This window comes from Lithobates pipiens, unplaced genomic scaffold (genome assembly GCF_037356315.1).
Source record: "Lithobates pipiens isolate NorthernLeopardFrog02 unplaced genomic scaffold, aLitPip1_a1.2 Scaffold_28, whole genome shotgun sequence".
Classification (NCBI taxonomy): Eukaryota; Metazoa; Chordata; class Amphibia; order Anura; family Ranidae; genus Lithobates; species Lithobates pipiens.
Window position 1 is genome coordinate 172,518,559 of NW_027507789.1, and position 144,179 is coordinate 172,662,737.

Genomic DNA, 144,179 nt, shown 5'->3' on the forward strand with positions numbered 1-144,179 from the left:
GGGGGGGGGGGGGGGGAGCTCTCTGGGGGCCGTGATGTAAGGGGGGGGGGCTCATCCAGTGTTACCATGGGCCTCTTGGCTGCTTCTGATTAATGCCCTCCTTGCCCAGCCTGTCAGTTTAGGTAGACCGCCGTGTCATTGTAGGTTTGCAATTGTGCCATACAGTGCTCTGTGAGATGTTCAAAGCTTGGGAAAATGTGTTTATAACCTAACCCTGCTTTAAACTTCTCCACAACTTTATCCCTGACCTGTCTGGTGTGTTCCTTGACCTACATGCTGCTGTTTGTTCACCAAGGTTCTCCAACAAACCGCTGAGGGCTTCACCTAACAGCTGTATTTATACTGGGATTAAATTACACACAGGGGGACTCCATTTTTCTTGGTGACTTCTGAAGGCAATTGGTTCCACTAGATTTTAGTTAGGGGTATCCGAGTAAAAGGAGCTCAATACAAATACACACCACACCTTTCTAAATTTTTTACAAATAAAATGTGAAAACAACTTATACATTTCCCTTCCATGTCACAATTATGTGCCACTTTGTGTTGGTCTATCACATAAAATACCAATAAAATACATGTTTTTGGTTGTAATATGATGCAATGTGGAAGATTTCAAGGGGTGTGAATACTTTCAAGGCAACCTTTAAGCCAGGTTCACATTGCAAATGGGATGCACATCCAATTTGCAATAGCAGTAGAATGAATGGCTCTTTATGGAGCCGGTTCACATTTCTCCGATGCCAATTTGCACAGGAGCCCTGTGCATCTTTTGGTCTGTTTCAGGTCTGAATTCAGCCCAAAGTTCGGGCTAAATTCAGACCTGAAACGGTGAAGCAGGATACACAAGACCCCATGGCTGTGAGCCGCATCGGCATTAGGAGAAAGCCGAGCCTAATGCCTTCTTTACCTCGTTTCATTAGCTCTGCTGAATTGATTCAATCCTTACAGTATATAGGTAAGCTAAAAAAAAAGAATGTAAAAACGTATGTGTGTGTATATACATACACATGTGTGTGCGTGCGTGTGCGTGCATGTTATATATCTCAATAAGGGAACAAACAACGCAGTGGATTAATTCGATTTATTGCCAAAAAACATCAATATCAAACAGGAAGGCGTGGGATGTATATACATGTTCAAAAACCAGAACAAGGATTCAGTGAATATGGTTAAATCTAGAACAGTTATGTCCAATCCTTATTTCCCCCCCATATCAAACACACTCTAAATTATTTGCATATAACATTGGAAAAGTCATTAAACATAACACATTTCAGATGATGGTATTTGAAAAAAGAAAACAAGTGTCAGGAACAGGATTTAAAGTGCACATCACCGACAAAGTAGGGGTAGCAACTTGAGTCCATCTTATCCCCAAAGAGGTATTCGGCTATAAAAAGAACCCACGGGGGTCAGCGATGTTCCACAAATTGATAGGCCCCACGTTGTTCACAGTGATTCTAAAAAAAACGTCAACTTTTTGGCCATGGATACTATTTCTACAGCTTATGGGTACTGAGCACCATCCACTTCTTTATCAACTGTAAAAATGATAAACGGATTCTAGTAGCAAACCCGCAGGCTTTCACAGTGTTCCACCAAGGTACATTAAGAGGACCTGTTCTCATTGCCTTTTGGTCAGCTTTAGAATGAAGAGGAGCACTGATGATTAATGTTCAAGCCACCAAGAGGTGAACGAAGCTCAGAACAAATCTACCGTGACCATAGAGGAGAAGTATCCATTGGTAGATGACCTCTTGTACATCAACCTTTTCTTTGGATGCATCAATTTAAAATAAAAATATACTAGGTCTCATATAGCATACACAACCCTTTCTATGCTTTTATGTAGATAGGAACAAAAGTGTAGCAAAAAGGAAAACCAAACATCTGAATCCTTTGAGGTTACCAAGACCTCTAAATCCAAACATATGGATATAAGCAGTAGCATTTGCACACAAAAAAATAAAAATAAATGTAGTGGTAACCATTTTACTGGCAGGAAAAAGTAGACATCTGAGTGACTGGTGATATGGGCAGTGACCTCGGGGGGGGCTGGGTTAAGATATGCCCAATAGATGCCAACTAGAGTCACACTTTCTACAGCTGGTCACTATGGGCAAGGACATTTCTGCTTCCCCCACCATCACATAATAAACCTGTAAGAGCAAGCTGAAGTAAAACACATTTAGTGGTTAAAACACTGACCGCTTTTTTTGTGGACTCAGAAAAAAAGGGGGCCCTCCAATGGCTGCAAGTGGTTACTACACATGGGAGGGCAAATTATATTACATGGAATCAAAATTTTCTTATGACAACCAGGCAATGCAACACCAATAAGAAATAAACTTGAATTGTGTTTATCAGATTCTATTGTAAAGGAACAAACCGTGAAAATTTTGCAACCAAAATTTTGTGAAATCCAAAAACAAACCTTTACTTTGTAGGAGTGAAAAAAAAAAAAAAAAAATCTAAATTCCATGTATTAAAAACACACAAAAAAAAACGCTTAGATTAGATCGTGTTTTAATTCAGCTAGCAGGCTGAATGAAAAACCAATAGATTCTTTCAGCCATACAAGCAAAGCGGATGGAGGAATCCCCCCCCTGCCGTGACATCGGATTCTAATATCAGAATACACTGATTGACAAAAGTTTTCTAACATTCCTGTTCAACAAAAGCCGATCTAAAGATCGATTTCTGTTGAACAGGAACAGTCACACATGGATCGAAATTTAGATGGTCCCTGCTCTTCATACATTTTACAATCTCTCAGTAAAATTTCCTTTAGATTTACCAAAGATATGCAACCTTTCTAAACTAGTCCATCAATGAAACGTTTTTTTCGTTTAGGCAGGCTGTTGCTTATAGTTAGCAGGGCTAAAGGATATTATATAGCGAGATCGTACCATGCATGGTGAGCTTTACCCCCCAATGTCCTGGCCTGTAAATTGCCCTCTTCCTCTCAGTCCAGGCATTTTAGTCTTTGTCTAAAGTCACTGCCACAAGGATTAAAAGGGGTTGACCACTAACAGGATGGAATGAATGCATAGTACAAATTAGGCTTGCCTCTATGTCCCATCTAAACTACAGATCCAAGTCACTTGTGGAGAAAGCAGATCTGGCCACTAGCTGTAAGAGAGAAAAACGTTTTATAGAAAGCACCCACACTGCCAGGAAAAATGGCCACTAGGTACCAAAAGAGGGGGGTCTTATTAGGACTTTAAACAGAACAGGAAAACTTGAGCTGAGTGCAATCTAAACGCTGCACTCATCCTATCCTGCCCAAAAGATCCCTTCGTAATGGTCTGCATGCCACTTACTAGTGCTCATTTCACCTTAAGAAATGAGGAAACATACGGGTTTGTTTTCAGTGCCCACAAGGATGGAAAGAATGTGTCCGGAGATATAGATGCAGCTGGTGGTTATTGCCATCTTCTAAAATCCAAACGAATTTTTAACTTTATATTTAGTAAGGTAAATAGTAAAGGTTACATACACTTGTTATTTTAATTGCCTTGCACCAATAGAAATCTGCGCTCTAGGGTGGAATGTCACAGAGAGGACTCTTGTGTGAAAGCAGTGGTCTCTTTGCAGAGGTCTGACGCTCCCTGTCAAACTATAGCAGGGAGTATAAACCTTACTGAAAGAAAGACTAAACTATGAGCCCGGGAGGAGGGGGGCATGGTGCTTGTGTGCCTCCAGGAATAAGGACTGGCAACCGGAAGGAAGCTGAGGGGAAGTTGCCGGCAGGTGTCAGACTGTTAGCGGTAAGGCCGGCCATAGATGGAGCGAATTTCTTGCCTGCAACCATGGAGGATCAACTTTGGTACATTCAGCCTGCGCACACATGGTTCGAACCGTCTATGGCCAGCTTGAAGGAAGTATTGTGATCGGCTTTAAGCAAGGCAATTAAAGTAAAAATGAAATATGTACATATCATTTTCCTTAAATATCCAGTTAAAAATGAAACCTCATTGACAGGTTTACTTTATACACTAGATGGTTAAAAAAAATTGGCACCTCTCTACATACATCTAACAGGTCCACTTTTCCTGGCTGCCTACACATTGCAAATACCCATTATATCGTCAATGCTCCGGTACTTGCCAAATGCACTGTGTTAGCCCCACAAGCTCTTAATGGCTTTCTTAACTGTAAGCAGTGCGATAGGTGTGCAACATAACATAAAAAAAACTGAAAATGGGATTACTTTTAAATTTATTCACAAAAAATGACCACTGAACAGAGGTTTACTCTAAAAACATGAACGTTAGAGTAGAAAGTCATAACATGGAAACCAATGGAAAGGCAGGGTCAGTACTCCCATGTGCACCAAGTCTTCAAATATCAGAGGCAAGAGCACTTCAGAAGTTAAGTAACCAAAACATATTAAATTCTTTCTAAATATATGTCTTAAATGGAAAAAAAAAAAAAAAAAAATCTTTGTAAAAATAAAATAAGGTCAAGCAGACTTTTGCATATTAAAAATTAAAAAAAATGAAATATATTTATATATATTTATAAATCTATAGAAAAAAAAGGCTCTAAGCCAACGCAAAAAAAAAAAAAAAAAAGAAGAATTAAAATGGCAAAGAAAATATTTTATTAACCTCAAGGCTGAAGAGATGGAGGTTAATACACCGCATTCTAAAAGCAGAACCCCAAATGCTGAGGGGAGGGTATGAAAAAAAAAAAAAAAAAAAAAAAAAACACACATGACCCCGTGCAAAAGTCTATCAAATAAAAGCTCTTTGTAAAAGGGATGCTTCATGGGGAGAGGAGGTGCAGGAACGTGGTCTTTGTAGGCACTTCTGTCTTGGTTATGTTCTTCCATGAAAAAGATCTAGAGAGAAAAAATAAAAAAAAATAAAAAGTAAAGTCATGAACAGAACTGCATGGGTAAGAAAATAAAAGTAAGGAGCAATCATGCATGCTAGCAAGAACAAGAATGGGACTGGCCAAATAGAGAATCACAACAATTAATAAACAAAATAAATAAAAAATTATCCTTTCATGGGTCAGGAGAACTAGTTGCACAGTACTAAGCACTGATCCTAGAAACAGTTTCAAAGATGTAGGAAAGATCTTGCACAGTGTATGGCAGACAAGTGACGGACAGAGCAAAAAGCAAATAGTTGATGAGGAACAGGTCTCAGGCCGACCAGCTCTACTTTTGCTTGGACCCACCAGCAACATCCAGGTTGACAGCCTTTGATTTGGGGGGGGGGGGGGGGGCGATCCAAAGGTGTCGGTTGAAAAACCGTGAGCTCAATCTTTTGAGATGCATTAACTATTCGGGCATTCAGACATTTGCAGACACTGCAGCAATCAGAATACAAAATCCAGCAGGGGAGATTCCTCCACCCACGCCGTTTAGCACTGATGGATGAATCTACTAGATTTCTATCATTCAGTAAGAGCTCAGCTAACTGGGCCCTTTGTTCTTTATTAGTAGGGATGCACAGAAATTTCAGCTGCGAAAATGGCCTTTTCAGCAATTTACCAAGAGAAAAATGGCCGAATATGGGCGGGGCTTGGGCGGCGCAAAGCCCCCCCCCCCCCGGGGGTGTCCTATAGCGCAGAAAGAGGATAGTGCCGGGAACATAACTGCTTTCATTTCAATAGCTGTGCGTTTCTCTCTCCCCCCCCCCCCCCCCATGCACCGTCATATACAGCCCCTCCCTTGTCTGGGGAACTTTGATAGACAGATCAATCGTCCCAGGATTGGATGGGTGATCTGTCTATCAAAGTGCCTGGACAAAAAGGAGGGGCTGTATGTGACGGTACGTGGAAGGGAACCCACAGCTATTGAAATGAAAGCTGTTATGTTGCCGGCGCTCTAATCTACCAGGCAGGGCTCTGCTCTCTTCCCCTGCACAGGCCGGCTGCACTGGGGACACAAGTAGGTTGCATCTGACGGGCAATAGTGAAGCTGCATTGATCTCGTATCATGTCCCCCCAGTCTCTGTCCGTCCTCCTGCACCATGTCCCCCCAGTCTCTGTCCGTCCTCCTGCACCATGTCCCCCCAGTCTCTGTCCGTCCTCCTGCACCATGTCCCCCCAGTCTCTGTCCGTCCTCCTGCACCATGTCCCCCCAGTCTCTGTCCGTCCTCCTGCACCATGTCCCCCCAGTCTCTGTCCGTCCTCCTGCACCATGTCCCCCCAGTCTCTGTCCGTCCTCCTGCACCATGTCCCCCCAGTCTCTGTCCGTCCTCCTGCACCATGTCCCCCCAGTCTCTGTCCGTCCTCCTGCACCATGTCCCCCCAGTCTCTGTCCGTCCTCCTGCACCATGTCCCCCCAGTCTCTGTCCGTCCTCCTGCACCATGTCCCCCCAGTCTCTGTCCGTCCTCCTGCACCATGTCCCCCCAGTCTCTGTCCGTCCTCCTGCACCATGTCCCCCCAGTCTCTGTCCGTCCTCCTGCACCATGTCCCCCCAGTCTCTGTCCGTCCTCCTGCACCATGTCCCCCCAGTCTCTGTCCGTCCTCCTGCACCATGTCCCCCCAGTCTCTGTCCGTCCTCCTGCACCATGTCCCCCCAGTCTCTGTCCGTCCTCCTGCACCATGTCCCCCCAGTCTCTGTCCGTCCTCCTGCACCATGTCCCCCCAGTCTCTGTCCGTCCTCCTGCACCATGTCCCCCCAGTCTCTGACCGTCCTCCTGCACCATGCCCCCAGTCTCTGACCATCTCCTGCACCATGCCCCCAGTCTCTGACCATCTCCTGCACCATGCCCCCAGTCTCTGACCATCTCCTGCACCATGCCCCCAGTCTCTGACCATCTCCTGCACCATGCCCCCAGTCTCTGACCATCTCCTGCACCATGCCCCCAGTCTCTGACCATCTCCTGCACCATGCCCCCAGTCTCTGACCATCTCCTGCACCATGCCCCCAGTCTCTGACCATCTCCTGCACCATGCCCCCAGTCTCTGACCATCTCCTGCACCATGCCCCCAGTCTCTGACCATCTCCTGTATAGAAATATTTAAAAAAAATTAAGTTTTGGTTTTCGGCCTAATGTATTTTTCATTTTCAGTAGCGGCACCAAAAAACCCATTTGGTGCACCCCTATTTATTAGCACCAGTGCATGGCTTGCATTGCTCATACATCCTCTTTGTTGTAGACATTTCATTTTAAGCATTTTCATTGCATTGGCCTGGTAGCCAGATCCTCAGATACCAAGATCCAGACACCATCTGATCTCTGACCAATCACAAAGCATATGTCAAAATGGCATTCCAGCTAGTATCTGTTCTATAGACACCCAATGCCAACTATCTTAAGAAAAGCCTGGAAAAGCCATGCTAAATGGACATAGTTTGCAGCCCAAGTACATAATGACATTAGCCTAATGCAGAGGTGTAACTTTTTGACCTTCTTGGGCTGCAAATAAAACACACTAACAAAGGATAGCGGATGAGCAGTTCCTCCTCCAGCTGGAACCAAAGTCCCATCTCTCTAGAATATCAAAGATATGGACAGGAAATCAAATTGAAGGCTTTCTGAAGGTCACTGGAGAGGAGAAAGCCTTCTTGTGGGGTGCCACCATTCAACTGGAAGCGAAGTTTCAATGCGAGAGATTTCATCAGAATTTTGTAGGTCTTTATTAATGAGGGTGATGGTTACCGACCTCACTCTTTTTCCAGGTTTTGGGATGACTGAGACATGAGCTAAATTCAAGCATCTGTCCAGGGGGGTGCCATCACGGAGGGCATTGACGAACATAACCATAAAAATAGGAAAGAGGGGACAAATTTCTTAAAGTAGCAAACTGAGAAGCCACCAGGCGCGGAGCCAGACTTAAGAACTTTCACCGGAGATATGTCTGAAGAATTCCGCTATGGTGTTTTGAGCGTTCGAGAATGGAAAGATCCGGCCAGGCAGCATTTACTTATCTGGCGCCCGCGCATTCCCTGCTATTGCAAACATAGCAGCTCCAGCAACCCTCAAGGTGTGCATTTGCCTGGCTTATCAATGTAATTTTTCATGGCTGCTATGTTTGCATGGTACCCCCAGCATACCTACAGATGTGCATGGGCTGGTCTGTGATGGCTGCCCTGACAGCTGTGCTTGCAGGACATCCCTGGTGTCCCTACAGATGTGCATGGGTCAGGCTGGTCTGTGTCGGCCGTTGTGACTGCAGGGCATCCCTTTGTGGGTTGGACATCCCCGGCCTAATGCAACTGAAGGGGTTAAACAATAAACTAGCTAAGCTCCATGAATACTTTCCTTTACTAGGAAACCTAAAGTGACGTATCAGGGCTGTCATGAAATGCTTCCAACTGAAAATTCTACATGGCTTGCGGTATCTGACATCAATAGTTTGAGTTGGAGATCGAAAAAAATAAAAATAAAACACCAGGCTATATTTTTTTTTAAACTCCTCATCTCTATACCAGTTCCAGGTCAACTACTCCGCACTAAACATCAGAATGACAGCCAGGAACTTTTAATTTTCAAAAGCGAGGTCAGCATTAGCAGCCTCTATTGATCTTCCATCATAGATTCCCTTTAGACGTCTTGGAGCAACAAAAAGTGAATCTCAAAGACCAGTAGTTCCTTTTACCCTGTGCTTGTAGATTTAGGCCATCATGTTATTCTCGGCATACATCCGCCCTCCGTGGTCACTGTAAGCATCCATTCCATACTCTGGCTCTAAATCACCCATATGATCAAGAGGGATTTCATCAGTATACATGGGACGGTAATTGTCATCTGTGGAGAGACAAAGTTTTAGTGACCAAGGCATCATTCAAAGCAAGTGCTGCACAAAAGATCTGTCCAAAAGCCGACTCCTTGGTCATCCAAAGGAATTTCTACTTTCCAAACCCACATCTTAAAAATCACTGCTATAATCAAAACAGGATTTTATTCAAAGAGTTTGGCTAAGACACCTTTCACTCTGGGATGGGAGGATGGGGAAGTTAGCAGCAGTGCCACTAGTTTTAGTGGTGCCTTACTGCTGTTATAATATATATTTGGCCACTAGTGGATGAGGGAAGGGTTATTAATGCCCAAAAAGCGCAGCTGCCAAAGCGCTTTGCAGGCGCTTCAGCAGTGGTGCCCATTCATTTCAATGGGCAGGGCCAGATTAGGAGCACTGTATACACCACTCACGCACCGCCCCAAAGATGCTGCTTGCAGGACTTTTTTCCTGTCCTGCAAGCACACCATCCCAGTGTGAAAGCACTCAGGCTTTCACAATGGGGCTGCAGAAGAGGCAGTTTACAGGCTCTATTTTTAGTGCAAACACACCTGTAAAACGCTTAATACTGAAATACTGAACCCACTGTAGCAGTTTTAAAAAGAAAGCGTTGCACAAAAAAGCCACCACAGTGTCATTTTATTATATTGGACACTGTCCTTAAAATCGATACCCTACACAAGTGTCTAGGAACCCCAATAAATATGAAAAAGAAATACTCACCATCAGCGTAAGGTTCACCAATGGGGATCATGCTCTGTGCCTAGAAAAAGCATGTTGAAGAAATCAGATACGGAGCCCAAATTGAAATGGGTACAGCAGAGATTACAAAGCTGGAGGCTCATTAGGAAATAGAGCAAGATAAGTGCTTACCGCTTCCCAGGCTGCGGGGTCCTGGCGGAAGATGGCATTGGTCAACTCCACAGACACTCTCTTCCTGTAGTCCGGGTTCTTGTCCTCAGAGATACGGAATAGGACAGCAGCAGCATAGGTAGCTGAGTGATGAGAAAAATCCATTTATTTACACGGTTTGACTAGAATCAACCAACAGTTTATTGCAAGGAATAGTATGTAGAGATAATTTTTTAGTTTTGAATTGAGCAGGGAAGGGTTAGTTCCTTTTAGGTTTGTCATTTATGTCCCGGCAAGAAGATACGAACCGACGTCTTCCCCATAACCATGTGCAGGGTACTTTTCCTCGCAGCAGTCTTTACTTTTGAAATTTGTGTATAAAGTACTGTCATCCACCACAGCAGACAGACTTGAGTGAGTGGTGATCACTGACGCTCCCTGAAAAACTGTACCTCTAAAGTCAAGAAGCTGGAAAAAGTCTGCAGAAGACTGGAATTGCATCTGCGATACACTGATCACAGATGCAATGCTTCACAAAAAAATAAATGCAAGTTTTTTTTCTGCAAACATGCATTATATTTTTGTGTAGAGTGGACTTCTCCTTTAAAAAAGGTAATGCTATGTCCTTCTCCGAATGACGGTCATGAAGGTCAATATCCTGGAACAGATCTTCAAAACAAGGCAGCATCCCAGAAAATCTATGAAGCCTTTCGATTAGATTATAGGCACCAACGAGCATGCAAAACCATGCAAAGGGTGCCCAGACTGCTAAAGTAAAAATGCCTCCCGGAGCCTGCACAACCATGACATAGTCCCAAGTAGCATATAACCTCTAAAATAATGGTTTGTATGGTGTCCAGCTTACCTGTGCCCTCATTGTGGGAATGCAGGAGTTCCATCAGTGGAGCAGATGCGCCCTCAGCATCAATGGTGTCAGCTGCTTCTTTATCCTGAGCAAGTTCACAGAGCACTCCAGCTGCCACTCGTTGAATGTTCTCCACGGGGGAATACAGGAGCTGTCCAAACAAAAAACAGCAAGTTACTGAAAATGCCAACACCGCAAAAGACTCTGGGGCTGCCGTGCTGGATGGACCCTTGCAGGACAAGCTGCTGCCACAACTCGATGAATAATGGAGTTTACTAGGAGCCATTCCATAAACTGGAGCAACTGACCAGGTTATTCAAGGCAAGGCTGCCTATACATGGCTGCTTCTGGGGTAGCAATGGGGCATCACGTAAGCTAACTGGGCATCATAAGGATCAGTGCCATTAGTTGGGCTAGTTTATACAGCCTTCATTTTTATCTCTGACCATGGTTTCAGAAACCGTTTGGATGGATGAGACTTGCAAAGTTTGAATATGGCACTGGATCCCGTGAAGCAAATTACACAGCCTTTTAGGCTGCATTCACACCTGAGCGTAGCTTTTTCAAGCGTTTTTTACCGTGATTTGCGGCGTTTTTTACCGCGTTTTGTCGCAAATTTGTGCAGGGCAAAAGGTCACCAATGTTAAGCATTGAGCAGATACAGCGTCAAAACGCCCATAGAAACGCTCGTTGTCGCGCTAAACGCTCGAATCGAGCGTTTCCATTAGTTTCTATGGGAATGAAAACGCCCAAATCAGCCCGATTCGCGCGACAAAAAAGGGTCCGGAACTTGTTTGAGCTTCAGGCGTAGGGCTTCAGGCGACTTGGAGGGGAGATGTGAACCATCTCCATTGAGAATAATGTATTTTTTCCCCTCCAGCGTTTTGTAGCTTCAGGCGTAGGGCTACAAAACGCTCAGGTGTGAATGGGGTCTTATTGTAGCATTTGCTTTACACTAGTCTGAACTGCTTGTATTATTCAGCAAGCCAATACAAACACAGAACAAAGATAGCTTGAAAACGACTCAATTGAAAACCATTTTACTTCCAAGACATGCCAAGCTTGACCTGCTTGTGAGTCCAAAGCCCGTGTACCCTTGGCCTTAACCTCCCTGGCGGTACGATTATTTCGGATTTTAGGTGCTAAAAGCGGTACCATTATTTTGCATGAAAATTTGGCGTTTTATATTGTAGTCTTGTAATTCTTAGGAATAACTCTCTTAAATCTGTCCAAACCAGAGTCTAGCAGACATCCCGGGTATGATAAAGTTTGAAAAATGAAATCATAAATTATAATATAATAAATAATTGTACCAAATAATAACAAAAAAAAAAAATTATCCAATAATGTAATCAAATCAAAAACACTGAAATTTGCTCAGTTGCAGAATTGTCACTGTCATTACTTTTCAGTATTTGATGACGGATCTCCCCACAAATCGCTATCGCTCAATTCTGCGAGTGATTACAATTTATTATCACTGTTTTCTAGCTGGTCTAAAACCATTTTTGATGTAAAATGACAGTTTGGTTGCTATGGACAATCTCCAGTTTCCAGGCATAAAGAACAGTTTTTATAATATAAAACTACATGCAGGACACTGGGCAGACCACTAGGGACAAAGGGGATGTGAAATATTTACATACAGCAATGTAATCTGTAAGATTACATTATACTGTATGTATACTGTCTGTTTCACTTTTTGAATTTGGCGCCGATCTCCGTCCCCGTGCGTCGCAACGCTCGCAGGGAACGGAGATCGGCTCCGTGATAGATCGAGCGAGGCACGGCTCGCTCGTACAGCGGGGAGACAACGCTGGATCCGAGGGAGAAGGTAAGTAAACCTCCTGGATCCAGCGATGCGGTCCCGGAGTCTGGCTCGGGGTTACCGCTAATGGTACAAAAATTCCACCCCGAGCCAGACTCGGGAAGACCGTCAGGGGGGGTTAATAACCCATGACTGATAACAGATAGTCATTTCAGGAGGACATGTTGATGGGACTTAAATAATTTTCTTCACTCTTGACGAAGATGAAAGTTGTGAGCTCCAGCTTGTATAAAAGCACGGATTCCCCCTTCAATGAGCACCAAGAAAATTACTCAAACAAGAATACAACAAGAGCCCCAAGCCAAGTGTTAGGATAAAACACTTTAAAGCCAACCAGTTTCAGGGGCCAGAAGCGCCCCTTCATCAGGGTTTAAAAACCATGGATTTACAAGGAAACTCTTTAGCACTCAATATGTATTCAGCTGCATACTGAATGTACAAAATCTAAAAAAGTGTTGCTAGTATAAAGTAGGCCATAGATTATGTGATTTTCTTTCCTACAACACATTTCCATCAACACTGACTGTATGAATAGGTGAATGCCTCCTGTAGAGTCATTTTCTTCCGGCTCCTGGGGAAAAAATGAATTACTGCTAGCAGCTATAGCCGCTGGCAATAATCGCATGCTAAAAATCAAACATGCTGGTTTTACCCAAGTTTATGGATTTTGGGTACAATTAGCATGCCCATAGATGGATTGAATCTCGGCCTGTCTCTGCTGACCCAATGTCCGGCTTTGACTGTATGCCAAATCTGTTGGCAATGCCACATCTATTCCAGCTTACAGAACAAAGAGCACAGCAGTGCGTTTCAAAACCACAGAGAACTCATTGCAAAAAAATAACTCTTTAAAGGATCCCACAGCACTATCTACTATATGGATTCCCCAGCCAATCACTGATAAATCCTTTTAAAAGTGCAGCCTGCCCATCACCGTGCCGGAAATATGGATCAAGTTAATGGAACAATTAGCTGCACAAATTACTAATTAATGAGGCTGTGTGTTTCCAGCTCAGGACTTCCATGCAAATCAATGATGCCGTGCAGGATCCAGCTCTGGAATGTCCAGGGACTGCTGGTAAAGTGAGCACTCTCTGCAGCAGACCCGTGAGATGTGTCAGCATATATAACAGATAGATAGGATAGTGGTGGGCTCTAACGATTGTTATGAAGCCAAGGTCAGAAACAGGTCACATAGAGGCCACTGCAGTGACTGACAATGCAGAATCTGTTCTGTGCCAAACTATTTTGCAGTGTGTGCAGGGGAGCCCATTACTGCCATTCTAAAAATACAATACATATCCTAGATCTGATCCCAAAACCTGCAACAGGGATAAACATTATGTTTATATACATTGCAATGGCTAGATTAAGGCAATACATTCGACTTTTACAGATTCTCCCCAAAAAAAAAAAAAAAAAAAAAAAAAAAGGAGAGAGATTTAATTGACATGAGACAATAAAGACTAATCAGTTCTTTAACCAGTTGCCGACCGCCGCACGCCGATGTACGTCGGTAGAATGGCACGGGCAGGCATAAGGACATACATGTACGTCCCTTGCCTCCCGGTCGGTCGGTCGGTATTCGTTCGGGAGCGATCCCGGACGAGGGGACGGCCATTCATTCATGGCCACCCCCTCGCGATCGCTCCCGACGAATAGAAATCCCCGGTGACATCACTTCCTCTCCTGTAATGTAAACACAGGAGAGGAAGTGATGTATTCTCTCCTCCGTGTCGGTATTTTTCGTTCCGACACGGAGGAGAGCGGATCAGTGAGTTGCACCAACACTCTACACACACAGTAGAACATGCCAGGCACACTCACACCCCCCCTTTACCCCCCCAATTACCCCTGCCCCCCAGTCACAGTGACACCAATGTCATATTTTTTTTTTTTTTTTTGCATTGGTGTCATTTGTGACTGTAATAACTGTTAGGGCAGTTAGGGTTAGCCCCCTTTAGTTCTAATGTACCCCCCTAACCCCCCCAATAAAGGTTTAACCCCGTGATCACCCCCCGTCGCCAGTGTCACTAAGGCTGGGTTCACATTGCAGCGGTTTATGAGAACGAATGTGATTCGCACCGCACTGCAGTGCAAATCACATCCGATCTCTGTGCGATTCGAGTTCAGCCATTCGCCGCACCCGCCGCAAATTCGCACGGGACCCTTTTTTTGGCCCGCAGCAGAATCGGATCGCATGGGTGTTCACACCATGCGATCCGAGTTTGCAGATCGCACTGCGATATGCGAACTGATCTGGGGGTGTCAGTAACATTTCACTGACACTCCCAGCAGTTCGCATAGGGCAGTGTGAACTGCCGCCGGGAGGCATGCGATGCGGGAACCCGCCGCGGATTCGCGGCGTTTCCGCATCGCTCCAGTGTGAACCCAGCCTAATAAGCGATCATTTTTCTGATCGCCGTATTAGTGTCACAGGTGACGCTAGTTAGGCAGGTAGGTATTTAGGTTCGCCGCAGCTTTTTATAGCGCCAGGGACCCCCATATACTACCGCATAAAGCCCCCTGATTGCCCCCTAGTTAACCCTTTCACCAGTGATCACCATATAACTGTTACAGGTGACGCTGGTTGGTTAGTTATTTTTTTATAGTTTCAGGGCACCCGCCATTTATTACCTAATAAAGGTTTAACCCCCTGATCACCCGGCGGGTGTCATTTGTGACTAATAACTGTTAGGGCAGTTAGGGTTAGCCCCCTTTAGTTCTAAGGTACCCCCCTAACCCCCCCAATAAAGGTTTAACCCCGTGATCACCCCCCGTCGCCAGTGTCACTAAGGCTGGGTTCACATTGCAGCGGTTTATGAGAACGGATGTGATTCGCACCGCACTGCAGTGCAAATCACATCCGATCTCTGTGCGATTCGAGTTCAGCCATTCGCCGCACCCGCCGCAAATTCGCACGGGACCCTTTTTTTGGCCCGCAGCAGAATCGGATCGCATGGGTGTTCACACCATGCGATCCGAGTTTGCAGATCGCACTGCGATATGCGAACTGATCTGGGGGTGTCAGTAACATTTCACTGACACTCCCAGCAGTTCGCATAGGGCAGTGTGAACTGCCGCCGGGAGGCATGCGATGCGGGAACCCGCCGCGCATTCGTGGCGTTCCCGCATCGCTCCAGTGTGAACCCAGCCTAATAAGCGATCGTTTTTCTGATCGCTGTATTAGTGTCACAGGTGACGCTAGTTAGGCAGGTAGGTATTTAGGTTCGCTGCAGCTTTTTATAGCGCCAGGGACCCCCATATACTACCGCATAAAGCCCCCTAATTGCCCCCTAGTTAACCCTTTCACCAGTGATCACCATATAACTGTTACAGGTGACGCTGGTTGGTTAGTTATTTTTTTATAGTTTCAGGGCACCCGCCATTTATTACCTAGTCTCACTAGTGTACCCCTAAATTTAGGGGTGTCTACTTTCCAAAATGGGGTCATTTGGGGGGGGGGTTTGTGCCATCTTGGCATTTTATGGCCTTCAAAACTGTAACGCCCTTAGAAAGCCTGAAGGCGGTGCTTGGTTTTCGGGGCCCCGTACGCGGCTAGGCTCCCAAAAAGTCCCACATATGTGGTATCCCCATACTCAGGAGAAGCAGCAGAATTTATTTTGGGGTGTCAAACCCTGATGAGTTTTACTTCCTCTTTCATTCCCTGCAAAGGCAAAGCATAATGGACTACTATGCATCGCATAGTAGTCCATTATGTGTCACTTACCTGACACAGGAGCCAGCGAAGTCGCCGCTGTCCCCTGTAGTCCGCAGCATCCATCTTCTTGGTGGGGTCTCGCAGCTCCGCCGCTGTCATTCGGCGAAGCCGCGATGACGTCACTCCCGCGCATGCGCACGGGAGCCGACACGCGCGGCAGCTCCGTCGTTGAGAATGCCGCGCTCAGTGCGCCTGCGCCGTAGACAGCGGTGCCTGTTTTCGGGCAAATATCTCCTAAACCATATAGGTTTAGGAGATATTTCTTGGACCTACAGGTAAGCCTTAATCTAGGCTTACCTGTAGGTCAAAGTGGTTTGTAAGGGTTTACAACCACTTTAAAGCCCAGCCCCCCCCTCCAAAAAAATAAAAAAAGTTTTCCTATGCAGTGGGGCTGTGTCCACACTGCACGGGTCAACGTCTCATTTTTGTCTAAGGGAGAGATGAAAGTTTATACTCGCCCAATTCTCCACTTCACCTGCAAGCGGCGCTCCCGCACGATCCAGAGCAGGTGGTCAGGAACAGTCCACTGCACAAGACTGTTAGACCCTGGAGGTGTAGGTGCCACAGGGAACGGTCTAGTGCTGGGAGGATCAGAGGATTAGGCAAGTATCTCTGTTCTCCAATCCCCTAGACCAAAACGAGCAGTTGACCTGTGCAGTGTGGGCACTGCATGAGAAAGCTCTAGAGTTAAGCTTTAAAAAGCCCCTATAAATAAATCAGAATAGTTACAAGGGCCTACGTAGGGTATGCAGCATCCAGCCTTACCTGTACAAACAAGGGGATGGTGTTGAGCTTGTAGATCTCCATGCGGTTCATGGGGTCCCTTGCCAGGATATGAAGAGCTCCAGTGCAGCCTTCCACAATCTCCTCCATTCTGACACCATCCTGGGAAAAACATAAGCCAAAGTTTTGCAAACAACTGATGCTGGTCATTATTGAATTTCCCAAGTATACAGATTAGCCTTGTTCCACCTTCCACCTATCAAGCCTCGCAGATAGCTAAAGAGACTGTCATGGTCAGTGGTTGCTCATTGCTCAACGAGCCCCTAAAAACCTCTGGAGGAACTTAAGTGTTCCAATGTACACTGGTCAAGAATTGCTGCTAAAGATACTTCTAAGTAGTGCTCAAGCTTGGAGCTTGGAGGCAGTCTGACAATCATTTTCAAAACTAGAATACAGCGGGGAAATTTTTTATTTGATCCCCTGCAGATTTTGTAACTTTGCCCACTTACAAAGAAATGAAGGGTCTAAGTTTCATCATAGGTGTATTTTAAATGATAAAGACAGAATATCAACCAAAAATCCAGAAAAAAAAAAAAAAAAAAAAAACTCACGATACAAATGTTATAAATTGAGTTGCAGTTCAACGAGTAAAATAAGTATTTGATCCCCACACAAAACATGACTTAGAAAAACCCTTGTTGGCAAGCACAGAGGTAAAAGGTTTCTTGTAGTTGGTTACCAGGTTTGCAACATATCAGGAGGGATTTTGGTCATTTCCTTACAGATCTTCGCTAAATCCTTAAGGTTTCTTGGATGGAGCTTCGCAACCTGAAGTTTCAGCTCCCTCCATAAATTTTCTATAGGATTATGGTCTGGAGACTGGCTAGGCCACTCCATGACCATAACGTGGTTCTACTTGAGCCACTCTTTGTTCCCTTGGTGGTATGTTTTGGGTCATGTCATGCTGGAAGACCTATCCACAGCCCATCTTCAGTGTTCTGGCAGAGGGAAAGCTCCATAGCCCCATTCATTGGCACCTCAATGCAGCAAAGTCTGCCTTTATCTTTAGCAGAGAAACGGACCCAAAGCATAAGGGATTACACCTCCATGTTCCACAGTAGGGATGGTGTTCTTGGGGTCACAGTGAGCATTTTTCCTTCCTCCAAACACGGCGAGTCGAGTTCATGCCAAAGAGCTCAATCTTGGTCTCATCTGACCACAGCATTTTCTCCCAATCCTTCTGAAACCTTTAGATGTTCACTGGAAAACTTCAGATGTGCCTGTACATGTGCCTACTTGAGGAGGGGGACTTTGTGGGTGCTGCAGGATTTCAATCCATGGTGGCGTACTGTGTTACCAATGGTTTGTTTGGTGACTCGGGTCTACTTTGAGCACAGAGAGGTGGCTCAGTCACCAGCTCTATGCTCTGTACCTCCAGCGCTCAAACCCAGCTGGGGAGGGGGTGGAAGCAGCTGGCTCAGACACTCAGCTGCGTGGCAGATCCAGACATTGTAGGGATCCCTGCAGAGCATGGACTGTATCCTTCATGTCAGCCAAAAACGGGCTTTAGGAGTCTTGGCAGAACCAAGTGCACTCCTGGGACCCACAGAAGAAGTATGGCCACACTAAAATAAAAACACCAACTTCTGCAATACAAAAGATGACCTTGGCTGGATGCATCACTGTCTTACCGTGTATGGCTGTTGGGTTCCAGAAGCTGCGTGCCGTTGTGCATCCTGGTGAGCTTTAACAAGCAGCTGGACCAGGCGGGGGATGACGCCAGCATCATGTAGTGGGGCATGGTTGGCAGGGCACAATGCCAAGTTTCGGATCAATCCAATTGTTGCCTGTTAAGAGAGAAAAATAAAATATATATAAAAAAAAAAAAAAAAAAAAACTCAACTGTTGTAATGAGGCTAAGGACAGATCTGTAAAAAACCTTGAACCAGGCAACCAATGCACCCTATAAGTTACAGGCACCTCCAACTTTATGGAGCTTTTTTTTCAAGATCCCTGGAGTTATGACCAAACATATGCTGCAAAGGATGCAAGTAGAGGAGCTGGTTACCTTTTAGGTTCCACGTTGCATAAGGTTACACTAAGTATGTTAGCCCATGGAAGAGGCTGCTGTCACTAAGCTTTTAAAAGCCAAGCTACTCCTACAAGTATTTCTGGGGTTTTGTAGCATCTACAGAATTCCTCGAAGAATGTGTTACCCCAACATTTCTGATATGCATCGGATATTCCATGTACATGTGATACAAAGTATTCTGCTCGCTTTGCATTGTTCCTTTGTGTGAAATACCTGGTAATCTTGCCAGTCCCTCTACGCTCCTATTTAAATTGACAATGCTAGGCATAGAAGTACATCCCAGCATAGTCTGTTTTCTGGCTGTGCCGTAAAGCATAGCCTGCCTGTACTCCAATGGTCAAACTTGCAATGAGAGCTGTACGCTTTTCTCAAATGTGTTGCAGCGTTTGCTCACTGTGCTCCTCCTCCTGAAATTACCAGAAGATCCAAGGAAAGCAACTTTCATCATTACCCTCTATACCTGGGCTTCTTACTACAGTACAAGGACTCTTTACAAGTGTCCGTTGGCTAGTAGAGTGGACCAATCAACTGTTAGAATTCCTCCTAAATCTGTACATTCCTGAAATAAGGAAGGGCAATCATGAATATGATCAGATGCCTTTACACTAAAGGACATTCCGTTTCCTACCTTGACCAGTGGCCACTGGTAGGGTTGGCCGATCAGCTTGACAATGGCTGGGATGCCATAGTGAAGTCGCACAGAGTTCTGAGCCACCTCTGCATCTGGGTGACGGCTGGTGAGATGGCGCAAGGCGCAAACTGCTGGCTCTGAGATGTCATCTTTGTCGCTTGCTCTCAGGATGGTGTGAATCAGAGACTCCACTCCGTTGCTTTGGGTGACCATGGTTTTGTTGCGGCCGTTGTTGCAAGTCAAGTTGGAGAGGGTGCCGGTGGCACAAGTGAGGACGTTCACATCATCTGAGCTTAGCTGGTTCACTAGAATCTTCAGTACGTTGTCTAGACCTTCCTATAAAAACACAAAAAACAATCTTGTAACACACTGGAAACCAGCTAGTCTTATCCACCTAATACAGGTAAAGAGTAGGGTCGAAAGGAGAAAAAAAAAAAAAAAACACACAAAAAGGGAGTGGGTGGGGTCACTGACTCGTTTACTCATTTGTTCAGCTTTAGCTATTGGACTCTGTAAACAGGCTTTTCAGCAAAGCAAATAGACACAGCCAGGAAAACATGGGGAAAGGTCCCTACAATTCCCACCTGCTGGCTTTAAATGAGCACTATACACTGGGCTATCATTTAGGATCTGTATACACGCCCACATGTCTGATGTCATTCCCATGTGACCTGAAAAGCTCATTAAGGAAAGGTTCTCTCCAGCAATAGAGACTGAGCATGTGCAGCTTTACTGCCCTCTGTTTATTATCTGGCCTTGCCAAGAGAGGCCCTGCAGGAGAGGGATGATGTGTGCATAGAGGATCAAAGAGTCTTTTTACACAATGCAGAGGATTAACCCCTTAAGTTCCAAAGTGAGTATAACAAACCTGCTATTCTGCATATAAAGAAAGATTTTACAGTTGTAGGTTTTAGTAACACCTTAGGAATGGAGACAGCGCTACGTCACGCTATTCCCAGAAACCACTAGGCAGCCATCTTGCTGCTCACTGCATGTTGCCACCTACTGTCCAGGGGGCCTGTCAGCAATCCTACATCATTGTATGGCCATTTAAAACTTCCCTATGCTATCCAAAACGTAAATGTTTTTTGGCTGAAGTTGAACTTCACACTCCGCTGACCTGGAGAGTGACGATCACCCGCTAGGAGACATCAGGTCACCGCCCCACCAGTCCGGGGCTTAGAAATCACCTGCAGGTTAATCTCCAAAAACGTACCATGTCAGGCAGTACGTTTGGGAGCATTGTAATTGGTCAGCGCCAATCAGAACCCGTGTAGAGTGTCCCGTCACTTTGGGCAAAGAGGAGAAAAAGCCGCGGGGAATTCAAATCCCTGGACCGGTACAGCGGTGATATGAGCTGTCAGTGCAGGTGAGTCACCGGACTCTGTTAGTGGGACTGGGGGGGGGGGGGGGGGGGGGGGGATCTAGTGTAAGTTCACCTTACAGATTTTCTGTAAAGGTGAACTTACACTTTAACAAACCTACAAAATCCATCTTGTTCATAACCCGGGAACAGCCGGTATATAGAAAAATACACACAAAAATAACAAATTTCCTTACATTCGGATCATTCTCACGATTGCACAATGCTCCAATCACGATCCTGAATAGTTGCAACTACATGCTAGTTCAGCTTATGCCATAAAGAGGCCAATTGTCCCCTAATGAGCTGGAACATTTGTTAATCTTCCTTATTAAATTGCTAGTGATCTTGGTTCCAAGTCAGCTTACCCAACTTGCCCCAAGTGGTTAAATCCCTTAGTAACAAAATATTAAAATTGCCCATGTCATTTTAGCTCCAGACCTTCCATTACAGAGGTGTGATCTCAGCCCAGTATATCATCTCCTCTGGATTATGCAGGGAGTGATCAGAGCTGTAATTGGGAATACATGGGACAAGCCGAGGTGTGGCACTCTCATAAACCACAAACCTTTGCAGGCAATCAGGGATTATTACAAGCAAGGTGTGTGCTCACTCTCACAGGTCTACACACCCATGTTTGCTTTATGCTCATAATAAAGTTATTGAGCATGTCATTGGAGCGAGATCTGGGTGGAGTACGGCTTTACAGAATGACTACAGGAGATGAAATCTAGGACACTCAGATTTTGAAAGGTGTCAATATAAAATGCAATATTTAAAGACACAATATAGTGCATTTATAGCAAATACATACTTTGAATTGGTGCAATAATTTCACAAGAACATGTGTTCAATGGTACCCCAGCACACTGAAGCAAGGCATGTGTGTTGCAGTGCAACTATTATACTACTGTTATTGACATGTACCGTATTTGTTTTATGTTACCTGTTTGGCATTCCATATTTTTGTTACTATAAAATTGTACAGATCTTGGGATTAGCCACTAGGAAAATGGCTCAGTACTATTGCCCCGTCTCTCTCAACTGTTGAGATACGACCTCTCAACAGGGAGATCATTGCTTTTAAGAGGTCATCCAACTCAAACGTCTATCGTGGTTGTACACCACTGCTCCTATGTAGTACTGTAGAGCATGAAACGGATTAAGATTCTGGATAGTTTCTCAGAAAGAATCAAAAATGTAGTCAGCCAGGCAACTAGCTTTTGCCAGAGGTGGCCAGCAATGGTAGCCTACATACATCATAAAAGATTTGCTTCAAATGATCAAAATTCCCCAATATCTTAAAGTAGGGGTTTACAATTTTAAATATAGGTAAGCTGATAAGGCTTACCTATATGTACTGAAAATATCTTCTAAATGTGCGCCGTTTAGGAGACATTTACCTTGTAGTGCGCCGATGTGGTCAACGGCGCATGCACAGTGAAGAAATTACCCTCTGCGCATGCGCTGGGGTGAGGTCACATGGCTCCGGCCAGTCACGGAGCTGGAGTCCACAGCCCCAGAAGGAAAGGGGGTGAAGGTGGATGCTTCCACCAGCAGGGGCTTCGTTTGCAGGTAAGTGCCACATATCAGGTTAGTATGTGATGCATACTAGCCCATTCGGCTTTTACTTTGCAGGGGAATAAAGAGGAAGAAAAACCCATCAGGCTTTTAAGCACTATGCCCAGGTTTAGAACAAAGCCTCCTAAAATATCTATTAGAAATTACTGAATCCCTCCCCCCCTTTATAACTCAAACCCATTAATAAGCACTCTGACAATGACCACATGATCAGTACCCCATTCCGCTTGCTCCCCATCAGAAGCATTGACAGTCATTGGTGACTGCTTGGTGCTGCTGGAAATGACTGTCCCCACCCTTTAAGCAGATCTCCACCCAAAAGATAGACACAGCTCCACTGCCCCCCCCCCCCCCCCCCCATCCAAAGTGCTAAATTAGGCGGGGGGGGGGGGGGGGGGTCTGGAAGGACAAGTGGAGCAGGTACCCTCTCCCTCCCGGGTAATTTCGCCATCAGTCATCTACAAAATTTCTGGCCCCTCTTCCTTCCCACTCGCTGCCTTCTGGGACACACACAGGTCCTATGAGGCGGCAGGACCATTCAGAAAATGCAGTGCGACTTGTGTACGCTCAGTAGGGAACTGCTTGTGAAGCCCGGCGCCTCCACCCGAAGTCAACTGACGAATTGGGTTGGGGTACAGACAGTGGATCCCTGGACAGGCAAGTGTCCTTATACATTAGTCAGCAGCTACAGAGAGTATGTATGTATGTGTAATATATATATATATATATATATATATATATATATATATATATATATATATATATATATATATATATACATACATAATTAATATATACACATAATATATACACATGAGCTCCTCCTTGGTTCGGATGATGAGGAAAAAAAGTTATTTAGGCTGGACTACCCTCTCCATGCAGCCAATAAACACTAACCTCCCAAGGTCAGCCACCTACTGACTGTGCGATAGGAATGATTCACTTCTTTGCACAGTGGACAGAAGAAAGAATTACAGGCCCAATCCATCACCTTTCCCCTCCTTGCATCAGCTCACTTCTCTGAAATCCACTTACCTTTGTAAATCATTTTTATTCCCTTCAAGGCAAGTAAATGGAGAACTCACATAGGCTTATTTAATAAGGCAGAGAAAAGAAAAATGACATTGTAGTCCGAAACAGGCAATCAGAAAGCATCTTAAAGCTGAAGCGGCTTCTTCTCTACAAAGTGCTGCCTTCAGTGCCATCTCTCCACTGCTACCAAGGACCAGACACCCAGCCTCACCACAGCGCCCTCATCTCTCCCTCTTATCTTAAAGCTGAATGCTGAGCAAACCGGCAAATCAACCCCTCTAACAAAATACCCCCAACAACAGATCCCCGCCAGCAACAATACAGTAGATGTCCCATCAGCCACCATTAATAGACCCTCCAGTAGACACCGACAGACCCCTCACTCAACAGTAGATCTTTCTGGCAACAGTTGACCCCCTAGCTACACGAGACCCCTCTAGCAACAATAGAGCCACCAGCAGAAACATCAGACTTCCCCGGCAACAATAGATCATCCACAACAATTGATCCTCAAAGCTACAATAGATCCAAGCAGCCAGCATGAGTAGACCCTCCAAACCTCAGCACCCCATTCAGTGCTGGAGGTGCCAGAACTGCATCACCCAGTCCTGAGATTTACACAGCACTGCCACATCACAAAGTCATATCTCAGTGATGGCGACCTTAGCCCCCCAGATGTTTTGGAAATACATTTCCCATGATGCTCCACTACACTGCAGAGTGCATGAGCATCATGGGAAATGTAGTTCCAAAACATTTAAAAGGTACCAAGGTTCGCCATTTCTGGTAGGGTAGAAGACCAGAGTTCTCCGTTCCAGGTCTCATCACTCCCAGACATAGACTTTAGTACTTTAAGTAAGAAAGCCTGCACGAGAGCAAGGTTTGCAGAGCCCCCATGTTTCTCTTTCCCCTGAAACTACAATACACTTAAAGTGAACAGCCTGACGTTTGCAGCGTTCACCTTGCCCCAAGACCTCAGACTCAGATATACAGGACATCAACCTCTATCTTTAGAAAACAATTGGGGAGGTGGGGTTTGCAAGATAGGCTGGCCATCTCGACCTCTTGCCGAGTCAAGATTTGCATACAGTGCCTTCGATTTCAAGGATGTTGAAGATCAAAACAAAAAAAAACAAAAAAAACACACACAGAGGCATCTAAGCAGTTAAGTAGTCGGCCTGCAAAGATTCCCAAAAGCAAAGGCTTGCTTAACATCTGGTTGGTTGCTTTGAGGAAAGTTGACCTCGGGAGATTTTCCTGCCTGACTTGAGCTTTTTTCAATGATCTAAGTTGGATGCATTCATTCAGTAAACATAGTGCAGTCAGTGTCTCAAAAGCTGGCTTGCAATCTTGAAGCAACTGCAGCGCTCACAAAATGGGGCCAATGCTATGTTTCATAGTTAGTAAGGTTGAATAAAGACACCAGTCCATCCAGTTCAACCTGAGTGAGTGTCTACAATGGTCCCTATCCCTGCACATTGCACACTCACATCAGTCCCCTACCCTCAAGGAGCCCACAATCCAAGGTCCCCAGTCCCATGCTGCATGCAAGATTTTTGCAATGAAATTCCGTGCCAACAGTTTGTCTCCCGGTTGCAGCGTGGTCCCATTTACATCAAACGGGCAAGGTTGTCAGGCCTGTCAACTCAGCAAGCAAAGTTAAACATACCGCAGAGCAACATCATGCAAGGTCTCTGGCTAGTTTTGGCTCGGCAGTAAAAGAATGTGGTTCAACCATCTTTTTGCCTCCTCTCTCCATGTAAAACGAGTCCTTTAAGGAGTGTGAGAATACTAAAGCCTTGCTATCGGCACTTTCGCTGCAATTTTTACCAAGTGGGATGTTACATACGGATCAGCAGCAATGCCTGTGAAGTGTCCCCACAACACACTGGACCCATTATTGCACGAGAGTGAAATCCGCTCATTATGGCTCTTGGGTTTGGACCACTAGGTCTGTAAAATATTTTATATACAGATTAGCGACCGAGCTTCCCTTGGCTCTGCCTGGTTGATACAGTTGGTATTCAGCCAATTGTTCAGGATACATACGACTTCCCCACCTTCCAGTTACGTTCACTGTGAGGACCAGTCCACGCCATAGAAAAGCAGGTAAGATGTGTACCAGATGCTTGTCTCCATGCCCATTTTTAATGCTATTTTGATGCAGTCCAGGGCATTCTCTACCCCCCCCCCCCCCCTTTTCTTTCTTAACCTTAAAAATAAGGACATGTAGGGTTCCAGTACTTTTTTTGGTGCATTTTTGAGTTTTACAGCAGTCCAGTATAGGAAAAAAAGCAGTATGTTGTACTGATGTGAACTATGCCACTGAAAACCATATAACCTACTTTCCATGCGTTTTGATGCAAACAAAAACGCACTGGACTGCATGTGGTGCAGACTGGCCCTCAATCTTGTAGGATCCCCAGGTTTATAACCTTATTCTGTGTGGAACTATCAGTATTCCCAGCTGGGTAATGCCGTGCAGACACATGACAGATGTTCAGCAGGTTCCTCTCACCTGTTTGGTGGCCACATCAGACAAGTTCCTCAGAGTCCATAGGCAGTTCTGTACAAGTCTGGGGCTGGAGCTAGTCAGATGCTTCCCGAGAGCCTGCATTCCCCCTGGAAGACAAGATGATGAAACCAATTAAAGGCAGCTGTGAAAACTCCGCTGTGGGGCAGACATGCGATGAGGGCCGTCTTAGAAAAAATAAATAAAAAGAAAAAAAAAAAAGACACGAAAACAGTGACATGGCTCGAGGCAGCCGTAACAAACATGCAGCAACATGACGAGTGCCTGGACTACGGGATCAAATAGCCATCAATGGATCTAAATCACTAACCTCTGACATCATGGAGCCTCCCTCAGGGACTGAGAAGTGCTGGTGTAATTAGCACCAGAAAGCAAAGATTTTCACTTTCATCTCCAACGTCGAGCCCGAGAAAACTACCCAGAAGCCCTTGAGGCAGAATGGCTAGTGATTGGTCCATTGTGGGACATTTACAAAGCATTCAAAAATATTTGTGCACAATTCCCCTTTAGCCAGTTTTAACAAGTTTGAATATTTACAGCTGTGCATTCTGATTTCACCCTTTCCCATCCACTGTAGACCTTTAAATGGGTCTTAAAGCAGAATTGGGGAGGTGTTGGTGGGAGGGGAGAAGGACGGAGTTCCTGACGGCACACCAAAAATGGTGACCGTACACAGACACTGACTCCCTGTTGCAGAAATGTGAATACAATGGGTAAAATATGGCTCCAGCTCCTCTTCTCCACCAGCAGAGAACTCTTCAGATGCATTTTGCCCTTTATTGGGGCCTCTACGTTTAAGCACAAAGGACGAAACGCGTCTGAGAAGTTCACTACAGGTGGAAAACAGGAGCCAATCATGTGTCTTGCACCAGTCTGTTTACATGCCGATCTGACTGACAGGTTTAAAGGGGGGGGGGTGGGGTGTCAGTCATTCAAGCGGTTCCGTTTCCATTGCACTGGATTGGCTGTCACATGATTTGGAGCCCATCCCAGCTCACAAACAACCATAGAGCACAGTGATGATGTCATGGCTACTTTTCCAAGGCAACTTATGGGTTTGTAAAGTTATTCAGTGCACACAGTGGATTTTCCCAATTCCATCCTAAAGGCCACTGAAGAATATACGTAAATGAAAGGGTTAGCGTCTCGAGTCCAGCTTTAAGTACTGGTTTCCTCTCACTTAGTTGAGAGATTTTACTTCCTTGCTCCTGGGAAAAAAACAAGATCTTCCCACAGACTGAGAAACCCCCCGCCCCAAAAAAAAAAACATCACTCAAATCTCAATGCATAAGCAGTGATTGGTGACCTGAAAAAAAAAAAAAAAAAAAAAAAAAAAAAAAAAAAAAAAAAATCGCACAGCTGTCAAGTTTTTCACTTCCATTTGCATAAAAGAGGAACCTCGTTAAGATAAACATGTGAAAGGCCAGCTAAATGTAAATCTTTTCTATACTGTATGAAAGGTTTGCAACACGGAAGTGTCCATAAGCTAAACAGCTGTGTGCTGGGACCTTCTGACCCGTACCAAGGTAGTCTCTCCATAACAATCGTGCGGTACACCCCAAGGTTCAGTTCACATCCATCTGTACCGTTTGCTTGGGCACAGAAGCCTATTTGAAGGGCTGACGTGCCTGCGTTTCACGAAAAAAAAAAAAAAAAAGTGGCCCGCAGGAAAATCCCATGGTCATTTAGATTTCCCTGTGGTTCCTGCACTTGCAAACGTGCTGCGTTTAAATGCGTGGGGGTACCATTTAAAATAATGGTTAGACCCAAATAGTCTCACTGTGGGTGGTTGTGGGTATTGCTGAGATTCCTGCTCCCGCAGCCATCCACAGATGTGACCCACAACCTAAAATGTTTTGCTGGCCTGGAATAGGGATGAGCTCAGGCGTGTTCGCATGGACCACGCGCAGAGCTCGACAGGAAGTCGGCACAGCGCTAATCACAGGCAGTGAGACATTGCCTGATCTCTGCAGCTGCACATCAGGGCAATGTCTCACTGCCTGTGATTAGCACAGCACCGACTTCCTGGCAGGCTCTGCACGTGGTCCTTGTGAACGCGCCTGAGATCATCCTTAGCCTGCTGATTGTGAATGGGAGAGTAGATAGGGGAATCAGGGTCCTGGACACTCAGATCCAATAAAATAAATCACTCCAGTGAAAAAAAAAAAAAAAAGCAAAAATTATTCACAGCATTCAGATTTGTCAAAAATCACATGGCTGAATGTATAAGGAAAAAAAAAAGGAAGTAGTGACTATTTGGCCGTATCATGCCATGGTGACTAAAAAAGAAAGTGGTGATCTGGACAAGCCTAGATGCATTGCGTGAAAAGGGTAATTACTTCCACCCTGTTACACACAGTGCTGTATGGTTTTGCGCTCTTGGGGAAATGCAATGAATACAAGGCACGGGGTCCCTGGTGAGCTAGCACTGCACGCAGTCATATGCGACAGATTACACAACAGCTTTCTTACGCTCTCTGCCTCCAAGCCCTGCCACGGAGCATCACAAAGATCTGCCTCAACAGAAGGACCTGCTGCTAACTCAATGAGGGGAGATCAGAAGAAATGGAGGTGGAGGGGGATTAAGGAGGGAGTTAATAAGATGACACAATACCAGCGTGATTAGGAGAAACTCATCTCCGTCTCTGCTGGAACTCCGAAACTTCAGACAATTATCACCTGAAACTGAAGCCGAGTTTGACATAAAATATCACGCCCCTTGCAGACTGTTAAAGTTAACAAGGCTTAAAAGGACTACCAATCCTAAAAAATTATAATTTAGGAGGCTGCACAGCAGGTAATGTACTTACTAGAATGAAAGATCTAAAATTAGTAATTTCTGGGAAGACCTTTTCATCGAACGATTGCACTTTCAGCCTATGAAGTCCCAATGCACTTCATACGTTTTGTACTTGGGCTATACAGCGACTATAGTCAGCACTACAGTCTTGGGTTCAAATACCACCAGAGTAAACGATCTGCAAGGAGCTGGTGTACTTTTTTTTTCTGGCCAATTCTAGTTTCCACCCAGAAACCCACTGGTAACATGTAAGGTCCTCCTTTACAATTTATGAATATGTTAGTGCACTTTTATATAGACGAGCGTTGCAGCAGCTGGGCATTATCAATGGGCTCTCAATGTGCATTAAAGTGGTCCATACTAAAGATGCCAACCTCTCCTGCTGCCCTTGCGTCTGAATACTGCTCTGATGCAGAGAATTCATCTGCTGAAGTCTCATTACAAACGGACACTTCGATCTCTTCACCCCACTCCATGGTTGCTCCTGCCGATCAGTACAACACTACCATGTCCTGCCGTGACATCGGGCTAAGCATGAGCACCCATGAGAGTAGGGGGACCAAGAGATCCTCTATAGTGTTCGTTTCTGGGGAGAATTCAGTGGGTGACATGTCTGCATCAGAGCAGCATTCAGTAGCGTGCACAGTGGGATAAGTACTGTATTTATCTTTTGCGGGACAGCTTTCTGGACACAGATTTTAGAAACACGGTACTTTTCATGCATGTTCTATGTGCACTGGAAAGCAGTGTATTTGCTTTGAACATGTATATCTCTGTTGGGTAGCCATTGGAATAGAACCGCAATGCAATATGCAAACAGCACAATACAATGAACACTCCAATGAAAAGTGTGCAGGGTACCTTAAAGTAGATCCCTAAATCTACTTGAAGCCACAGTTTAAGACTAACCTATCTAACCCTGTACAAGCAAAAACATATATACCTTTTCTGCCACTGATCCAGTCCCCAGCTGCAAAGGCTCTGTGGAAGAGACAGCCAACAGCTGGGAAATGCCTGGCAAGGGTTGGGACCCATAGACTTTATATGGGGCTTCTGTCGTCAGCTGCCTCTCCTGCACATGCCTCCACAGAGAAGTCACCGCTGACAGCTCAGCACAGGAATGGCTTTAGAAAAAGGTATGTATAGCAATTTTTGCTTTACAGGGTTAGATAGGTCAGTCTTAGAATGTGGCTGTCAGATTTAGAGATTTTAGTGTTGGGCTGAACTTCTTTAAAAAAAAAAAAAAAAAAATATGATATAGATATATATATATATAGCAGTTGTATTGTCCACTAGGTCATTTTTACCTACAGGTAAGCCTATATAAGGCTAGCTAAAATGAATATCCCCTGAACTTGCAGTTTAGGAGATATTCACCCTGCATGCAGCCGCACATGTGTTCTGAAGATCTGATGGATCGTGGCGGAATTTCAGAGCTCCGTGCCAGAACGTAGGACTCCTGCGTGCATGCGGGCTCACAGCGCTGGAGCCCACAAACTCGGAACAAACGCCGGGGGAACATGTCAGCCCCCTCAGCGGTGACCGGTCGATGCTGCAGGGGCTTCATTCTAAGCATTTCATAATGTGCTAGTATGCGATGCATTACTACATAACACATTATGCTGTGGTCTTGCAGGGTTTTTTTGTTTTTACTTTTCAGTTGTTTACTACCGCTTTAAGGAAAAAGTTAGAAATAAGGATCAAGTTCAGTTCAAGCAGGAGAACCTGCTAGCAGTTCAGGCTTATGAAGAGCAGACAGCTCCAAGCTTCACTGCAAGTGGCTTCAATGCTCTAACAACATTTTTTTATGCAATGTTTAGATTAGTTCCACTGTACAGTCAACCCATGGTGTAAACACCAATTCCAGTAATGAAAGGTCCTCCACAGATACGCAGGGGGTGAACACAACATGTGCCAGAAACTTGTGACCTGGTCAAGCACAGGCAAATCTGTATGAAGTCTATCAGTTTATGGTCATGTTAGATGCCATCCTACAGCGAGGCATTTCATACAGAGCCTCTTGAAGGACACAAGGACCATCGTCCCAAGCATAAAACCCTAGGGCTTTTCTTACCAGCTTCCACAATGGCAGGTTTGTTGCTGGGGCAGACAGATAGAACCTTCAGAACTCTGCTTGTGGTCCACAGCAGCTTCTCATAGTTGTAGGTCCTCATGATCTGCACAAGACCTTGTGGGCCTCCGTTGGCCAGAATAATCAGCTGAAGAAACACAAGTTATACATTTGTTATACCACAGTACTTGACACAATAAAACAACCATTTCATCTAAGCATTTAATACAGGCATCAACAGCATACAGAACCCCCCCCTCAAAATGTTCCTTCACATCTCCAAGAATGGATGGGCTACTTGTACAACATGTACCAGTAGTTCTTTTGCTGTGGTCACTTACGTGGACTCTTGGAGACCGGCATGGCTTTCCACTGACATGCAGAATGGAGGTGGGCAATCAGAGGTAAGGACTGGGGTGGCTCGCTCCTTACGTCCTGATGCATCGCTGTAGATTAAGCCACTACAGCAGGAGCAAAGGGCGACAATGCTGCAGTGATTTAACTGCAGTAGCAAGTGTCATTACCATAAAAAATACGTCAGGATTTAATGCACAGAGGGAAGAAAAAAAAAAAAAAAAAAACACACCATCACACGTCCCTGCAAAAGGTCATTATGCAAATGGAGATATGAGATAATGCTTTGTTTGCATTGACTGTAGCATGTACTGTACGCAATTTGACTTTTGACCATAGTCCTACTTCAACTTTCAAAATGATAACATTCCAGACAGTAACTAAAGCCATTAAGCCAACTCCCTTTTATAGCGTTGCTAAAAAGCCATACATAGATCAAAATTTGGCCAGTTCAGCAGGGGCTGGATGAATTTTGATCCAAGTACGGTATGTGCAACCCTGGTTGTACCCAAGTCAATCCATTAATGGACTTGTGCACAACCAGCCTGTCAGGTTTTTCCCCGAACAATTTGTGCCGCTGGCAATAAGTCGGCAACGCTAAACATTGTGTTCTGACAGCAGGGAAGGCTTCCCACTGGCAGAGCACAATGGCACTGTGGGAGGAATTGCCCCTTGAACACTGCTGATGGGTGATTTAAGTAATTTTTCCTTCCACCTATTGTGGAAGGAAAAATTGCACAAGCCATAGCCTACCTAAAAGGAGAAGTACAGACAAAGCTGGCTTGGCTGTACTTCTCATGTGGATCACAGGCGTACAGTCCTTTCTGCACAACTGTGACCTGTTCTCAGCTAAAGCCCACAGTCGACCAATGTCACAGAGCTGGTCCAGGCCCGGGCAAGATCAATGAAATTGGGATCCATCCACATGCCTGGACCAGCACCCAGCTCAGACTCCCAGCGAGCCACTGAGAGCCAGAGCTCACCGCTCCCACCCCTCCACAACCCATTGCCCCAGTGAGCGTGGGGGGGGGCAGAGCAGACAGCGGTGAATGACAGTCACCAGCTCTCTGCTTAAGGAGCTGTGAGAACCGAGCAATTAAAGATTAAAAACTCAACATAGTGGACTTCATGCAATCCCAAATGACTTGAAACACCTAAAAAGGCTGTAGGTAGAAAAAAACCATTGGGGTCTTATTCGGTTATCGTTTTTTTTTTTTGTATTAATGACAAGAATACACAGCTGACCTTATTCTCCTAACTTTCTGCAACGAGGGTAGGTGATCATTTTCAGCCTTAAGCTGGCCACACATTGAGCACATTTCAGACAGTTCTTGTACCTGCCCGATATCCCTTAATTGAAAAAGCGCAGGAGCCGGGGGGGAACATTGTTGGACGAACAGCGCCTGCATCTGATCAGACACGGGCACTCTTCAGATATTTAAGATGCGACATATTTAATAAAACAAGGCTCTGTGTACCATCTATACTTTATTACAGCGGATGGTCGCGCTTTTAGTCCTCTGTGCAACATAAGCTTCCAAAATTCTGAACTGAAAACCTTTTAAAAATGTCATTAGGCTTCCTATGCAGCAGACATGTGGTTTAGACAGCAGGCCATTAAACAGATACAAATGCTCAAATGTATCTTTAAAAACAACCAAGGACAAAGCTAAAGTCAGGAAATCTAAGACAGTTGCCTATAATAAAAAAGGAACCTCAAAATAGTCAAAAAAAAAAAAAAATAAAAAAAAAAAAATAAAAAATAAAAACACAACACATTTTATACAGCTAGGCTAATGTATCTGGCTAGTCATAAGCAGCCTAATCTATGCAAGTAATACCATTAGAGGCGAAACAACTAAAATCGATTTCATAATCAACTGGCCAGCTGATTAGTTGGCCACATACACAGCTCAGTACACTGTCAGTACGTGCCCAAGAACATGTGAATGTGTGAGGAGCAATGCCTCATGGGACATGTAGTCCTAGGCAGGAAGGGAGTGGTTCTAAAGACAGAAGTTCTTTACCTTGTTATTGGGGCACTTTATAATATAGTTTAGTTTAATATAGTTTGCAGTGACATGGTGACGTTGAACGCCACGATACAGTCCCCCAGCTTTACAACTTGTCATACACTTACACATCTAAAAGATCTGTTATCTCTTTTCTAGTGATAAGGGAAAACAATCTGATGGCTTGTACGCATTTTTCCCCAATATCAACCTCTATAGAAACACTACACATCCATGTGAACAATAATCAAACCAGAAAAACTGCTCAGACTGCACTGTAGGTTACACTTTAGTGAAGGTCAGTGACCTTGATCACCATGCCAGTTTGGCTTATTTATGGCTAATTAATCTGTCAGGTTCCTATAAAGGCAAACACTTGAAAAAAAGTTAGTAATCAGGCCATCTCAATGGGGTGAAATAAAAGTAACATGCAGTAACCCACAACAGCCAAATGCATTATAGTGACTTCAGCAGGCGATTGCGATTTTAAGGTTGGTTATGGGTTACAGACATTTGATGACTTTTCTGCTGCTTCTGAATGAGTCCGAACACATTCAGGTATAGAGTACCAAGAACTGTTGAAATGTCTCTCTACATAGAATCTGAAAGTTTAAACCTAGCAGCAGGGACACTTCTTACTACCAACATAATAGGTAAGGCTTTGGCGACTTGCGTCTTACCTTACTCTCCTGGTTTCCGTATGCCAAAAGCTGCAGGCAGTCTGTTGTGATAGCCAAGAATTTGGGGTTGTTCTTGTTGAGCAGTGGAACCATTTTCTGCAATCCGTCAGCCAAGCGGACAGCCATTTTGGCACCTTCCTGGTATAGCAGCAGATTGTGCAGTGTGGTTATGGCGTAGAAGAGCACCGACTCCACCGGGGAGCTAGAAGATGAGAGAAAAATGGTACAGATGTGAGGACATGTGAACACCCAAATACTTTCCATGAGCTGTCTTTTAAAGACAATTATAAATATATGGAGGTTGCACACTGTTTATACTGTAATGCACAAGTACAGAAAAGGTGCTTCAGATGTCCATAGCAAAGCCAAAAAAGTTTGAATACCCAACCATCAGACCTATTTGAACTAGTTTGAGATCCCATTCCAAAACCATAGAGAATTTGTACCTATTCAGCCAAAAGAACATTTGTGAGGTCAGGTTCTCATGCTAGGACAGACTACCTGGCTTGCAATTGTGTTTCAATTCGACCTAAAGAAATGCATTAGGATTGAAGTCAAGACTCTGTGCAGGCCATTAGTCTATCAAAAAGTCTTTATCAAAGATGAGCTCAGGCATGTTCGCAAACAGCACGTGCAGAGCCCGCCAGGAAGTCAGCAGTTCGGCGCGCTAATCACAAGCAGCGAGACGTTTCCCGATCTCTGCAGCCGCGTATCGGGACAACGTCTCACTGCTTGTGATTAGCGCTCAGCACTGCCGACTTCCTGGCGGGCTCTGCACGTGCATTTACAAACACGTCTGAGCTCATTCTTTGTCTTTATGAAGCTAGACCAGAAATTGGCCTTTCAAAAGGCTGAAAGGGCACAATGGTGTAAAAGATCGTTTTGCTGTAGTATTAACAGTGCTGTTCACTAAAAACCATATACAGATAGGTGTAATAAGTGTTCACAATCTTTTGACCATATGATAAAGTTGTGAATTTTGTGGTCAACAGGTCTTCAATGTGAAATTAATAATACACAATGACCCGTTATTTTGTAGTTGTATGAATGACAACTTCACATCCATATACCTGCTTTGTCACAAATCTTGGCACAGAGGCCCTCATCCTACTGTGGATTGCTTTGCCTTAACTTACCAAAATTATTGTGTCATGAAATTCACAAAATTATTTATCCATCATACACTCCACAGGCAGGACATAGCTTTGTGGAAGGTGAGACTTCTGCTAAACCAACAAAGGCAAAAGTAATAAATGTAGGACGTTTGACCACCCGTTTGGAGACCAGTGTTAACGCCTTGTTGGCAAATGCAGATCATAAATACAAATGATCTGGGCTAGGTAGCACTTCAGTTCTTGGCACCTGATGTACCAACCAATGCCATGTGCACCTCACCTACCACAGTATTTTTTTTATTGCAGACTGACATGTTAAAAACACCACTCCAATGTATAGCGGCACACCATAGATCCTTCTTAAACCAGCTTTATATAGGTTGACACATTTCACGCTGGTTATGAGTAAGCGCTGAGCACAAAGCGAAACATGGTCAACCCCCCCGTTAGTTTTGGCTGATTATATAGATTTACTACTAATAAAATCTCTTTACACTGGATCAGTTGCAAAACTGGCTACCACCCTTCGTATGCTGGATGTTGAGTCCTGGAGGTGTGGACCCACCTGGAGTAGTCTTGACAACTCCCCTCCAGATTACAAGGCATATCAAATGGATTAGTGTGCAAGTCCCTTAAGTGGAAAAGCCCCAATTCCTGCCAAAGGATTTGTGTTCTTTCACCCATTCCGTTTCTGAGATCCATCCTAACTTTCCCTGGAGAAGCTCCATTCCCTTTCAAAAAAGGTCCTCTCCCTCCCCCAGCCTGTGACTAGACAGCAAAAAAAAGAAGCAGCAAAGTAATGAGCCCGTCTGTCACTCTATCAGCATACTGCATGCACTGCTTCACAACTGACTCATTGTACTGCTTTTACCTCCTCAAGTCTGGGCTCTACTGTACAGGGGGTGCAAGAGGCTGATACCCAGCCAAAATCATGTGCCATCACTACTTAATTTAAAAAAAAACGAAAAAAAATTATATTAAAATATATTATATATATATATATATATATATATATATATATATATATATATATATATATATATATATATATATATATATATATATATATATAATGATTTAGTAAATAGAGCTGCATTCATTTCTGTTGCTTATATCTGCCTGGAGATCAGCTTTAATATTACTTGGAGTTTCTTCAGGATGTTAATGACAACTCATGTCTCAAAAGCTGAAGGTAAGGTAAACAGACAATGATACCTAAGCATGCGCACAAGAGCAGGAATGCCTCCAGACTTGAAGATGGATAAGAGCCCCTCTCGGTGGTGGGACAGGTTGTGTAGGATGCTGGTGGTGCAGCGGGCAGTTTCCATATCACTTGTGTTCTGCATGGTGCGCACTACGGCGGCCACAATCTGTGGAGACTGCATCAGGGCCCGACGAGAAGCCTCTTTTTTGGAAAGTTGATTGACAATCATAGAGGCCTTGTTCACCACCACCTGGAAAACAGATATAAATACATATCAGTATTGCTGTGCAATAACCAGATTTCAGTGGTCTGGCCAAAATGTGAACCTGTGAAAGTGAAGCCTACTGAAAACAAACCTCAATAGCGGCTTATAGTTACAATCTTTTCTCTGCCCCATTTGCTTCCAAGAGAGTTTGTGTAAACTTAAAGTGCTTCCTAGTCAGGCTCCAGTGGACAATGCTTAGCCCTTTGTAAACTAATAGCCAAATTAAATTTTTTTTTGTAGATCCCAGTGTTTGGAATCACGAACCATGTTCACACATTAATATCTGAGGATCTGGTGGAAAAACCTTTGAAACAACCACCTGTCTGTCTTGACAAAGTGACAGACTTGAGCAATAAGGGCCTGATCATCAATATAAAAATATAAAGCACCGAAATAATGGCTGCCGAAACATATCGGCTGAAAATGCCCTTTTCAGCAATTTGCCGAAAGAGAAAACGGCCCATAATGGAGCTGAAAATGGGGGGGCCTTGTGGGGGTGGCGCTCCGCCCCCTGCCCCTGGTGCCGCCCATCATGGGGGTGTCCTATAGCGCAGGAGAGCTGCCTCCGCCGTCTGATCACAGTACTTCCTTGTCTGGGGAACTTTGATAGACAGATCACCCGTGCCAGGAAGAAGTGGCTGGCTGCAATGGGGGGAGGCACACTGGCTGGCTGAATCTATCTCCTGTCCCATGTCCCCAGTCTCCTGTATAAAAATATATATTTTGGTATCGGTTTCAGTTTTTCGGCCTAGTGTATTTTTAATTTTCAGTATCAGTTTCGGCACCAAAAAACCCATTCGGTGCACCCCTAATCAATATGGTTGAGGTAGTGTGTGGATTTAAGAACTCTAGGCCAGAATCTTTGACATCAGACTCCAAAAATACATGCTAGTGGGCTCTTCCACATTAAAATGTCAGTTAATAGTAAACTGAAAATTACTTGAAAATTAGTGTTATAAAAAGGAGCCAGTGTTAGAAAAAGTTAATGGCATCAATGCTACCACATAAAGGAAAGCATGTCAAAAGCTGTGTACAAGACAATCATACCGGATCTTCATCGTTCAAGAGTTTCGTCAGCTCAGGAATGGCGCGGGTAGCCAATTCAGCATCATCCTGGTAGTTAATGAGATGGACAATGGCCGATTTCAGCATTTGTGAGGGCTCAGCCAGCTTCTGTACGTTGGTCTGCTGCCCATCAATCTGTGTGGACAGTAGATAGCTAGAGTGGTGGTCTTCCACCGTCTCTGGGTACATGGCAGCACGCACACGCTGGGCACGTGTCATGGCCAGCTGCGACTCCATATCTCCTGCAGGGAAGGGGAGAGAAAAAAAAAAAAAAAAAAAAAAAGAAGGTTACAAACTTACAATGAACAAACGAGGAGAAACTATGCATAACATTCTATGTGACTTGAATACATAAGGAAAGTGAATTGTAAAGCGGGCCTGTCATAGGATCTGGAGTTCCTTTATATCTTTTCCTGGTGTGTCAGTATCAGGATGTAAACAAACTTGCGGCTCCTACTATGTTTGTTTACATTGTGAAGAGCTGGCCTCCGACTTTAGTACAAATGATCTGCTGGGCCATAAAGCAGCCCTATCACTTCTACATGTTAACATGTGCCTTTCCCCTTTCCTCAATGTGTCCTGAGCACACCTGGGTCCTGTAAAAGATTCACTGAAGTCTTTAGGGTGGAGAAAACTACTTTCCAGCCCTTATGCACGCTATCCAATACGTTGGAGTAGAGCTTTAATAAAAAAACAAACATTTTCCATTGAAGAACATCGCCTCTGCTCCAAAACTCTATGGCCTCTCTGAACTGATCTCGCCATCTAATTTAGGATGTCTAACTGGCTAACTATTCCAGACTTTTACATCCAAGAGAACCAGGGAGTTAATTAAATAGGGACAACAAAGAGAATGGCTAACAAGATACACTTGGCAAATACGCAGCCCATTTACCGAATATAGTCCATTAACATTCTCCCCGCAGTGCAGTGGCTGCTAAGCGCAAACCCTGTGGGTTGGTTAATTGCTCCTATAGTGATTCTGGCCAGGCTCGTTTATTTCATTAGCTTCGTTCAACGCTTGTCACAAAGTATAAAAAGGCATTGCGGTTGTAGGATTGGAACAGCCAAGCCTGCCCGTAGTTAGTTATATAACCCTATAATGGAGATTTCCACTTTGTCTGAACTGTATCCAATCTCTACTCTCTAATTAAACAATTAATCTGCACTCTCTAGACAAAGTTATGTCACTATATCCTCACCGTATTTGTTACTTTTCCATTATTATGAACCTTAAAGCAACTTTTAATCTCTGAAATTTCAATATAAAAACAAATACAAAAATTTTCGGAAAACTATGATCATTAAAAAGCAGTCCTGAGGTTCCAGTCCAGTGGTTTCCTAAGCTGAGATATCAGTCTACTGCAGGTTGGAGAAGTATTTTCCTCACTGAGACAATTATTTGACCACAGTTGGGCTCCAACGCAGGTGCAAAAATGTAATGCAAATGGAGGCCAAAAAAAAAAAAAAAAAAGCCACAACAAAAAACCTCTATAGGTCTGAAAGCAGGTCCTTAAACATTCTTCCTGCTTGCGAGTAGGTAGGCAGCTTAAGGCCCCTTTCACACTGGGTTGGGAGCGGCGTAAGTGGTAAAACGGCAATTTTTAGCGCCACTTTACTGTCATTTTAGCAGCAGTATTCAGCCACTAGCGGGGTTAAAACCACTGCAAAGCGCTGCAGCAGCACTTTGGCGGTGGTATAGCCACGCTGACCTATTGATTTCAATGGGCATGAGCGGTGTACACTCCGCTCCTTTACTGCTCCAAAGATGCTGCTAGCAGGACTTTTTTTTTTTTTTACTGTCCTGCCAGCGCACCGCTCCAGTGTGTTAGCCCTTGGGGCTTTCACATTGGAGAGACAGCAGCGGCTGTTCCCGGTCAGTTTGCAGGCGCTATTTTTAGCACAACAGCGCCTGCAAAACGACCCAGTGTGAAAGGGGTCCAAGTCAAAGCAGCATCTCTTGTGATTTTCTCTCAAGTATTTAGGATTAGTAAATTCCTCACTAATAATCAGTTTAAAGATCACCCAATAAGCATTCCATCAAAGTGCCCATAGACATGAGATGACTATTTGTTGATTCAGTGGATTTAATAAGGTGACAGCCTTGTCTGGGCTCACCGATGGCCTACAGCCTTGGCACCCAACCTGTGGCCCTTTGGTATATGATGTGTGGCCCTCAGCAGTCTATAGTGGGAACATCGATTAGGGTAATATCATTGATCTCTGCTAGCCTCACGTGACACGTTCCCAGTTTCATATGGTCCTCTGCAGCATATCCCCAGCCAAAACCCCAATTTCCTCTATAAAGGCCCCTTCCACAAGAGGCAGGCTCCATTGGAGTCCACCTGCTCAGCGGAGAATCTTGCCGCTGATCCCTGCTGAGCAAGTGGGTGGCTGCACCATGTCTGTTCCGCTTATGCGGAGCTGACATAGCATGCTCTCCTCCATGTGCAGGATTGGATGTAAACTGATCCGCTATGTTGGTGGGTGTAAATGGACACATGTCAGTTTAAACACGTTGCTCCAGAGGAGAACGGAAGGTCCGATCAGGTCAACCTGAAAAACTGACAGGCAAACCTGATCAGTCCTCTTCTGTGACAAGGGCCTTTAGATGTGCAGGGTCTTACAGTCCTCTCAAGCATTACATAAATTGAACAAGACGCGTGGCCCTTTGGTGGTGTCGGGGCCACATTTGAGGGCCCCCCCCCCCCCCCCCTTAAGCTCATTAGGTTGACAACCACTGGCCTACAGGCAATAAAACCTATTCCGATTGCTACTGCCTCATGGTGGTGCTTACTCTGGATGACCCAAGTACACCTTACTTGTTGGTGGTCTAAGATTGCACAGTGCTTCTTGGCTTGAACATAGAACTCCACTAAGCTTTTGTGTTTTAAGATGAGGAGAGGAGAGCGACACAGGTAAATGGCATCAACGCTATCTAGGAGGGATAAATACCCATCAATCAAGATTTCTAATCTACCCAATAGATTAAAAACGCAGATGGAGAGGGCAGGATACAAAACAAGCCTGAGGTCTACAACATATTAATGTCTCATTTTATACCCTGTAAAAGGTCTGCGATAGGGCGGTGCTAAAAGTTTGAGAAATACGTAAAAGTTTACTATTCGAAACATAGGGCAATTCTCAGTCAAATACTGGAGAGAAGCAGACTTGCTTATTAGTGGCTCTCCCCTTACAAGCATAGAGGTCGTGTATGAAATATAATTTGCATTGTAGTCATTTCAACAGCTCCTCATTTTGCAGTCACATCCTGACTTTACTTTAATCGGAGTTCTCCTTAAAATCAATTCTTCCCTACAGTGAAGGCTTGAATCATGGGAACTTGCCATAAAGCCCAGAGCAGCTTTTTAAAGAGGTTGCTTAAATATGCTACAGACAAGTGCTGAGTTACAATGAGGTCTTTATACTGCTGCCCAAGGTCAGGATTGCTGCCACGCTAAAGCGGCTGGTGCCAGCTGCAGTTAAAGGAAATGTTACAGTCCCCTCTGGAAATTCACACGGATGAAGCACAGTGTGTACACAGTAGGGAAACAATGGCCTTGTAGGGTATGTGCCATCTGCCCATCCCTTCTAAACAAAAAAAAAAAAAAAGAGAGGCATAGTGGCACACCATGGGCACCAAACTACAGAGGCAAATGTACTGCCTGTGTTTTTGTTATATTGCCTCAATACAACACCGGGGCATAGCACAGAAACTGCATAAGTCAGTAGCGGATAACTTTTTTTTGATTTAGGGGCCTCAAATACAGCTCCAGACCGACATCATTAAACAATTTTCAGGGAGATGGTCACAGACCACCCCGCCCGCCACGGGAGACGGTCACAGACCACCCCGCCCGCCACGGGAGACGGTCACAGACCACCCCGCCAGCCACGGGAGATCAACCCTCACTGCAGCCTCTTGTTCCATTTCCCCCAAGGCAATAGGTCAGCTAAAGGCAGTCTTTAAAAAAATGAGAAAATTTCCAAGTTGCCTCATTCAGCAAAAATCTCCTCAGTAGGGCTGTCTCAAAATACCAGCAGCTTCCAAACCCCAACTAGCTTAAAGTCCGGTCAAAACCCAAGCTTAAACCTACTCTCACCCCTATTATAAGCCCTATACCAACTACCCTTTAAAGAAAAGACGTCAATACCCAATTTAAGGGCACTCTGATCACATGAAATTGGGAGAGGGTTGTGCCTGACCAGCACTAGGTTCAATTCTGGTGCCTTTTAGGCTGCACAGATTTAAAACGGTGCACAGTGGCAGCAACCGGAAAATGCAGGCAAGTTTTTGAAAAGGCAAGTTATTACAAAGACGATTTAAGATAAGTGAGGATGTATAGAGTGCACCATAAAAAAGGTGGCACCATCACTTTGCCCTGCATGGAAAAGGTGGTAGCGATGCCCCCTACCACCCAGTGTGACAGTGCTCTCCAGGATGGATAGGTCAGTGCAAGAGTGATACTCTGGGATGGGGGAGGTGGTACCTACCCCCCACCATATCCTGGAAGTTAGGAACGTTGTAAGCAAGTACGTACTAAATCAATATTTTCAACATACCCGATGCTTGCGGTTGCGAATATGTGGTAGTTTTCACTGTTGTGTACTGGGAATAGCCTCCCAGATCATCATCATCCATTAGCATGGTCTTGCCAGTCACAGATGGTGCCGAGGTGTTCATCCCTGAATTAATGCCGGAATCGTAGGTGTAGGTCTTTTGCCACTCTGTAACCTTAATAGGTCTATCCATTGTGTCCATCATCTCCATGCTGCTTCTGTGGAAAAAGAAACCAAAGCTCAGACTCTGAAAGGCATTTGTTTCCTGGCACAGGGAAGGATTTTAAGAAGGGTGCTAGTTCCAGGGCATGTTACCATGGAGGATGTAGCAGGGGTGCTCTGCCCTGGAACTGGCACCACATCCCAGAGTTTTGCAACGGTGGCCTCCTACACCTAGAAGCATGCGTAAACCAAGTCATCCATCAGCTCATCTACTTCTACTATGGTAGTATATGCAAAATGATACACCATGAGAGATAAGGAGTGCACAAAAGATCATATATGATCAGTTATAAACAAGGATATACTGTTCGGCAGAACCCATACTGACCAAATAATGCAGATCAGCGATTATACCAACAACCTAAACCTTACAATCACAATATCGCCATGCGTCTCACAGCTCTATTCCCCCACTGTTTATTCTCCATTATGGAAAACCCATTAAGTGAGACACCATCATTTAGCTCTGTAATGGGCTTTGGCAGTTGGACAGAACTGGGAATTGCGGTGGAGATGGCCATTGGTCTCGAAGATGCATAAAATAAAAAGTCAACACATCAAAACAACCAAATAATTTTATCTGCCATGGGTCTTGAAACTGTCCATCCATTTCTGAGACATGAACAGCTCTGAAATACAGCACAGCCCTGTCCGGAGACCCAATCTTTCTCTGCTGCAGTTAGAGAACACTTAAAGGTCTTGTTCTTCCCCCTAGTCTGCTACTGAACAGTGAAAGGAGAAGCAGCTCTTTCCTATCTGTATATTCATTGTTAGCATACGAGCACTGCAGCACCCCTGGCTGGTAGATTGTACTGCTTCTCTCTTTGTCTAATGTCTGCTGTAAAGGGACTGCAAGAGGCCGATATCAAGTCATATTCAGGTGCTTATACCGCTTGCATTTTAAATGAAGTACAGATAAAGTTCATCTCTCAACATGTTATACCTGTAGTCAGGTAATATGTTGAGTAGCCACCACCTCAGAACCTCCCCCCCCCCCCCCCCCCCCGATTCAGCCTCCCTGTGACAGTGAAGGCCAGTGTCCCCGCACCCACTGTCATAATTTGAAAATAATTCTGTGAATAAACTAGAACTACAGTCGCTGTGGCCAACAGCTTGTAGCTTTCAATGGACTGCAAAGGTGCTGGTAAACGCTCTTGTAGTCTATTGATCTTGCGGACATTAGTAACTGCCTGACCGTTTCGCGAGCAAGGGCATACAGCTATACTGACAGCCTGCAAGAGCCTAATATTGCACCCAAGATCTGGCGATCTCAGGTACAATTCTTTACAGGCATTCATTTAAAAAAATAAAAAAAGTGAATTGGCCTTTAAACATTTGGATTTTTGAAAATGAAAAATAGTTAGAAATGAATTCAAGAAAAAATTTCCATCCAGCTCCAAGTTCTCCTGTCATGGCAGTTGAAAGCAAAACGTCAATTTGATCCCACTGCCGATTAGAAAATTGAACAGATGTTCCGCAAAGGAAACTTTAACAAAATTCTAGTAGTGTACGGCCCACCTTAACTTCAGACCATTGTTCCTTTAAGAAGAGCCCACACGTTCTAAACTGCTTCTCTGCAGAAATGTGCTACAACTAGTCTTTAGCATAATCTACCATTTTCCAGGGAAATCTGTTATTTGGGAAACGTTCAGCTGTTTTTAGAGAGCAAAACAGAAGAGCCACGAGCTATTTCCAGCTACCGCTCGTAGTGGAAATGTTTTATGCAGGAGGCAGCTGGTATCGAATGATTAAACAGGAAATGAGCTGTATTGAAGGGCAACTCTGGCAGGTACAGGGCAGCCGGTATGCTCGTCTTCGGAACTCTTCAATAGAAAGCAAAGAGACATGTTAAGCTTTTACGCAAAGCCAAGCATGCATTGACGTGCCACGGATGGCGTGAACAGGGGATGTGGGATATTGATCTGCACAGACTAAAGCTGGGGACTGCGATTAGGAAAATGCTTTGAGTCAAGATTTCACACAGTGCAATAAAGCTGGTCACAGGCGTCAGATGGTGGTTGGCGTTTCCAACTTGATGACTAGTGTTAAGGGGGCTTAAAGAGAACCTGTTCTAACAATTCCGCATTGTGTTGCTGCTGAATTCCTTGAAAATTATAATTTCTGGCTTTCATTGCTTCAGAACAGGGGTAGGGAACCTCGGCTCTCCAGCTGTTTTGAAACTACAAATCCCATCATGCCTCTGCCTCTAGGAGTCATGCCTGTGATTGTTGGGGTCTTGCAATGTCTCATGGGACTTGTAGGAACTTAAAGTAGAGTAAATGCTGCCGGTAAATCATAATTCCTAATCTTCCCACTCGATCTGTTATCTTCTTCAGTTTATCAGAAGATCCCCAGCATTCATCTCCAAGCAGGTAGAACCACCCTCATCCAGTCACTATGGAAAAGTGGAAGGTTATTCAAGAACGGGATGGGAAGGTTGGAAATTGTGAAACCACCCTGCTCTAGTTACATAATCCCCATCCTTTGTGTTAGGAAGGCTTCACATACGTTGATCTGAAGATGTGAATTGTCAAAACGATGGGGTAGAGATGCTAGAGTGGTTGTAAACCCTTACCTACTTTTTATTTATTTTTTACACAGGATCTCTCAAGTCTCAAAAGCAGGGGGTAGAGAGCTCAAGGTACATCAGTGAGAGCTCAGAGCTGATTGGAGGGAAGGGACACACCCCCCTTAACAAGGAACAGAGATGAGGCTGTCCATCAGTGACAGATCCCTCCCCATCACCATTTTTTTCTTGGTGTGAGGAAAACTCGTTAGAATTGATTCATGCTTATATAGAGGAATGAGGCAGTGGACAGAAATTACACTTCAATTACACAAATTACATGTTGAAGATTGGACAACACCTGGCTTTCCATGGTGAATGGATCAAGGTGTCAGTGCTACCTGTGCATATATAAATGCTGGAGGATCTTCCTGGCTTGGGACGCTACACATCTTCAGAACAAGTCAGGTTGACTGTGAGCAACTACTATGACCTGGATAAATAAAAATAAACGGAGACCCTTCAGACATATATATTCTTGATCTGTACAAATGACCACTGCCCCCCACCTATAACTGGGCTTTAGCAGCAAAGAGCCCATGGAAGGACGACACGTCCTACAAAACCAAAGAAAATTCCCAGCTCAAATTACCGACTAGTCTGCAACCAACCAAACGCTCTAGTCTAACAGTATGCATTAAAACTGGGGTTTTGTTTGCAGACATTTGCAAATACATGTGTAAGCTGCAAAGGCCACTTCAGAGCACCCCAGTATTATCTACAGTCCTAACTCCAAACTTTGAGTGCCTCCATAGTAGAAGTACATGCATTATAATGGATAGGCAGGGCATACTTGATCTGACTTAGCGACTTGGATTACTGAAGCCATTGAATCAACAAGACCATTAAATTAAAAAAGAAATCCACATAATTTCCCTTCATAGGCCCAATGCTGGCGTTCACATGGGAAAACAAGACGACTGGCCAACAAAAATGGACCATAGTATCTGCTAGCTCAAAATTATGAAAAATGTCCATTGCAACTCACAGCCATGATGCGAAAAAAAAATCTGCTATCCAAACCCAAATCAGGCAAAGATCTCAATAATAGTTAAAGCTGCCCTGTATACATTGTACTATCTGCAGGGGATGCAACCCACTCAAAGCCCAAATCTTCTAATTGCATGAGAAGGACCCCTTTTACAAACGAGGCACTCGAAAACTGCCCATAAAAAAAAAGGTCAGACGTTTTTTGTGGTACCTTTGCTGCGTTAGCGGTCACGTGACTAAAATATTATAATATACATACACACACACACAGCATCCCACATAGAACAGATGCGTTGCCACAGTACACAAGTGCAAATGGGCACCAAAAAACACCCAGCTTACATTTTCACCAATAAAAAGGACATGCAAATCTTATGCAGGTAGTGTCCTGATCATGATGGGAACTGAAGACCTCAGTGCTGCAAGGCAGAATTGCTAACCACTCTACCACGGTGCTGTTGGTCATTTTGCGCGTGTGCTGCTGCATGTAGGGGTCACTCATGGACGATATCAATCTAGTATGAAATTAGTGGTAGCAGAGGTGCACCGACTACATATTGATACATTGAGGTTAGACCTTCGCAATGACAGTGGCCAACAGGGCCCATGCTTGTAGACGTTAGAACATATATTTTACATGAGTTTATCAGCATAAGAACAATGGAGGATCTTGTGGCCATCAGGATACTGCATTTAAAGTGTTAATTCACTACCCTTTTTTTCCTCCTGATAAAAGTACCCCCTTCCTCCCCTTCCCCAGTGTCCGCTGTACTTGCCTCCATGGGTAATGATCCATCAGTGCCTACGCAGCCCATGTAGCAGAGTACGGTGAAATTCCACTTCTCCCTCTCCTCTGTGCAGAGCTTCCAGGACAGATCAGAGGGATTCTGAGTGGTCAGCACCTGCACAGAGCATCGCTTTGATCTATCCTGGCAGCACACTACATGGGCATCAACGGAGGTAAATACAGTGTTAGTGAATTTTTTTTTCTTTTGAAATACAAAAAAAAAAAAAAAAAAAAAAAAAAAACTTTGCGAAAAAAGAAATTTTTAGAAAACGAGCGAGGTTGGGACAGACATGGAAACATGAACTGTGGCCTTTTATGGGCAATCCTCAAAGCAAGCTATTGCATGCACGTGCAGAACATTTGTGTCCTATCCATTTAGCGGACGAGAACAAGGAACTAAAAGAGAAACAAACAATCAAGTGCTACAATATACGTTATCGATATCATCACTTTACATGGGAAATAAACACACTTGTAAAAAGGCCAGTGGCAGGCGGTCATATGACTTTCAGAAAAATCAGGAAGGGAGTGGTGGTGGAGGGATGGCCTGTTTGGAGACACTGCCAAATGCACTGGGGAGGGGGAAGAAAATAGAGACAATAAACAAGCAGAGACAAAGCCAGCTGCTTGTCAGACCCGGCACACCCCGATGTGGAATGTCAGGCTGTCACCGCTTCCTCTGGAGTTCCTGGGTGGGGGAGAAGCCACCGAGCTGGTTTACCTAGAACATGAGCTACGGGGAGGAGATGGGATGGAGCAGCGTGGAGTTACATGGCTCTCATCAGCCTCTGATCCATCTCCAGCACCCCATGGGACAGGCCGATAGACTAAAATCTCAATGGGCTGCTCAGCCACACAATGAGAAGTGTGTGTAAACATTGCGTTATTGAACAGAGCCGCCACGCTGCTTTGTCCTACAGGGACAATCTGACATTGGCAGGAAAAAGTGGGCAGGCTGGAGGCCAGGATAAAAACGGGTAGCTTTATCTAGTCTCAGCAACCCTGGCGGTACAATGGAGACAAACGCCTGTCCTGCTGACATAAGCGGCTGTCAGAAGGGCTATTATTATGGAATAAAAAAAATAAAAAAATAAAAATTAAAAAAAAAAAAAGTTGATTTTGAAATGCACCCACCCAACACCTAATATCTTTCATCCTTACAGCAGCCAGAATAACGATCGCAAGATCTTAGATATCCCCCAGTGCCATCCTTTGACCTCTTAAAAAGGAGGTCCAGGTCCCCCACAAAATAAGCTAATACTGCAGGTGCCGACTTCATATATGGACACTCGCCTGTCCAGGGAGCCCAATTTCGGCACCCCAGCCAATCTGTAGATCAGCTGTTAGGTGCAGCCGCTGCCATTCCTTCGTGCATGCTCAGTAGGGAACCTGGCCGTGAAGCCAAAGGGCTTCACTGCTGGGTTCTCTACTGAGCATGCACGAAATGCGCTGCACTTTCCAATTGGTCCGGCGGCGGAGGAAGGAAGGAGAGGGACGAACTTCCGAGAGATGATGCTACGGCCCTGTCTCCTGGAAGTGGGGAACGATACCTGTCAAAAACAGGGGCAGCACAAACAGTCAGACATTACCAGAAGAAGAGAAGGCTATGATGTCCCAAGGATTGAGCAGCTTTGCTAAGGAATTAGAACTTGTTCATGTTCAGCCTGGGTTCTCACTATAGCGAACACAGATATCACATGATATCAGCAGATTCATCAGAAACTGACCAAAATTCAAATAGTGTACACTGTATGGCCATCTTTGTACTTTTTCTTGGCCAGTAGCTAAATGGTGGGTCTTGCACACAGGCCTCTTTTCAACTGTTTGCCAGTGGGTAACATGTATTTGTACTGCTTGATACCCAACAATAACATGTTTACGAGTCCTAACAGGTCTTTCATTTAAGACGTGACAATACAGCACCAGACTCCCTATTGGCACCGCACTTTAGGTTGACGAAAGAACAATTTTGACCTTTGTAGAAGAGTGGAGGCTGCAGACATTGGACTACGCAATAGTTGCTCCCCTCCGAGATGAACAATCTGTCTTCTCTAAGACCCCTTTCACACGGGGGCACTTCACAGGCCCTACATCTCTAAAAATAGCACCTGCAAAGCACCCTGAAAGAGCCCCTGCTGTCTCTCCAATGTAAAGGCCCCGAGGGCTTTCACACTGGAGCGGTGCGCTGGCAGGACGCAAAAAAAAAAAAGTCCTGCTAGCCGCATCTTTGGAGCGGTGAAGGAGCGCTCCTAAACTGCTCCTGCCCATCAACAGCCATTGAAATCAATGAGGCAGTGCTTTGCAATGGTTTTTCTTTTATCTCCCGCTAGCGGGCAAATAGCTCTGCGAAATGGATGGTAAAGCGCCGCTATTTTTTAACACCGCCCCAGTGTGAAAGGGGGCCCAACTGTTCCATGGATTTTCCCCTTTCACACGGGGGGCGGCGGGTGCTTTGGCGGTAAAGCACCGGTATTTTTAGCAGCTCTTTACCATCAGTTTTGTGGTGCAATTCGCCCACTAGCAGGGCGCTTTTACCCCCCCCCGCTAGCAGCTGAGTAAGGGTTAAAACCACCACAAAGCACTGCTGCAGCAATGCATTTCCGGCGGTATAGCCGCACTGCCCCAGTGATTTCAATGGCCAGGAGAGGTGTATACACCGCTCCAAAGATTTTTTTAACGTCCTGCAAGTGCAACGCTTTAGTGTGAAAGCAATCGGGCTTTTACACTGGAGACACAGGAGCGGATCTTTGCAGGCGCTATTTTTAGCGCTGTGGCGCCTGTAAAGCGCCTCAGTGTGAAAGGGGCCTTAAGCTGGCGTAGGCACATGACTAGGTCCAAAATTAGGAAGGCATCACTTGACTTGTCCACATCTCTTCATTCAACAGGCTCTGCACTATCGTTCTTGAGGACCTGGCACGTACTGTGAAACATTCTATAAATATACATATATTTTTTTTATTCTTTAATCAAAGCAGCATGCAGGCGCCAGCTCAGCCACTCACACTTTGTAAGCTCCAACTCAGAAATAAAGTTCAGCAATAAAATGTTTTTTTGTCTTCCAAAATATTAGAATCCCTGCTATTTCAATGACTAGAAGGCTTAGTTCACGCTGGCTTAAGAACAGGCATTTGAGAGGAGTTTGACAGGCGTTAACGCCCCTAAAATGCCTATGCACAAGATTCAATAGACAGCACATTGTGCTGCTCACATTACAAAGACATAAAGCATTAGCGTTGCTTCGTTTCAAATTTGAAGCTGCATGTCTATGGTAACGCTCCGCAAATGCTTTGCAGGCACTTTCGGTGCGGTTTCAGGGTGGTTGCGGAGCGTTAAAATCTGTCACTTTCCATCGTGGAGCAGTTTTAAACACTCAAACACTACGAAGCGGTGCATCAGGCATTTTAACGCTTGTAAAACGCCCCATTCTAAAAGCTCATTGATGCCTGTCTGACCACCATACTAACGTATGAAGAGTTTGTTGAGCATCAGTAATTTAGCAAGTGTGAACAAGCCCTTAGTGAGACCCACTCCGAGATGGTACAATGGATTGCACCGCACAGGACACTTTCCTTCCTCTTCTCCCCAGGCAAATCCCCTTTTTTGCTTCTCCTCCGGGTTCTCACCTCTTCCCTCCCCTGGCAAGTCCCCTTTTCCTCCTCTCCACAGACAAGCCCCTTTTTCCTCCTGGTTCTCGACTTCTCCCAAGCAAGTCCCCTTTTCCACTTCTACTCCTGGCTCTGGCCTCTTTTCACTCTTTAGGCCATCTTCGTTGGTTGTGGCCTGCTCATGCCTCTTCCCTTTTTTTCTGGTTTCCCCCTCGCCTGGGAGTTAGAGCCCTTCCCCTCTCCCCCCCCCCCCCCCTTTTCCTTTCTTCCCTAGGGGAGTACAACCATATAAGCAATACTTACCCTACTGATATAAAACTAACAGAGTTATTGAGTTTGCATACTCTGGACTTGCCCTTGGCTAGTGAAGAACTTTGTATATAGTCTTGTGATTACCTGGGCTAGTTGTAATGTTTCAGTGCCAAATAATGTAGCCTGATAAGATGTTTTATTGCTCTGTGTATTGGCTTTGGTTATTGAACTTCATAAACCCTAAAAATTGTAAAAAAATAAATTGCACTAGAAGTAGTAGACCCTGACTGAAGGCCAAAGTCATTGGGGGCTTTATCACATGCCTGACAGCTAAGGTCATTGGGGTTTCATCACGTGGCCAGAGACTGTTCAAGAACCTAATTATGCCCCCCTTGTTGGTGTCCGATAGAGATGGAGAGATATAGATATATTCCCAAGGACCAGATAAAAGCAGGCAAAAGGCCATATTACAGCCTACGGGCTGCAGTTTGGAGACCACTAGTATACGCCAAGAAAATCACGAGGCTTTTATTTAAGCGGACAATAGGAAACAAAAAGATGTAATGAGTATTTGCCAAGTTACAAGGGCACAGTATACTGCAAACCACACAAAATCGACAAATTCTATGATACTCATGGGAGTATGCCAGAGAAATGCCAGAACCCATCATTCCCAGCTTTGCCCACAAACCACGGTTATCCCAGTGGAGTACTCCTTTACCAAAATAACTATGGCTACGGGGTGGACGAAGTAGCCCTTACGTGCAGGATCAGAGGCTTAAAGGTCTTAAGTAGAATGCTGCTCATTGGGTTCCAACCGAATGGAATCAAAAAAGGAATGTGGTGCCATCAAAAGCCAACTCAAAATAAAATGTGAAATTTTGGGAATACACAATGTTGCACATCCAATCCGCTTTACTGAGTGATAATCGATGAGGACTGATCATTTATAGAAAAGTCTCACCTGAAAAAACTAGGCAGTGGCACGATTTTTTTTTTAAACACCACCACTGCCCATTTCTTCAGGATCAATCTTGAAAGCTATGAAGTCTGAGGTCTATTACCAGCGCGAGTCCCGCAAGTAAGAAAAGTCTCCTATGCAAAACATTTGGCTTTGTGACAGATTCCCTTTAAATGCAAAGCCCAGTGTACCAAAACACAAGTAATCAATCAGTGTAGGGATGTGGTGGGGGCAGCGGACAGGTCCTCCTCCATTTCCTCCCATTACACACAAAGCAGGAATGCTGTTTATCAGTGAGGAAGGAGAGGGGAGGTGGAGGATCAATAACAGGTTCATACACATCTCATATTAATCATGCATTCCTTTGCAGATAATGCATAGAGAAAAAAAAAAAAAAAAAAAAAAAGAGGACCAGAAGCTATAAATTCCCACAGGGCTCCATTTTCCGACACCAAGCATTAGCAGCTAAATTGAAGTAAACTTTTTTAAAGATGGATATGTGATGGAGATCAGTTGCTGCCCTAACTTATAAAATGTTAAAGCCCAACTGTGCCTTTACTTTCCATCAGCCGAAGACATTAATGCATTAAAAAAAAAAAAAAAAAAAATTGCTCAAAGTCCGTTTCCATAAAAAAAAAAAAAAAAGTAGCCACAGGCCAAAAAAAAAAAAAAAAAACGCATGTCCTCCAGCAATCTATACAGAAGGACTCTTGCTTTTGCTGCACAAGTCCCACACCCCCCTATGGAGTCTGAGCTAGAGCTCGCTTTGGGTGGCACCAACACTTTTCCATTCTCCATGGAAGCTCCATGCTATTTGTAGCACAGTCCCTAGTCTAGTATATCCCGATATCTGCCTGTGCTGTCAGTACAGAACAGCGTGGTGGGTTTTGATGTCTCTCCTCCACGTCAAGAGTGGAGCCGCTTGTCAGGCACATTACCCTGCGCTGCCAGACTTGCTCTTCCACTGTGCTAAATAATGCACCAACTGACACATTTGCTTTCCATCCCAGGGATTTGCAGGCCAGGCGGGAAAAAGACAGAGGAGGTCAGAGCAGAGGAGCTTATTTTTGTTTGCTACACGGCAGTTAAATGTGATGTATTGCTATTCCCTTACACGCATCGTCTAAAGCACATACATAGCTATAACAAAGACCAATTTATTGCCGCTATTGTTCTGTGCACAATGGTACATGCCTATTAGTGCTCTACTATTGGTATACACCAAGTAATTCACTATTTTTTATGCAAGACAGAGGTAATGAGCATTTGCCACCAACCAATCCAAGGGCACCATATACTGCAAACCACACAAAAGACACAATTTTAGGAAGGCCATGGTATAAGTCTCACTTGGGGAATGCCAGAACCAGAGTTCCCAGCTTTGCCCACAAGTCATGGTTATTACAGAAGCGTATGGAGTTCCATGCCACCATCATTTGTCTTGGCTCAATGAAGCCATCACCAAAAGAACTGGAGCTACGGTGTGGAGGAAGTAGAGATCATGTGAAAAACCAGAGGCTTACAGGTGTCAAACCCACAACATTATAAACAACCGTCAATAAATGCTGCATTACATGTTCATGCGCACTGTTCTCCCTCCAGCATAATAATAAAGCGGAGTGCCCCCCAAAAAGGGAACTTCCGCTGATCCAGTTCCTCCCCCCCGGTATCACATTTAGCACCTCTCGGGGGGGGAACAGATACCTGCCTAATCCAGGTTCCCAATTCTGGCAAAAGAGTGCAGCAGAATCTACGGAGAACTACGCCATGTCTGGCCCCTCCTCCATCCCCCCGCTGTCTTCTGGGAGACACACAGGTCCCAGAAGACAACAGGAACCATTTAGAATGCGGCTCGCAAATGCACAGTAGGGAACCAGGCTGTGAAACCACAAGGCTTCACTTCCCAATTCCCTTACCTTAACTTCACTTTAAGTTTCGCCTGCAATATCAGATTTGAGCACAAGATGCAGCCAGTGGTAAATTTACCATTTTTTTTGTAGAAACTGTTTACCTTTAACAATAGTTCCCATCATTCTTCAGTCTAGGGAAGAGAAACAGATGCATCCAGGGAACTCAGTCTCCATCTTAGAGACTGAAAGAAGGAACCACCTATAAAAGCATATGTTGGCCTAAAACTTGCATCAGCTTGCATCTCCTAAATGCAGTATCGCTGATGAGAACTGCTTATCGCCATCTACAGCCTAGCTTATTAAATTGTATTTCTCTATAAAATATATGCACCTGTTTTTTCGCAATAGTTTGTTTCACAGAGCCGGTTTGGTTAATACAGCTTCAAAAATCACACTTGGTCTGGCTTATTGCAGAATAGGGTTTAGCTGCGTGTTGAGCTACACACAGGGAAAGGTGTAGCAGGGGCAAAACAGTCACTATGGGAACTGTTTTCTGTATGCGTTTAGAATCCCTTTAAAAAGGTCTTAAACCAGGGGTCCAAACTGGCAACCCTCCAGCTGTTGCGAAACTTCAAGTCCCATGAGGCATTGCAAGGCTGACAGTTACAAGCATGACTACCACAGGCAGAGGCATGATGGGACTTGTAGTTTCGCAACAGCTGGAGGGTTGCCAGTTTGGACCCCTGGTTTAAGACCTTTTTAAAGGGATTCTAAACGCATACAGAAAACAGTTCCCATAGTGACTGTTTTGCCCCTGCTACACGTTTCCCTGTGTGTAGCTCAACACGCAGCTAAACCCTATTCTGCAATAAGCCAGACCAAGTGTGATTTTTGAAGCTGTATTAACCAAACCGGCTCTGTGAAACAAACTATTGCGAAAAAACAGGTGCATATATTTTATAGAGAAATACAATTTAATAAGCTAGGCTGTAGATGGCGATAAGCAGTTCTCATCAGCGATACTGCATTTAGGAGATGCAAGCTGATGCAAGTTTTAGGCCAACATATGCTTTTATCGGTGGTTCCTTCTTTCAGTCTAAGATGGAGACTGAGTTCCCTGGATGCATCTGTTTCTCTTCCCGGGCTGCCAGTTTGGACCCCTGGTTTAAGACATTTTTAAAGGGATTCTAAACACACATTGTTTAATTTGCATTATCATTTCTATTTCTATGTGGATGATGGCATTGTAATTATTTTTGGGTTGGGTTCCAAAAGCATGTAATCAAAAAAAGGACTGTGGTGCTATGCGGACATGTCATCAAAAGTCAAACTTCATATAAAAAAAAAAAAAGGTAACTAGACCAAGCGAAATTTTGGGAATACACAATCGTACATATCCAATAATCTCGTGATTGGTATAGCGATGAGGACTGCTCATTTTACATCAAGGTCTCACCTGAAATAACCAGCAAGTGGCTTTTTTTGCATTTTTATACTGTCCCTTTTTACCTATATTAAAAGATATTGGTGCCAGTTTCAGCAAGATCAGCCTTTGAGGCTTTTTTTTTTTTTTTTTTTTTTTAAGCCGCATCCGAAGATCAGAACTTTTCTGGTGGTACATTGAGCCTGGAACATCTCAGGTTATACCCAGACACGTCTCCCAAGTTCCTCCGGCATCAAACAGCTTTTTATTACAGTCTGCTGTAATATCTCACAGAAACAGGTGAAAATTGTATAGATTTAGAACTTCTGAAGATACTGAACAGAGGCATGGAACTGGATCAGAGCCAAGTAGTTTGGGTGAAAAAAAAAAAAAAAAAAAAAAAAAAAAAGGGCGACGATAAAATGGTAGAGGATCAGTTCCCTGCAATTCCCATCTTCCTTCCAGATGGATTTAGGACTTTATTCCCAGACATAAGTTGCCTGAACCAGCCACCATAGCACAGATAAAAGAAGCTTGTGTAAGACAATCCAAAATAGAGAGAAAACTAATGTTAAATGGAAATTGGTATTTGAATAGCTTTCAAAAAGACAAAATATTGGCAACTGATGAACATTTCTGCATTGAGAAGGAAGGAAGGAACGAAGGAAGGAACGAACGAAGGAAGGAACGAACGAAGGAACGAACGAAGGAAGGAACGAACGAAGGAAGGAACGAAGGAAGGAAGGAACGAAGGAAGGAAGGAAGGAAGGAACGAAGGAAGGAAGGAAGGAAGGAAGGAACGAAGGAACGAAGGAAGGAAGGAACGAAGGAACGAAGGAAGGAAGGAACGAAGGAACGAAGGAACGAAGGAACGAAGGAACGAAGGAACGAAGGAACGAAGGAACGAAGGAAGGAAGGAAGGAACGAAGGAAGGAAGGAAGGAAGGAACGAAGGAAGGAAGGAAGGAACGAAGGAAGGAAGGAACGAAGGAAGGAACGAAGGAAGGAACGAAGGAAGGAACGAAGGAAGGAACGAAGGAAGGAAGGAAGGAACGAAGGAAGGAAGGAACGAAGGAACGAAGGAAGGAAGGAAGGAACGAAGGAACGAAGGAACGAAGGAACGAAGGAACGAAGGAAGGAAGGAAGGAAGGAAGGAAGGAAGGAACGAAGGAAGGAAGGAAGGAAGGAACGAAGGAAGGAAGGAAGGAACGAAGGAAGGAAGGAACGAAGGAAGGAAGGAAGGAAGGAACGAAGGAAGGAACGAAGGAAGGAAGGAAGGAACGAAGGAAGGAAGGAACGAAGGAAGGAAGGAAGGAACGAAGGAACGAAGGAAGGAAGGAAGGAAGGAACGAAGGAACGAACGAAGGAAGGAACGAAGGAAGGAAGGAAGGAAGGAACGAACGAACGAACGAACGAAGGAAGGAAGGAAGGAAGGAAGGAAGGAAGGAAGGAAGGAAGGAAGGAAGGAAGGAAGGAAGGAAGGAAGGAAGGAAGGAAGGAAGGAACGAACGAACGAACGAACGAACGAACGAAGGAAGGAAGGAAGGAAGGAAGGAAGGAACGAAGGAACGAAGGAAGGAAGGAAGGAAGGAAGGAAGGAACGAAGGAACGAAGGAACGAAGGAAGGAACGAAGGAAGGAACGAAGGAAGGAACGAACGAAGGAACGAACGAAGGAACGAACGAAGGAACGAAGGAAGGAACGAACGAACGAACGAACGAACGAACGAAGGTCCTCTCACCATCACTGAATCCAAACACCACATGAGCTGAGGAGAGGTCCTACAGTTTCCAATCTGGAGAATCAGGGGAAGATTTGCATCACATAACTTTCAATAAAGGATTTGACACCGACAAGCGGTCATAACTTTGGTATATAGTACCAACAACTCATTTTAGATGCAGAACTCTACATGGGCAGACGGCAAAGAAGGCCGTCAGTCCTACGTAAATGCAGTTTGACCACAATCTGGTGTTAAACACAACAGTTTGACTAAAGCCAACAGTAAATGGTTCAAACCTTGGCTGGTTTGAAACCTGGATGGTCAGGCTGCATGTAACCAAGTACCCACTGGGAAAAAGCTCTGCAGGAGGAATTCCTTGGTTGCCGGCGTTAGACAAGAGGAATAGAGAATTATGAGCCCTTCTAGTGTACCTTGTCTCAAAATAGTGGTTAGGTCAGGTTTTACAGCATGTGGGGGCGCTCGTTGACACAAATTCCCCCCACATAGGAGAGCGGTCTCCGTGTCTATGGTTACCCTTAATGACACTTTGCATTATGATTGTGGGGGATAGGCCATATATCAATCTATCTGAAATAATGTGAGAGAAGACAGTTAAGGCATCAGCTCATTAAATCCAAACACCCATTAGCAGAAAAGAAAGGCATGTGTCTGACCATTATAGGTCTAGAGAAAGTAAAGGTATTGATCTACGGGAATTACGCAAAGCCAGAACGCTGCCTATGACAGAGGTACATAAAAGCATGATATATCACCTAACAAACCTGATTATACACAGTACTCCAGGGCCATCAGAAATAAGTTATGGAGGATGGCATAAATTACAGTCATCAGGAGAATAAAGTGAACATGGCACTTTCAAAACATCCAACACATGTGCCTAAAATATGACCCCATGAGATCCACAAAAAAAAAAAAAAAGCCACCACACACCTTCACCACCACCCCCCACATTATTTTTACCTTTTTCCACATATTCAAAAATCCAGTTGATTCCAAGGCTGACCTGCTGTAACCCAAGGGTGTCAAATCCTAGTCCGGGTGCCACCATCTACTGGCATGGGTCATCAGGAGCCATCCATCTCTCCCATGTTCTTGCAACCGGCCCCGATGGGCAGTGGCACATGCGTAGTGTGTTCTACATTGTCCTTGAAGCTTCCTGACATGACGTGCGTATGCTAGGAGGCTTCATGCAGCTGGATGAGAAATGTTGAAGCGTAGGGTGGGCTCCCCTCAAAGGCATTTAAAAAAAAAAAATTATATCTGCAATTTAAAGTATTGGAGGAAAGGAGCAAGATTCAGTGGTCCTCTTTAACATTACATTAAGGGGGAATGCTAGATAGTACATCGCTGGCTTTTTTTTTTTTTTAAAACCTACAGGGAAATGTCATAAGGTGCTAGTATGCATTGCATACCAGCATATTATGTGAAAGCTTCCTTTAGAACAAAGCCCTTCAGCTGTGCATCGTCACTGCTGAAGGCCCCAAGACATTTACCAGGTTCGGACTTTGGCTGTGCGAGTAAACAGAGCCACGATGACATCACTCCCACGCGTACGTGGGAGCCGCCGTTTACAGCACAGGAAGCTGAAGGCATGGGTATGCCACTGCTTCAGAGCGCATGTGTCATTGATGTCACTGGTTGCATCTACAGTAAATATCTCTTTTTCTCACATTTAGGAGATATTTACAGTACCCATCTATAGGCAAGATTCTAAGGCTCGCCTAATGGAGTAAATGCCAACGCACAGATTTTACCTAACTTAAAATAAAAAAGTTAATTTAGGCTTGCTATGTGAATGGGGACATGCAGCAAATATGAAATGGGCGTTTCCTAGTAAGGTTGTAAAAGTGGAACAGGGTAATAAAATCAGGAGCAGGGTTAGATCTCTCCCCACATCCAGGTACAGGTAGCCCACAGCCTTGGCACTCCCATCTTACAGACTAAAAAAAAAATAAAAAAACCCCAACAAGAAAGTAAATATGGCACAGCGCTTCATGTCTGTAGCTCACTGGAATACAACTATTGGTGCTGCCAACTATATGAAAGCCTGCAACAATAAGGTAGACCAGTGTTTCTCAAGGCCAGCCCTCAAGGCGCCCAAACAACTCATGTTTTCGGGATTTCCCTCAAATGAAACAGCTGTGGCAATTACTAAGGCAGTAAAACTGATCAAATCACCTTTGCAAAATAACGGGAAGCCTGAAAACATGACCAGTTGGGGCACTTCGAGGACTGGAGTAGAGAAACACTGAATTAGACGTTGCTGAACGCAGTAAGCGAGACCATTTTAGAGATTTCCGAGGCACAGGTGGTATCACTAAAGTGTTACTAAAACCAACGCATTCTGTGTAAACCAAGCATGAAATGCCAATGTTTTCCCAGGCCTGAGTGTGAGAAGAGACATGTCGAACCTTGTATGGTCATGAACACCAGTCTTCAGATTTTGGCTGTGCTACATTTTTCTGCTTATTTTGCCCACACAACTTCAGATTTGGAACATTTGTTCAGCTGTTACAAATAAACTGAAAAACGAACACCAGTATGAAATCCAGAAAATGTGGTTTATGTGTAATAAACTACAGAACGGATGATCTGAACCTATACTGGTCAAACCATATCCTAGTGCGAGTCTGGAGGCTGCCATATACATCGCCAGTCGGTCGATATTTTAGCCGAGGATGGACCTATTGGCACCACCTAGCTGAAAAAAAAAAAAAAAAAAGTGTCCGCATCCAGTCGGATACTGTTATTTGCTGTTCAGTTGACAATTTTTCAGCTGACAAGTGTTTAGTTGTAGGATGCCAACAGTAACTTGACAAATTGAGTTTCGCATGACTTGCCTAAAAGTCAAGCGTTTGACTTTTAGGCCATGATGGTAGAAATCCCAAGCTAAAGTCATTTAAGCCTCGACAGGCAAAAAAATTAAAAATAAAAACTTTGTAAATCTGCATTTCACCTATTGGCCATTCAATCATGTAGGTTCTTGTACAGGTACTTCTGTTACAGGGTGACAGTCTGTCCCAATCTCCCAACTGTTCTCTTGAGTTACCACAAGAGTTCCTGGTGGCAACTACAATGGGCCATAACCACACGTTCTGCAGAAATACAGTGGTGTGCACTTTCGCCTAGAAGCAAAGAGGGTCGAATCCCACCCACGACTACCTGCCTGAAGTTTACATGTTCTCCCTATGCCAGTGTGGGTTTCCTCCAAGTACTCCATTTTCCTCCCACACTCCAAAGACATGCTTCATGGTAGGTTAATTGGTTCCTGTCTAAATTGGTCCTAGTATCTTTATGTATGAACGCGAGTCAGGGACCTTAGATTGTAAGCTCCTTGAGGGCAGGGACTGATGTGAACCTATATGTAAAGCGCTGTGTAAATTGACGGCGCTATACAAGTACCTGAAATAAACTACTATGGCACCATCAGCAAGCCAGTTCACAGCAATGTGTAACCAATTGGGTTTGTGCATATAGACAGGAAATGGCTGGAGGTTAAAGTGGTTGTAAACCTTTACAACGAACTTTGACCTACAGGTAAGCCTAGATTAAGGCTTACCTGTAGGTCCAAGAAATATCTCCTAAACCTATACAGTTTAGGAGATATTTACCCGAAGACAGCAGGAGCCGCGAGACCCGGAAGTCGCTCCGGGATACATGGCAGCGGCGAAGAGGAAGACAGAGGACCGCTTCGGGGGCTTCGTTCTCAGGTAAGTTATTCATAATGAGCTAGTATGCTATGCATACTAGCTCATTATGCCTTTGCCTTACAGGGTGTTTTTTTTTTTTAATTTTTGCCTTTACTTCCTCTAACAGTACTGAGACCAAAAAAAAAAAAAAAAAAAAAAAAAAAAAAAAAAAAACACAACACAAACCTAAAATATCATCTATGCGTGACTTCAATAGAACTGAACCAGGAAACAAAACTAATTTTAATATACAACGGGAGGTAACACTTTCCTCAATGTGCAATTGCACACGCAAGGCTTCAGAACTTCATCATAAAAAAAAGGTATATTAAAGAGTTTTTTTTTTTTTGTTTTTTTTTGTTTGTTTTTTTTTTTATACAAGAAAACAAAAGCGATTGTAAAAAAGGAATCTGCTTCACAGAGAAGATTTTTTTACCTTGAAGAAGATTATGCCTGAAGATAAAAAAACATGAAGACTTTTAGGTCCACTTACATCCCAGGAGTCTTCGGGGGGGGTTCAGCCAAGCACACCCTCCTGCCTATGTTCCCAAGCTATGGAATTCAATGCTCTAGAAATGATCTGCCTATATTTAAGATGGCCGCAGCCAGAAATGCGGGGGGGGGGGGGGGGGTTTCAAAGCGATGGATAGGGGAGTGAATGTTACAAAATGAATTAACTAGCGTTTTTTGGTAACTTTAAAGAGGATCTTCAACCTAGAGAGGAAAAAAAATAAAATTTGAAAAAAAAAATTAAATAACTAAAGTTAGCAGCTACAAATCCAAAACTAGGTACCCACTCCCCACACACAAAAAAAAATAAAAAATAGAATGAAGGGTAACGCGCTTAATGCAGGGCGGTTGTAAGTCCCATTGTAAAAATGGCCATACACCAGCATAATTCTGTTTGAAAGGTTCATTTTTCACAACACTTCCCCCTCCCCATTTTATAAAAAGGTTATTGGGTCAAAACCGACAATCGTTATAAACTTAGAAACAAATGAAATAATTCAAAGGTGTGGGATAGAATTTTTTGTTTGGGAAAATAAAAATGAATCAGTTGTCATGAAAAATGTTTAGTAGGTGTGGGATTCCATTCAAACACCAAGTCTGGATGAAATTCTAGGGGATTTTGAACCTAATTAGTTGACAACTTGACACAACGTTGGCAAGGTCAAATGCTGTGATGAACCATTTTTTCTATAAACGTTCAACCGAAACTCTAATCCATGCATGACCAGCTTTGGGGGAACCTTTGGCTGCTGGTTAAAGCTGAACTCTGAGTAAATTCCAAATAGTATTGCACTTTTTTTTTTTTTAGAAAGCCTAGCAAGCACTGGGGGGAAAAAAAAAAAAAAATATGGAAACTCCCTTAAAGTAGAAGTAAATCTTTGATGATCAGTGCCCTCTTAACCCTCTGCTCTTGTAATATCTTGTTTCTGTTCCCTTTTTGGGGGTTTTTCTTTGCACCCAAACCATTCTCCTGGCAGGTGGTTGAAATTTTGGTTGGTCTACCTGACCGTGGCTTGGTTTCAACAGAACCCCTCATTTTCCACCTTAGAGTTTGAACGCTGCTGATTGGCATTCTCAATTCCTTGGATATCTTTGTATACAGTTGAACTACCTTTTCCCACAGATCCTTTGTCAATTCTTTTGCTTTCCCCATGACACAGAATCCAGAAATGTCAGTGCAGCACTGGATGAAAGATGCAAGGGTCGGTCAGGAGTTCAAAAACGTATTGACCTTTTATAGAAAACACTAATTACAAGCAAACAGATCACGGGTGAGGATGGTTACCTTTAACAGCCATTCAAACCCCTTTGTGTCAACTTGTGTGCATGTCATCAGGCCAAAATCACCACGTATGTAAGCTTTTGATCAGGGTCATTTGGGTAGTTTCCTTTGCGATAAAAACAAAAAAAAAAAAACCCCACAGTTGATTGTTTTGACAAAGATTTGTGTTACTCATTCTCTGAAAAATGGCCAAGAGATCAAATTCTGCCAGGGTATGTAAGCTTATGAGCACAAAACTGTATACACACACTTATTTAAAATTATAAAAAAAAAAAAAAAAATAAAAACTATAAAAAAAGGTTGGTTTTCTAAATCACTACATACAAAAAAAAAAATATATATTATATATTATATATATATATATCTTTATTTAATCCTTGGTTATCCTCATTTCCTTCAGCCTCTTGCCGTCTACATGCACCTAAGCAATGGCTCCATAGCATTTTTCAGGGCGGGTTTCCTGATGCCATACCTGTGTAATGTGTGCTCAACATGCAATGCGGGAGTGAAAAATTAGAGAAAAGGGACAGAGCGTTGTCATCCTATAACAGGAAGTGCCTAAACAAGGACTACTATGGCAGGATCAACAGGGAATAAAAGCTGCTGATTTATAAAATACTGAACACTTGTAATGATATTAAAAAATTATAATTTAGCGATTGAGTCTACATACGCTAAATAAAAGTGAAAAGATCTGATATGATTACTCCCCGATACTCCATCCATTGCAGAAAGCACTGTGCTTAAGCTCAGCAATGGGGGGGGTTAGTAGAAGAGAAAAGCAGCTCGGAGCGCTCCTGACAGCTCCAGTAAGTGAGCGGATGTCTGACAGGCCGCTCCTGTGATGCAATGCCACAAGCCCCCCCGAGACGTCAGGGTAAATTCTGATTAACAAGCTCTGACTGCCTCCAATCATTGCTGCTTGTTACAATTATCCCCCTAATGGGGACAAAATGAGAGCAGAGCATGGTGGGAGAGCAGACAAATGTATCCAGGCTATACATACAAGACTGGTATTAATGGCTAGAGAAGTATACGAAGGGAGGAGGGGAACTAAACAATACAACATCATATGTCATTGATACAAGTACAATTCCATACATCCCTGCCCAATAAAGTTGCATGTATTGGCGCTCGTTCGCATGGCCATCAACAGAAGTGTATATTTCTGCACCCAGGAGTACAAGATTTTGCATACAACTCACAGGCTGGGGCTGAATAAGTAAATCGCACATCACAGCATTTATATGCTTACAGGGATGGATGAAAAGCCCTGGACACAAACCATCTGATCCCAGGGGTGCACAAATGTAACTACTTGGATGTGCAGATCCATTTTCTGCGATGCACAAGATGTCAATGGGCACAAAAGGCTCATCCACATGGGTGCAGAGGGCCAGACAGTGTTAAATAAAATAAAAAAAAAGGGAAAAAAAAGCATTTCTGCACCCAGAAACCACAGGTCTTTGCATGCAGCTGCCTGTACAAATCAATAACAGGCTGCAACTACTATGCTGGTCCGAGCGTGCATATACATACGTGGACAGGTGAACAGTCCTGGGTGCAAATTGCCCAAGGGCGTACATCCATCCCTGTACACGCAGCACTGCTCAGATGTTAAAGTCACGAGTGTTTAAAGCTGTCTGTACAAATCAATGACAGGCTGTGACTATGCAGGCAATGCCACACCTGCACATTCCCAGCAAACAGTTTGTGCCCAGGGCCACTCATATGTCCCTCTGTGCATATAAATGCTCGGATGTACTGCTAACAGCATAGAGCAGTAATGGCAAACCTTGGCACTCCAGATGTTTTTAAACTACATTTCCCGTGATGCTTTTGCACTCTGCAGTGTAGCTGAGCATCATGGGAAATGTAGTTCCAAAACATCTGGAGTGCCAAGGTTCACCATCACTGGTATAGAGCCTCAGCCCGTCATTGCTTTTCAAGGCAGCTGCATGCAAACACATGTGGCTTCTGGGCACAGAAACACTTTTTACGCTGTTCAACTCCCCGCACCCATGTGCATGAGCCCTTGGGACCCATTAGCATCTAATGCATTGCAGAAAATGGCACATTATTAGGGCTACCCATTCATTTTGAATGAGCCTCTGCTAGTAAGAGCGCTGTGCACCATGTACAGTTGGCTCCCATCTGCACATTAAGATATGCTACAATGCAGTGCTTCAGTTTGCAACCTGATTTACAGGAATAGAGCCAACCACTGGGTTCCCATCCAAGGCCTTTTGCCTTTTAGAGCCGGGAAACCAGTATTTATTTTGTGTCACCCTTGTGATTGTAACCATGTTTCCTGGCTGATAAGCAGCTTCAATAGTTTCACTCCAAAGTTCAGAGTTCTTCAGTAGAATGCATTGACAGATTACAGCAAGCTGGAGAGATTTCACCTGTGTTTTCAATCTGGCGGATGGACAGGGGAGTGTGAACACCGGGAAAGGGGGGGGGGGGGGGGGGTAACGTATGTGGAGGTGACCAAGGATAGGCTGGCACGGCAGAGTTCCTGCAGAGACACAGCAGGAAATGAGTGGGATGCTTCCCGACAATGACGGGAAGGGATATTGTTCTGCAGAGAACCTGCAGGCTCCAGAAGACCAAGCTTGGTTCGAAATGATGCATTTTTCAATGCATTTTCATCATTGGGACAAGAGAAGGTGGGAGCAAGGAGTGCCTGGCTTCCTGATGTGCTGCAAACGCAAAGTGATGGTGGATTTCATTCAGTCGTCTTTCATGAGGAGTTTACCTAAAATATAAAAAAAAACAAGAAAAAAAATAAAAAATAAAAATAAGAAGAAGAAATGCATTCCCTGTGAAATTTATGTAACCAGTGTGTAAACCAAGCATTGCTGCCAGAAAACACAGGCAGGTCCCAGAACGCCACTACAGTGGTAGCCCAGCCTGGTCCAGGAACATCACTACAGTGGTAGCCCAGCCTGGTCCAGGAACATCACTACAGTGGTAGCCCAGCCTGGCCAAATATACACAAGCTTTCCACAGACAGCGAAGAGCAGAAGCACATCGATAAAGGTCATCCTACTGCTTTCTCCTCCTGTTGCATGACTGGCAATACAACTCCGGTAGCTTTAAGAAGACCCCCCCCCAAGAGTGGCTTCATCCTATTGATCGCAGCCGTTGTTCAGGCAACAATTTTCCTCCCGGTTCCTTTGATTTTTTTTTCAGTTGAAGGATGTTGGACTGGGGGAGGCCGCCTGTGCCACCCACCAAGTGAATTTTGTCTGGTTCATCAGAAACCAAGCCAACATTTGCACAGTGTATGGCCATGCAAATTACTGCTGTGTTGAGGAACCATGAAAGTTGATATCACGGTACATTTAAGCAGACACTCTAGCCGACAGATCTTTTCTAAAGATGACCATACATAGAAAATGTTGAGCCGAAAGCAGCCCTGTTGACCTCCTCATGCTTAAAACCCTTCGAACTGAAAATCTAAGGAACAGGACAAAAACTGTTGGCTGAATCCAATTGTTGTTCAAGTAGCACAGATGGGGAAATAGAGAGAAGTTTGTTGCTCAGCTCCACAGCCAGCGTCCCCCCAGTTAACCTAAAGTGGCACCAACATGTGCCAGAATGACCTCTTCTAGGGTATAAGATCAATCGCCAGCCTCTAACTGCTTTTTCTGGATGTCATGCTGCAACCATCTGTTATTGGTTGGCGTGGGAATGACGCCATAAGACTGCACAGGACAACTTCTAAAGGGCTTATTCAGATGGGCGCCAATTCCGGTCCTTCATTCAAAGCCACCATTTCCAAATTGACATGACTGTCCCTTCAGCCAACGCATCTACCTACTTCGAGTTCCCTGCATGCAGGTCCAAAAAAAAAAAAAATAAAAAAAAAAAAAAAAAAAAAACACACCCCACACCCCCCCCCCCCTAAAAACCAGGAAACTAAAAATAAAAAAAATTACCCCCCCCACCCCCCCTCAAGGTCTCCAATTTCCCATGAACTGTAGAACAAATCAGGGGAACGCTGGTTCACTGTACAAATAGGCTCTGGCGTGTACAGAATCCGCACACATTTAAGGAATTCCAGTTCCAAGGCCGATTTGATACAGAAAATGCATCGTGCAAAAAATGTCACACAAACAAGTATCCACTTATTGTATAAAGATAACAATGGCTCAGCAGAAGAAAGAACACACTTTAAAAGCTCACAGACCTTCAACTAGCACACAAAACAGAGCAGGAATGGAAATCATCTACCGTGCAATGCTCTACCAACAAGCTACCTCAATATTTGTGATAGATGTCAACCACAAGGAAGCACACAATCATTTGAAGAGGCTTTAATGACACATTGCCTCTACTTCACTGACCTCACCATCAACCCTTGACTACAGAACTCCCCCTTATCCTCATACTTAACACAAGAGGGAGGTTTTTGTAGCCCAGCAGGAGAGCTCAGCTTGGGATATCAGTGCAGTAGAGACTCCGCTCAGACAGGAGGCATGAAGTTCAGTATTTCTGGCCTGCCGGGGACTCGGCAGGAAAGGTTGGGATCGTGAATTTTAATTTTTGATCTCAGCCTCTCCTGCCTAAAGGAGAGATGTGGGGTCTTATGAAGGGGAGAAAAACCCAAATTATTCTCTACAGTGCCCTGTATGAGCAGAGTATGGTCTTTGTTTGAACGACAGAGCTCTAAACAGGTTTAATTCAACAAGGCAGTCAAAATTATCCTGGTTAACAAGTAAAAAGGAATCTAGAAAAATATATTTACAGATCTAGGTGGAAAAAGCATAGCGAGCTAGGACTCACATTTCTGACTTGGCACTTGTGCACAGACTGCCACACGGCCGGGACTAGGGGTGGGAAGAACGTGTAGCAGAAGGGGAAGCCGTTCTGGGCGCACTGGTATAATGTGGGGTAGGAGGGAGCATCACATGCCCAAAATTTTTGGAGTGAGGGCACATTTGCTGCCCCCGGGGGGGGGGGGGATGCATTTGGCATCTTTGCCCTGGGTGCTAGGTGACCCACACTGCACACAGCCATCTTTCCCCGTGTATGGATCTGTGCATAAATAGCATCTGCGTTCCACTTTACTTTTTAATGAAACCATGTTGATCTGCAGTGAGTCAGACGCACAGCGCTTAACCTTCTCCATAATAGACTGTTGTGCTGACTGAACAGAAACTCTTCCCTCATATTGAGACGGGAAAAGAGAATGTCACCTTTCAATGACCTGGACAAGAATAATTATGGAGGTGGTCACACAGTCTCCGTGGTTTGAATGGGAGTTAGACTTGCATAACAAGGTAGTAATGAGCAACAAGGGCCATTACCTATAGAATACATATCAAATCTGATACAACTGAAAATAAAAAAATTGGTTACACAGAAGCAGGTCACATAAGGCCAGTCAACGCTAGACAGATGTGTACGAAAAATGAGCCATCTGTACACCGGAGATCTGCGGCCATCTCTTGTACCCAAAGGACTGAACCAGCGCACGCACAAGCGACACTACCACTTCTCTTGCCGACACATGCCTGTCTTGAGTTGGGAAAGCGCCATGTGCGATAGATTCCTCCAGCATCAGAAGACTTATTTTTTGTCTTCTGGTGCACCCTTACATGGAACCTCACCCAACATCAACCTATGATAAGAGCGACTTTTTGAAGGGTTTGTAAAGACTGCAGTTTGCAATGCCTTTGCTTGAATTCAGAACAAAAGCAAAAATCACAAAAAACACATTACAGACCCACCTTTGGATGCATTTCAGACAAGCGTTTCTCAAAGTGGTTCAAAGATTCCTATATATTTAATGGTGACACATTTACACCCGAGGGTCATGCCGTTTGAAGACGGCATTCAAAGCTACAGAAAATCATGAACCCCTTTGGGGCAGAGCTGAAAGCTTTTGGTTCCTATAGACTTCAACGGGAAGGACAAAAAGGGGGAAAAAAATGAAATACATCATTTGCCTCTACAACGAATTAGCTTTCCATTGGCAAAAATACTAAAGCCTGAAAATTCTCTCCCCTATACCCCCCCACACAGCTCAAATGACTGTACACTAGCCTTAACTCACTGGCATTTTTGTTTCTCAGGTGTAAGACTCCTTTAGTGACTCCTAACAGTGTCTACTTCAACGATTTCCAGCGTTCTGGGGCATCGGCCAGGTAGGGTATATCCATAGTTACATTGATCCAAGCTGGGCCAATGTAGAAAATATCCATACTTGGAATCCTTAAGGCACTACAAACCAGCCCAACTATGAGGAACAGGAAAACTGCCTTGCAGACACTTTTCTTTTATTGAAGCAATAGACTGGATATTAGTCTACTCCAGTGGTCTCCAAACTGCATCCAGGGGGCCAGATGTGGCCCTTTGCTTTTGTCTAGCCCTCGGGGCATGATTTTTCCCCACTTATATGCAGAACTATTCCTCCCAATAATTGTGCATAACTACTGTCACTGACACCAGCGATGGGGTACTATTCCTGCCGCTAACACCAGTGACGGGCTCTCATTTGCTCCCGCACTAAGGCAATCTCTACACCCACTGGCCAGTGTCCCCCCCCCAAAGCCTGAAGGACAGTAAACTGGCTCTTTGCTTAGAAAGTTTGGAGACCTAGTCTAGTGGAATACAGTTTTTGGGTCTGACTATCCAACGGTGGGTGTATGCTAAACTGTGCCACATCCCTAATATATCAACTAGATACATGTGGATTCCCCCACTAGGACTTTAAAGGGACTACTATCACAACACACACAAGTTAAGTTAAAAAGGTTTTCCAATTTTTATTGTTAACTTAGAATTAAAAAAAAACAATTAAAAACATAAGTACGGTGCAAATTACTCGTGACAAAACGTCCTAAATGACAGATAGTATGAGGCGTCTTCCTTCACTCGATATGCAAGGAGACCGATATCTCTGAAACGCAAGAGTGACACAACTCTATAATACAATTTGACAAACAACTATCCAAACATGTTCTTGTATATCAATTACACACAGGTAAATAGTGGCGAGCATAAAAACTTTTTGGGTCTGGGGAAAAATCCTAATTCAACCGGGTTACTTGCTTTATATATAGAACTGCCAAAAACGCAAGACGAAGTTTTTAGTTCTAATAATGATCATTTTTCTTGTATATAATTGTTTTTTAGTCTCAGTGAGGGCCTCACTTGCCAGATGCCAGTGTTATAAAGTAATAAAATGTTAAGCCTTGGTCTTCTGAAGTTATTACTTGTGATATTACAAGTGTGGCTCCCTTGAACGGACTGAATGTCAGCACAGAGGCTTCAGACTGATTAGCTGTCCATGGAAGTCAGTGGGGAAGGCACGGGTCAGTGTGCAAACAGGCCTTTGTCGAAGTAGCTGAGGCATGGCTAAAGCGGGAGCAAGCTTAAGGGAATTTCTTTGTCCTAAGACAATAAGGAAGGCCGAGTTATAACAGGATGACTCACAGCTAGCTCGCAATTCCCTGTATCCTTTAGATAAGGCTTTGCAAAGCCTAGAACAGACTCCACAAATGCATTGTAATGCTTGGCTTCAGTACACTAGAACTGGGGCTGCTTTCCGCCTAAAGGCTTTTTTACTCATCTATTTAATGCACTTGATAGACATTTTTTGATGCAGAGGCAGTGGGGGATGAAATAAAGTCAGTCCATCTTGACTTAACGCATTCTCTCTATGCACTATGACAGCAAGGACGGTTTCTCCTCAAGTCATTTCACATCTCTTCAGAAAAATGCCACAGCTACTGAGACTACAAGTATTGGTACTGGCAGAGGAACATTGTGCAACCATTGGTGTAAGGAGGTTGGGGGGGGGCACGGGGGGAGAGGAAGAGAAGACCCCATAGTTGAGGAAAGAGAGGAAGAGTGTCCCAAGGGCTGGATAAAGGCAAGCAAAAGGGCCACATCTGGCGCACGGGCAGCCGTTTGAACACCACGAGTGTACAAGGCACAGTAAAGTTACTAACTTGAAATCAATCAACTACAGGGAGCTTGTAGAGTTATCGGTGACTACCCTTCCATTGGCTTGTCTTCTAAAAAAAAAAAAAAAAAAAAAAAAAAAAAAAAAAAAAAAAAAAGGGGACAACTTCCACAGGTAAAAGTAGATCTTTATACGTATCCACTTTCATTCAGGACTACACCTTGGGTAGCAGTTCCAAAAAAATGGCTCAAAAAGGACTGACAGATAAAGATGGGGTATCAACAGCGAATGTACCACACATGGGGGAACTGAGGTGCAATGCCCTCTGTACCTACGCTTCTAGTGGGACTAAACTGTACAAATATGGAGCCTTAACTCTAGAAATTCATCCTTCTACCCAAAAGATGGCTACAAAACATAAAAAGGAAATCAAAGTAAGGCATTTCATGCTTATGTGCCTAGAAAGTACCAATAGTGTATCTCACAAAAACAACCACGTCCCAGGTCAAAGAAACCCATCCAGGCCAATTTGTTATCTTCTATAGACCAACTGGCTGGGGGGACAGCTGAAGCTTAAAAAAAAAAAAAAAAAAAAAAAAAAAAAAGAAAAAAAAGAAACTACACTGCATCAGACCACAACAAACCATAAACGATACTTAATTTTTCTGGTTCAATCATTTTTATTAGGTTTTCGATACATAACAGGATGAGCACCAAAATAAATCCCCACACAAGGATTATAAAAAAGAAAACTTCACGTAACATTAAAAAGGGATTGTAAAGTGAATTTTATTTTTTTAAACAAACATGTTATACTTACCTCCACTGTGCAGCTCGTTTTGCACAGAGTGGCCCCGAACCTGCTCTTCTGGGGTCCCTCGGCGGCTGTCTCGGCTTCCTCCCGCAGGTGCTTCTCACGTTCATGCAAGCTCCCTCCCATGGTGAGAAGCATCTGCGGGCACGCTCCCGTGATACAGCGAGCGGCCCCGCTGCTTCGCGTCAGTGGATGTGATTGACAGCAGCGTGAGCAAATGGCTGCGCTGCTTTCCATCCATCCACTCCAGCCAAATCAGCGGCCAGGCTGAACGGTGGAAAGGATGTCGGGGGACGAGCGCGGGACTTTTGAGGGGTGAGGTAAGTAAAATGGGGGGGGGGGGGGGTGGCTGGGGGCGCTGGCACTGTCAGATGTTTTTTCACCTTAATGCATAGAAAGCATTAAGATGAAAAAACATTTACCTTTACAACCCATTTAAACATGTAATGGTGCTAAATATAGCCAGGACAATAGAGACCAAGTAGGATAATTCGTAATAGTAAGCTTCCCATCCTTAGTACAACCCAAAATAAGAGGGGGAAAATACATGTTTAGAGACCCCAAGAGTAGGAGAAAGAAGAGAAAGAGGGAAGAGGAGGAAGAGGGAAGAGGAAGGGCGACAGGGAAGAGGAACCATCCTAAGCATTAGTCAATGCTGGCCAGGTTTACTGAGGGAAAGGAATACTCGATCCAAGGTTCCCAAATTTTGAGAGCCCTTCAGAATGCACGACAGTTAGTTAATGGTTAGGGCTGTCATAAGAGCTTTTACTCCCTGGAAAGGGACCTTAGGTTTTTTTCCCAGACCTGGGCAACGGTTCTCTTTTTAATCCGTATATTTCTACACAGCTGTGGCCATTTTGAGTAAAGGCAGATGATTCATGTAGCATTTACTCCCTGGAATCCATCTGCCCTTAACTCAGGTATGCAAGCTTAGCTGAGAAAACCCCCTCCTCCTTTCTGAAGACATCTGGAATGTATGAAATCATTCACTGAGGCCTGAAACCCAAGGAGTAACAGAAGAGATGGAGAGAAAAAAAAAAAAAAAAACCCCCACACACAAAACACACGATTATAGGTATAGAGCAGAGGCCCATCTGGTGGGTTGGGACAGACCCTTTGCAAAGATAAGCAAAACATACCTTCTTTAGGTTGAATATGAGATTATAAGACCAGAGTATACTACACCATCCTCCCTATGGCTCGCCAAAAGCTGAACTGTTACAACCACCATGTTTAGAGAACTAGCAGAGGACAAATGTGAGGCCTACACATTCAACTGCTCTTAAATATTTAAGGAAGCCTATGTGAACAGTGCCTATGGAACAGATAAATTGGAGGAATACACACCGCCTGGTGGAAGACCCAGATCAAATCTGCCTACTTAAAGTGGAAGTAAACCCATGGATTTAAAACAGTTAAAAAAAAAAGGCATGCCGGGAATGCTAACTGCACATTGGCTGTGCTCTCAGCCAAACTATCAAACCATCCAATGGCTGGTGTCATAACGAATCACATGTGCAGCACCATAGCAGTTGAAGATTAAACAGACAAAGATGGCAGCTTCCTTGTCTGAAAACGACAGGGGGAGTTTACTTCCACTTTAAGTCTTTCAGTAGTACCCCAATTTAGTTTCCTAAAGCCCTGTAAATAAAAGCATTATCTGCGGGTCTGGTAAGGTCACAGAACGCTCTCTTCCATCTCGCTGAATTGCAATCACTCCTTTGCTGGCTGAAAGATTAGGGCAGCCGACTGCAGCGTCAACAGCTGCTGGAATACAGATGTTGGAGTACAAACCAAGGCAAATTCTAAATTGTTCCTGTGGTCTTTCAAGACAATTTAATTAGACTGATGGCTCCAACCTGCTAGAGAAGGCTTTGTGGGAGTGAAAAGGTTAATGAATTATGCCAATTCTTTCGAATACATCCCAAAGAACAGCAGAGACCGCTTCAGTTTATTGGTCGGACTAGGGCAGTGCACCAGAACAAGCACAACAGTAATTAAGAACGGCTTACACAGCCCTGAATGACCATATGGAGTTTTACACAGCAACTGCCCCTTTTTATTTACACTGCAAAGGTTAGCAAGCAACAATTTTATGGTATGTATGCGCTTACACAGCAGTGCATTCGGTTTAAAGTGAAATGTTATTGATTGCTTACCGGCACTATTGGGATTCAGTCTGTGTGTACATTTGTCCAGTCCCAAAACGAAGCACTGCGGACACGGGAGGGCCCATTACTGGTACTTCTTGCACTATAGGACAGTATAAAAGCAACCTTGGCCCAACTCGGAGAAACCCTTTAAAATAACTTTGCGGTTTCAGGGATCCCCTGCAAATATTATCTGGTCACCCGGATTTCTCCAGGATGATCACATAATTTACCGTCCAGGAGGAGGACTTGGGGAAATTACTAGGATCTACAACTCATAATACATTCGTGTGATTGTCACTGGGAAGAACGTTCTCTACACTTGCGGCCAGTTGGGGGAATTTCCCCCTTACAGATAGCTATAAAGATTAAATATAGTGTGGGAACTTATCCGACAGGCAGAAGTTACTCAAGGAACCCCTAGAGCGCTCAACTTTTTGAAGAGCGAGGGCCACTTAAGCGACATGGTAGGCGCTCGTGAGCCACAATGAGCAAAGAGGGCGGGCAACAGGTCCATGTCCACTCTATATGCAGAGGGGATATGGACACAGTCTGCTCCGCTCGATGGGCCCTCTGATCAGACAGACGGGGACGGATCACCCTTTGGTTTTTCTTTTTAGCGGATCTTATTGGCGGGTGTAAACGGACAAGTTTATTTACATCGGCAGTTTCATAGAGGTGAACGGAGGAGCTGTTTGAGTGTGCCTGACAAGCGGACCCGATCACACCGATAGTGTGTTAAGGGCCAAAGGCTGCTTTCACACTCCGGGTACAGCGCAGTGCACCTGTGGCTTCCCTGCACTTTACCATAGTCTTCCATTATATCCTGCAGGCGCGGAGCACTTTCTGAAAGCTCCGCAGCCACATTCACATCGCTGATGCTCTGGGATGGTGGATGAGTAACTCACGATCTGGGCTTGCTAACGCGCCATCCCAGAGCAAGAGATTGCAAGCCACATCAGACAGCTCCGCAGGCCACATTTGGTCTGCAGACCACTGGTTGGGCACCCCTGCTCTGGAGGAACCCTGGTCTAGAACACCTAAAAGTAAATAAATAAAAAAATAAAAAAAAAACCATCTCTAGCAGCATATACATATACATATATAATAAAAGCTCAATCTTTCTTCATCAACCAAAGTAGGGATGACTTTCTGGGACATCTTCAGATCTAACAGGCCTTGATCTGTGGATATTAATCTTCTGTTCCACACAAAAGTCATAACTTTCTGAAGGTTTGAAAAAAACAGCCATACCTCTAAAAGTTGATCTAACCCCAAAAAAATTTCACTATAGCTGGTGCCACTGCTCCCTGCATACATTCGTTCTTACCCGACGATCCTGCCAGTTAATACTTCTTGTTGCAAGCAAACAACGCTGAAGATCAACTGCCCAAGCAGTAATGTTGTAAGCCTAATCATATTTACTCTATTAGGTCTGCAGGAGGCATCCACGGACCAGGTTGGCAACCCAATAGCCAACTGAAGAAGCACATGGCAGGTTGATGTTACTTCTCATTCAGGTGAGAATGGGAACAGAAGTGAGCAGAACACAGCGGATGTACACAAAATCTGAACAGGATCTTCAACTGGGTCGATTTTAGTTTTGTATATGCAGAGTTCAATTTGTGGCAGTTCCGGGTCAAACAAAAAATGATCAGCTAAACAGCAATCCAAGTCAATCAAACCTGCAAATGTCAAGAAGAAAAGACATAACCTGTGCAAATGGGCACTAATCAGCATTAAAGCACCACAATACAACCCAAACACAAGGCGCGTTCTTTCCTCAAACTATGGCGAGAGAAACCCAAAGCCATATAATGATTTCTCAAATCCAAAAAATGATACGCTTCACTAGGATAGGGCGATTTCACCACGATTGAAGGCCCCGCTAGTCCTCTACGCTTTTCAGAATCCATTAGCACACAGTGATCAGACAACTGCTTATGTCAAAGTAAATGCATTAGGAAATGTAATGTTAGCCTTAGTTTTACAAAATGTTACAATATTACTAAGGAGGCAAAGCCATCATCAAGAGCCATAAACAGACAAACCAGCAACGGCGACAGCTTTTCATCGTACCCACCACATATCCAGTCTGCTCTGTAAACAAGCCGACGTTAACCTTTCACATCCGTACAATTGTTCTTTTGATTTTCACGGCTAAGAGCTCTGTGCACTGCGAGATAGCAACAAGTGGAGAGCCAATGCTACCCTGGAAACCATGCATAATGATAACCTTCAGCAAACGCCACATGTCAGAACCATCAGAAGACCCAGAAATAGCCGGTATATGCAAATTTTGACTTTTGCCAAATGGACCTCACTATATTCACCTCCTGAAATTTTCTTCACAGCAAGACTAAAGCTGGCCATAGATTGATTGCAATTCGGCCAGTTTCAATCCTATAACCATTTCCATTCAAAAAAAAAAAAAAAAAAAAAAAGTCAAATTTAATGACTGGCCCCTCCTGAACAGGCCTATTAGTACCTTTTTCATTCAATCAGCACTGCAGCCAATTGGCTGCAGCACCGATCAGTGTATTCTGAGGTGTTGCCACTGTCAGAACACAGGGCAGCACAGTGGTGTAGCGGTTAGCACTTCCGCCTAGCAGTAAAAAGGGTTGCTGCTTCGAATCCCAACCATGACACTACCTGCCTGGAGTTTGCATGTTCTCCCTGTGCCTGCGTGGGTTTCCTCCTACACTCCAAAGACATGCAGGTAGGTTAATTGGCTTCTGTCCAAAAAAAATAATTGGCCCTAGTATATGAATGGGACCTTAGATTGTGGGGGGGGGGGGGGGGGAAATACATAAGACGAGTTAAGGCGCAAAAATCATAATAATAGTATGTCCCCACGGGGAGAGAACTGTCTACATGAGTGCATGAAATAATGAATGCAGAATAATTCTGCATCTACTTAATCGAGTCCGGGGGAATAAAAAGTCTTAATTTATAAGGAGGATCTCTTGTTTTTTGTACCTTAGATTGTGGGCCCCTTGAGGGTAGGGACCAATGCGAGTGTGCAATGTACAGGGATAGTGGTAGACACTCACTCAGGTTGAACTGGATGGACTGGTGTCTTTATTCAACCTTACAAACTATGAAGAACACAATAGTTCAGTGGAGAGAATTCCTCAATCCACCTCTCTTGTGTAGAAGGGCAAATCTGTTCAGTTTTCTTTTGAGCAGCTCCCCGGCTGATTGATGAGAAAAAACGGGATTTATCTATGGCCTGCCCGATACATGGGCTGGCCGATCAGATCGGCCTGTCAGTTTTTCAGGCGGACCTGATTGGATCCTGCATTGTCATTTATGGAGCGGTGGATGTCACTGGACAACCGTCACCATTTGATCCACCCTGCCAAAGACAGACAGATAGTGGTCCTATTTTGCCATCTGTCTGGCGGATCGGATGGAAACAGACAGGCTGTGTGTTTACATCTGCTTGCTCCATAGAGTACAGGACTGTGTCTGTCGCTCTGCATAGCGGAGCAGACACAGGCCTGTCATCCGCCTTCTCAGTGGTGATCAGTAGAGAGCTCCCCCACTGTGCAAGCGGAGGCACCCCTGTGAAAGGGGCCTTAAGACTGCAGATAAAGGAACAGCACTGTAAGCCCATCTGTATATATAGAAAATGGAGGATCTAAAAATTAAAACAAATCACAGGATTGACATGAACATGCTTCTGCTCCTTCACTGTCCAATCACAGACTGGGAAGGTCCTTGGCCATGTTAAAATGCTTTGACAGCGGAAAAGAAAGAAAGGGAGGTCAGATCCTGTGCGTCTGCACACACGTGGTCTCACAGGATGTTCAGATTACAAAAATCGGTTAAACAGAATTTGGTCAGATAAGGATCCATCATAGGAAGCGGTGTTCAAGATGTATAGGCAGTGCAGTGATCAGGGTGTACCACAGCTATGCCTGCAAAAATAGAAGACCCTGGGCACTTTGACCATCAAATGAATTTCAAAGACTAAGGCTCGGTTCACACAGTAGGCGGCACGACTTGCAGCGCCGCGACCTCAGCGGCGACTTGCAAAACGACTTCTGTATAGAAGTCAATGCAAGTCGCCCGAAGTCGCCGCAAAAGTAGTACAGGAACCTTTTTTCTAAGTCGGAGCGACTTGAGTCGCTCCTATTAGAACGGTTCCGTAGTACAGAACGGGGCGCGACTTGTCAGGCGGCGAAGTCGCCTGGACAAGTCGCCCGTGTGAACCGAGCCTTAAAGCAAGCCATACACCATACAATTAAAAATATTTTATTTAGGAACATTTCAATTGTCAAATGGTTAGTGGGGACAAAACGTCGAAAAATGGACCAAAGGCCATTCATTCCACAATTGAATGTTAAAGGCAAAAGTTCCTTCATCAAGATATCAAATGTACTGAGAATTTTTGCACAAACAATTACTCAAAAAAAAAAAAAAAAATTGTACGGCCAATCTACAGTTCAATACGGGAAAGACTAGCTCTTTAAAACAAAAGCCAAACACGGCTCAGTATATGATGTAGCCATTCTAAGAGGTCGAACGTCGCCCTAATACTTTAGGAAGATCAGCCTTTAAATCATTTATCAAAAGCCTTCCAGCTTGTTTATAAAAGTTGCTGATCAGCAGAAAAAGAGCCCTCTCTCTCTCATTTCTTTTCTTGCTTACAGCCAGCGGATCATACTTGAATTGACAAGTCTGAAAATGCGATCTCTCTGGTTAGACACGTTCTAGAGACGGCCAGTCTGATGAATGCGCACTTTCCCATGCATCATCCCCACAGCGTCTACCGCCCAGATCTAATTGCTGTGTGAAACGCTCAGGAAGGCGGCACGATTTGAAAAGTCGTCCCGACAAGAACCGTCATCTTCTATCACCCGGGCAGATCCTACCATGTCAGATGATGGACTTGTAGAGCTCATGACAGGCAAAGCGATATTTGCCCGTTTCACACTGCCAAGATGTGCCATCATTTAATCTCAACTGGATGTAGAGCTATACCACCTGCATAGCAAGATTAGGGTTGTCAATAAGTCTATGGCCCCTTTCACACGGGGCGGATCAGTAATGATCCGCCCCGTGATGATCCGCTCGCTCAGCGGGGATCACTCCATTGTCCCCGCTGAGCCAGCGACGGACAGGGCGGTCTCTGCATACTGTGCAGGGACCGCCCTGTCAACTCTCCGCCCTCCTCTATGGGGATCGGATGAACACGGACCGTCTGTCCATGTTCATCCGATCCGCTCTGCAGACGGATAGAAAAATAAGATTTTCCCCCCCCGTCTGCAGAATCGGACAATTGCGGAGGCGGACAATAGCGGGTGTCTGCGGATGTTCATCCACAGACACCCGCTATCCCATAGGAATGCATGTATGTCCGTATTTCATCCGCAAACGGATGGATGAAATACGGACATACTGTCCGCATGTGTGAAAGGGGCCTTAGTTTCTGTCAAAAAAGGTTTATAAATAAGTACTTTCATCTTCACTGATGTGTGCCAATGAGGTAGTACTGAACTGATGGGTGGCAGTGTGGCACCGATATGCACTGCAGCACTGATAGGTGGCACCAATATGCAGCACCGATGGAAGAGTCACCAATAGGTGGCACGCATTGATGGCTGGCACTTTTTGGCAATTGCTGGTTTGGCACAATGCTATATGCAGCAACGCCCATCTTGGTACACCTTGCACTCGGCTGCAGTAAACCACAGTGGACATCTTGTTACACCCAGCCCCAACTATATGGGCATGAGTGTAACCAGGTGTCTACTGCTGGCTTACTGCAGCCGAGTGCAGGGTGTACCAAGATGGGCGTCGGGATGTTCAACCTCTAACCGAGACACAGAACATCACTTCCATTATGGAATGAGACAACTCCAGTCACAGATACTTCTGATGGAACATGCGGCTGCACCCTGCATCCCTGCCAGCCTGTTGAGGACTCGCCCTAAACCCTACCACCTTACTTCCGGTTGCGAGCAATGCCGCCTCTTCATCACCAGGTATCAGATTATGCATCGGGAGAATTGAACAAGTACTCACGCAAATGCTTGGTATCAGCACCGATACTAGTATCGGTGCAACCCTAAAAATTATCCCAACTCAAAAGGGTTATAACCAACCCTTTTCATATTTTTATCCATTGTGGAGTAGATTTCCCTTCACTCCCTGTCCTATTGCCATACAGGATGTTAAAGAAAATCTGATAATTAAAAAGGAATCCCTTGGGCACACTAGTTCTGGTGACCTGGGTGTCCCAAAAGGGATTTCCTTTCACTTCCTGTTTGGAAGACTTCCAAATAAAATAAAAATAAAGAACCCACCACACCACACGTTTAGGAGATATTCACTGTATCCCCATGTGCCGACGTCATGGGCACATGCCCACTGAAGAAACGGCTTGCTTTTGCCGTAACCAGCCTGATTAAAACCCACTTTAAAAAAGGATTCCTGGTATGGGCCGATATATACACACAGTTACATAATATTCCAGGCTAGATAGAGATATATTATATAGAATATAGATATAGATACACACACACACACACACACAGTAGCTGACCAATGGCCCTGGAGGCTGGCAATCAATGAAGCAGACACTGCTAATCCAGTGATCTCAACATGGTACTGCGCCCCTTGCTGATCAGCTGCATTCTAAAAAACACACGTGGTTGGTCGTTTGGCATGGGCACCATCTAGAGCACACTTTCCATTTTATGATTGAATGCAAAGCATTCCCTGATTGGTGAACCATCCATATACCAATCACGCACTTTCTTGGAAAAGGGTCCTGCTGCAATAACCAGATGGGAGACTGATAATGCATGGCAGTGTAACACTTTGCCAGCACACAACAGATTTTCAACTTGAGTCCAAACTGTTTTAATTGAAGTATGATCACATCAAACAAGAGTACGCTTCACACAGGACCCCTTCGTCGGACATGTAATACCATCACATGCCTGACAAAAAGGGGCCTTGCGTTACTTTCAAACATTGCACTCTCGTTTGTGATGGGAACATACTTTAATAATAAAAAAATAAAAAAGTTTGGTCTCCAGTTAAAGATCTGTTGTGCGCTGGCAAAGAGTTATACTGTCTCCAATTGGACAAGGTAGAGAAGCGGGGCAGTGACCTCGCTCATGCACTACACCTCATTTGGAGGACCTATTATGGAGGTATGCAGAAATGCCTTACCTGGCCATCTAATGAAAGCTGCCTTTGCTTGTGGTTTAGCACGCCACTATAAAAATCACTTTAAATTAAATCAACCCTCCAGCATTTGGCGAAAGCTGAAACACTAATTTTGGGGTGGTACAACCCCTTTAAGTATAGCGTGTGCTAGCGGTCATAGTAGCTGTGTTTAGTAACAAAACAGCACTGGGGCACGGCCCAGCTAGCACAGAGGTGCGATTTGCAGGCTGGGCTGACCTGCTTGTTGACACTCGAGGGTAGAGGACGGCCCCAGCTGCCAGAATGCCAGGAATGTGAGCAGAGTCAGAAAACAGGTCCACCGTGGGGGGATTTCTGACTTTCTTCCTGCGGATTACTAGAAACCAAAACAATGCGAGAGATGGGTGCAGCCTGTACATGGCCTGGGGGGCTCCTTTGCTAGCAACAAAAAAAAAAAAAAAAAGGGGGGGGGGATGGAAAATTCGGAGCACAAACTTCACTTATCAGCACTTTACACAGAATTAGAAGAGCAGGAGAATGTTGATCTTCCAAGGACAGATTTACAAGACTTCTAAAAAGGTATAGCAAGACAAAAATTATGTCAGACCTTGAGAAGCATATAGAATAGCAAAAGCTCTAAGGCCTCATTCACATGGTTGCCAAAACCTGGTCATTTATATGGCTGGAGCTGCCACTAGTCCATGCAATTCTATGGAGGCGCAGTGGCTGCAAGGGAGAAAAAAAAAAAAAAAAAAAAGCCACTCGTCCTAATTTAGCAAGCATGTAGGCGAGTCGTGTGGTTTCCATTCAGCGGTTTGGTTGCGATTCAGGTGCAAATTTGATACTAAAATTGCACGCGACTCCTTTAAAATTCACACCGCAACCAGCTCCAAGGTTTTTGGTCCCTTATACCTCAACGAATACACCGGTAACTCATGGCACAAGTGCTTTTGCGCCCCAACAAATGCTCTCCTATTCCTCTCCTCCCACAAAAAAAAAAAAAAAAAAAAATCCTAGGGAGGGACATGGCCTTACTATTCTGGATGAGGAACATATCCATAAGGTTTGGACACCCCCAATCTTTACAACCCCAGGGGTATGCATTAAAATGCAGGAGGCAGAGGACATTGGGAAGAAGGTGTACCCAGATTGAGAGTCATACTCTGCCACACAGCAAAAATAAGCCTCTGTAGGACCCATTGTACACACATTTGGCGTCACCCGTTTTTTCCCTGCTGGAGGAAATTGGACCAAGCTTCATTAGGCACCTTTTTTGGCCTTCCTCTCACATCTGTGGGTATAGGATTGAATATATGGAGGTTCTCCATTTGTTAAAGATGCACTTTCAATCAGGACTATAACTATGGCACATGAAATCAACTTATGGTTGCCACCTAATGCCTTTAAAACACGAACACATTAATTATAGGGATGCACAGAAATTTTCGGCCGCAGAAACATATCGGTCGAAAATGGCCTTTTCGGAAATTTGCCAAAAGGAAAAAAAAACGGCCGATAATTGAGCCGAAAACGGTGCTGCCCATCATGGGGGTATATAGCGCAGGAGAGGCGCCTCTGCCTTCTGGTTGAATAGAGTGACGGGAACATCACAGCTTTCATTTCAATAGCAGTGTTTTCCCCGTCGCGCGCCGTCACATACAGCCCCTCCCCCTTGTCCGGGCACTTTGACATACAGATCACCCGTCCAATCTGGTCCAGCTATTGAAATTAAAGCTGTGATGTTCCCGGCGCTCTATTCAACCAGACAGCGGAGGCGGCTCTCCTCTCTCTTCGCTTCACTGGGGGCATCACTGGCTGCACTTATCTCCTGTACCATGTCGCCAGTCTGACCACCTCCTGAATAAAAAATGTTTTTTTAAAACAGTCAGTCATTTTCGGTATCGGCCAGTTTTGGCCTAGTATGTTTTTCATTTTCGGTATCGGCACCAAAAAACCCATTCGGTGCACCCCTAATTACACAGGTTCTGTGGCTGATCAAGGTGGTAATTAAATTCACATTGCGTCTATCTGCATTTAATCAGAACCTGTGCAATTCAAAGGTGTCCAGGTTTAAAAGGGATGAGGTGGCAACTCTAAAAATCAACCGCTTTCCAATCTTGGCCATCACAAGCTGAAGACAGCTGACCGCAGTGTATTACAGTTCTGTTATTAGACGAAAAAACGCAAACTGGACAAAAAAGTTCCGATACACTCCAGAGAACTTTGAAAAATAAATCTGAATATTCCATTTTAATAAAAAGCCATCTAAACTGTCCTTCAGTCAAGGGTGTATACATAAGTGATAATGGATTTTCCTAACAATTTAGGAGTCACTGGAGGGTTACAGGGACAAGTAAGGAGACGAAAAATGCCTTTGGTGCAGTTTCACACATTCGGAGTAATCAAGTCTGCCCTTCATCTACACAAATCTACCAGCACCAGTGTAAACTGAGCAGACATAGCTGGGACAGCACTGAAAGCCAGAGGGTATAGGAAGATGCCAAGCAAACCTAGAGGCCATCAAGTACATTATAGAACACGTGAATGTAAACTGGCCCACCTCATACTCTTATTAAAAAAAGTAAGTAAACCCAACAATTTAACAGTTCCAAAAAACAGTTACATTACCGGCATGCCGAAAATGCCCAACTGTCACATTGGTTGAGAGCACAACCAAACTGTCACACCATCCAATGGCTGGTGTCATAACTGATCACATGTTCAGCATCATGGCAGTTGAAGATTAAAACAGAGGCCAAGATGGCAGCTTCCATGGCTGAAAATAGGTTTTACTTCCACTTTAAAACACCTAAAAAAAAAAAAAAAAGGAGTTCTATGTACAGCAATGTGTGGGCAGTACCAGTCCCAGATTTAGGTAGGATTAAGCAATGTTTTCTAGACTGCCCAGTCATTTTGTTCCGCAAGAATGCTTGTTTGGGGCTGCCAGGTGTGGACAACAGACCACAAATGATAAAAGCCTTCCAATAAATCTACATGCACCTTAGAGCGGAACTCCAGGTATAATTTTATTGCATTGGTCCAGCTTGTAAAAAAAAAAAAAAAAAAAAAAAAAAAAATTATTTATACGACCTAGCCCTGGAAGCTGGAAAGCACGGTAGTATTCTATTCACCAATACTACAGTGATTAAAGGGGTTGTAAAGGTTCGTTTTTTTATTTTCTACATAGGTTCCTCTAAGCTAGTGCATTGTTGGTTCACTTACCTTTTGCTTCGGTTTCCCTTCTAAATGTTTTTTTTCCCCGTTTGTCTGAATATCTCACTTCCTTTTTCTCCTCAGTAAACTTCTCACCATCATCCGAGCTGGTGGTTAGTCAGCCAGAACAGCTTACTGGAGGAGGAACAGGAAGTGAGAAATTCAGACAAAGAAAAAAAAAAAAAAACATTTAAGGGAAATTGAAGGAAAAGGTAAGTGAACCAACAATGCACTAGCTTATAGGAACCTATTTAGAAAATAAAAAAACGTTTACAACCCCTTTAACTGTCAGGTCCTGTGCCAAGCAGCTGCCCCTCTACATAGTAACCACAGGTGGGTGCTAGATTGGCAATTCTCCAACTGGATGAGGCGGACACGCAGGCCAGGTATGCTACAAACTCCACCTCGTCCAGAGAAGGTCTTGTACCAATTGAGAAAATTGCAAGGCATTCTGTGAATGGTAAACAGCGAGTAACACTGCTCCAGGTGATGGCAATACCTTCCTTAATGATCAGGTCCAGGTCCAGTCTGATCTGGGTAACTGATGCAGGAGATAACACAATTGACCACACTCCAAGTATAAGGAAAATTGCTTTATTGGTATAAAAACAGGACAAGTGGAATTTAGCCACACGAGATCGAGCAATAACGGGTCTGTGATGCCCTTAGATGTCCGGATCAAAAACCATCAAGGTTACAGCACAGAGGGGAGAATGGTTGACATGTTTCACAAACGTCTTTGCTTAGTCAGGTTATGACCAAGCAAAGAAATTTGTGAAATGAGTCAACCACGCTCCCCTTTGTGCTGCTGTCATGATGCTGTAACCACAATGGTTTTTCCTATTGGATGTTTTTATACCAATAAAGCAAATTTTTCTTATCCTTGGAGTGCGGTCAATTGTTTTGTCTCCTGTATTCTGTGAATGGTGCCCATGCCAAGTGAGCGTGACAGGACCTGAAAAATAGCAGTAATCATTGTAGTAGCAAAGACTACTCCAGCAATTTCCAACTTGCAGGGGATATGGCACAGATAATTAGTCCAGCTTGAAATAGTATAACCATGCTATAAAAGCCATACCTGGAATTCAGCTTTGAAGAGACCCTGTTACCAGACTATTCATTTCAACAAATTTCCATAAAGGTTATATGTGAATCTGACTTTTTTTTTTTATGCACATTTACCTGTAGAAGTTTCCCTTGTAGTTCTCCAAAAGGCCTGAGATAGGTGATGGGTGCCGCCATCTTTAATCTGGTGTCAGTATCCCCAGCAAACTGAGAGCTGTCATCTATACTATTCCCTTCACTCTTTAGCCTGGCACACAGTTTTTTGTTTACTATGCAATGTTAGTGCAGCGATCTCCCCTGCTTAGGTGTTGTGTTCTGACCAGGGGGCCCAGCCCCCAGGGGGATGCGCAGAGAGTTGGCAGAGAGTGTTGAGAGTCAGTTGGCTGCTGGTTTTCCAGCACTCATCCATCAGAAGCTGGGCCAAACGATCAGCTTCTGTCAGAAAGACCAACATACACACGGGCCGAATGTCAGCTGTTTTTTTTTTTTTTCGATTTTTACATTCGGCCAATGTTTACGGGCTCTATAGGGAGGCAAGGGGAAGGGAACAAAAAAAAAAAAAAAAGGGAAGGACACAAAACACCCAAATGGTGGGACCTCCCCACAGTGTGCAGCCAAGTACAGTGCATCCAGAAAGTATTCCCAGCACTTCGCTTTTTCCACATTTTGTTATGTTACAGGCCTTATTCCAATATGGATGCAATTCATGCTCCTCAAAATTCTACAAAACAAAACGCCCCATAATGACAAATGTGAAAAAAAGTTTGAAATCTTTGCAAATTTATAACAAAAAATAAAAAATATATAGCATCACATGTACATAAGTATTTACAGGCTTTGCTTAATACGTTGGCACCAACTACAGCCTCAAGTCTGAGTATGATGCTACAAGCTTGGCACACTAATTTTGGGGTTTCTCTTCTTGCAGGACCTCTCAAGCTCCATCAGGATTTAATGGAGAGTGTCTGTGCACAGCCATTTTCAAATCTCTCCAGAGACGTTCAATCAAGTTGTGAAAAAAAAAAAAAAAAAAAAAAAAAAAAAAAATCAAAAACCCACCACACACACCCACACATCCCCACAGCATGATGCGGCCACAACCATGCTTCACTGTAGGCATGATATTGACCAGGTGATGAGTGGTGCCTTGTTTACCCCAGACATGACGCTTGCAATTCAGACCAAAGAGTTCAATCTTTGTTTCATCAGATCAGAGAATTTTGTGCCTCATGGTCCGAGTTCAGGTGCCTTTTGGCAAACTCCAAATGGGCCGTCATGTGCCTTTTACTTAGGACTGGCTTCCGTCTGGTGGAGTGCTGCAGGGATGGTTCTTCTGGAAGGTTACCCTCTCTATACAAAAATGCTGGAGCTCTGTCTAAATTCAGTCATTTAGACAGATTGATTGTGTGCCCATTAACCGGCCGAAAAACTATCGTTGGGACATTTTGAGCCGCAAAAACGAAGGACACAACCAAATGTTTTTTGAAAATTTTTTGAAAATGGGTTCATCCAATTTTTCGTATGCTGTATGGCCAGCATGAGAGCCTACATTCAACAGTGCTGGTCTGACAGGTGTGCGGATCCCGTATCAACACCTGCCTTGTAGAAACACACTTGAGTAACAAAATTTGTTTACTTCCTGAAATTTGCAAGACAAAAAAAAAACTTGTCTGCTTCTCATCAGTAGAAAGGAAGATGAAACCTCGAAATTATAAAATTACAAAACTTATAGCAATAGAGATAATATAATATGATTGGCTGCAGTGTTGATCAAAGTAAAACATTTTCCAACAAGCCGGCTAAACAGAAGTCAATCTAAAGTTTGACTTCTCTTGAACGGAAACGGCCATAGATGTATCAAAATTTGGCCAGTCCCTACTGAATTTTGATCCATCTATGGCTATCTTGAAAACTGAAGGAGATGGTCAGAAAATTCTTAAGGGTAGGTTTGTCGAGCTGGTTGGTGCCTACAGGGCCATCCAAGGCTCATATTTCAGCCGATTCAGCAGAAAACGTCAGACAGTGTGCCATTTGTTGTTCTTCAGTTGGGCTGTCTATCGGATGGGCCCCAATAGAAGCCCAACGGCCTGCAGAAGGTTACAATGCTGCTAACTGCAAGAGAGTTGCTAAAGCTGGCCATATAGATAGTTTGAATCTTGGTCAGGTCCTGAATTTGTGTGGGCAGGCTGAATGTACCCAAGTTGAGCGATCAAGACTAAGGATTATTCGAGAAGATGCAGGGGTCCTACCCAAATGTCTTTGAGGTCTTAGGTCGGTACAAGTATGCTGGCCTTGATCGATTAACTTGAGTACAGCCAGCCTGTCGGATTTTTACATGCGATTAATGGGAGAACGCAATGGCTCCGTGGGAGGGACCCAGTGGTTCCCTCCCACCCCAACACTGCGTTAACGTATAACATGGAAAAAAAAAATGTTTTTATACAACACTTGATGCAGGAATCAAAATGAAAAGAAATTCACTCTGTATGGCCGGCCTTAGTACTGTCAGAATACAAGAGAAAGAACCTGCAGCTCCAGCTTACCTGTGTCAGTGAGCAGCTGCTGCAGAGAATGGGAGAGCCGACGACAGGTTGGGCCATGGGAACTTGTGGGCAAGGTCACAGCTATTGTCAAGAGCTCCCCTACCATCAGTGACACAGACCAACATTTGAGGAACACTGCATTAAAGTACAGAAGTATGGTTGCATGGCACAAGATCAATTAAGACGCAGCGGTCCTACCCAAATGTCCTCAGTCTCAGGTCTGGTTGCTTTAAATGTCAAAATATAATCTGGGAAAATAAGAAAATGCAGAACTGCAAAGTTGCCTTGCATTCAGGAGACGTTCTACAAAATTAATGTGCAAGACTGACAGCAGTAAAACTTTATGGGTTCTTTGATTTAAGATATTTACTCTACAATAGGCATGGCTGGATCCGACCCAAAAACCTCAACTACATGTCTCGGAGCTGTGAAGCTGGTTCATCAATTCTAGTGATTACAGCATCTCACAGCCAGCTGGAGGGAGCGCAGCCCACGGTCAGCACCGCTACAGACAATACTAGGAGCTGTTAAAAAGACATTATGTCCAGTCATTGGATTCCATCTATGATCTCTACAGCTGAGCAACAGAAAAGATTTCACACCGAAGAGTCACACAGTCTATGACCAAAAAAAAAAGAAAAAAAATAAAAATAAAAAAAAGGAAGAGGACGGTTAGCTTACAAAAGAAGTTCTCCAGCACACCAACATAGCCGAAATAGTCATCACCATCGTGTTGTGGGTATTGTGTTACTTGGCTGAAAGGAGCTCAGTACAAGTATGCTGGCCTCTTAACCCCACTGCTATAAATCGCTAGAAAGAAGAAAAAGCCTTGTTGAAAGTTTGTGTCTCAAAGCCACCATACCAGGACTGGAAAGTAAACTAGAACTGGAGAGGTATCAAAATGGTGTTAAAGAATGTCCGGTATACACCATGACGACAGCTGCTTTACACATCTGATCACATGAATTAAAATGGGCAGCCAATCAATTAACCTATGCGTGTGGCATGCATGCCACTTTATGTAAGACGGACTGCTGATTGACTAAGAAAAGTCAGTTTAGTATACCAGCTCTTGCCACACTGTTACAGACACATAACTGTACATGGAGAGTTCAGCTCATGCTGGAGCTTGAATAGAAGAGAGAGTGCAAAGAGGCAATGCCACCTTATCCAAAGCGTTAGTGTCTTTGCAAAGAACAGAAGTAAAATTTAAAAACCTTTAGCTAACGGTTACATAAATGTACCCAAACTTAAATCAGGAGGTTAAAAAAAAATAAATAAATAAATAATAAAAAAAAAAAAAAAAAAACAGTTTAAGGTCAGCAACACAAAGAAGCTCCAGAATATTCTGCAAGTCCAGATTCATTGGTTACCAGTACCAAAGAACAGTCTTCATATTTTTGTGCCCTGCACTGGTGTGTTGCAGTGAACGGCTCTTCGCTAGTCTGCCTCCGGCTCAGCCCAGAAAGGGGTTAAACATGTAGGAAGTCCATCTTGCTGAACACAATGAAATCAGATTTCAGATGCATCACAAGCTGCCAGGAAAAGAATTTCCATTTGTTTGAAAAGCAAAACAAAAAGATTCCAACTGGCAGGATGGTGGTGCCAAAAATAGCCGGTACAACTGCACTGCAACTGCCTTGGGAAGCGGCATCTGCCAAACGTGGAGCCTGTGCATACAAGAGGCCATGTAAACAGCTAAACAATAAGTCTGCAATATGGCTTTACATCATCCGGGCTGACGGTTTTGTTATATCCAAACATATGTGATCATACAATGTGTCGTCAATGAAGAGACATGCCAGCAAGTCAAAAAAAACATGCTTTAAGCGTTTTAAAGCCAACCGCTTTGTTTTCCAATACAGCTTGTCTGCTGTACGGTTTTCATTATCCCTCCATTTGGTTTTACCCCACAGAGTCTCCCATTTTCAGAGACCACAATTATTTCTGTAGGGAGTTTCAACTATGCCTCACATTGTGTGCCCCATCTAAATCAGCATTGCTCAGCTTTCATCTGTCATGTCCCCCATTGAAAGTATGCAAAATCTTGAGGTACCCCAGTGTAAAATAGGGTCCCCACTGATCAGAATCCTTAATGCCCCTCTTCACACCAGAGTCCTCAGTCCCCCCTACCCACTCCCTTTCACACCAGAGTCCTCAGTCCCCCCTACCCACTCCCTTTCACACCAGAGTCCTCAGTCCCCCCTACCCACTCCCTTTCACACCAGAGTCCTCAGTCCCCCCTACCCACTCCCTTTCACACCCGAGTCCTCAGTCCCCCCTACCCACTCCCTTTCACACCAGAGTCCTCAGTCCCCCCTACCCACTCCCTTTCACACCAGAGTCCTCAGTCCCCCCTACCCACTCCCTTTCACACCAGAGTCCTCAGTCCCCCCTACCCACTCCCTTTCACACCAGAGTCCTCAGTCCCTCCTACCCACTCCCTTTCACACCAGAGTCCTCAGTCCCCCCTACCCACTCCCTTTCACACCAGAGTCCTCAGTCCCCCCTACCCACTCCCTTTCACACCAGAGTCCTCAGTCCCTCCTACCCACTCCCTTTCACACCAGAGTCCTCAGTCCCCCCTACCCACTCCCTTTCACACCAGAGTCCTCAGTCCCCCCTACCCACTCCCTTTCACACCAGAGTCCTCAGTCCCTCCTACCCACTCCCTTTCACACCAGAGTCCTCAGTCCCTCCTACCCACTCCCTTTCACACCAGAGTCCTCAGTCCCCCCTACCCACTCCCTTTCACACCCGAGTCCTCAGTCCCCCCTACCCACTCCCTTTCACACCAGAGTCCTCAGTCCCCCCTACCCACTCCCTTTCACACCAGAGTCCTCAGTCCCCCCTACCCACTCCCTTTCACACCAGAGTCCTCAGTCCCTCCTACCCACTCCCTTTCACACCAGAGTCCTCAGTCCCCCCTACCCACTCCCTTTCACACCAGAGTCCTCAGTCCCCCCTACCCACTCCCTTTCACACCAGAGTCCTCAGTCCCTCCTACCCACTCCCTTTCACACCAGAGTCCTCAGTCCCTCCTACCCACTCCTTTTCACACCAGAGTCCTCAGTTGCCTCCAACATTTTCACAAGTGTCTTACCTTCTGAACTTCACAAGAGTGCAGATGCGGCAGCATGGCAATGGGGGCAAGAATATCCCTAAAAAGGAGGTAGACTTCCTTGCCCTTACGAGTGCTGGGTCTACCCTGAATGCCACCCAACCTGGATTAGCACCATGCATTTCCACTATGCTGGTAGCCAGCCCACCTGCACCATGGAAACACATGATGCTGTGCAAATATACCAAAGCGTGGCATCCCTGACAACCTCAGGTGGCACACCAGGGTGCTGTAGTAGGTGCGAAAGCTGGTCTAGATGACTCACTCAACCAACTCCAAAAGCAAGCAATGTTGACAGGTGGTGGTACAAAATTTGACTGTGGCAAAATTTTTGAAAATGCTAGACGTAGCCAACAGGTTGATCCAATGGCACAAGAATGCAGAATAAACTGATTGTACTCTATACACAAATGATATCAATTCATAAAAGACCAATTGTAATGCACCAATACCATTTTTTTTTTCTACGAGTGCCAATACTTTTTTTTTTTTTTTTTTTTTTTAGTACTCACCGATACCTACCACAACTGATTTGTTTACACTTCAGCTGTCAGCAATGGTACAGAGCATTGAAAAGTAATTTACAAAATTAAATAAAATTTTATTTTGTGTTTTTTAAATTTTGCGCTTTAGCTTTAATGAGAAAAAAAAAAGGGGGGGGGGGGGGGGGGGGGAGTAGGAAAAAAAAAAATATATAAATATATATATATATATATATATATATATATATATATATATATATATATATATATATATATATATATATATATATATATATATATATATATATATATATATATATATATATATATTAAAAAAATAAATAAATAAAAAAAAGTTAATTAAGGCTAATTAGGAGTTAAAACTCATCCCCCCCTGACAGCTCAAAGAACTGAGCCTGAAAGTATCCCTTCCAGGTATCGGTGCAACTCTAGCATATACAAATAACTACAAGACAAGAGACTTTTGCTGGATTCACATCTATGCCTTTTTTGTGCATTTTGCACTACAGTCCATTTAATATGGAACATGTTCTGTAGTGCAAATCTGCAAAAAGCACAAAAAATACTGCTGTACAGCGCATCTCTAGCTAAACCTTTTTTTTTTGGGGGGGGGGGGGGGGGGGGTCTCCCCAAGTTCAACCCCGTGTCAGGTTTTTATTTAGTGGTGCACTGAAGTGAAAATTCTGGACCAAAACTGAAGATTCAGGATGCAACCAAAAGTTTGACTTTTTTTTTTCCAGAACGTGGCTGGAGTTTTTGCACTGAAGTGGCATCATGCCATTATCGGCACAACTCCAATAACCCTATGTTCATCTGATATATCAGTGCATCCCTATTTTTAATTGCCATTTGTGTCCTCATTTTGAAAAAAAAAAAAAAAAAAAAAAAAAAAAATTTACCCTTTATTTGAACTGGTGATCTTTGTCACCAAGAAAACAGAAAAACTCCAAAAAAAAAAAAAAAAAAAAAATTTATATATATATATATATATATATATATATATATATATATATATATATATATATATATATATATATATATATATATATATATATATATATATATATATATTTTATTATTATTTATTTTTTAATTTTTTTAGGAGTTATCCCCAGAACAAGGAGGTGAGGGGGAATATTCCAATGGGGACACCTCTTCCAGAGACAACTGTCTAAAGCTGGCCGTACACTAGTAGAAATTTCAATTTGAAGTTTATTTTAAGAACGTACATTCGATTTTATAATGGATAGTGGGGGTCAAACTGTGTTGGCAATGTTTATACCTGACTTAACGATACATATATAGATAAACGTTTAATCACGCAAGAAAATCAATAACAGTGCGAAAAGATGAAACAATTACATTTAATCATACAGAAAAAATAAAATAAAAAGTTAAAATAATTAGAAATGATCAAATATTTCAAGTGATGCTTACGAAAACTGATGTTCATTTCAACCGCAGTGATGAGAACATTTAAAAAAGGAGCAGGATGGAAATGTCCACCAATACAATGGAACTTCTAACAGCGTACAGTATGCGTTTATGCGGGAAAGTCCATTAAAATATTAAAGATCCTGGTGTACGGCCAGCTTAAGCCCCCATCACATGATCGGAAGCACTTCTAAAATGCTCAACATCAGATTTCCAGGTTATTCTTGTAAAGTGGACAGCTACCACGGCAGATGTAAAAAAAACTTAAAAAATTCTGCACAAGCAATTGAAGCAGTAAAGCCAAAAGGATCACTATTACACTGCAGTAGAAAAGTTCCCTTCAAACTAAAAACTGTTAACCTGCAAATGCTATAAATGAAAGCCAACTGACAGACGTCTAATCTGCTGTACCAAGGATACCAGATCCTGGCACCCATCCACGCAAGCCACTAAGCAGCAGACTGACCCCATCAGGTGAGAGACATGTGTCAACAGAACCCACTCATCATAGTGTTTGCACAGTCTGTACCTTCCAGGTAAAATACTCAGCGATTACAGGCTACTCATCCGCCAGGCCAAGCCTTCCTCAAGCCAGCAACACCCAAGTTGCCTTTACTTTCCTACAACCTGGTAGCGTCTGAGCCTCACCCCTTGCCCTGCCCTTGTCTGATTACTCTTTGTAGTCAGAAACCTTCCCATGACTAAACTAGGGAGGACACCAGAAATTTCTCACATGGATGAGATATAGCAAGCTGGAATTGTTAACTCCTGCACTGCTAGGGCTCTGTAAGTAACTAAGCAGGCCAACCCACTGAAAAAACGGGGTGACCAGTATGCCACATACACTTCAGGGGACAAATAAAGTTGCTCTAAGCAGCCAGAGTCCAGCTATTTTAGAAGAAAAAGTTAGATAAAAGGGTACCAACACCACATAGTTTTCTTTGTTATTTATAGAAAACCTAAAGCCAAATACTACATATAGCATAATAAAAACACATTGCAGTTTAACGAGCCCAAAAAGGCCAAAGAAGGCAGACACAAAACAAAAGTAGCAGATAAGGTGGCGATGCCACACACAGTGACATGATCAGAACTGTTGATAAAGAAGACCAAACTATTGCTAAGCCTTGTACGTTATCGCAAGTGCTTCAGGGACCCACAGCAGATTTAGTACTGATTAAAAAGCCAGACCGATGACAACTTACCGGCAAGAGGATAGTAAGACGAGCAAAGAAACAAATTGCTTCTATGTTGCCAAGGGAGATTCTGCACCCTTCCAGACAATAAATAAACAGTTGTAGAAGTAGGCGAGTAGTCCAATTTAAAAAGGATTGTACTTTTTTCTTTTGGACAAATATGTTATGCTTACCTACTTTGTGCAGTTGGATTTGCACAGAGTAGCCAGGATCATCTTCTCGGGTCCCTCTTTGCTGCTCCTGGCCCCTCCCTCCTATCAAGTGCCCCCACAGTCAGCAGCTTCCTATGGGGGCACTGGAGCCGAGTCACAGAATCTATTAAAGTGGTTGTAAACCCTTACAACACACTTTGACCTACAGCTAAGCCTAGATTAAGGCTTACCTGTAGGTCCAAGAAATATCTACACGGTTTAGGAGATATTTGCCGAAAGACAGGCACCGCCAACGGCAATATGCCGCGCGTGGCGGCTCCCATGCGCGGGAGTGACGTCATCGCCGAATGACAGCGGCGGAGCGTCGAGACCCACCGAGAAGATGGATGCGCCGGACTACAGGGGACATCGCTGGCTCCTGTATCAGGTAAGTGACACATAATGGACTACTATGCGATGCATAGTAGTCCATTATGCATTACCTTTGCAGGGAATGAAAGAGGAAGTAAACCCATCAGGGTTTACTTCCTCTTTAAGATGAACATTCTGCCTTTACAACTAAAGAGGAAGTAAAGGCAATATGGAAAAAAATAAAACACCCTGTAAGGCAAAGGCATAATGAGCTAGTATGCATAGCATACTAGCTCATTATGAATAAATTACCTGAGAACGAAGCCCCCAAAGCGGTCCTCCGTCTTCCTCTTCACCGCTGCCATGCATCCCGGAGCGACTCCCGGGTCTCGCTGCTCCGGCGCTGTGATTCGCCAGAGCCGCCATGTTGTCACTCCCGCGCATGCGCACGGGAGCTGACACAAGCAGCATATCGCTGCGATCTGCGGCCTGCCCAGTGTGCCGCTGTCTACGGCTGTCTTTTTCTAAATATCTCCTAAACCACGTAGGTTTAGGAGATATTTCTTGGACCTACAGGTAAGCCTTAATCTAGGCCAGTGATGGCGAACCTTGGCACCCCAGATGTTTTGGAACTACATTTCCCATGATGCTCATGCACTCTGCAGTGTAGTTGAGCATCATGGGAAATGTAGTTCCAGAACATCTGGGGTGCCAAGGTTCGCCATCACTGATCTAGGCTTACCTGTAGGTCAAAGTGGTTTTTAAGGGTTTACAACTACTTTAGGGCTTCTCCCCCTACAACAGAAAGGATACATCTATATCACAAAAGGCTTTGCCCTCCGTATGAATCCCTGACCATGTGTGAAGTGCTCTCACATTTGCCTTCTAGGCATAGGAAGTTGCCCTTGGGTTCCTCAAGACCCTTACATGAAAATCATGTGAACCCACAAACTTGTGTGAAGAGATCTTGCCTTTGGGCTCCTCTAGGCATAGGAAGCCGCCAAAGAGCTCCACAAAACCCAAGTCAGTGGACAACCAGCATATACCAATAACCGAAAAGTTACCTTTAACAAAAGCAAACTTTCTTCATTTGCAATGAACCAGCCATGGTACACTTCCATCTTACACACACCGTTATGCTGAATTTTTTAACTCTGTGGCTGAGATGACAATTATTTCCACATTACCAGCAGAGGGAAAAAATGCAAATGTTCTGACCTCAATTTAATCAAATCAATATTTGTTGCTCTGCTTAAAATGTGCAGCAACAAACATCCTGGATCCTTTTCAAAAGCCTCACACAGACAAAATAATTTATATTTATATATATATATATATATATATATATATATATATATATATATATATATATATATATATATATATATATATATATATATATATATATATATAAATATATATAATTTTTTTTTTTTTTTTTTTTTTTTTTTCCCGAACAATGGGGTGCACAGTTGGGTTTTATCCTTTACCTGTGGCGATTTCCCCCGCCCTGCACATTCCCACTGTACTACATATTCAAAAGCGAAAACCACCACTTTCATTGGAAGAACATTTACTGTAGACCAGTCATATATTTGCTAAAACGTCTGCATTTATCTTTGGAGATTCTTGCCCGCTTGTACTTTGTAGATACCAAGACAGGTCCTTCAAGTTCTGAATTCCTCACCCCAAGGCAGTGTGTCATAATCTGTCCCAGCATTGTAACAAAAGAAACAGCTGGGAAAAAGCAAGGAATGACATTTCGGGGGGAGGGCAGGGATGAGGTTTTCCCTACATGGCTATTGTGGTTATAAAGGAAAGAATGTTTTTGTCAACGCTGACTGCATATTGAAGTCGAAAGATAAACAAGTTACAAAATGGCCGGCGTAGCAATAATATATTTCAGGCGTGTGTGGACAAGAAGCCGCTTGGCACATTAGGTTGGATTTCTACCTTTGCGCTCTCAATGTAGTATTGTATGTTACAATGTGACTTGATGTGCATTACATGACAACGTGTTTTCTTCCTCTATTGGATTTCATTAGGCTCAACATACAAGTGCCAACCTAGCCTAAATGACATGATGAACCTGCACACCAAGAGACACTCAAGTACCCAAAAACAGCGCTGGTTTTAGCGTGAAATGCGTCAGAATATTTAAGTTCTATATTTTTCCCTTTGCTGTGGTGATTCGTGCAATGTGGAGTTCTCATTTGAAGAAATAAAGGCACTTTTTACTTTTCATTCGATCCGGAGTGCGGCTGTCCAGACTTTGTTCATTCTTCATTCACTTGGTTTGCGCAATCAGCCTGCACCTGAAACCCCTACCCGCTTGGAGAGTAAGCAGTTTCTCTGTGGATCTGTGTTCCTTACCCAAAAACATTCTAAGGGGTCAAAATGAAAAAATAAATAAATAAATAAAATAAAATGGCAATGCCCGTTACCCCTATTGGGCCCAGATGGAAAAAATTGAGACTTCAGCATAGATCCAGTCTATACTCCATTGTAGTGTGAACAGGGCACACAGAAAACAATTGTTATGGTGTGCCCTTGCCTAGGCATGAGAACTTTTCTAGCGCAGAAAAATTCAGGTCTCTACACATGCACCTGAGACCTGGTTCCTTTATACCAGGGGTCTCCAAACAAAAAAAAGGGCCAGTTTACCGTCTTTCAGACTGACTTTAGGGTGGCTGGACTGTGGCCAGTGGGAATAGAAAATGTCGTTGGGCCTCAGCGGCAACAAGACAGCCCCATCGCTGGGCCTCAGCGGCAGGAATAATGGCCTATGGCTGGTGTCAGTGGGGAGAATGGCGCCTTTTAATCTGAGCCAAAATAAAGTGCCCCAAAAGTTGGATAAAGATAAGCAAAGGGCCACATCTGGCGCCCGGGACCCAGTTTGGAGACCACTGGGTTATACGCCTCCATCTTTAAACACAAAATGGGATAGATATAATCCCTCATCCCCCTAGTACACTGATGGCGAACCTTGGCACCCCAGATGTTTTGGAACTACATTTCCCCATGATGCTCCACTACACTACAGAGTGCCAGAACAGCATGGGAAATGTAGTTCCAAAACATCTGGGGTGCCAAGGTTCGCCATCACTGCCCTAGTATCTATGACCACACATTAGCAGAACTTCATCCAATACCAAAATACTCAAAAAGGTTAGTTCTCAAAATCATCAAGCACCCAAAAGCAATCCAGGTAAAAATTATCCAAGGTCAACTCCACCCAAACCCAATATTTCAGTGCTGGCAAGTTCAATCACGTTGGATTCTTCCATCTTAAGAGCTCCACTGATAACATTTCCCCACAAGCATTCTCCATTACTTCCATTTGTAGAAGCGACCGCCATGTTCCTCTTATGTATACTCCATATTGTAGAACAAAACAACTGAGGAGCCCAAATTCAAGGACAGACGACTGCTGTGGAATTATGGGAAGGGGCACAAATTAGGAAATACACACTTCATGTGTTTAATAAAGGCATCAATCAAGTCAGAAGGTTTTGTAGGCATCTGGAGAATTAAATGAAAGGTCAGCCAATCTACAACCAACATAAATAACAGCTCTGGTCAGAAGGTTAGGTAACCGCCACTGCCCATCTACTGGAATGGACTACAGGTGAATACCAGAACAACTGTAGATCCATCAGGCCAAAACAGCTGGACAGATTGTCTAGGGAAGTCTCCCAACCAAGGTTCAAGGGGTTCCTTGATGAGCAATGAGAATTTTTTTATATGTAACCGTGTACACCAAATTATCTAATCTCTCCAATACCTTAAACCTGAAGGCCAACATAAGGAAGCCCATACATTAGTCAGTTTGCTACCCCCAAAACCCCCCACCTCTCCAGCAGTCTTGAAAATGGACTGTTTCTGATGTGAGCACGCTCCATAGACAGGAACTGCTGGCCTGTGGGGGAGCATGGTTTTTGGGAGGATTGGCATATCAGGGGGAGTATGAACTTTCAGCTCAACCCCAAGAAAAAAAAAAAAAAAAAAAATGATATAAAGCAGTTGACCCATGCAGTGCGGGCAGAGCCCCACTGAATGGGTGGAAAAAGAAAAAAAGTGAGCGGAGTTGGGGTTTAGGGGATCATTTAACTTTAGCAATGCTTTAGTCCTGGTTCACACCGAATCAGGCTTTTAAATCGTGCAATTACTCGAAATTGCATGATTTCAAAGCTGCATGTCGGTGCCATTTCAGACAATAGGGTGGGTCTGAAAGACATTAGCTTCAGATATTACCCAAAGCATCGCTCATGGCAAGTCGCTTGGGGCCACCAATTCCACTCTCCATAAAGGCTTCCAGGTTGTCGATCAATGCCACAAGTCTAGTTCAGCCCATAGTACAAGGCGAAGCCGAGCGCCAAGGGTACGAATGTCACTTGTCAGAAATGCATGCCAACCACTTTGATTAATACACCCTACGCCAGCTCATTACCAATATTTTCACTAGCCATGCTTGGACCCTAAGCCACTCTGAACCCTTTCCCTTCATAACAGTGACCGGCCATGTGTCTACAAATAACTCTCCGTCACGCTGAAACAAAAACACTGCCCCAAGTCAGGCAGCGGCCTAAATCATGTGCTTACTAATGACAAAAGGCAGAATTTCACCCACACAAGCGCCCATTGTCCCGCTCAATAAAAGCTTGTTACTTTAAAGAATATTCCCATTAGTGGTGGCTGGCCCGGTGGGCGGAGGACCTATTCCGATGCAGCGTACAAAGTTCACCAATGCACAGGACAAAGGAGGATGCTCTCTTCCTGTTCCAATGACAGCGGGGGGGAGAGAAGCCAGCATACACCTGATGTTGACACAGCACATCCAGACATTCGTTTGACAGTTTGCAAAAGCGTGATGCTAAAATAATTTATTAATAAATTCTGTGTTTGACAGTTAGGTTATTATATAATTTTTTTTTTTTTAACTATCAAAACCAACAGACAAGCATCTTTTTTTTTTTTCCTCTTTTTTTTTTACTATATATGTTTTCCAACAAAAAATAAAAAATAATATATATATATAATAATAATAAAGAATATAAAAACCAACAGAAGCTCATAAAAAAAAAAAAAAAAAAAAAATAGTACATGGATTGGATCTCTTGTGAAGTTCCACAGCAAAGCACAAGGATCACAGGTAGGAGGAGATGCTCACAAAGGAAGCAATGCCAGCCCACGATGAGATCATGCTAGGAAGAGTAGAGACTACGCTTGCCTTATGACAGGGTTACGTATGAAGGCAATGCAAAGTACAATAACCCAGTGAGATCTGATCTCAGCACGACATTATAAAACAAAAAAAAAAAAAAAAACCCACACCACAAAGAGAAACCAAACAATGGTATAAATAAAAAAGCAAAAACAATAAGGTTCATGTCCTTTAGCCCAGCAGACGTCCCATACCAGCTCCAGGTAATCTGCAATACTCTGGGGCATTGGACAAGTTTAATGACCGTACAATCTACTTCCAACATAGAATTATGGAACTAGGCTGCCAGATTTCAAGTTCAGATTCCCCAAGAGACAAATAAATTGATATACAAATGTAGTATTGGAGAGTAGGCAGGATTCAGGGCAAACCTGAAAGTCGCAAAACTCCAGGTCAGATTAGACAGCCTCTCAACTTTTTTACCCCAGAGGAACCAATGAATGAATGTTCTATAGGAAGAATGCCCCCCCATACGTTGGCAGTTAGTAGGAAGAATGCTGCTGCACCCCCCCCATATGGCAGAGACGGTTAGCAGGAAGAGCATCCCCCCTCAGTATGGTGGCAGTTATCAGGAAGAGTCTTTGTCGCGCAAACCCCCCCCCACCCCCAGAGAGCACGTTCCTCACATTGGTGGTCAAGGGGTTGGGGGGGGGGGGCAGAGTACGTTCCTTACATTGGTGGTCAAGGGGTTGGGGAGGGGGGGGGCAGAGTACGTTCCTCACATTGGTGGTCAAGGGGTTGGGGAGGGGGGGGGCAGAGTACGTTCCTCACATTGGTGGTCAAGGGGTTGGGGGGGGGCAGAGTACGTTCCTCACATTGGTGGTCAAGGGGTTGGGGAGGGGGGGGCAGAGTACGTTCCTCACATTGGTGGTCAAGGGGTTGGGGAGGGGGGGGCAGAGTACGTTCCTCACATTGGTGGTCAAGGGGTTGGGGGGGGGGGGGCAGAGTACGTTCCTCACATTGGTGGTCAAGGGGTTGGGGGGGGGGGGGCAGAGTACGTTCCTCACATTGGTGGTCAAGGGGTTGGGGGGGGGGGGGGGCAGAGTACGTTCCTCACATTGGTGGTCAAGGGGTTGGGGGGGGGCAGAGTACGTTCCTCACATTGGTGGTCAAGGGGTTGGGGGGGGGGTGCAGAGTACGTTCCTCACATTGGTGGTCAAGGGGTTGGGGGGGGGGTGCAGAGTACGTTCCTCACATTGGTGGTCAAGGGGTTGGGGGGGGGGTGCAGAGTACGTTCCTCACATTGGTGGTCAAGGGGTTGGGGGGGGGGGCAGAGTACGTTCCTCACATTGGTGGTCAAGGGATTGGGGGGGGAAGAGTACGTTCCTCACATTGGTGGTCAAGGGGTTGGGGGGGGTGCAGAGTACGTTCCTCACATTGGTGGTCAAGGGGTTGGGGGGGGTGCAGAGTACGTTCCTCACATTGGTGGTCAAGGGGTTGGGGGGGGTGCAGAGTACGTTCCTCACATTGGTGGTCAAGGGGTTGGGGGGGGTGCAGAGTACGTTCCTCACATTGGTGGTCAAGGGGTTGGGGGGGGTGCAGAGTACGTTCCTCACATTGGTGGTCAAGGGATTGGGGGGGGTGCAGAGTACGTTCCTCACATTGGTGGTCAAGGGGTTGGGGGGGGGTGCAGAGTACGTTCCTCGCATTGGTGGTCAAGGGGTTGGGAGGGGGCAGAGTACGTTCCTCGCATTGGTGCTCAAGGGGTTGGGAGGAGGCAGAGTACGTTCCTCGCATTGGTGCTCAAGGGGTTGGGGGGGGGCAGAGAGTACGTTCCTCACATTGGTGGTCAAGGGGTTGGGGGGGCAGAGAGTACGTTCCTCACGTTGGTGGTCAAAGGGTGGGAGGAGAGAGAACGCTCATGTTGGTGGTCAATAGGTGGGGTGAACGCCCACCATGTTGGTGGTCAAGGGGTAAGCACGCCCCTCACATTGGTGGTAAGAATATAAACCTTAGAGAGACGGCTATAAAGCTCATGGCCATCCTACAGCTGGCTCTTCCAAGTGGTATTGGCACTGGAACCATGCAGGTGCCATCAAAGTTTCCAAGGGTTCCTTGAGCGGTTGACATATTTGAGAGTCTGGAGAAACCCTGGTTGAGAACATGTGACCTAGAACATCTAGGGATCTCCATAGGGAACACTAAAATCTCATCCAACATACGCCTCTCCAGTGAGATCACCTTGGAGACACCGCCAGAAGTTCTAGGTCTCAGCAGACATTACCACACATGGGGACTGGTCCACCCAACCAACCTCCAGACATCGGTCTACCTCTACAATCCCTTGTACCTCCGATTGTCCAGCCACAGCGAACAAACATTCCCTCCAATCCGATCCATGACTAGACCAGCAGACCATTGTTCTCCACTAGGAACATTACAAGACCAACACCCAACAAGATAGTAAAGGCTGACCCTACACCATCCGATCTGATCGTCCAATCTCCTTTAGCTGACCAATTGAATAGTTTAGGTTTGTCCCCATATTATTTGGTAGATGTAAAGGAGATCGTACAGATAATGTGGTGTATGGACATCCTTCACACACCAGCTGCAGCCACAATCCTGACATAAGAAACAATGAGCGATGAGACAATGCCAGTTCCTCCCCCCACAACAAGCGCCCACTCCGTCCACATGGTACCCAGGGAGCCCCAGCCTAGGAGGAGGCGGGACGGGTCCTCTTACCCCGCGGTGCCAGGCGCTGGAGAAGGCGACGGTATCCTGTGACTGCGCTCCGGACTCACTCCGACAACTAAACCCTCAACCCCGAGCCTGCTGACAGCGACACCCCCCGCCCGACCAATGAGGAGACGCCCATACCCCAGCGCCGCCCCCGTCCTACCGCTCTCATTGGTCGATACAGAAATCAATCCCCGGGTCTCTCTCCGCGTCCTCCCCGCCCTGAGCAAGCTGATTGGCCAAGGCGAATGTCGCTCAACCTGCGTTCTCGCCGTGCTTCTGGGACTCACTGGTTATTGGGTATAAGTTCACACAGAAGACGGTGATTGGCTGGTGGCGATCTCAGTCAAACAAAGTTCAGCCAATAGAGGGATGGCACCGCCCTGGAATGACGGTATCGAGTTCACCTGGCCAGGTGAGTAATAGTGAAGGGTGTGTGTGAGTCATAGAGTGGAAGACACCGAAACATACACAGTGCCCGGCCTACCTGAGACATTCCTCATGTACCAGCATGTGGGGGGAGACTGGAAGATACAAAGTCCATTCCCAGCCCCCTCCCCTCCATCTATTCTTTGCACAGCACCACGTGACCACCCCTGGCACTTGTACTCCCATGCATTTCCAAGAGCAGCCAAAGACACCATGTTGTATGGTGACACGTTCGATAATTGGAAGTCCGGCCAATCCAATTGGCTGCCCTAGCACGAACCCATTACGGCTCCAAAATCAAACATTGTTGTGTGCATGTATGAAACGCGCTGAAAACGCAGTTGCAATACCAATTCAGTGTTAATGGCAAGAAGATGCGTGGAAAAAAATGAGTGCGCTACAAAAAGCGCCCCAAATAGCTGATCAGGGTAAAGGGCCAATCACAGTGGCAAACACAAGCTGGTTATCGGCATTCCTCTACTCATGCTGACAGTGTGAGGAAAGTCGATAACCAGCTTGTGTGAAAGGGACATCTACATTGATAATCAGGGCACTGATTATCAGTGCAGTGCCAACCAATGCTGCATATCAGTGGCCAACAGTGCTGCCAATCGGTGCTCATCAATGTCACTTATCAGTGCCTCCTCATCAGTGCTTCCTATCAGTGCTGACTCATCAGTGCATCATATCAGTGCATCCTCTCATTGCCAACTCATCAGTGCATCCTACCAGTGGCGACTCATCAGTGTCCATCAGTGCATACTATCAATGACGAATCATCAGTGCCTATCAGTGCATACTATCAATGCCGACTCATCGGTGCATCCTACCAGTGCCGACTCATCAGTGCATCCTATCAGTGCCGACTCATCAGTACATCCTATCATTGCCAACTCATCAGTGCATCCTACCAGTGGCGACTCATCAGTGCATACTATCAATGCCGAATCATCAGTGCCCATCAGTGCATACTATCAATGCCGACTCATCAGGGCATCCTATCAGTGCCGACTCATCAGTGCCTATCAGTGTCGACTCATCAGTGCATCCTATCATTGCCAACTCATCAGTGCATCCTACCAATGTCGACTCATCAGTGCCCATCAGTGCATACTATCAATGCCGACTCATCAGTGCATACTATCAATGCAGACTCATCAGTGCCCATCAGTACATCCTATCAGTGCCGACTCATCAGTGCCCATCAGTGCATCCTATCAGTGCCGATTTATCAGTGCATCCTATCAGTGCCGACTCATCAGTGCCCACCAGTGCATCCTATTAGTGCCCACTCATCAGTGCATCCTATCAGTGCCGACTCATCAGTGCCCATCAGTGCAGCTTATCGGTGCCCTTCAGTGAAGGAGAAAAATTACCTGTTTTCAAAATTTTCGATATTTTTTCATTTATTTAGCAAATAAATAAAAAAAATAAAAACAGCAGTGATTAAATACCACCAAAGGAAAGCTCTATTTTTGTGAAATTATATAAATGTCATTAGGGTACAGTGTAGCATGACTGTGCAATTGTCATTCAAAGTGTGACAGTGCTGAAAGCTGCAAATTGGCCTGGGCAGGAAGGGGGTAAAAGTGCCCTGTAGGCAAGTGGTTAAATACCTTTACCGGTTACCAGTGTAACCATTTCAATACCTTAGGGTGTAATATGACGTCCTTGACTTTGTGTGGGGATATCTGAATTATGCCTGCAGCTACAAGTATCATTCAAATATCATTCTTTCCAGCCGGCAATTCTGTGCGCGATAAGAATGATTATAGCGACAGTTCTGCCGCTTGATTGTTCTTATAGGCGACAGGACATTCCCCCTCCTCCTGCCGCCATCCGGTGCTTCTCTGGGCTCTCCCGTGCCATCGGGGGCCCGGAGAAATAATCGGCCAGTTCCGGATGGCGACGATAGAGATTTTCGGTGACCAGATGGTCACCTGCCATCTCTATGACCGTTGGAAGTTCCCGGAAGTAAACAAAGCCACGATCGTGGCTGTCAGCTTGAGATTGGCAAAAAACATTTTTCACGATCTCATGCTTTCCAGCCTGGAGGAGAGATGTGGGGTCGCATCTCTCCATAAAGACGACCTGTCACAATAGATTCCTATTACAAGGGATGTTTACATTCCTTGTAATAGGAATAAAAGTGATCAAAAAAAAAAGTAAAAAAAATTTAAAGCGCCCCTGTCCCCGGTAGTTCACGTTCAGAAACGAACACACACGTAAGTCCTGCCCACATATGAAAACGCTATTAAAACCACACATGTGAGGTATCGCCGTGTGCGTTAGAGCGTGTGCAACAATTCTAGCACTAGACCTCCTCTGTAACTCTAAACTGGTAATCTGTAAAGATTTTCAAAGCGCCGTTTATGGAGATTTTTAAGTACCGAAGTTTGGCGCCATTCCATGAGCGCGTGCAATTTTAAAGCGTGACATGTTAGGTATCTATTTACGCAGCGAAACATCATCTTTCACATTACACAAAAAAAATGGGCTAACTTTACTGTTTCGTTATTTTTTAATTCATGAAACTGTCTTTTTTCCAAAAAAAGGCGTTTGAAAAATTATTGCGCAAATACCGTGCAAGATAAAAAGTTGCAATGGCCGCCATTTTATTCCCTAGGGTGTCTGCTAAAAAAAACATATATAATGTTTGGGCGTTCTGAGTAATTTTCTAGCAAAAAAAATGATGATTTTTACATGTAGGAGAGAAGTGCCAGAATAGGCCCGGTATTGACGTGGTTAAAGATACACAGGAGGTTTGGCACTAGAATTACTGCTCCCACGCTGACATTTGCAACGATCCCTCACATGTGTGGTGCGATCATTGTTTACATATGCGTGTGGGATTTATGTACGCATTCATTTGCATGTAAGCACGGGGAGACAGGCGCTTTATTTTTTATTTTTTTTACATTTTTATTATTTATTTTATCTAAAACTCATTTTTTTACACTGTCTCTTTAACATCACTTGTGACAGCATGGGACGTGACAGGTCCTCTTTATTGAGAGATCTGGAGTCTATTAGTGTTTGGTAAACGGGTGCAAACATGCCTAAAATGCATCTCTCATTTGCGGTGCCACTCACTGTAAATGGCACCCCAAACACAGCAAGAAGACAATGCATAACAAACATGTGATAAAACATGCGCAAGGCTCAACGTCGCAAAAAGCTACATGAGATGCTTTGCCTCTCTTGTTGCGCATAGGGCAGCCCACTGAAATTAATGGGATACCCCATGCGTGTCACAAGAAAAACGTGGACAAAAAGGAATGCCCAAAAACACTAGATGTGAATGAGGCTGGAACATTTGGTGCACGTGCACAACATCGCACGGTTTTGTATGCGTTTACAAATGTGTCGCATTTTCAGTAACATTTGATTGTTAATGACACCCAAATGTGGCAAGAAGATGCACAGAAAAATGTGCAACCAATATGGCAAAATGCATGGTAAAAAACAGGCAAGGCTCAACATGGTAAAAAGCTACTTTGTTGCACTGAAATGAATAGGCTGCCCTATGCATGTAACACAAATGAAAAAGCATGTGAATGGGGCCTGAGTGTTTGGTAAACACATACAAAACTGTGCGTTTACACACTAAAAATAAGTGTTTTATTTGTGCTGGCATCCACAAATGCGACAAGAAGACTTGTGGAAAAATGTGCAACAAATGCGTGTTGAATAAACTGCACAAAGTACTTTGCCACGTTTGTCATGCATTAAAATGAAAATGTCGCACAAACACAACATGTTTAAAAATGCTAGAAGTGAATGGGGCCTGAGCGCTTAGTAAACACACTAAAAATGTGTGTTGCGTTTGCGGCAGCATGCATTGTCAATGGCCCCTTTTAAAGAAGACGCGCAACAAATGCGGCAAAACACGCAGTAAAAGAACACGCAGGGCTCAACGCGTTAAAACAAAATACGTACAGAAAGCTACTTTGCCAGGTGTGTTGCACATAGTGTAGCCCACTGAAATGAATTGGTTGCCCACATTGGTTGCACGCAAACACTCCAAAAAAAATGCAGGTTTTGAAAATGCTACATGTAAATGAGGCTTAATGCGTGAAATGCATTAACGTGCCACATAGATGTAAACAGGCTGTCACGTACCTGGTTGGAGGCCGAAGTGCTAAGAGGGTTTCCCTTGCGGCTAAGTGCAGAGCGCCCCCCTGAAGGTGGTAGCAGGGAGTGCTTTGCTCAGAGAAGCAGGGGTTGCCAGCTGCGACAGTCGCAGGTGATGAAGAGATGCCCGCTGGATGGCGGCTGATGAGCAGGATACAATACTGGGCAGAAGTCCCTCAGGAGTACCGGGTGAGACTTGGCAGCAGGAAGAGCCAGGAGCAGAGTCAGGAGCCAGAAGTCATGCATGGAAGGTCAGCCAGAAGTAAGCAGCAAGCAGGGTCAGGAGTCAGCCGGGGTCATTCACTGGTAATCAGGCAGTAGCAGAGTCAGAGGAGCAAGCCAGGGGTCAAGCACCTTCAAATTGGTGAATTTCTATGTGCCATTGGTGAATTTCTATGTGCCAATCTTTGATTTTGCTGGGTATTGCAGGTGTGCCAATCCATCTAATGCCGCGTACACACGATCGGAATTCTCGTCGTAAAAAGCTCTGATGGTTTTCCCGACGGAATTTCACTCATACTGTCTGGCCTACACAGGGTCACACCAAATTCCGACGGTCAATAACACCGCAACATACAACACGTTTAACGGCACTTTAAAAAAGAAGTTTAATGCTTCCGAGCATGCGTCAAATTGTTTCCGAGCATGCGTCGTAATTTTGCGTGTCGGAATTGCATACACGCGATCGAAAAATCCGATAGAAAGGTTTACGGTCTGAAAAATTAAGTACAGGCCCTCAATCTAAAGACCGTTGGAAATGCCGACAGAAAAAGACCGATGGGCATACACACGGTCATAAAATACGATGAAAAGTTCCCATCAGGCCGCGTACACACGGGCGGACTGTTCGCCCAACTTTGTCCGCTGAACAGTGTTTCAGCGGACAGTCCGCTCGTGTGTGGGCTTCAGCGGACAGTTTCAGCGGACAGTCTGACGAACAAAGTTTTTCGGAATTTCCGTAAGACAGTCCGCTGAAACTTGGTTTCAGCGGACAGTCCGCTCGTGTGTAGGCTTGTTCGACAAACTAAGTTTCGCGCATGCTCAGAAAGGATTTACACGCCGAAGGTTGCATTGCAGTGTATTGGACGTCGTATTTCTCGTCCCGTCGTACGTGCCGTTCACGTCATCGCGCACGCTTTCAGCGGACTGTTCGTTCATCGTGTGTGGTCAAGTCCGTTCATGCAAATTTTGAGCGGACTGTTTGTCGGATTGTTTGACGAACAAAGTTGGGCGAACAGTCCGCCCGTGTGTACGCGGCCTCAGACTGTTTTCATCAGAAATTCCAGCCCTGTGTATGCAGCATTAGAACTGTTCTCTGACACAGATGCATGTTCATAAAGTCACATTGTCATGCAACTTTTCTGCTTTAACATAAGATAATGCACAATTTTAATGCATTTTTTTAAATTAGAATTTTCCGTAGATAAGGTTAATACCCATCATCCAAAGGTTGTGAACCCTCACTGGCAGAGCCGTGTTTGTATTTTTTTGCACACAATAAATTAATAATTTTAGGCCTGAACATTAGTTAAACCCCCAAACATATATTTTCTGAAAGCAGAGACCCTAGAGAATAAAATGGTTGTAGTTCTAATTTTTTATGTCGCAAGATATCAGCGCATGGGTTTATCAAGCGGAAAATTTTCCTTGTTGGCAAGCACAGAGGTAAGACGTTTCTTGTAGTTGTATATCTGTGAGCTTCCGCGCTCTATGTAAAATAGGGGGAGGTAAAAACAAAAAGCAGCAGCAATCACTATGTGAGTGGACTCTCAATTTATGAAAATTTAAAAAAAGGGGGGGTGTGTGCGCTTGCTTATTAAACCCAAAAAAAAGAGAAAAGAAAACAATCTTATAAAAACAATCTTATAAAGTGACCAAGTGTAAATAAATGTGAAAATATGTGGACCATCAAAGGTAATCAATAAATAGGTGGGTCAACTCAAAAAGTTGGAAAATGCGGGTATGTGCAAGGACTAATTAAAAATACTGCGTACATAAAAGGTGCATAAAGCATGTGCATAAAATACTCAAAACAGATCAGTGAATCACAGCAATAAAAAAATAAAATGCAATATGACACAAATCATATATGTGAAACACAATCGTGTCGGTGCGTCAAACTAAAGTGTCCCAAATAGAGTAAAATATAAACATGCCACTAAAAAAATCGCAGCACAAAAAATGCATCAATCAGGTTAAAGTGCAATGTGCCAAACGTGAGACGATCCTCTGGTGGTGATCCGTGCCAGTGGTGGTGCTATCACTAGGTAATTACCTCCCCGCTGTGGGATTAAGCAGCGAAACAGACACACAAGCCAATCAGGGAACAGAGGATGATCCAGGTGATGGCTGTACAGTGGAGTCTTGGAGATGACACAAATATATCCAGTTTCCTTGTGTATGGTCACCGGGCTCAAAGGGATAAACCAAGAGATACCGCCATAGTGTAGTATTTTCAAACACAGTTTTATTAGAAATAAAAAGTAACTACTCACAAGGGGATGTAAATACAAAGCACAGCAGACCGCCGAGCAACTAGCCCGGATGTAGGAGCCGGAAGTGACGTTTACATCCGGGCTAGTTGCTAGTTGATTATAATAATTATTATGGAGATCTGACAAAAAAATAAATTAATATTATTCATGAGATCACAAGAAATAATAAAGAAATCGGTTTGTCAGAACTCTGTGTGAATATCAGCAGCAAAAAAATGTCATTATTCTAGCATTATAAAGAAGAAGAGAATGCGCAATATTAAACTATTAAAAAAATTGCAGCGTGTCGAATGTGCTATCTCCATTACGAACTGTCGTTTTACCAGACCGCTTCCGTCTCATAATTTATTTTGAGAATGCTTGGCACTTTGTGCGTCGGAATTGTGTACACATGATCGGAATTTACGCAAATGGATTTTGTTGTCGGAAAATTTGAGAACCAGATCTCAAATTTTGTGCAATAGAAATTCCGATGCACAGTCGGAATTTCCAAAAAAAGGCTCTCATTGAACATTTTCGATCGGAAAATCCGACTGTTTGTATGGAGCATAAAAGTTGATATTTAAGGCAGATTTTTCTTTAGTTAACAACATGTTATACTTAGCTGCTCTGTGCAGTCATTTTGCAGAGAGCAGCCCCAATCCTTCTCTTCTCGGGTCCCCAGCTGCCTAGGGTTGCCACCTTTTCTTCAAGTCAAACCCAAACACTTTAGCAGCGCACAGCAATTTTTTATTTTTTATTTTTTCCAAAAAAGGTTTATTGAAAAAGTTATGAGTAGTTTACAGAATGATGAACAGAAGTAAAGTACATCAGGTACACAATAAGTCATTCAATCGTGACAATTCTATGAGGTGTAAAAATCCCCTATGATGGTACAATACTCTGAAATAACTTGACTAACTTTAGAGCACTAAATGACCCTACAGACTTATAAACACAAAGGTGAAAAATAGTAGGTTAACCCAATATCAAGGATAGTAGATGTTCACATTCTTGTGTATTCTTCCAATGAAAAGACATCAATAGACATGTTACTTGACAGGGGTGCATGCTTTAGGTACATGCCCTAAGAAAGTGGTAAAATGTAATATGCAAATGCCAGGACTTAGGAAAGTAATGATGCGTATTCTGATGAGTTTTTCGAAAATGATGCCAACAAGCCCAAATTTTCCAGTAGCCTAGTGGGGAATCTTTCGTTTGGTGTATAAGTTCTTCAATCTCAGCCACCTTAGAAATGCGATGGAACCAATCTGAGATGGAGGATGGGAGCAATTTTTTTTAATAGTATAAACTATACATATATTTTGCTGTTATAAAACATTTCTAATCATATGAAGTTAATAACAAGAATCCCCCTTTACATCAGAGTCCACAGAGTTCCCCTTTTATATCTGAACTCACAGAGTTCCCTTTCTCTGTAAGGGGTGACTCTGCAGACTCTGATGTAAGGGAGAACTCTAACATAAGGTATGCCCTGGGAACCCTAATTTAAGGGGGAACACTGAGGACTCTGATGTAAACAGGAACTCTGAGAAGGGGTGCTCTGAGAACCCTGATTTAACTTACTGTACTTACTCAGAGGCAGGAGAGAGAAGGGGGAGACTTCAGTCACAGACAGAGATGGATGGTGAGCTCACTTACCCTTTGGCAGTCAGCACCTCCCATCCAGATGTATCTGAGGCTGCTGGACTTCACATTTCCAGCCCCAACTTTCCTTTTGTGAGGCACAGTGTCGGGGAGACACAGAGGGGTGGGGGGAAGAGGTGTAGATCAAGCCCTCTCTCCTCTTCCTTCTGTGTGTGTGTTTGGGAGGGTTTGTTAGTTCTGGCTTTGGGCAGTGTGAAAGAGTGTAATGCCGCGTACACACGGTCGAACTGTGTGACGTACTTAGTCCGTCATACAATCCGACGTACTTTCCACTGAACGGACTTGACCACACACGGATACCCAAACAGTCCGACGAAAGCTTGCGCGATGACGTACAGCACGTACGACGGGACTAGAAATAGGAAGTCCAAGACACAGCAAAGCACCCTTTGGGCTCCTTCTGCTGACTTTGCGTTAGTGGAAGTTTGGTTAGAGACGATTCGCGCTTTTATTTTTATTTATTCTCGAATTGGAATATTAATCATAGGATGAGGATGAATAAAAACATTTGTGATAACTCTGTGTGAATATACGCAGCAAAGCAACTTCACTTTTCTTGCATTATGAAGAAGAAAAGAACGGGCTATATTAAAAAAACACAAAATTAGCAGCATGACGAATATGCTAGCTTCAATACGAACACTAGTTTTACAAGACAGAGCGCTTCCGCCCTGTAAATCCTTTCTGGGCATGCGCCATTCTTAGTCCGTCGGACTAGCATAATGACGACCGTATTTTCCGCTGAAACCAAAGTACGACGGAAAGATTTTTGGAAAAACCGAAAATCTTAGTACTCCGGACTGCACGCTGAAAAAGTCAGCTGAAGCCCACACACGAGCGGATTGTCCGCTGAAATGTGTTTCAACGGACTAAGTACATCAAACAGTTCGACCGTGTGTACGCGGCATAACACACACTTTCAGCTTAGAGAACTGCAACCAGCTACCGTGCTGGGAAGCCATAGTCCATTCTAAATAATGTGTCCGGGTTTCAGGCTGTCTGAAACCTGGACACCTGATTCCAAACCCGAACTGTCCGGGTGAATCCTGGGCAGATGGCAACCCTACAGCTGCCACTCCTGGCCCCCCTCCTTCTTAGTGTCCCCATAGCAAGCAGCATGCTATAGGAACACCTGAGCAGGCTCGCTTCCATGCCGTTGCTCTGTGTGTCTATTCACACACGCAGTGGGACTCGGGCCCGCCCCTGCTCTCTCTTCATTGGCTCACTGGCTGTGACTAACAGTAGTGGGAGGTAATGGCAACCTCTGCTTTCCCAGGCAATGAGAGGGAAGAGAGCCGCTGCTCTCGTGCACATCTCTGGATCGAGATGGGGCTCAGGAAAATTTTAGGGGGGCTGCACACAGAAATTTTTTACTTTTATGCAAAGAGGGCATGATGGTAAAAAAACTTTTAGTCTTTACAACCACTTTGCTGCAGGCGAAGAAGATAACTTATTCACTGTAGATTGAGATTCAGTGCAGTGCAGTCAGCACGACAGTAAGCCCTTGTACACACGGTCAGAGATTCTGACGGAATGTGTCCGATCGGACCATTTTGTCGGATATTCCGACTGTGTGTGGTCTCCATAGGACTGTTTCCGTCGGAATATCCGACGGACCAAGTTTTCCAACTTGTTGGTAAAATTTTCCGACAAAATGCTCCGATCGGACTTACTCCGATCATGTGTAGAGAATTCCAATCGGACAAAGTGCCACGCATGCTCAGATCAAATTCCTACATCAAAGCTATTGGCTACTAGCCTGAACGTAGTCCCATCGTAATGAAATAACATCATCACGTTCTGAACGATCGGACATTCCGACAACTTTGTCCGACCGTGTGTATGCAACAGTTTCGGACAAAATCCGATGGATTTGGTTGTCGGAATGTCCAACCATGTGTACAAGGGCTAAGAGGGATCCAAACACCTGACCCACATCTAGTAAGGATTGATAGTAAGGATTGATCCCTAATGTTAAGGGGCCCTTGTGTTGCCACACAGTATGCACAAACCTTATCTCCGCCTCTGGGAAGCAGAGATGTATAGCCAAGATAAGAGATCTGGTCCATAGGCAGCTATAACTCAGACACATTGCTAAAATAAAACCCTTATACGATCCCATTTGGAGTTTGGCACATGAGAGATACACACAAATTATATGAGACCAAAAATAAGCTTTCTAGTCTTGGGTCGGACTCACACCTGAGCCGACTAATTTTCAGGTGGTTTAAGACCTATCACATGGGCAAACTAGCGCATTTCAAGCATTTACACGTTATGCTATAAGCTGATGGAAAGCAGTTCTCCTTTTGAGGTCTGTGGAGCCAAAAACTGTGTTCTTTGGGGCCCAATTGTGCTTCAAAAGTAGCTTACTGAATGTAGCTTTTGGAGCATCAGGGTTGAGCTACAGGCACCCTTAGCACTCATAAGTGAACGGCCACCATTTAAAAACATGGGATTTTTTGTGTTGATTTTTTTTTTTTTTTTTTGAGCTCTCAGGTGTGAATAGGGCCTTATTTTGAAATATTAGGTTGCGAGTTGCCGAACTGGAGTCATCAGTTTATTTCCCAACCATAACACTGCATAGGTTTCCTGCTGGTACTCCAGTTTTCTCTTACACTTCAAAGACTTACTGGTAGGTAAATTGGCTCCTGTTTACAATAGAGAACGCTCTTCATTTATTGAGGAAATGCAAAATGTTCCCTGAGTGGTGCCTGTGCTGAGTGAGCGACTTCCTGTGTTCACAAAGCTGGAGGACAGACCAGGGCCAGATTAAGAACATCACGGGCCTGGTGCTGAGGATTTTGGTGGGGCCTTTTATAAACAATAAATAAATAAAAATGCAAACTATTTCTGTTATAACAAATTAAATTAAAGAGAGAGAGGGAGGAGGTGTGAGGGGTAAGGGAGGGAGGATGAGAGAGAGAGAGGATGCACATGAGCATGTGTGGGAATGACATCAACGCAGCCTGGCCAAGGCAAGTGACGGAAGGCACAGAACCCAGAAGGAAGACCGGGTGAAGATGGAAGTGCCCGGGCCCCGCCGGATTGATCGCAGCACAGCACTGGAGGGCTCATTCTGACAATTTAAGTGTACCCTAATGTGCTAATATGCTGGGCATACTTGTACATTATGGCATAACCTACCCCTGGGCCTCTAAAAAGTAGTAATGTTAGGAAAGTTTACTACCGCTTTAATATCACAGGAGCCTCTCATGGGGCCCCCTACTGACCCTGTGGCCCTTGGGCAGTGCCTAAGTGCATAGTTGTCAACATTTCAAAAATATTTTCAGAGACGCTTTTTTTACAAGTGCTATATTTAGAGTAGCTGACATCCCCCGTGTTCCTCTATACATCACAATAGTAATTACAAAATTAAATAAGTACTAATAATGGGGCACAACAAATACGAGGACTGTGAGATTTCCTTTATATGAACTGACAAAAGTGTGCCCATTCTAGAGCTGGTAACATTGAGGATATTCAGTATAATTTTAAAGAACAGTTTTTGTGGGTAAGAGGGATAGGGGAGGAGTATGGATGGTATACAAGTGGAAAGTATGTGCAGGTGATGGAGAGGAATATGGAGGGTCTAACAGTGGGCACTATGTACATGAGAGGAGTGCAGATGGTATGGCAGAAGGCAATATGTACAGGAGAGGAGTGTGAAGGGTATGACAGTGGGCAGTATGCACAGCAGAGGAGTGTAGAGGGTGTGACGTTGGGCACTATGTATAAGAGAATAGTGTGGAGGGTATTACAGTGGGCACTATGTACAGGAGAGAAGTGTTGGAGGTATGACAGTGGGCACTATGTATAGGAGAGGAGTGTGGAGGGTATGACAGTGAGTAGTATGTACAGGAAAGGAGTGTGGAGGGTATGACGGTGGGCACTATGTATAGGAGAGGAGTGTGGAGGGTACGACAGTGGGCACTATGTACAGGAGAGAAGTGTATGACAGCGGGCACTATGTACAGGAGAGGAGTGTGTAGGATATGGCAGCGGGCGTTATGTATAGGAGAGAATTGTGGAGGGTATGACAGTGAGCAGTATGTACAGGAGAGAAGTGTGGAGAGTATGACAGTGGGCACTATATATAGGAGAGAAGTGTGGAGAGTATTACAGTGGGCACTGTGTATAGGAGAAAAGTGTGGAGAGTATGACAGTGGGCACTGTGTATAGGAGAAGAGGATGAAGTAATCTGGGTAGGAAAAATGTAAAGGTTTGTGGAAGGATGTTTAGGGACTGCGTAGTGGTTAAGCGGGCCATACATGAATTGAAATTACACCAATTAAGCAGAGACCAGCCACAGTCGATCTATGTATGGGCTAGCTGGTTTTACACAAGTCACCCTATTAACCGACTTGAGTACAACCAGCCTGTCAGGTTTTCCGCAAAACAATCAGTGCTGCCAGCTATAGTTAGCAACAGTAATCATTGTATTCACTGGCAGAACACAATAACACTGCGGGAGTGATTGCCCCATTCAGGGCCATCTTTAATATAGATTGGACCATGGGCAAAATTTTTCTTGGGCCCCCCCCATGCAATTTCCCTCTCCACCTACTCTGAGACATGCCATAAATAGCAGCTAGACTTAAAATCAGTTTTCTGTATCAGATCAAGCAGTAATTGCAATTGGTTGCAAGCAGTTACAGCATATCATTACTGCTTACTGACTAGTTGCTAGAGGTTACAGCACACATTACAGCTCACTGATTAGTTGGGGTCTCTGTGACTCCTGATCGCCATGCTACAATCCTCGAAGTCGATCTTTTTTTTTATTTTTTATTTTTATTTTTTTTGGGCAAATGGGCCTATCTTGAGAAAGGGGCCTGGAGCTGCAGCTCCATTAGCCGTTATGTTAATCCGGCCCTGGGACAGACGCCAGGGACAGGACCTTAGAAGCAAGTTGTAGTAGTGCTGCCTACTACAGTGGTTTTTGGCTTCCAAAGGGCTCCCACAGGCATGGCACATTCTTTGGCATAAGCTGGACCAATGTAACTGTAAAAATTGCCTTACCTAAATTTTAGCTTTAAAATGATCTAATATACAATATGCAATAGGCATAAGCACAATATAAATAGTCAATAAACGTGGAAAACATAGGGTATAAAGATTCAATTGTTAGAGATAAATTATCTACTGTAAATCAATGTCTTCCCAGGGTCTGATTTATGAATAATTGTGCTGTAGATCTAGAGGAAGGCAAAAAAAAGGGACATCCTTCCTGACTCCAAATAGAACAATTCATTTCCACCGAGGGTGATATACAGGTATGCTTAACTGCTGGGTAGAAAGTTCAGATGGACTAGGTCCTTGTTTCATTTCTTCTTTTTTTGTGTGTGTGTAATGAAATCAGAATGTATTGAGGTCAGGCAGCATTTTTAGAGGGAGAGGACAGCCATGGTGGCATTTTTATCATGATAGGTCTTCTTTAAAGCTCAAAGAGAGAAAAAAAACAGGCAGCTTTGAGTGCAGGCTGTAATGCAATTTAATAAAAACACGTAGGAATATAACTCACATGGTGTGTGGAAAACGAAAAGTACATCCAAAAGGACGTCAGAGGGTGTAGGGACTTCGTGAGCCCGTGCTGCAGCAGTCCACCACTTGCAAAGGCTGTGCCAATCAGCTAGATGGTATAGAGTGGGAAGGGCTCAAAGCGAGGGCTGGAACGCATTGTTCACCAAATGCTTTTGCAAAGTCCAGATACACCACAACTACGGGCCTTCCTTTATCTAGATGGCAGCTCACCTCCTCATAGAAGGTTAATAGATTGGTTTGGCAAGAACGATTCTTCCTGAATCCCTTCTGATGACTGCTAATGATACCGTTTTCATTACTAAAATCTTGTATATAGTCCCTTATCATCCCCTCCAAGAGCTGGCATACAGTTGAAAAAAAATGCCCAACTGCTCTTAAAAATCCGTTTACCAGCAGCAGTGTGCATGAGGCTTTAACGTTAGGCTAACTGGTCTGTAATTCCCAGGGATGATTATTGGCCTTATATTGATGCTACATTGGCTTTTCTCCAATCAGCTGGTACCATTCCAGTCAGTAGACTGTTCGTAAAAATTACTTGCACTCGATGTGTCACGGAAACACCGCTCGCCACCAAGGGGGGTGAACAGCCATTGGGCATGGCTTTGTGATCCTTTCACAGCCGATCACTAAATGTAAACAGTGGTAACAGTGCAGACTGTAATGCAATTTAATAAAAACACTTAGGAATATAACTCACATGGTGCGTGGAAAATGAAAAGTACATCCAAAAGGACGTCAGAGGGTGTAGGGACTTCGTGAGCCCATGCTGCAGCAGTCTACCACTTGCAAAGGCTGTGCCAACTAGCTAGAATCAGGGGTAGGGAACCTTTTTGGCTGAGAGAGCCATGAACGCCACATATTTTAAAATGTAATTCCGCAAGAGCCATACAATATGTTTAAAAAAAAATTTTTTTAATCGACTAATTTCATAGTTTCATAGTTCATAGTTTCATAGTTCATAGTTTCATAGTTTGTAAGGTTGAATAAAGACACCAGTCCATCCAGTTCAACCTGAGTGAGTGTCTACAATTGTCCCCATCCCTGTACATTGCACACTCATGTTGGTCCCTACCCTCAAGGAGCCCACAATCCAAGGCCCCCATTCATATCCTAGGGCCAATTTTGAACAGAAGCCAATTTACCTACCTGCATGTCTTTGGATTGTGGGAGGAAACCGGAGTACCCGGAGGAAACCCACACAGGCACAGGGAGAACATGCAAACTCCAGGCAGGTAGTGTCGTGGTTGGGATTTGAACCAGCGACCCTTCTTACTGCTAGGTGAGAGTGCTAACCACTACACCACTGTGCCGCCAATTATAACTGTAATATCCACATCTCCCCTACGATTGTCTGCTTGCTTACCACTACACAGGCAGGCAGATCCACGAGCAGTTGAGGCGGGTGATGATGACGTCAGCCCGCCACTCACCTAGGCCGCCACAGGGTGTACCAAGATGGCCGCAGCTCTGGAGCTAGGCCGAAGCTGCGGCCTTTCCTATGGGCTCAATCCACGGATCGGCACACCACGCAATCTGCGAATTGAGAGGTGAGAGCCAGATGCAGCCATCAAAAGAGCCACATCTGGCTCGAGAGCCATAGGTTTCCTACCCCTGAGCTAGATGGTATAGAGTGGGAAAGGCTCAAAGCGAGGCCTGGAATATACCAATATGATCTGACCTCCCTTTCTTACTATTTATGTACTTTAGGAATTTCTTGGGATTTTTTTTTTTTACTCTCCTTCTATCATGTTCTATCTTAGCCGCCCTGATTTTTCCGATATTTATTTGTAAAAAAATTGAAAACCATTTATCATTTCCTTTCCACTTCACAATTATGTGCCACTTTGTGTTGGTCTATCAAATTAAAATCCCAATAAAATACATTTATATTACATTTACAACAGAATAGTTCAAGGGGTATGAATACGTTTTCAAGGCACTTTACTACAAGTGAATGCTTAAAATGCTTAAAATACTTGTGTAAATGGGTTTTTGTTATTAATATTATGTAATCGGAGTGTTCCCTGTAGTGATCTCTTACCCTTCACCCTAGTCTGTATTGTTTCGAGCTATACATGAACTGCAACCTGATCTGCGTTACAATATACACATTCAGCGCTAGTTGTTCTCTAAGGCTCGACTGATCGATTGGAAATAAAATATACATATGAACTTCTGAACCCCTCGGCAAAGAGAACCCAGGGCTCAGAGTTTTCGGTGTTGAAAAAGAAATTTATACATTTTGTACAATACACACATGTACTAAGACCAATGCTTTCGGGTTACCCAAAGCCTGAAACTTAAACCCTCAGGTTTATTAATTCTTAACGTCCTCCTTACTCATATCCCAAAGCAACCCTGAACACTTAACCTGGGCTTAACTCTTAACCGCTAACCTCATTGTAACCGTAACCATTAAAATTAATTTAAAATTAACACTCAACTTGAACCCTAAAACTTAAAGCATATCGAAACCTAAAAACAAAAATGTTATACACTCACCGGCACTTTATTAGGTACACCTTGCTACCAGGTTGGGCCCCCTTTTGCCTTCAGAACTTCCTTAACCACTTGCTGCCTGCCAGCCGTCATATGACAGCCAGGCGGCGCGGCTCTTGTTCTGGACGGGCATCATATGACGTCCATCCATTTAAACAGGACATGTGTGTGACCGTGTGCGCGCAGCCATGTACCTTCTGTGGCGACGTGTCACGGAGACACCGCTCGCCACCGAGGGGGGTGAACAGCCATTGGGCATGGCTGTTTACCACGTGATCACCCGGGTTCTCCTCCTCACACACTGATCATGTAAGAGAAGGATATTGCGGTAATATCTCGTTACCGCTTACACCAACACACACACTGATTGCCCCCCCAATAAAGAGGACCTGTCACCACCCATCAAAGTACCTGTCACCACCTATCAAAGTACCTGTCACAGTTCATCTGAGTACCTGTCATAGTACATCTGAGTACCCGAGTACCTGTCACAGTTCATCTGAGTACCTGTCACAGTTCATCTGAGTACCTGAGTAGCTGTCACAAGCCATATGAATACCTGAGTATCTGTCACAGGCCATATGAGTACCAGAGTACCTTTCCAAGTCCATCTGAGTACCTTTCACAGTCCATCTGAGTACCTGTCACAGTTCATTTGAGTACCTGACTACCTGTCACCGCCCTTTAGAGTACCCAAATACCAGTCACTAGCCCATCAGAGTCCCCGAGTACCTATCTGTAGCCCATCAGAGTACCGAGTACCTGTCACCAGGCCATCAGAGTACCCGAGCACCTGTCTGCAGCTCATCAAGTTACCCAAGTACCTATCTGCAGCCCATGCCTCATAGAATATATGTTGGGGTGTTTGCTTTCCAAAATGCGGTCATTTTGTGGGTAATTCCACTGTCCTGATGCTCAAGGACCTTCAAAAGTGTGATAGGTAGCAATGAAATGAGATGTGTAATTTATGTTCCTAGAAAGTTTGAAGGTACTACTTTAATGTTGGGCCTCTGTATGTGGCCAGGCTGTGTAAAAGTCTCACACATGTGGTATCGCCATACTCGGGAAGAGTAGCAGAATGTATTTTGAGGTGTCATTTTTGCTATATACATGCTACCCTGTTTCCCCGAAAATAAGACCTAGCCTGTTTGTCGCTGATGGCTGCAATATAAGCCCTACCCCCCAAATAAGCCATACCCTGTTTCCCAGAAAATAAGCCCTACCCTGAAAATAAGACCTACAAGGACTTTAACTAGGGCTTATTTGGGGGGTAGGGCTTATATTGCATCCATTACCGAAAAGTTGCACAGTACAGAGCCTTTGGGCAAACCCCAGCTCAAACAGCACAGAACATTTAAAAAGAGAAAAACACAACTGCTACCTGGGCAGGACTTAGGGTGGTGGGGGCCCTGGGCTTGAGTCATTTTCAGGCCCTACCTTCTATACATTACTTTAAATAGAACAAAATGATACATAACTACCAATAACCAATCAGCAAACCTCAAGATAAGAGAAAAAGAGAGATGGCGCAAGGAACAATTCTATATAGTCCTTAAATAGTCCCAAATATTATGTATAAGAACTGTCATTAGGATTGCTCTGATGGCTGTAACCTGGAGAGCGAAGCACAGCTCTATAAATCAGAAATAGAAAAGGACAAGGTGCACCAGCCTCAGTGCAGTATCAAAGAACTTCTGTTTAATTGGACAAGACAAAACAGCCAAATGGCTACTCACAAAAGTAGATAATATATAAGCGTATAAGTGGGGATACAGTACTGGTATTCGTCCTGGGTCCACGATGTAAGCGATCGTTCTCAGAGGCACCGCAGGCGGATGATGAGAAGCGGTGGTGGTGGTAACTCTTCTCCGCGCTCTGTATGACCCCTTTCACACCACACCGCCCTATTTTTAGTGGCGTTTTACCGCCGGATTTGCGGCGCATTTCGGCCGCTAGCGGGGGCGCTTTTACCCCCCACTAGCGGCCGAGAAAGGGTTAAAACCGCTGGCAAAACGCTGCTATTGCTATTGGTATTACAGCGCTGCCCCATTGATTTCAATGGGGAGAGGTGGTGGAGGAGCAGTAAACACACCACTCCTTCACCGCTCCCAAGAAGCTGTTGGCAGGACTTTTTCCTGACGTCCTGCCAGCGCACCGCTGTAGTGTGAAAGCCCTCAGGGCTTTCACACTACAGACAATGATGCAGCTTTTTTAGGGCGGATTGCAGGCGCTATTTCTAATGCTATAGAGCAGTGATGGCGAACCTTGGCACCCCAGATGTTTTGGAACTACATTTCCCATGATGCTCCACTACAATGCAAGGTACCAGAGCATCATGGGAAATGTAGTTCCAAAACATCTGGGGTGCCAAGGTTCGCCATCACTGCTATAGAGCCTGCAAAACACCCTGGTGTGAAAGGGGTCTATGTCTCCAGGGCAGTGTAGGTGCTGCAGGCCGTGCAGTATCGATGGCATCCGTGAACTGGAAGACAGAGACTGGAAGAGCGTTCCAAGGTGGAACGCAAACACCACGGACCGGAAGAGACGTTGTGGCCAATGAGATGACACGTTTCACAGCATCCGCTGTTTCATCCAATCTAGCTGACCATTCATAAGGTCAGATATATATACACACATGCTTAAGGGAAGTGGCCGGAAGTGCGGAAACAACCATATACACAGTAAACAATGTAATAATTAACCACTTGCCTACTGGGCACTTAAACACCCCTCCTGCCCAGACCAATTTTCAGCTTTCGGTGCTCTCACAATTTGAATGACAATTACTCAGTCATGCAACACTGTACCCAAATGAAATTTTTGTCCCTTTTTTCCCACAAATAGAGCTTTCTTTTGGTGGAATTTGATCACCTCTGGGTTTTTTATTTTTTGCGCTATAAATGAAAAAAGACCGAAAATTTTGAAAAAAAGCACTTTTTTCTTTGTTTCTGTGATAAAAATGTTCAAATTATTAATTTTTCTTCACAAATTTTGGCCACAATTTATACTGCTACATATCTTTGGTAAAAATAACCCAAATTAGTGAATATTATTTGGTCTTTGTGAAAGTTAGAGAGTCCACAAACTGTGGTGCGAATCATACAAAATTGATCACATCTGATGTACTGGTGGCCGATCTCATTTCTTGCGACCCGAATAAGCCAGGAAAGTACAAATACCCCCCAAATGACCCCTTTTTGGAAAGTAGACATTCCAAGATATTAAGTAAGAGGAATGGTGAGCTTTTTGATGTTGTCATTTTTTCTTTGCAAAATGAAGATTTTTTATTTTATTTAATTTTTTTCCACAAAATTGTCATTGTAATAGGTTATTTCTCTGACGTGGCATGTGTATACCACAAATAATGCCCCAAAATAAATTCTGCTACTCCTCCTGAGTATTAAAATACCACATGTGTGGGACTTTTCCACAGCCTGGCCACATAGAGATGCCCAACATGCAGGGAGCGCCATCACGTGTTCTAGGAGCATAAATTACACATCTAACTTGTTGACTACCCATTACACTTTTGAAGGCCCTGGAGCACCAGGACAATGACACGTGACACCGACGTGGCACTGATGACAGATGGCACTGATACATGGCACTGATGACAGATGCCACTAATACGTGGCACTGATGACACGTGACACATGGCACTAATATGTGGCACTGATGACAGATGGCACTTATACGTAGCACTGATGACACGTGACACTGATGACAGATGGCACTGATACCTGCCATTGATGACACGTGACAATGACAGGTGGCACTGATGACAGATGGCACTGATATGTTGCACTGATGACAGATGGCACTAATATGTGGCACTGATGACACGTGATACTGATATGGCACGGATGACAGATGGCACTATGTGGCACTGATGACATGTGGCACTGATGACAGATGGCACTATGTGGCACTGATGACAGGTGGCACCGATGACAGGTGGCACTGATGACAGATGGCACTTATACGTGGCACTGGGGACAGATGATACTGATGACAGGTGGCACTGGGGACAGATAGCACTGACAGATGGGCACTTTATTTTGCTTTTTTTTTTACACTAACCACTGTGAGATCTCACAGCGGTTCATCTCTTCCCCCTTACATGCTGTCTGTGTGAGGAGGGAGAGCCAGCGATGAGAGATGATCTCATATGTTTACATATGAGATCATCTCTCATTGGGCACGCCGATCGCGCTGTAAACCTCTGTGATTGGCCGTTTACAGTGATCTGTGACTGGCTGTGTCCGGGGGACACGGGCAGCACAGAACTTCCCCAATGTGCGCCCGCGGCGGTGCGAAGAGGGGAAGTAAACAGGAGGACATCCAGGGACGGCCTCCCGGGCTGTTAGCGTCCACGCTGTAGCCGTCTTTTGGCTATAGCACGGGCGCGAAGTGGTTAAAAATGAACCAGGAGATTAATAAAAGCAATAAAAATGGATAAAATGATCATTAAATTGTAACAAATATGAGGATATTTAAAACATAAATGGACGGGGCCCCCTATTTGTCGGGGCCCATGGGCTTGAGCCAGTCAAGCCCAATGGTAAGTCCAGCCCTGACAATGAACCCCGCAGGTTAAATCCTGCATAAAAAAGAATTCATCATTACTGCTCGCTTTTACAAATATTGTGTTTGTCAGGAACATTCTGCAGTAACCCTGAGATGCACAGGCACAGACTAGCTGCTACCCATCCAGCTGTGAATAGACGTTTGCCAGTGCGCGTACGCATGAGCGCACACACGATTGCGCACTAATGTGAGCATGCGCACGCATTAGCCATTTACATTGGCACCCAGTGGCCTATATAAGTGCAGTAGCTGCTCTAGTCATTTGCTGTTTGATCTGCAGCTGTTCCTATGTTCCTTGCATCTGATTCTGTTGATTCCTGTGTCTGACCCAGCTTGCCTTTGACTTTGCTTGTTCACCACCTACCTTGACCTTGGCTTGTTTTGGACTTTGCTCTTCCTTCTGATATCTGCCTGATCCTGTGTTGCCAAATCCTTCCTGTCTTCTGACGATCTTCTGCTTACTTTCAATGCCTACCTGGCTTGTCTGACTCTGAACACGCATCCAGTTGCTACTACCACTGTTGCTGTCTGCCAGCCAGAGGTCTACTGCTTGCTGCCTTCCCTTCCAGCTTACCACCCGGTCCTGGTGAATGAATCTACCACTCACCTCTTCATCCAGCGGAGAGATCACACAGGCACCTGTACCTGACCGCACTTCTTCGACCACTGTCGCAAAATCAGTGGTTCCAGAGTCGGGGCTGTATGAGAGGCCTCCTTCTGCACATCAGGCTCAGCCAGGAGGTACATGACAATGTTATAGTAATGCAATGAATCTTTTGCAAAACAACAATTACGAATGTAGTGACGTACAAGACATACGGCGAGCCGATAAAAAGGAAGTTCAATAGTCATGTTATATCTCCATTACGAACGCTAGTTTTACAAGACCAAGCGCTTCCGGCTTGTACTTAATTCCCGAGCATGTGTGGACTTTTGTGTGACAGACTTGTGTACACATGATCGGAAAGTCGGACAACGAAAATTTGTTGGCAGGAAAATTTGAGAACCTGCTAGACAACATTTGTTGGCGGCAACCCTGCATCTGTCCCCCGCCATCTCTGCACTGAGAACCGAGCCACAGAACATGGCTCAGTTCTCACTCCTCCCCGAGCAGAGCGATGCTGACTGTCAGTCAGCATCTCTCCTGCTCTACTCCTCCACGATCATTGGAGCGCTGAGCTGTGGAGGGGCGGGGAGCACCTGTCTCAGTGGCTCGCTGAGACTGCCATCAGTCAAGGCAGCTGGCTGATCCAGACTTGGAGTCGGGATGACGGGCTGCCTTGACTAATGGCAGTAACGTCAGAGGAGAGTGGACTTCAGACCGCTCTCCGCTGAAAACAGATTACAGGAGTGCAAAACGAATTGTCCTGTGACCCAGAGGAGAAGCCCAGCCTAAAAATCTCAGGTTGGACTTCTCCTTTTATAAAAGATAATTATGCAGCCAGGGTGTGTGTCCCCAGCGTATGGAAGCAGCAACCGCCACCGACAGTGTCTCAGTGGTTTGGTAGCGTTTGCAATATACAGCGGATGGAACAACTCACAGCTGCCTTAGGGGAAAGGGAGGAGGAACAAAAAACCCGCTGGACACATTGGAACCTGTTCCGAATTTTTGCGAATATAAGTCCTACATTTGAGTACCTTGTCTTAGGATAATTTGGAGTCTCGGGCTGTTGGCCTTGCCAGAACTTCACACCCCCCCTCTTCCCTCATACCTCCTCTCTAATGTCCCTCCTTTACTCCTTTCTGTTCTTTCCCCCCCATAGACACCATTGGTGTCACCCACTCTCTTTTCCCATAAATGAGAAAATTCCCCCAGGTTTGCAGTGATCTTTTGGTACCACTCCTGCCAATCCAGGATTGAGAACTAAAACTTGTATGTAGTATAATGTGTGGGTTCAGCCCGCTGAAGTATGCTGGATTGGTCCCGGATCATTTGGGATAGGTTTACGCTACTCCATAGAGATTATTCCATTTCCCTATTGGTCTCGCTCATTGGTCTACACTTGTCTACTACAGCTATGTTTTTTTTTTGCTGGTTAGGAGGTTCCATCTGCCGCTCCAGTTGAACTTCAGAAATGAACAGTTGTGGACAGGGCCGGCGCTACCACTAGGCGAACCAGGCAGCCGCCTAGGGTGCACTGCCGCCTAGGGCGCTGCCACGGCCTGTCACCTTCTCATCCCCAGTGGATGTCACATCTGGAGCCTGCACAAGTGTATCGGAGGTCCGGAGGAGGAGAGGGAGGAATAATGCAGGGGCGCGGGGAGGGAACTATTGCATGCAGTACACTCACAGATCCCTCCCTAGGCTCCCCCAGCTGTTCGGCGGCTCAGGGTTCTGATTGATTGATGCCGAGCAGCTGGCACGCCTCCTTCATTGTCACTGGTCAGTGGTCGGGACTTGTGAGGGGGCGTGACCAGCACAGGGGTGATCCCGTCTGTCACTGCGGGGAAGGGGGCGGAGCGGCCAACCTAAGGGATGGTCGTGCAGTCCTTCTGGGTCAAAGAGCGACATGGAGGCAGACAAATTGTCTCTAAAAATGCCTATCTGTTTTTATTTTCAGCTCCAGGGGTGAGTGTGCATTGTAACTCCTAATCAGCCTTGTGTGTGTGACTCAGCCAGCCTGGGAGGGAGGTTGGAGAGGGGAGATCGATGATAATTCCTCCTGCTCTGCTCTATGCATGATCGGGGACCATCCACCCCTCAGCATGCTGACCAAAGTTTGCAGGGGTAGGCTAGACTGAGGCCGCGTACACACGGGCGGACTGTTCGTCCAACTTTGTCCGCTGAACAGTGTTTCGGCGGACAGTCCGCTCGTGTGTGGGCTTCAGCGGACAGTTTCAGCGGACAGTCTGACGAACAAAGTTTTTCGGAATTTCCGTAAGACTGTCCGCTGAAACTTGGTTTGAGCGGACAGTCCGCTCGTGTGTAGGCTTGTTCGGCAAACTAAGTCTCGCGCATGCTCAGAAAGAATTTACACGGCGAAGGTTGCATTGCAGTGTATCGGACGCCGAATTTCTCGTCCCGTCGTACGTGCCGTTCACATCATCGCGCAAGTTTTCAGCGGACTGTTCGTTCGTCTTGTGTGGTCAAGTCCGCTCATGCAAATTTTGAACGGACTGTTTGTTAAACTGTTTGACGAACCTAGTTGGGCGGACAGTCCGCCCGTGTGTACGCGGCCTAAGGATTGGCAGGGTCCTGGGAGTGCAGATTGCTGGGAGCAGGGGTGGCAGGGTTCTGGGAGTGCGGATTGCTGGGGAGCAGATTGCTGGGAGCAGGAATGGCAGGGTCCTGGGAGTTCAGATTGCTGAGAGCAGGGATGGCAGGGAGCTGGGAGTGCGGATTGCTGAGAGCAGGGATGGCAGGGTGCTGGGAGTGCAGATTGCTGAGAGCTGGAATGGCAGGGAGCTGGGAGTGCAGATTGCTGAGAGCAGGGATGGCAGGGTGCTGGGAGTGCAGATTGCTGAGAGCAGGGATGGCAGGGTGCTGGGAGTGCAGATTGCTGAGAGCTGGAATGGCAGGGAGCTGGGAGTGCGGATTGCTGGGAGCAGGAATGGCAGGGTGCTGGGAGTGCAGATTGCTGGGAGCAGGAATGGCAGGGTCCTGGGAGTTCAGATTGCTGGGAGCAGAAATGGCAGGGTGCTGGGAGTTCAGATTGCTGGGAGCAGAAATAGCAGGGTGCTGGGAGTGCAGATTGCTGGGAGCAGGAATGGCAGGGTGCTGGGAGTGCGGATTGCTGGGAGCAAATTTCTGGGAGCAGGAATGGCAGGGTGCTGGGAGTTCAGATTGCTGGGAGCAGGAATGGCAGGGTGCTGGGAGTTCAGATTGCTGGGAGCAGGAATGGCAGGGTGCTGGGAGTTCAGATTGCTGGGAGCAGGAATGGCAGGGAGCTGGGAGTTCAGATTGCTGGGAGCAGGAATGGCAGGGTGCTGGGAGTTCAGATTGCTGGGAGCAGGAATGGCAGGGAGCTGGGAGTGCAGATTGCTGGGAGCAGGAATGGCAGGGTGCTGGGAGTTCAGATTGCTGGGAGCAGGAATGGCAGGGAGCTGGGAGTTCAGATTGCTGGGGGCAGGAATGGCAGGGTGCTGGGAGTTCAGATTGCTGGGAGCAGGAATGGCAGGGTGCTGGGAGTGCAGATTGCTGGAAACAGAAATGGCAGGGTGCTGGGAGTGCAGATTGCTGGGAGCAGGAATGGCAGGGAGCTGGGAGTGCGGATTGCTGGGAGCAGATTGCTGGGAGCAGGAATGGCAGGGTGCTGGGAGTTCAGATTGCTGGGAGCAGGGGTGGCAGGGTGCTGGGAGTGCAGATTGCTGGGAGCAGGAATGGCAGGGAGCTGGGAGTGCGGATTGCTGGGAGCAGATTGCTGGGAGCAGGAATGGCAAGGTGCTGGGAGTTCAGATTGCTGGGAGCAGGGGTGGCAGGGTGCTGGGAGTGCAGATTGCTGGGAGCAGGAATGGCAGGGTGCTGGGAGTGCGGATTTCTGGGAGCAGATTGCTGGGAGCAGGAATGGCAGGGTGCTGGGAGTGCAGATTGCTGGGAGCAGGGGTGGTAGGGTGCTAGGAGTGCAGATTGCTGGGAGCAGGGGTGGTAGGGTGCTAGGAGTGCAGATTGCTGGGAGCAGGGGTGGTAGGGTGCTAGGAGTGCAGATTGCTGGGAGCAGGAATGGCAGGGAGCTGGGAGTGCGGATTGCTGGGAGCAGATTGCTGGGAGCAGGAATGGCAAGGTGCTGGGAGTTCAGATTGCTGGGAGCAGGGGTGGCAGGGTGCTGGGAGTGCAGATTGCTGGGAGCAGGAATGGCAGGGTGCTGGGAGTGCGGATTTCTGGGAGCAGATTGCTGGGAGCAGGAATGGCAGGGTGCTGGGAGTGCAGATTGCTGGGAGCAGGGGTGGTAGGGTGCTAGGAGTGCAGATTGCTGGGAGCAGGGGTGGTAGGGTGCTAGGAGTGCAGATTGCTGGGAGCAGGGGTGGTAGGGTGCTAGGAGTGCAGATTGCTGGGAGCAGGAATGGCAGGGTGCTGGGAGTGCGGATTTCTGGGAGCAGATTGCTGGGAGCAGGAATGGCAGGGTGCTGGGAGTGCAGATTGCTGGGAGCAGGGGTGGTAGGGTGCTAGGAGTGCAGATTGCTGGGAGCAGGAATGGCAGGGTGCTGGGAGTGCAGATTGCTGGGAGCAGGGGTGGTAGGGTGCTAGGAGTGCAGATTGCTGGGAGCAGGAATGGCAGGGTGCTGGGAGTGCAGATTGCTGGGAGCAGGGGTGGTAGGGTGCTAGGAGTGCAGATTGCTGGGAGCAGGAATGGCAGGGTGCTGGGAGTGCGGATTGCAGAAGTTCGGTTTGTGGAGAGAGCAGCAACTTTGAAGGTATTTTTAATTTAAGTTTTTGAGCAGTCATTAAAAGAGTCAGGGCAAGGACAAAGGGGTGGGGTCAGGGGCAGAGCCAATGGGGCGGCAAAATAAGGTTTCGCCTAGGGTGTCAAAAATCCTTGCACCAGCCCTGGTTGTGGAGTCTTTAGACCACAGCTTACTGTTTTATTACAACGTGGCAATGGAACCTGGCTGGCTGTCTTATTAATGTACAAAGATTGGCTTGATGAGTAATTATTCTTGTTTACTACTGAAAATGGTTGGATGACATGTTTGATTTCTTATCTTGTTGTACAATCAGCATTCCTTAAATAAAGATTAAAAAATATATACCATATTTATCGGCGTATAACACGCACCTTTTCCCCCTTTAAATCGGGGGAAAGTCGTGGGTGCGTGTTATACGCCGATCCCCACTGTCTGCGAGTCAAAAATACCGAGCGCGGCCGAAAAATACTGAGCGCCGCCGGAAAATACAGAGTGCCGCCGAAAAATACCGAGCCGATTGCTCGGCTCCGCTCGTAGTCCCGCCTCCCTGCTGTTTCTCTAGCGAGCGCTGCCGAAAAAGACCAGTATGGGCGGGACTGCAAGCCGAGCCGAGTACACAGTACAGACGGCTCGGTCTTTTTCGGCAGTGCTCGCTAGAGAAACAGCAGGGAGGCGGGACTACGAGCAGAGCCGAGCAAGTCGGCTCTGTCTTTTTCGGCGGCGCTCGCTCGGTCTGTCTCGGCGGCGGGAAATTTAAACATGGGCAAAGCTGCAAACAGCGCTGGCCAAGCTGCAAATGACACTGCAAAGCTGCAAACAGTGCTGGGCAAGCTGCAAATGACACTGATCATTCTGCAATGATGGACAAGGCTGCAGATGCACACTGATAAGGCTGCATTGACGGGCATTTAAATGTAAGTTTTTTTTCCTTAACCAGTTGCCGACCGCCGCACGCCGATGTACGTCGGTAGAATGGCACGGGCAGGCATAAGGACATACATGTACGTCCCTTGCCTCCCGCGGGTCGGGGGCCCGATCGGGCCCCCGCCCGGTGCCTGCGGCGGTCGGTTTTCGTCCGGGAGCGATCCGGGACGAGGGGGCGGCCATTCATTCATGGCCACCCCCTCGCGATCGCTCCCGACGAATAGAAATCCCCGGTGACATCACTTCCTCTCCTGTAATGTAAACACAGGAGAGGAAGTGATGTATTCTCTCCTCCGTGTCGGTATTTTTCGTTCTGACACGGAGGAGAGCGGATCGGTGAGTTGCACCAACACTCTACACACACAGTAGAACATGCCAGGCACACTCACACCCCTCCTTTACCCCCCGATCACCCCCCCAATTACCCCTGCCCCCCAGTCACAGTGACACCAATGTCATTTTTTTTTTTTGCATTGGTGTCATTTGTGACTGTAATAACTGTTAGGGCAGTTAGAGTTAGCACCCTTTAGTTCTAATGTACCCCCCTAACCCCCCCAATAAAGGTTTAACCCCGTGATCACCCCCCGTCGCCAGTGTCACTAAGGCTGGGTTCACATTGCAGCGGTTTATGAGAACGAATGTGATTCGCACCGCACTGCAGTGCAAATCACATCCGATCTCTGTGCGATTCGAGTTCAGCCATTCGCCGCACCCGCCGCACCCGCCACACCCGCCGCACCCGCCGCAAATTCGCACGGGACCCTTTTTTTGGCCCGCAGCAGAATCGGATCGCATGGGTGTTCACACCATGCGATCCGAGTTTGCAGATCGCACTGCGATATGCGAACTGATCTGGGGGTGTCAGTAACATTTCACTGACACTCCCAGCAGTTCGCATAGGGCAGTGTGAACTGCCGCCGGGAGGCATGCGATGCGGGAACCCGCCGCGGATTCGCGGCGTTTCCGCATCGCTCCAGTGTGAACCCAGCCTAATAAGCGATCATTTTTCTGATCGCCGTATTAGTGTCACAGGTGACGCTAGTTAGGCAGGTAGGTATTTAGGTTCGCCGCAGCTTTTTATAGCGCCAGGGACCCCCATATACTACCGCATAAAGCCCCCTGATTGCCCCCTAGTTAACCCTTTCACCAGTGATCACCATATAACTGTTATAGGTGACGCTGGTTGGTTAGTTATTTTTTTATAGTTTCAGGGCACCCGCCATTTATTACCTAATAAAGGTTTAACCCCCTGATCACCCGGCGGGTGTCATTTGTGACTAATAACTGTTAGGGCAGTTAGGGTTAGCCCCCTTTAGTTCTAAGGTACCCCCCTAACCCCCCCAATAAAGGTTTAACCCCGTGATCACCCCCCGTCGCCAGTGTCACTAAGGCTGGGTTCACATTGCAGCGGTTTATGAGAACGGATGTGATTCGCACCGCACTGCAGTGCAAATCACATCCGATCTCTGTGCGATTCGAGTTCAGCCATTCGCCGCACCCGCCGCAAATTCGCACGGGACCCTTTTTTTGGCCCGCAGCAGAATCGGATCGCATGGGTGTTCACACCATGCGATCCGAGTTTGCAGATCGCACTGCGATATGCGAACTGATCTGGGGGTGTCAGTAACATTTCACTGACACTCCCAGCAGTTCGCATAGGGCAGTGTGAACTGCCGCCGGGAGGCATGCGATGCGGGAACCCGCCGCGCATTCGTGGCGTTCCCGCATCGCTCCAGTGTGAACCCAGCCTAATAAGCGATCGTTTTTCTGATCGCTGTATTAGTGTCACAGGTGACGCTAGTTAGGCAGGTAGGTATTTAGGTTCGCTGCAGCTTTTTATAGCGCCAGGGACCCCCATATACTACCGCATAAAGCCCCCTAATTGCCCCCTAGTTAACCCTTTCACCAGTGATCACCATATAACTGTTACAGGTGACGCTGGTTGGTTAGTTATTTTTTTATAGTTTCAGGGCACCCGCCATTTATTACCTAGTCTCACTAGTGTACCCCTAAATTTAGGGGTGTCTACTTTCCAAAATGGGGTCATTTGGGGGGGGTTTGTGCCATCTTGGCATTTTATGGCCTTCAAAACTGTAACGCCCTTAGAAAGCCTGAAGGCGGTGCTTGGTTTTCGGGGCCCCGTACGCGGCTAGGCTCCCAAAAAGTCCCACATATGTGGTATCCCCGTACTCAGGAGAAGCAGCAGAATTTATTTTGGGGTGTCATTTCACATATGCCCATGGCATGCGTGAGCAATATATCATTTAGTGACAACTTTGTGAGAAAAAAAAAAAAAAAAAAAAGTTTGTAATTTTCCCGCAACTTGTGGCAAAATATAAAATATTCCATGGACTCAACATGCCTCTCAGCAAATAGCTTGGGGTGTCTACTTTCTAAAATGGGGTCATTTGTGGGGGTTTTGTGCCATCTTGGCATTTTATGGCCTTCAAAACTGTAATAGGTAGTGAGAAGTGAACTCAAAAATTTACGCCCTTAGAAAGCCTGAAGGCGGTGCTTGGTTTTCGGGGCCCCGTACGCGGCTAGGCTCCCAAAAAGTCCCACATATGTGGTATCCCCATACTCAGGAGAAGCAGCAGAATTTATTTTGGGGTGTCATTTCACATACGCCCATAGCATGTGTGAGCAATATATCATTTAGTGACAACTTTGTGTAAAAAAAATAAAAATTTTTTTTTTTTGTCATTATTCAATCGCTTGAGGCAAAAAAATAAAATATTCAATGGGCTCAACATGCCTCTTATCAATTTCCTTAGGGGGTCTACTTTCCAAAATGGGGTCATTTGGGGGGGTTTTGTACTGCCCTGCCATTTTAGCACCTCAAGAAATGAGATAGGCAGTCGTAAACTAAAAGCTGCGTAAATTCCAGAAAACGTACCTTAGTTTGTAGATGTGACAACTTTTGCGCAAACCAATAAATATACAATTATTGACTTTTTTTTTACCAAAGACATGTGGCTGAATACATTTTGGCCTAAATGTATGACTAAAATTGAGTTTATTGGATTTTTCTAATAACAAAAAGTAGAAAATATCATTTTTTTTCAAAATTTGCAGTCTTTTTACGTTTATATCGCAAAAAATAAAAATCGCAGAGGCAATCAAATACCATCAAAAGAAAGCTCTATTTGTGGGAAGAAAAGGACGCAAATTTTGTTTGGGTACAACATTGCATGACCGCGCAATTACCAGTTAAAGCAGCGCAGTGCCAAAGTGTAAAAAGACCTCTGGTCATTTACCAGCAAAATGGTCCGGTCTGAAAGTGGTTAAACTTCCCTCCTAAAACTTTTTTCCTTAAAATGCCCTCCTAAACTTGGGGTGCGTGTTATACGCCGGTGCGTGTTATACCCCGATAAATACGGTATATATAATTATCGAAATGTTCGATTTAGGCCCCTTTCACACTGGGGCCTTTTTCAGGCGCTGCAGCGCTAAAAATAGTGCCTGTATAGCGCCTGAAAAAACTGGCCCCTTTCACTCCAGTGTGAAAGCCGGAGGGCTTTCACACTGGAGCGGTGCGCTAGCAGGACGGTGAAAAAAGTCCTGCTAGCCGCATCTTTGGAGCAGTGAAGGAGCTGTGTATTCACCGCTCCTAAATCGCTCCTACCCATTGAAATCAATGGGGCAGCGCGGCTATAACGCCGGCAAAGTGGCACTTTGCGGGTGGTTTTAACCCTTTTTCCGCCAAAAAATTTAATTAAAAAAATAGCGCCACTTTACTGCCAATGTCGCTCCCGCCTCAGTGTGAAAGGGGCCTTATAGAGGTATGTAAGTCACCTCCCACCCAACCATGCACCATTGTTCAGCATTTGTGGTTGAAGATTCTAGCCATATGTTTCGAATTTTGTCAAATTTACTCGGGCATCCACGGGAAAGGTAAGTTGCTTTCTATAGAGGTACAGCTGCATTAATTAGGGACTTCCAAAAATTTAAGGAGCGTTCCACAGGTTGTTTCCATTTTTAAATAATTGCTTTTCGAGCATAGAACAATAATAACCCTAGTAGGGTTCTGGTGGCCCTGTGGTGTTACCAGGGAACCACCAAGCCCAGTAAACAGACCGAGTGGTTAGAGAAGTTATGAATGGAATAACTGTACCCCAGAAAGATTGCAGATTGGGGCAGGACCATAGCATATGATGGAAGTCTGCATCATTGCTGCCACACTTTCCACATTGGCCAGAGGCCCAGGAATAGATTTTACTCAATTTAAGGAGAGTTAAATAAATGTGATGAAGCAACTTCTACTGAATAAGACGGTCTCCAATTGCAATCAGTTGTAAAAAGGGGTACTCTCAGACATCCTCCCAGTCCTCCATGTTCAGATCTCGATAACCTTCCTGCCATGTAGAGTATAAACCCTCCAGACCAAAATGGACGGGTGGAAGAAGTGTCTTATGGATATTCGATAGGGGCTTGTCCAGCTGGTCATCTTATAATAGAGATTCCATGTTAGATTGAAGGATTAGAATTGAGTAGAAAAAGCATGCCTAAGTTGAAGAAATCTAAAAAAATATCTATTTGATAAATCATGCCTTTGTTTTAAGGTGTTGAAGGCTAATAAAGTTCCCCCCTCACAGATATTGGCAATATTTTTAATACCTTTCATTGTCCCATATATCTGGGTCTGGGATAGATTGAAAATCAAGAATTGTGCCATAAGGGAGTGGCAGGGGACCACCCTTTTGGGATTCTCATGGCGTCCACAAACTTGTAACTGCCATGCTTGTATCACCGCCATCATGGAGAGTGTCAGAGGAATTGGGTCCCAAAGACCTTGATATAACAATTAATAGGACACAGGATAAACGGCTTCTAGGACAACAGAGGAATTTGTATTGTCTGAAGTGATCCAGTTGTGGGCATGGGAAAGGAGAGCTTAATAGTATTTGTTGATGGCTGTGTGTCAAAATCACAGTAGATCAGCAGTTTTTGAAATACTCAGACCAGCCTGTCTGGCACCAACAACCATGCCACATTCAAAGTCACTTAAAGCGGGAGTCCGCCGGGAGTTCCGCCGTTTTTTCTTTTTTAAAAGCCAGCAGCTACAAATACTGCAGCTGCTGACTTTTAAAATAGTGACACTTACCTGCCCAGCGTGCCCGCGATGTGGGTACCCGAAGCCGATCTCTCGATCGTCTCTCGGGTGCTGCCGCCGCCATCTTGGGTATGGGAATCAGGAAGTGGAGCCTTTCGGCTTCATTTCCCGGTTCCCTACTGCGCATGCGCGAGTCGCGCTGTGCAATAAGGATGGTCCCCGCTGTCTCTGGGATCCGTGTGTTTCCCCGCAGTCAGCGGGGGACTTTCGGAAAGGGGTGTAGATTCTGCGGAAAGGGGTGTACCTTCTGCAGAATCTACGCCGGAAGTGGGTGCAGATACCTGTACTGTACAGGTACCTGCACCCCCCTCCCCCCTGAAAGGTTCCAATTGTGGCGCCGGAGGGGGGGAGGATACCAATGAGCGGAAAGTCCACTTTAGGATGGACCTCCGCTTTAAATCTCCTTTCTTCCCCATTCTGATGTTTGGTTTGAACTTCAGCAGGTCGTTTTCACCCCGTCTAGATGCTTAAATAGTTGCTAACATGTGATTGGCTGATTAGAAAATTGTGTTACCAATACCAAGCAATTGAACAGGTCTACCTAATAAAGCTGCCAGTGAGTGTATATTTCATCTTACCAATCTTAGGATAATGTAACTATTTTAATTATCTTTTTTTCTTATCCCTTTATTTTCACCTTGTAATCCTGCGCATAACAAACTTCTTTTCCTAGAGTAGCTACACTCACTCCTTCACCCAGGCTGGAAGTCAAACATATCTTCTTCTCTTTATGTCCTGTACATGCAGGGTAATGTAATTAGTAGAATTTGCAAGAAATATGTATTTCTTGCAAATACCTTACCTTTAGGTTGAATGACAGCCAGTATCATTCTAAACCTTTCTAAAAAATCTAGGCTTCCATTGACATAACCTCTGGGTTCAGCGTCATCACAATAGTTGAATGAGCCCAGAAGAGGGTTTTATTTAACATAATATAGAAGTAGAAAGCTAACGCATTTCAGGGTTTTAAAACTCCTCCCCTCATTAGGCCTGAGAAATGAAAAAAAACAAGCAAAAAAATGGTTGACCATTTTTCTAGAAGCGTATTTGTGAGGGCAGACACTAATGTTGGATGAGAAGGCCTGGCTTGCAGTCTCCTCTCTTAGCCCTTGTACACACGATCGGAGATACCGACGACCAAATCTGTCGAAGTTATTCCGACTGATTAATTCCGGACGAGGTCTGGAAGTGATGTTGCATACACACGGTCGGACCAAGTTTTTGGAATTTCCGGTTGCCAAGAACGCGGTGACATAAGCCGCGTACGGCAGGACTACGTTCAGGCTAGTAGCCAATAGCTTTGGTCTAGGAATTTGATCTGAGCATGCGTGGCACTTTTTCCGTCAGAGTAGGCTACACATGATCGGAGTATGTCCGATCGGAGCATTTTGTCGGAAAATATTTCCGGCAAGTTCGAAAAGTTGGTCCGACGCATATTCCGATGGAAACAGTCCGATGCAGACCACACACAGTCGGAATATCCGTCAAAACGCTCAGATCGGACACATTCCGACGGAATCTCTGATTGTGTGTACAAGGGATTAGTCTTCCCAAAGGTGTTCTATTGGGTTGAGGTTAGGACCTTGTGCAGGCCAATCAAATTCCTCCACCCCAAACATTCTCATCCATGTCTTTATGAACCTTGCTTTGTGCACTGGTCCAAATCATTTGGCGTAGGGGGGATTATGGTGTGGGGTTGTTTTTCAGGGGTTGTTCTTGGCCCCTTACTTCCAGTGAAGGGAACTCTTAAGGCGTCAGCATACCAAGACATTTTGGACAATTTCATGCTCCCAACTTTGTGGGAACAGTTTGGGGATGACCTTTTCCTGCTCCAACATGACTGCACACCAGTGCACAAAGCAAGGTCCATAAAGACATGGATGAGCGAGTTTGGGGTGGAGGTACTTGACTGGCCCACACAGAGTCCTAACCTCTACCCGATATAACACATTTGGGATGAATTAGAGTGAAGATTTCTCATCCAACATCAGTGTCTGACCTCACAAATGCGCTTCTGGAAGAATAGTCAAACATTCCCATAGACACATTCCTAAACCTTGTGGACAGCCTTCCCAGAAGAGTTGAAGCGGTTATAATTGCAAAGGGAGGGCCAACTCAGTATTGTTCCCTACAGATTTAGATTGGGATGCCATTAAAGTTCATGTGCTTGTAAAGGCAGGTGTCACAATACCTTTGACAATATAGTGTGTGTGTATGTATGTACATATATATATATATATATATATATATATATATATATATATATATTGCATATACACTTACCAGCCACTTTATTCGGTATACCTGTTTAATTGCTTGGTAAACAAATTGCTAATCAGCCAATCACATAGCAGCAACTCAATGCATTTAGGCATCTAGACGTGGTGAAGAGGACTTGCGGAAGTTCAAACCGAGCCTCAGAATGGGAATTTAAGTGACTTTGAACGTGGCATGGTGGTTGTTGGTGCCAGACGGGCTGGTCTGAGTATTTCACAAACTTCTGATCTACTGGGATTTTCACAAACAACCATCTCTAGGGTTTACAGAGAATGGTCCAAAATAAATTATCCAGTGAGCTGCAGTTGTGTGGATTAAAATGCCTTGTTGATGTCAGAGGAGAATGGGCAGATGTTTCTAGATGATAGAAAGGCAACAGTAACTCAAATAACCACTCATTACAACCAAGGTATGCAGAATACAATCTCTGAATGCCCAACACATCGAACCTTGAAGCAGATGGGCTACAGCAGCAGATGACCACACCAGGTGGCACTCATGTTAGCTAAGAACAGGAAACTGAGGCTACAGTTCGCACAGGCTCACCAAAATTGGACAATAGAAGATTGGAAAAACGTTGCCTGGTCTGATGAGTCTCAATATCAGCTGCCACATTCTGATGGTAGGGTCAGAATTTGCCGTAAACAACATGAAAGCATGGATCCATCCTGCCTTTTCATGCATTCGGGCTGGTGGTGGTGGAATGGTGGGGGGATATTTTCTTGGCACACTTTGGCTCCCTTAGTACCAATTGAACATCGTTCATGGCCTACCTGAGTATTGTTGCTGACCATGTCCATCCCTTTATGACTACAGTGTACCCATCTTCTGAAGGCTCCTTCCAATAGGATAATGCACCATGTCACAAAGCTCAAATCATCTCACCACTGGTTTCTTGAACATGACAATGAGGTCACTGGACTCCAATGGCCTCCACAGTCACCAGATCTCATCCAATAGAACACCTTTGGGATGTGGTGGAATGGAAACTTTGCATCATGGATGTGCAGCCGACAAATCTGCAGCAACTGCGTGATCCTAACGTGTCGCCCGGTCAACATATCTGGATATTCTCTTTTGGCCTCTTTCACACGGGGCGGATCAGTAATGATCAGTAATGATCCGCCCCGTGAAGATCCGCTCGCTCAGTGGGGATCGCTCCGTTGTCCCCGCTGAGCCGGCTGCGGACAGGGCGGTCTCCGCACACTGTGCAGGGACCGCCCTGTCAGCTCTCCATTCTCCTCTATGGGGATCGGATGAGCACGGACCGTCTGTCCGTGTTCGTCCGATCCGCTCTGCAGACGGATAGAAAAATAGGATTTTCCTCCGTCTGCAGAATCGGACTGTTGCGGAGGCGGACGAAATCGGGTGTCTGCGGATGCTCATCCGCAGACACCCGCTATCCCATAGGGATGAATGTATGCCCGTATTTCATCCGCAAACGGATGGATGAAATACGGACATACCATCCGCATGTGTGAAAGGGGCCTTTGTGTTTTCATGTTAAAGACTTTTGCCTGGCTGACTTCCGTTCTGGTTCCTGATCCTGTTTACTGCCTCTAATACGCTGATCTCTGGATTCCTGTTTCACTGGCTTGTTCTGACTACCTGCTCTGGTTACCCAACCTTGGCTATGTTTTCACTATGTTTGCTCTGTTTATATCATTTTATTAAAAAGTGTGATTTTTACTGCACTTCTGTCTCAGTCTGATTCATGGTTCCTGACAGGCAACCTGTGAAGCTCTGGTGAACTCCATGCCCAAGAGGATTAAGGCAGTGCTGGAAAATAATGGCGGCCACACAAAATATTGACACTTTGGGCCTAATTTGGACATTTTCACCTAGGGGGTGTACTCACTTTTGTTGCCAGCAGTTTAGACATTAATAGCTGTGTGTTGAGTTATTTTGAGGGGACAGCAAATTTACACTGTTATACAAGCTGTACACTCACTACTTTACATTGTAGCAAAGTGTCATTTCTTCAGTGTTGTCACATGAAAAGATATAATAAAATATTTACAAAAATGTGAGGGGTGTACTCACTTTTGTGAGATACTTTGTATATGTGTGTGTGTGTGTGTGTGTGTATGTGTATATATATATATATATATATATATATATATATATATATATATATATATATATATATATATGTATATAATGTATTTCAATTGGCTTTCATTGGTTCACTCCTCTGCTGGGGGTTTCGGGAGCCATAGTCATCCTTCAGATACAGCAGTAAAATGCTCCCAGCAGGGGATAGCTGCTAATTGATTTCATCTGATTAGCTCAGTGTTATCAGACTAAAGGACCCTCAAGGTCATTGTATTTCTAATGTTATTAATGGATTTCCAGACACTGTACAGGAAGCCAGGGGGCAAAATTACTCACTTTACAACCCTTCTCTCATTCAGAGCCAAAGGGGAATTGACAAGGAACTGATGGCACTATACACAGATAGGAATCAGCAGAACGGACAAGAGTTAACCCTTTCTTATTCGTTTAAAGCCAGATAATTAATGTAGCATCTGTGCTTTATGGGGAACATTGAATCCATCACATTAGGCTGGCCATAGACAGCTTGGATTTCAACCAATTCCTGCTGAACCGTCTGAAATCTGAACTGTGGGTGGCCCTGCAAGCACAACAAAAATTAACTTGGAAAGTTATCGGCTGAACGGTGACAGCATCCTATCCCATGCAACCTCTGTTCAGATATTCAGACAGCTGTAGGTGCTGCGGCTGCCTGCATATGATATTCTGCAGTGGAGACTTCACTATTCATTCTGTAATAACCCCCAGCATTGGTGTCAGTGACTGCAAAAATAACCCCTGGCATTGGTGTCAGTGACCGCAATGATAACCCCTGGCATTGTCAGTGACTGCAATAATAACGCCCCCAGCATTTGTGTCAGTGACTGCAATAATGACCCCCTGCATTGGTTTCAAGACTACAATATTAACCCCCAGCATTGGTGTCAGTGACTGCAATAATAATCCCCGGCATTGGTGTCAGTGACTGAAATAGTAACTCCTGGAATTGGTGTCAGTGACTGCAATAATAACCCCCCCGGCATTGGTGTCATTGACTGCAATAATGATCCCCTGCATTGGTGTCAAGACTACAATATTAACGCCCAGCATAGGCATCAGTGACTGCAATAATAACCCCCAGCATTGGTGTCAAGACTACAATATTAACCCCCAGCATTGGTGTCAGTGACTGCAATAATAACCCCCAGCAGTGGTGCCAGTGACTGCAATAATAACCCCCCAGTATTGGTGTCAGTGACTGCAATAATAACCCCCAACATTGGTGTTGGTGACTGCAATAATAGCCCCCAGCATTAGTGTCAGTGACTGCAATAATGACCCCCTGCCTTGGTGTCAAGACTGCAATAATAACCCCCAGCATTGGTGTCAGTGACTGCAATAATGACCCCCTGCATTGGTGTCAAGACTACAATATTAGCCCCCAGCATTGGTGTCAGTGACTGCAATATTAACCCCCAGCATTGGTGTCAGTGACTGCAATAATAACCCCCAGCAGTGGTGTCAGTGACTGCAATAATAACCCCCAGCATTGGTGTCAGTGACTGCAATAAAAACCCCAGCATTGGTGTCAGTGACTGGAATAATAACCCCCAGCATTGGTGTCAGTGACTGCAATAATAACCCCCAGTATTGGTGCCAGTGACTGCAATAATGACCCCCAGTATTGGTGCCAGTGACTGCAATAATGACCCCCCCCCGCATTGGTGTCAGTGACTGCAATAATGACCCCCCCCCCCCCCGCATTGGTGTCAGTGACTGCAATAATGACCCCCTGCATTGGTGTCAGTGACTGCAATTATAACCCCCCCCCCAGCATTGGTGTCAGTGACTGCAATAATGACCCCCCCCGCATTGGTGTCAGTGACTGCAATAATGACTCCCTGCATTGGTGTCAGTGACTGCAATAATGACTCCCTGCATTGGTGTCAGTGACTGCAATAATAACCCATAGTATTGGTGGCAGTCATGACTGTCATTTTTGAGCCAGAATTTCTGTCCAGGAAATACCTCTGAATGTGTCCAGTGACCCCGACATATGTTTTGTTTAGATTTAAATGTAGTATTTCAGTGTGATCTAAGGTCATTTATCCCTCCTCTAACCATTCTCTGAATATGCCCCTGCACTTGGCTGGGTGATCCATGGTATAACTTTGTCCTGTTTGGGATTTTAATCGTAAGCTCGGTGAATACTTCTAATTCGTTACTGCAAGATGTAATGTGGAAGTTATAAGATAAAATATTATGTACTGTTTCTAATATATTTATTTTTTTTGCTTCATGAATCCACATGGGATTTTGTTCTCCCCCATCCTCCTATAGAAGTAGGACATCCTGCAAAACACAAATGGGATCCCTGTGATAGTTTCAGCAAGACACAGACTGAAGGAAATATAGGCAGATTGCTGGATTTGAATATACAGTATGTCATAAGACACTGTACAAGGGGATCTCTCATAAAGGAGGAAGTTAAATTACTAAAGTGTTTTTAAAGATTATGCAAATTTTACATTATGTTTATATAATAAATATATCATTTTGAAAATTTCTTGTGCAGTCCTTGGGTACCTTAAAAATCCATTAACCACTTGACCTCCGGAGGATTTACCCCCCTTCATCACCAGGCTATTTTTTGCGATACGGCACTGCATTCTTTTAACTGACAGTTGCGCAACACTGTACCTAAATAAAGTTTATGTCCTTTTTTACCACAAATAGAGCTTTCTTTTGGTGGTATTTGATCACTTCTGCAATTTTTATATTTTGTGCTATAAACAAAAAAAGACCGACCATTTTGAAAAAAAAACAAAACGATTTTTTACTTTCTGCTATTATTATTATTATTATTATTATTATTATTCAGGATTTATATAGTGCCAACAGTTTACACAGCACTTTACAATATAAAAGGGAGACAATACAGTTACAATACAATAAAATACAAGAGGATTAGGAGGGCCCTGCCCAAAGAGCTTACAATCTAATATGGTAGGGCAGGTGGTACAAAAGGTTGTAACTGGAAGTTGTAAAAGATTATTTGGAAGTGTAATAGGCTTCCTTGAAGAGATGAGTTTTCAGGGATCGCCTGAAGGCAGCTAGAGTAGGCGATAGCCGGACAGATTGAGGTAGAGAGTTCCAGAGGATGGGAGAGGCTCTGAAGAAATCCTGGAGACAACCATGGAAGGAGGAGACAAGGGAGCTTGAGAGTAGGAGGTCTTGAGAGGAGCGGAGAGGACAATTTGTGTGATATTTGGAGACAAGATTGGTGATGTAGCTCGGGGCAGAGTTGTTAATGGCTTCGCGTGTTGTAGTTAGTATTTTGAATTGAATTCTCTGGGCGATTGGGAGCCAGTGTAGGGATTGGAGGAGAGGGTTGGCAGACACTGATCGGTTGGTAAGGTGTATAAGTCTGGCAGCAGCATTCATGATAGACTGAAGAGGGGGTAGCCTATGGAGAGGTAGTCAAAAAAATCTCAACCAAAACACTGCGCTATTCTTATATATTTATAAAAAATGTTGAAACAGCTGCTAACACACCACCAGGGTATAAAGTGTGACGTGATAAATATTATATAAAAGTGTAGCGCTTCAAGGATATGGCGTATTTTATGCCACCCTTACAGAAATATATATATATTCAGTAAATATTGCCAATGTGAAATAGTGCACACAACATACAAAGTCACATGTAAATGTTACTTGCTATACATGAATATATAGCTATGGATTGATTCCTTAAAGAAAAAAGAAACAAAAGAATGAATCAAAAAAAAAAATGAGAGAATCCAAACATGGAAATGCCAAAGTCTCTTATATGTAGTATCCGTGTATAATCCACAAACGTGTAAAGAAAGTCATACACCTCCTTCCTAAAAAATCGTGTAGTCACCACGTGATATTCCCTTCACCAAGCGAAATGGACGCTTACCGGATTCAGTGGATCCACTCAAATTTATATTTGGAGGATCACATAGGCTCATATATATATGCAGGCTCCTTCAACAGTGCGTTTTTCAGAGGGATTTCAGATATAATTACTCCATTCATGTATTAAGAGGTGACTTATCTCCAACCATACAAATCCACAGGGATGATTGAGCACATATAAGGAAAAGCAGGGACCAAAATAGTGTAATTCCGTTTTGTATAAAAGAATTTAATTTAACATGGCATTTCCATGTTTGGATTCTCTCATTTTTTTTTTTTTTTGATTCATTCTTTTGTGTCTTTTTTCTTTAAGGAATCAATCCATAGCTATACATTCATGTATAGCAAGTAACATTTACATGTGACTTTGTATGTTGTGTGCACTATTTCACATTGGCAATATTTACTGAATATATATATATTTCTGTAAGGGTGTCATCAGGGGCGGACTGACCAGTCGGTCACTCGGGCGCCGCCCGAGGGCCCGCAGACATTAGGGGCCCGGACTCGGCCATATGAGAGGCCACTTGCAGCGGCTGAATTACATGCCGCGATGTAGATGCTAACTGTGCGCTGATCCCCGCCGGCCCCTCCTTCCCCCGTCCATCCCAGGCCAGGTGCTTGTACTGTATGCATCGTGACATCACCTGACCTGGGACCGACGAAAAGAGTGGAGGGGCCGGCGGGGAGCAGCGCGCTGTTAGAAGTGTCTCAGGACCCAGGCTCAGCGTCCTGTGACTCAGTGAGTGAAGCCGAGACACCAGGGGGCCGCCATACGTGATGGGGGGGGGGGGGGGGTACAGACAGATGCATGGGCCCCGGGTCCCTCCATCCCACAGTGTCCTCCTGGCTGTGTGCATGTCCTGTGTGCATGTCCCCCTGTGCTGTGTGCATGTCCCCCTGTGCTGTGTGCATGTCCCCCTGTGCTGTGTGCATGTCCTGTGTGCATGTCCCCCTATGTGCATGTCCACCTGTGCTGTGTGCATGTCCCCCTGTGTGCATGTCCCCCTGTGTGCTGTGTAAGTGTGTGTCCTGTGTGCATGTCCCCCTGTGCTGTGTGCATGTCCCCCTGTGCTGTGTGCATGTCCCCCTGTGCTGTGTGCATGTCCTGTGTGCATGTCCCCCTATGTGCATGTCCACCTGTGCTGTGTGCATGTCCCCCTGTGTGCATGTCCCCCTGTGTGCTGTGTAAGTGTGTGTCCTGTGTGCATGTCCCCCTGTGTGCATGTCCTCCCGTGTGCGTGTCCTCCTGTGTGCATGTCCCCCTGTGTGCATGTCCTCCTGTGTGCATGTCCTGTGCTGTGTGCGATTCCCCCTGTGTGCTGTGTAAGTGTCCTGTGTGCATGTCCTGTGCTGTGTAAGTGTGTGTCCTGTGTGCATGTCCCCCTGTGCTGTATGCATGTCCCCCTGTGCTGTGTGCAAGTCCTCCTATGTGCGTGTCCTCCTGTGCTGTGTGCATGTCCCCCTGTGTGCTGTGTAAGTGTCCTGTGTGCATGTCCTGTGCTGTGTAAGTGTGTGTCCTGTGTGCGTGTCCCCCTGTGTGCGTGTCCCCCTGTGTGCGTGTCCCCCTGTGTGCGTGTCCCCCTGTGTGCGTGTCCCCCTGTGTGCATGTCCTCCTGTGTGCATGTCCTCCTGTGCTGTGTGTGTGTCCTCCTGTGTGCGTGTCCCTCCTGTGTGCGTGTCCGTCTGTGCTGTGTGAGTGTCCCCCTGTGCTGTGTGCGTGTCCCCGTGTGCATGTCCCCCTG

At 44.9% G+C, this 144,179-nt stretch overlaps 1 protein-coding gene across 1 annotated transcript; it reads right to left on the reverse strand.

The window, feature by feature from the left end:
• Positions 1–1,070: 1,070 nt before the first annotated feature.
• Positions 1,071–101,596, reverse strand: JUP (junction plakoglobin). The gene is made up of 15 exons (XM_077459939.1): positions 101,470–101,596; positions 42,058–42,272; positions 37,477–37,736; positions 36,176–36,414; positions 33,846–34,047; positions 30,803–30,947; positions 25,914–26,017; positions 19,417–19,755; positions 18,388–18,543; positions 16,739–16,858; positions 10,425–10,575; positions 9,581–9,702; positions 9,431–9,470; positions 8,570–8,718; positions 1,071–4,849 (listed from the first exon to the last, which is right to left on the reverse strand). The coding sequence occupies exons 2-14, from the start codon at positions 42,263–42,265 to the stop codon at positions 8,585–8,587; spliced, it is 2,220 nt and encodes a 739-aa protein (XP_077316065.1). The 5' UTR covers positions 42,266–42,272; positions 101,470–101,596; the 3' UTR covers positions 1,071–4,849; positions 8,570–8,584.
• Between the last annotated feature and the right edge of the window lie 42,583 nt (positions 101,597–144,179).

Coding starts and splice junctions, on each gene's coding strand:
- JUP (XM_077459939.1), bottom strand. CDS start 42,265: ATGGAGATGATGGACACAATGGATAGACCTATTAAGGTTACAGAGTGG. Junction 30,948..33,845: donor ACGGAAACCAGGAGAGTAAG/GTAAGACGCAAG, acceptor GTGTTTCTTCAG/CTGATTATTCTGGCCAACGG. Junction 18,544..19,416: donor ACCAGTGGCCACTGGTCAAG/GTAGGAAACGGA, acceptor CTCTCTTAACAG/GCAACAATTGGATTGATCCG.